A 135806-nucleotide genomic window follows, 5' to 3' on the forward strand; every position below is an offset into this window, starting at 1 on the left:
TTTATGAATTGACATAAAAATCTTAAAAGGAGACTTTAAAAGTATGATTATATTTGAAATCTGCATATTGATATAAACTCTTATATTGAGTAAAAATATAAAAGTTTTAAAACTTTTATGAAAATATTAAGATATCAGCTAATTATCTTTCATTAAGGGTGGATTTGGAAGCCTTCTACTTTAAAAAAAATCACTAAAGAGTGAAAAGATAAATGAAATGACAACTTGATTAAGTATATATAATATTTTGATAATTGAATTAGATATTTTTTAATAAATGAATGCATACTCGCACATGGTGGGGGTGATAAAAATCAAAAGTAATAAAAATTACAACCATAGTGTTAAAAGATTTTAGTATAATTTTATGAACAAATTATACAAGCTAATAAGTTTAAACACTTATTAAAGTAAAGCCATAAAAAGGTCCTTAAAAATCTTAAAAGGACTAAAATCGTTTGGTTTATTCATTGAGTTTATCCAATTGTACTAGAAGTATAATTGTATTAAAAATGTATAAAAGTATGGAAATATAATGATTGAAATTAATAAATAGAGAGTTATGGCTACAACCAAAACCAATTATTTCTTAAAATGATAAGAATGAGGCAACAATGTCTGGAACATATAAATGATATGCAAAATGAAAAGTTTGGACATATTAGTTTGAAGTGATTATATTAGAAATTCAATCTCAAGTGGGGGTAATTATCATAAAAAAATTAAATTCCAAAATATTTGGTTAGTAATACTACAAGTAGAATGGATTTAAACCCTTACTATTAAACACCGATAATGGGAACCCAACTTTGAACTAGTAACCTTTAATAACAAAGTTTAATGAGTAAAAACAAGTTGTTATTATGTGTTTGTTAAACATTAGTAAAATTCATTTAAATTTTTAAAACTAGTGTGATCCATTACATGGGAAGGATGAGTTTTTATACTCTTAATGGAGTTTCAAATGTCTAAAATAATGGGGATATAATGAAAACTCTACCTATATAAACATAGAAGTAGTGCTGCTTTAACAAGAAGAATTGGGATCTCTCTTGTAAATATTTATGAATAAGATAAGCACATAGCTATAACAATGCTAAAAGCAATTATAAACCTTTGACAAAAGAATAAATAAGTATTATTTGTGTTATATCTTCAATTTTAATAGTAAAAGTTAAGGTTTAATCTGTAGACACTATCAATTTCATTAGAATTCTAAGATATATATGCTAATTGAAGGTTTAAATCGAGAGATATTTTCTTGTATTCATAATATTTATTTATGTAAAAGGTAAAAATTAAGCACCAACATTCCAAACTAGTGAGAGATTATTGATAGTTTAGAATATAGTGTATCTCACATTAGATAGAAAGATTTAATTATTGATGAATAAAACTAATTTTTACATTTTATTCATAATTTAAATAATTATGTTTGAATATAAACAATCATCATATGACAAATGGTCATAATTATTTGAATATAAATAAATTATTAGTTATAAAGGTCATGATTATATAGAATGTCATAACTATTTGAATAGAAGTTTATGTCTGTTCATTCATTATAAATAAATTTTTCAGTATAATCATTTTCGCTACTTTTGACTGGATAGTTTAAGGCTTTATTGTATCCTAAAGGCATAATTACCTTTAAAAAGTGTTCTTCATACCTCAAAGCTAGAATTCTTTTATATTATTTATCTTCTCTTATTTATTTTTTCTACCATTAAATATTTTCTTACTTTTATTCATAATGTGTTGAATACCATGAATAAATCATATATATCATATATATCATATATTATATTAGAACATACATAGTTAACAAATATAATTTGTTAATGTGAACATTTACTCCGGATAATTTTTTTTTCACACAAAAAATTTCATAAAATAATTTCATATAATAACATATAAGATATTTACTAATTTTAAATTATTTATAAAAAAATATGTATTTCAAAAATGATTGAATTATCTAAAATTTTTAAAATTTAAATAAAAACCAATTAAAGAATATGAAAAGATAAATATTTTAAATTTAAAAAAAATAAAGAATCAAATTCAAGATCAAATCACGTAATAAAAATTTCAAACTTTAAAATCTCAAAAAAATATATTTTTATCTTAATAACTTTTTTTTTATAATCTTTATATTTTTAAAATTCTTTACAATTTGATATCGCAATATCATCTTTTTTTAATTAAAAATATATTTATCGATTTAAAAATTATTTATACACTTTAACTTAAAAATTATCCATTCATTCTAATTATCATTTAATAAGCCTACAAATATATTACATTACTTTATTTTTTTCAATCTGTAAGCCTATAAAATCATTCTTGTCTGTTGTCATCGTCAAGATTTTCTTCTTCTTATTCTTAATTTCACTCATACCAAATGCTGCAAAACAAAAACTGAATCACAAATTTTATGATCATTGACTGTTGAAATTGAATGTTTGAAGGTGCAAATATTTGACATTTGGGCTAGATTCAAGAGATTAGGGATGTTGATGAGTAAGGTATGAATAGGATAGAGTATTATCTATTTTCATCCTCAAATTTTTATATTATATCTATCTCAATTTTTATACCCAACGGATATTTTAAATTTATCTTTATTTTAGATATTTAATAGGTATGGATAATATCCATATCCGTAAATTTAAAAAAATAAAAATAAAAATTTATTTTTAAAAAAATTTATTTTTATTTTGTATATTTAGATAATTTTTATTAATATATATTTTTTCAATAAAAAATATTAATTTTAATTATTCTAAGATAATAATTTATATTATTTAATAAAAAACTTATTTACTAAATATATATAAGATATAAGTACGAGTATCATATTACTTATCTCCATCCTCGTTAAAAATTTAAAATCATTTCCATTATAATCTCATACTCACAATATAATATTTATCCACATTTTCATTTAAATAAAAAATTGGATTCCACGTTATTAAATATGAATAAGATTGATATTTTTACAAGTATAATACTATGGAAATAAAATTAGACCTGTTTTAAAAGGAAAAATAAAAAATAAAAAAGAAAGCAAAGAGAAAATCTAGGTCCCTATTGCCTAACCTAAGGTAGACCAGTGACATTTCTTACTGGCCTAGAATCCAGAGCTGATTACTAGGACCCAAGAAGCCAATTAATTAACGCAGCAATTATCAAATTTCTATCCTAAAATCTTTGTTACTAGCAACAAATTAATAATTATCTGATTATCTCATATGGTATTTCACTTTAACTTGTCCACTCTCAATATAAATACATGATAAGAAAAGAGAAGCTACACAAAAAAAATTAAAAATATTATCAATGGATCTAAACATTGCTATTTTTACTATCTTTGTTTCAGCTACATATCTAGTTGTGTTATCAGGCCATGTTTCTGCTAATGATAGTGAGAAAAAGGTGATGACTAAATCTTAATTTTATGTTTCTGTGTCTCCCATGAACTTTAATGTCTTACGTTTATGTCTGTAATTTTTTTCCTCTTTTTTAAAGCTTTTTTTGCTACTAACAGAGTTTGTTTTTCTTTATCTATTAACATCCCCAACAGGCTTACATTGTTTATATGGGAGATTCTCTGAAAATGAAAAGTAAATCTCTAGCTGTGGACCATCATCACCATAGCTTGCTTTCTGAAGTTACTGGAGAGTAAGTGATAACAATATTATACAAAAGAGAAAAGTTCAAAAGATGAGATGTTATAGTCATGATATTCTAATTTTCCGACTATTCAAAATAAATGCATTAAAAATTTTATGAATAGTCAAATCAGGTTCTGCACGATGAGTTTTGTCCAATTTTAAATTGAATTATTTTGTTTATTTGTTTTCTTACTGATTTCTTCTTCTATGGCTGTACTTTTTATATGTATGAAATTATTTGATTATAATGAAAACTTGTACTTGTAATGCTAATCGATCCAAAAAAGTAAATTTAATCTTGTTTAAAATTAGACTAAAATATATGGGCTTAATTTTCTATCTAAAATGTAGGTAGTAGTACCAATTAGTCAGTATATTTGCCACTTCAAAATTTTTAATTACTAATCACTTGATTGGTGTATTTTTATTAGTGAGGAAGCTGCTCGACGGTCCAAAATTTATAGTTATCGGAAAAGTTTCGATGCATTTGCCGCATATTTGTCCCCAGATGAAGCTGAAAGGCTACAAGGTTAATATATATTTATATATATGTAACAGTTTTGGATAACAGAAGTATATTATATATATAATAATATATGAGAGATCATTATTTGAGTTTTCCTTTTTATTGATTTCCTGGCTATATGATTAATTACATTGCTTTTCAGAGAATGAAAATGTGGTTTCTGTGTTCCCAAACAGTGTGAGACAGCTTCACACAACAAGATCATGGGATTTTCTCGGCATGCCTTTATCAGTTAAAAGAAATTCCCAAAAAGAGAATGATGTAATTGTTGGTGTGTTTGACACAGGTAGTTTAGAGATTTAAAGATGAAAAATATGCTTCAATCTTTCCTCGATCTCTTGTTATGAAGTAATATATAGTTGATGTCATTAATTAACAAATGTTTGTGGATTTTCCAGGAATTTATATGGGTGCTCCAAGTTTTGATGACAAAGGATTTGGTCCTCCTCCATCAAAATGGAAAGGCGTCTGTCAATTAGGAGCCAACTTTTCTGGCTGCAACAAGTACTAATCAAAAGGACTTTTTTTTTTATTGGTTACGTTATCAACTAATCACACTATTTATATTTTGTTCGCTCTTCTTTTCTTTCGCTACAGTTTTTGTTTTCGTTTTATTCTTCTTTTGGTTAAGTTTCTCTCACAAGATTCGATTATGAAAATCTCGAAATTTAACCATAATTTTCTTGCTGTCCCTGGGTCACAGCAAGGTGATAGGAGCAAGAGCATATTACCTGGACAGCCGTAGTGCAAAATTAAATTCAACACCGGCTGATGAAAACGGCCACGGCTCGCACACTGCATCAACAATAGCAGGCATTCCTGTCCAAGGAGCAAATCTCTATGGCCTAGCTGAAGGCACTGCTCGAGGAGGGGTTCCCTCAGCACGCATCGCTGTCTACAAGATTTGTATCTATGGCTGTACCGACATTAACGTACTTGCAGCATTCGATGATGCCATCGATGATGGGGTTGACTTATTGTCATTGTCCATTGGTGGGAACTCCAGGGATTACTTCCAAGACGCGATAGCAATCGGTGCATTTCATGCCATGAAGAAAGGTATCTTGACAAGCTGTTCCGCGGGAAATTCCGGGCCGGAATTCTATTCCATTCAAAATGGTGCTCCTTGGATTTTGACTGTTGGTGCTAGTTACGGACAGAAAGTTTCAGACTCCAGTTACAATTGGCAAGCACATGGAAACTTTGGTAACCATCTTTCTCATCACGACATTGCATCATAAGATTCACTTCAATTTCAATATACCATTATCCGGCCTGAAGTGTTATGTTCAACTGCAACATTATCATCCTGCATACATCTGTGATGATGGAACAAATGTGCAATTATGCCATATAAAGCTAAAGTGTTCGATAGTCTGATTATTCGCAAGAAATAAATGTCATAAAGTTTTCAATATATGTGACAAAATGTCATTACTCACGCTCTTATTATTACATTGATAGCGTATTGATCCTTGTCTCTGAACTTGCTGGTTCTTAATTTTTGCGTTAACAGGGGGTTTCTTTGAATACCTTCAACCTCAAAAGGAAAATGTACCCTCTCACCAGTGGAGCAAAAGCAAGTGCAAACGACTCTAAATCGTAAGAAAAAAACTCCCCCCCCCCCCCCCTTTTCTTTTGATATCAGGTACGGTTGGTAATGGTATTGTTACATAATTTGTTTCTACTTAAATGTGAAACTTTATTGTCAGGATATGTGAATCTTTAGATGAAGACAAGGTCAAGGGAAAAATAGTTTACTGCAATAGTGAATTATATGATTATATCATTCAGCAAATGGGAGGAATAGGTACAATCATGGCTTGCGAACCCATCTCTTTAGACACTCCGCGTACCTTTCAAATTTCTGCCGCATGTGTCAATACCAAAGTCGGAAAACGCATCCAAGAATATATTAACTCAACAAAGTAAGTTTTTTTTTTTTATTCTCAAGGTCATATTCTTCATTGTTATACTTTTAACAAGTAATGTTAGGGTGAGCAATGGTCCAAGGTAATTCGTGGATTACCCTGGGTCAAATCTGGATTGATTTTATTGTGGTTCATGCTCCAAATTTTTTAGGAAAGACACTATTAGAATGCTCAACAATCTTAAGTACTTATTTACCCATCTTGTAGGTTTATTTGGATCAATAGTAATTATTTAAATTTCTAAAAATATAAAAAAACATAAATCATTTGGATTATTAATCATTTCTGTTTTAATATATTTCTTTTTATTGTACTAATTTTTTTGTTAATTTATTTTGGTTTATCATAGGTCAATAGAAATGTGTATTACTCTTTGAATTTGTAGGCTTTTTCCTCATAAATTTGTCTTTGTTCTTTGTAATTTTTATTTTTAATTTTAATATTATAATAAATGATTAATCTGCAAAAAAAAAAAATTGCAGAGACCCTCAGGCTGTGATTCTCAAGTCAATAGCAACCAAAGTTTCTGCTCCTTTTGTGCCCCTCTTTTCATCAAGAGGGCCTAACCCTATTTCCCCCTCTATTTTAAAGGTACTCTCTGTGAATTAATCTGTCTTTTTCTTTTGTTTGTAATAATTAGCTCTCATGTATATATTTTTTTTCGTATTTTAATGTTGTTATAGCCGGATATTGTTGCACCTGGAGTTTCAATCATGGCAGCTAACACGAAACTTGTTTCTATAACGAAGTCTCCAAGTGACAATCGCTTCAGTTTGTTCAATATCCTATCTGGAACATCAATGGCTTGCCCTCATGCTACTGCGGCTGCTGCCTATGTCAAGTCATTCCATCCTGAATGGTCTCCTAGTGCAATCAAATCTGCTCTCATGACAACAAGTAACTCTCTTCAATGAACTAATTTTTGCAAAAAAATAAATCATAATTGATTGCCTAACTGTTCTTAAAATTCAGCATCTGAAATGAAAGTTGGCGATGAATTTGCTGAGTTGGCCTATGGAGCTGGTCAAATTGATCCAGTAAGAGCTGTTAAGCCTGGTTTAGTATATGAGATGTTCAAAATTGACTACATCAGATTCCTATGCAATGAAGGCTACAGGGGAACACGTCTACGGATGGTGATTGATGAACAAGCTGATTGCTCAAGCATCCAAAAGTTTGGAGGCCAAGATGATGTAAACTACCCATCCATGCTTTTGTTGCAGAAGGACATTAAGTCAAGAATTTCAGCTGTTTTCCATAGAACTGTTACAAATGTAGGAGATGGAAATTCTACGTACAAGGCAGTCGTGAAGGCACCAGAGTTCCTCAAGATCAAAGTTACTCCGGACACATTGGTTTTTAGTGAAGTGAATGAGAAGAAATCTTTTAAAGTCAAGGTGAAAGGGCCACCATTGCAGAGTAACTCTACTGTTTTATCAGCATCCTTAGAATGGACTGACTCAGTTCATAGGGTGAAGAGCCCCATCGTCATTCTTACTGGTTCTATAGCAAACTAAATCTCGTTTTTTTTTCTTCTCATTTTTGGTGATTAGATTGAAATTTTAGGCCACATGTATTTTTTTTCACCTGTAATTAACTAAATTCATAGTTATGTTTCAGTTTCTTTATGGACATGGACATATGTAGGCTTGCTCTGTTTTGTCCAATTCTTTTTTTAATCAAATTTATGATATTTAATTCTTTTAAGAAATAATACAACTATGATTTAGAATTTGAATTATTTAATTTTTTAATTCAATGTTACATTAAGAATGCATTGATTCAATTTAACATTTTTTTTTATCATCAAAATTTAATTCAGCTTAAATTTCAATTCAACAAATCATATAATTAACTAATAAGATAATATTATTTTATACAAGTTAAGGACGTGTCTTGTTGTGGAATCATTTTGTGATTTTATTTTTTTATTTATATAAAAAAGGTTAAAACGTATTTATTAATATATTTTATTTTCTAATTTTCTGTTTGACAGTTGGCATTTATAATGAAACTATTTTTCTATTAAAATTGTGGGTTACAATTTCAATTTCAATGGCTATAGCTTTTCTTTCTTTCATCTTGGGATTTCATTTTGTGTTGTCTAAATACTAAAGAATACATGCCACATATAATTGTTACATTTTCTTTCTTTTTTTCTTTTTTTGTAAAATAAAATAAAAGAAAGAAAGTAAAAAGAGCAGATGGTATTATGAAGATTGGTGGGTTCAAACATGCATACCTTAAATGTTAAAACGGACGAAGATTATATAATCCGGAGCCCTTTTGTCCATTAGCCAGTTTTGGCCGTTATAGTATGGTCTTTTTTCTTCCCAACTGCCAGTTTAAGTCACCAAATGAGAAAGTAAAAGAAATTTCCTTGCTTTTTATACAAACAAGATCTACCCATTTCATGCAAGAAACAGTTCTTAACATTATGGCAATGCCTCTGCTTCCTCGGTGTTCATTCAGTCCATGCATGATGCGGTAACATATTTTCTTTGCTTATACTTTTATAGCAGTTTTAATGCAATTTGGGTTTTGAATTTTTCATTGTTTAACTCTGTTGTTTGATATTCTTAATGGGTTTCTTGGAACTTAATGGCTATTCCTTTGTAATTTGTGAAATACTCAGAATGTTATTGGTTAGCTACTTGCTACTCTTTTTAGTTTGATCTTTTCCCAAATGTGACAGATAGATAGTGTTCAAAGTTCTTGATGAGTTAAATTACTCTTCTTTCAAAGAAAATGTTTACAGTTTAGTGATACAATTTAGTCTTTTAATAATTTCAGGGAAATCGTTATCTGTTGAAGAAAGAACAAGATGTTTCTTTTGTCCCTTCCAGGCGGTCGGAAAATAAAGAAATAGTTAATATATTCAAGATAATTACGTATTTACAAAATATATGGTTCCGAAGGATGAACTGGGCAGTTCTAATAAGATTTCATTCTTGAACAAAAATCCATTTTTTTGATTTATTTCATCTATTCCATGACCAGAACAGGGGGGGATACACGTTACACCACGATTTTGAATCAGAAGAGAGATTTCAAGAAATGGCAGATCTATTCACTCTATCAATAACCGAGCCGGATCTGGTGTATCAGACCCAATCAGGCCTATCTATATTGTTGGAGCAGCGGCATTAGTTTCAGGTTTGGAAAAAAGATTTTATGATAAATGCTTGCCAGGTTTCTTGATTGGAATTTTACTTCTTGTCTATTTTCATGTGAGTGATCGCCCTGATGACTTGTCTAGATGAATCTTGTTCCTTAAAGTTGCAAATTGTACAAAGTGCCATTAGGTTTAAACTCCTTTATCTAAAATTTTAAGTTCAGGACAATGAAGTGGGCAATGAATTCTGATGTTCTTGATCGGTAACAGTGTTTCTAAGTTGTAAAAGCTATTTGTTACGACTAAAATGTAAGGGGACATATCTTTTCAAAATTTTACCAAACTGAATTTGTCAATTAAGAACTCTTTGAGCTGGCATTGTTAGTCATTTCGAAAAAAAATCACTGAATTGATTATCCTAAATTCAGGGGTTTACTGCAACCAAATTAGTTGCTGCCTGGGTTTTATATTGTATTGAGAGGTTCATGATAAATCCATAGTAGGCACATTTGAGTAGGGCAGAGCTTTCTTTTGTTCTAGGGGGCTTTGTTTCTTTTCATCAGAAAGGAAGGAAAATGTAACAATTTGCTGCTACCGCCTAGTTTTGTGCATAACATTAACTGTTGTTAATTTCATACTAGTGGTCAAGCTTGCTGAGTGTTTCTGAAGTTGTGCAATATATTCCAAATATGATGTGTATAGCTGTTATGATCTCAAAGCTACTTTGCACGTGGATCAGCTGTGTTTCTGCTGCTGCATGTAAAGTCTGATTTTTCACTATTGAATCATTTCACTACTATTCCAAAAGCATTTAGCTTTCTAGCTTCAAAATATTTTTAAAAAATCGTTTTAGGTTTCCAAAGGAAACCATAACAATGAACATTAGAAACTTGAATTTGTAAATTTTACATGAAAATTTGAAATATCTTTAATACTAAAGTTATATGAAATGCAATAACTTAAAGCCTTAAATTACTAAATTAATGTCTCAGAGATAAGGGCATTAACATCTCTGTAAAGAAATTCAGATATAAAAAGAAAGTGAACATTAGCATCTCTATAGAAACTGGTGTCACCTTCACTATTTTTTGTGCATAAAATTTTAAAATGTACGAGATGTATGTCTACATCTTAAATTGAAAACACATGGATGCTTATACTTTGTATGTCTATTTAAGTTTTTGCAAGTTGCTAGTTCCTTGAAGCTAGTATAAAATTTCTTTGTGATTTTCTGCTGATGATGTATGGATCATTCTGGTAGATTCCAACCTCTGGGGCAGGTCTTAGGACTTATCAATGTTATCTGGGTTAGGCAGAGTATTTTGTTAGTCCCTTCATCAATCTTATTGAAACTCTAGCTGAGCTGAGATTAATTCTTCAATCCATTCAAGGAATTAACTAATTATATACAAGCTTAAGTTGTTTTATTAACCAAAATGAGCTTCCATTGGTTCAGTTAAGAGTGGTGGATAGGCTCCTGGGTGAAGTTAAACTACTTTTGGTCAATGAGATGTTTAAAATACAAATCTCTATGATACTAATTTGTCTAATACAGCTACAATAAATAAGACAACTGTGTATGGACTGTTATATTACAGATTAAAATAATGGGACCCAGTTGACAGTCTAAATATTTCTTCAATTTGAACATGTGGTATGGACCTGCCGTACCACCTTATGCGTCAATAAGTTGTAAAGTGGACCCCAATGCCTGTCATCATGCCAAGCAGGATTAGATTATGAGTGCTTTATAGGGTGAGAAATTTTGGAAGTCCCATTGGCAAAAAGTTTTACTGGTATATTTATTGTGGCTTCACAATTAGAACCATCATCATTTGGTTAATTTATTATATAGTGAGTTGCATATAATCAGTTATGAGTTAGAACTTAGAACATTCATATTTTTCTGGATGTGTTTGGAATTCTTGGTTTTCTTTTTTTAATGTGTTGTATGATCTCCGAAAAAGGCTTGGCTCTTGATTTACCAATTACTAAGTATCTCAAACTATCCCCATATTTAAATGTTACCAAAATACCTTTTGATTGACAGTTCAGGTGTTTTCTCACTAAACCAAACGAGATGTAGTTTAGTGGCAGAAACTCTTGTTGAAAGAGGACAAAGAGATTTTCTTGACATTTGTCATTAGATGTTGTAGGTGTTATCAGTGAAACACCGTGCTAAACTCATGTGTTCTGACACATCATTTTTGTTTGCAACACATTTTGCATTTTAAGTAGTCACTTGAAGGGGGTGCATCTTATGCAAAGTTCTTTTCTTCTCATCTTGGATAAAAGATTTCTTTCATTTCAATTGTGTTCATTTAATAGTATTCATTAGTATCAGAAATGGCTTTGTCTATTGTCAAAGGATTGCTGCAACAATATGTGCAGTCACCGTTCAATGAGGTGACAGATTATGAGCTCAATCTTGATTTCTCTTCGTCTTTTGTTTTTTCTTTCTGTTTTGTAATATCTTTGGTGCCATGGGTGTCCTTTGGTTTTAATTTGCTATCTGTGCCAGGGGCTTTTGGTTAAGTTGTCATTTGATCTTGAATCAGATTTCTAAACATGGATAGTTAAAATTGTATGCATTATATTAAAAATTTTCAATTGTTTCTTCTATATTGTTTCTTCTATATTCTTTTTATGCTGTGTGGATTATAGCTTCTATTAGACAGAGATGTAGTTATTCAAGTATATGTGGCATTTATGCATTAAATTAGTATTGCATCTGTGAAGGTTCTCATGTTGTTCTTTGCAGGGGATTATAAATGATCAGTTTTCTCATATTCAGCATTTGAAAATGGTTGGAAGAGCTGACCATTTTGTGCAGTTGATCAATATGTTCTGCCTCGAAGTGGAAAGCATATCTTATCACAACTTGCAAGCTACATGTATCTTTGTCCCTAAAATGTTTGAACTCAAGAAGCTAATTTTCTTTTATTTGGATTATTTTAATGGGGCTACATACTTGCAGTGATCTCCCTAATGTGGATTTTTCTAAGTTGGCTGTTCTGGCTGCAGAACTAGGGGAGAGAAGCTCATGGTAATGTTGACTTTAACTTTCATGAAGGAGTCCAATGGAACCCTGATTTAGTTCTTGTCTTATAGAATGTTTACTGGATGGAGAATTTTGATTGCAAATTTTGTCTGATGGTGCTTTTCTTTAAAAAAATCAAAGTGCTAAATGAATTCTTCATTGTATGATATGTAACAGTATTAAAATCAATGTTGGACTTTAAATAATGAGTTCTTTGAATAAGAAAAGAGTGCATGTATTTATAGGGCAAGGCATGTATGTTAGGTGTGCAGCCAAGGTGCCAGGTATGACAAGATGCGCAATTAACACAATGGTAGAATCACTCCCTACACCTACCATCTTTTTCTAAATCATTTCCTGAGTAGTGTAAAATGAACAAAAGATGCAGCATATCTCCGGTGAAATAGTATGTTGAATTAAATATAAGCATCCATATAAGCCAAAAGAAAATTCAAAAGGTGACAAATAAGTGCATATAGCTAGCGTGTGTTTCTCATGTAACAGGATACATCATTAGACTCCACAGTAGGAAGACCAGTTGACAGAGAGAGAAACAGGAAAATGATTAAGAGATTGATCATTTGTTCTTATAAGAATATTGTGATGCTTCATTTTATGCCGCTTTAGCTTTTTAAGAAAAATACTTATGTCCAAAATAGTATTTACTTTGTCTTCTTATGAAAAGTTATGGTAGTGATCTTTTTATGTGATTTAGTCTTAATTTATCCAACCATAATGCATCGATTACTGATTGGATAATCTCCCCTTCCCCACAAATAGTATTTAAACAGTATTGGTGCTGAGCACGTGAGACTCACATGCATGGATCTAATGCAGGCTTGTGATCAGATGCAGAAGCAAAAGTATGAAACTTTCTTGCATGCACTGCACTTTCTCATTGATTTTTTTTTTATCTACATATGCTGCCTGTGAGAAAATGTTGATATGCATTCATCAATCCTGGGCTGTAACCATGCTTTTACTTTTATGGCATAGCCAGTCTTATTAATTGAAGCAGACATTTGTCATGTCATATTTTATTTGTCCCACATCCATTGATCTGCCAAGATCATTCAGTCCTTACCCTGTATGATGTGCTTACGTTTTAAAGATTTTCTTTTATTCTCCTTTCTGCTATCTTCTTTTCTATTTAAACTTGTGTTGTGTGTTTCTATAAGATGCTTTTCCCCTTTTTGCATCAAAAACATCCTTGTTTCAGCTTCCTTCAGGCCTTGAGTTGGACAAATAATGAATTCACTCATACCCGTAACAAGTTGCAGGTACTTGTCCAGGTATAGACTCAATTTTAATTCATGCGACAGTTACATTACATGAATTGGTGTGGACATTATAATGAAAATAAACCGCACAGAAAGTTTTAAATTCAGAACCAACCTAGCTGGTTATTATTTTAGGCCTTGCGTTTATTTTGTGATCTCTTCTGTCATTTTGGTAATGCCTTTGTGGCTTTGTCTTGTAAACAGTCTGTTCTTGAGGCCCCTCTGTCTACAATGGGCACAGTCTTTGTAAATATGAACAAGGAAAAAAAATCATTTGGGTCCCTACCTTTCTTTATAAGCCTTATTAGTGAAAGAACATACTAAAGAAACCATGTAGAATCATTTTCCAAGGGTGCTAATCTCCTAGCAAATTATCTACCATAAGTAATGAAGCATACCTGTTTTTTCTTCCTACTATTTTGTCTTTATTGTTTGTCCATGTTTAATGACATTAAATTGGGCGAACCAAATTTACTGATGCTAACAAATTTCTTGGGACATAGGTTCCTGTATTTATTTATTCCTTCAAATACTTGATATCATTGAAGATTTTATTCTTAGAATAGTTGTTAAGTTTTGGACCTAGTCATCTGCAATGAGTAATGTTGACTAGTCAAATATTATACCTACTTAGAGATCAACTGTAAAATATTGACAATTAGAGGCGAACCTTAATTATCATGCTGAGTTTGCATTTCTGAAAATTTAAATTTACTGATGCTAACAAATTTCTTGGGACATAGGTTCCTGTATTTATTTATTCCTTCAAATACTTGATATCATTGAAGATTTTATTCTTAGAATAGTTGTTAAGTTTTGGACCTAGTCATCTGCAATGAGTAATGTTGACTAGTCAAATATTATACCTACTTAGAGATCAACTGTAAAATATTGACAATTAGAGGCGAACCTTAATTATCATGCTGAGTTTGCATTTCTGAAAATTTATTACTTAGCTTCTCAATATCTTACCGTCTTGAATTTGAACTTCATTCAGCATAATTACAAGGCTATTACATGATACATTTGCTTATGAGATTTATAACAGTAATAATAATTGTCTGGTACTGATTCATGACTGTAGCACCTTTTCTCATTTATGGTGGTTGTTAATTCTACTTGCCTGGGCTGCATTGAATGCAGATGGAGCGGAGGATTATCAGACTTGCAGCAAAACAACAAAACTAGGGATGCCGCATATCAAGTGTACTTTAGTGTGCCTGTAGAAATTTCCACCAAATCTTAGTCATTTCCTTGGGGAAGTGGAACCATTTAGAAAACTAGAATAAATAATCTACTAGTAATCTTTTATACTTCTCATGGAAAACAGTAAACAGTTTAAAATTCTGGCAGCTGCTTGTTCATGTATTTAGTCCTATGTTTATATAAACACTATATAAGGAGCAAATGCCTTATCAATGCTTGTCCTGAAAGATCAAATGTGAATGTTTTTCCGAAAATGGATATATTTTGCTATTGGCATTGTGACATAATTTTTGTCTGATTAACGTTCCTTTGGAATCTTTTTCATCAATAACTTCATCATATCCTGCCATTGCTGCCAAAAAAATACCAGTAAAACTTGTATCCTTAGATAATAAACTGATTTCTTTGATGCATGGTTTCATTTCTTTTTAATGGCCATGTCCTATGACCTCTGATGATGCATGCGGTGCCATTTCATCCGTAAATCTTTTTCTTTTCCTTTTTTTTTCCCCACCTTTTAGTTTTGCCGATGTTGCAGGCTATTTTAATTCACATTTATACTTTCAGAATGAAAAAAGTTCTGAAGATGTCTTGGGTTCTTGTTAGCATAAAACTTGAGGCAGGAGGATCCAAAGAGACATGATAGTTTCCACCATGGTCAAAGCAATGAGGAAGATGCCAGGTGAAAGTGATATGAATGACCATGGACTGCTAAAGTTTGCGTCATAGTTGCCCAGTTGCTGCTTTAGTAAGCTTCTACTTCTCTGATCTGCTTGAAGAAATAATAGTGCCTAATATTGAGACGATTTTTCTCCCAAGGTTGTTGAAGAAATCATATGTCATCTTAGGAAATTCTTGTGATAATTCCATCAGACAGAGAAATGCAACATCTATAGGTTGTTAGACGAGGCAATTCATGAAAGACACATAATCTGTTATGTATTTGGTGCTATTTTCTAGGCATTGTTCCAGGGCAACACAGTTGATAAGGGCAGTGCTGGTGAAGTCGTTGATAGCAATGGATGGGATAAGTTGAAATCAATTACCAGGAAGCTATAAGATTTTTCGGCTTGAAGTATATTCCTGATAGCCTAAGTTGAGTAACACACTGTATAGACCGATGTGATTGACGATATTCTTGTTGCATCCAATAACTAGCAACAGGTCTTGGTGGCAGGAGACTCAAGTGGAACAGATCAATAAAATGCTTGGCTTTCAAGTAGTCCCCATGTTAAGCCATTCGAAATGATTAATTTGGAAAAAAACAAAATTGAAAACTTTTAAGGCAATTGTAGGTAGAGGATCTATCATTGGTAGTTCATGACCTTGGGACCATGTAAACAATGAATCAAGAACAAAGAAAGGAAGTGGGTTCTCTAGTTTAAGGAGGTCCCTAATGAGAACAGGGACCAGCCATGGCCTTGAGAACATGGGGTAAGACTTCAGCTAGAAAGCGAATAGCATCATTTCCACGAAGTCATGCATTGACATGAGACTACTTCTGAGTGACATTCTCTTCCAGTGCCCTTAAAACTTCAAGATAGTCCCTTAATTCCATTCCAGAACCCCTGGTTATAGAGAGATATTACTCCAGAAAGGACCATTAATTTATGCTCTTCCAACTCCAGTAAAATGTTCATTTCTCCGGTGGTAAGGACCCGTTGACACAAACAAAGGCTGTTGCGCATTGTCATAGACTCCCACAAGTTTATGGGGAATTTTGATGATTGAACAAGATAAATTCCTGCTTTTCCCTTTGTCTAGCTACTCCATGCCTTTATGAAAGACTGCGCAAACAATAAGAAGCAGTGAAGTTTCAGATGTATTATGAGTTTCATCTAGCTCAGAATCCTCTTCCCAGTAACTTTTACTTGCTTGGGAGGTTTGATGCTTTTGCTAATGTAGCCTTAGCGTTGTCACACTTGCTTTCCTTCTAGACTAGTTGGTCAGAACTTGCCTCGTTTTGTAAAATCGTCCTTGGCTGAGAGTTGTTGGCTTCTTTTTTCGTTTTCAGCAGTTTCAATGGCTTGGTGCCTTGTATCCCTGTTCCATTGCAGGTCAGGTGCAGGTGAATGAGAGAAACTGGAGGCTTGATGCGAGGGAAGGAAATCGGGTAAATCCTTCCTTTGGGAAATTTCTGCACTTGTTAATAGTTTTCTGAGGTCATTGGAAAGGCAAGGCTAATACGGGTAAAGTATCAGTATTTTCTCCCTCATCACATTGGTGGCCACTGATCTGAAACAATATATAATATTTTCATGGTCTTGTGAAGATGGTCAACAATATTTCCATTGCATCCAAGAATGATGCTGCAAGACCATGGAGAAGCATCATTTCAAGAAAATCATGACATAAAATGAAGACATCATTTAGGTAAAAGAATATATATTTTTTCCTACCTTGTAATATAATATTGATATTACATTCGCGTTTAATATATATATATATATAATAATTATGTATTAAATATATTATTACAATTTTTTCTATTTTAAAGTAATATCTATATTAAAAATAAAGTTGCATATTATACAAATTATTGAAAGGCCAAGTCAAACAGTTTGATAGGGAAAAAAAAGTCCCTGGGACTCACTTTTCTCGACTCCAAACCCATTTGGCGTCTCTCTCAAGCAAGCTGCTTTTCTGTGGAAATCTAAAAATCCCATTGATCTCTACTATTTCATTTCTCCAAACCATTCTTCTGGGTATATTTTTTCTTCAGATTTTTTATAAAATGTCGCATCCAAAGCTGTCTTTTCTTCTATCTGGCACTACGCTTTGTTGTTTCAAATCTTTGAAAAATTAATTCTTAGAAACTCTGTTGATTATCTTCCCATCTTTTTATTTCACAGGTTTTTACCGATTCTGGACAATAGTTGAGTGCTAAGTTTCTTTTTGCTGGGTGAAAAGCAACCATGGATGGTATGTGAAGGCTTTGCTATCTTAGTATAGATGTTTGTTATTGCATTGAAGCAGTTGAAAATGTACCTATAATTGGTAATTATTTAACATAAACATTGCATTCATGTCTATGCGAAGATGTAGGAATTTTACTTACCGAAAATACGTGTTATCCTTTGAAATTATGAATGACTAACACTCATGATTTCTTGTTGCCTGATGTGGGGTTTCAGTTGATTCACAACCAACTGTGGAGGAAACTATATTGGTTGGCGATGATCTAATGATGGGGCCACCATCTACTGTCACACCACAAGAAATTGCATCTCATGTGCTTGAAGGTGTTGATTTGTGTGATGTGATCCTACGGAATTTATTTTTGTGTAAGTCCGTTGTTTTTTTACTTGACAATCTTATGCAAAAGGTGAAATATATATGGTATTGATTGGCTGATATTATATGTGGATTCTTTTTGGTGGCACGATTGATTATTTTCTTAATTGTGCCAAATGATAGACCAAATTCTTCCTCGTGTATTTTGTGGATAGCCATACATTAGTTTATTGTTGGTGTATGCTGTAGGTCTGCAGATTAATGTTATTGAGCCGTTCTGTCAAGATGAGCTTGCATTATATTGGCAGTGTGCTGAAAAGAGGGTAAGTTTTCTAATGGTTATTTTGGATGCATGACTTAGCAATTCAAATTAGCTTTCTCAAATTTGTTTGCAAATCTGGGTTTCAGGACAAGGAACTAAGGCAACGGCTTCAGGATAGTGAGAGAAAACTGGGGTTGTCAATGCCTTTAGGTCAGGCAAAAGAAAGAGCCGGTCAGCTTGAATCAGAAGTCACATCATTGGAGAGGTAATTGGTCAGAAGTGATGGATCTTTCTTTGGGTAATGAAGATTGACGAAGGTAATTCTAATGACTTGAAATTTGTTGTAGTTATACTGTGCCTGTGGTCATAAAATTATATAAATGCAAGTGATGTTCTGTAGAAGCTGTTCTATGTTTTTGTTTTCCCCTTGACATCTACCAAGTACGTAGATGTAATAAGGGGCATCTTTCAGTCACAAAGGCCTTGATATTATGATGTCTTTTGCAGAACTCCTGTATCTTTATTGTCCTGAATATTGTCCTTTATGCACTTCTTACTGGGTTGTATCTAGTCATCATTTTTAAGCACTAAAATGCGAAGCTAAATTGCTTTTACAAAATTGATAAAACTTTTGCTTGGAAGTTGGAGCCGTCAGCCTTTCTGATGTATTGATACCAGCTCTGTGGATATAAAAGATCCAAATTATAACTCTTTTAAAGTACCTCACCAATGTTTTGTTTCGTGATTGCTGTTGTGCAATTGCAGCATCTTGTATGTAAATAAAACCAAAATTGGCATATCTCTCAGCAGCTTATAACAAGAAGATACACCAAACGTAGCACGAATGGGTATGTAAATAAAACTATGAGATGCAATGTACTGAGAGAGACGTAAGTGTTGTTAATTGAGGTTACTTTGAGCCTTATGATATATGCATAATACATTTCATATATATACACCTTTAATAAACAGATGTAATAATCCAATACATATACATTTGCTAGTTGACTTCCAAGATCCATGAGGTACACTCCTGGAGGAGTGGAAACTTTTTACGAATGGCTATGTTCAAGAATATCTGCATTTTGCTGCGAAACTCAGAGACATCTTCTTTACATTTATATGAGCCAGCACAGGCACATTGTTCTGCTAAATGTGCAGCTTTCACCTGTCTGCACCTACAACACAACAGATCCTGCAGATGGTAGAGACGTTCTCTTTGACGTACAATTTGGAGAAGAGCATTCTCCATCACCTCACGATTATAAGGCTGCCCGCATTGGGGCACAGCACAGCGCCATTCGTCAGCCAGTAAAGCCGTGTCACGGCATAAATCCAGGTCTCTGCAATCGTTGCAGTAGCTGTCAAAAGATAATGGAAATCAGCAACAAGATTTTGAGTTTCAGATTCACTAAACCTGATTCCAATGGTAGACTTCAAATTTTCACAATGAATGAAGGAAATTATAAAGAAAAAAGTATCGCTCTGAGATTAATGATAAGTGAGGCACGTAAGAACATTCAGTCAAAGATCAGTAACAGGTATATATATAGAGCTCATCTAAATAATACAAAGTAGACACCATAAGCTTCTCAAGCATGATTGATGCGTTGTTTTAACAAAATTTCATGGTAACACCAGTGCAGATCATCCTTTCATGGTAAAGACTAAAGACACTGCAGATCCTCATTAATAAGACAAGAGGAACGTTCTATCTGAGAAACTACAGAATCAACACCATTCCATCCAAAACCTCATACTCAAGAAACTTACTATTACTATTAATAATTAAAGCAATTAATTAGTCTTATTAAAGTGTAGTGAGCACAATCATCCAGATAACTGCAGTCAAATGTATAGATATATTTTGTCAATCTATACCTGCAAATCACATTCGGTAAGATGAAAGAAGGACATGGATCATGAAACTCAGCTTCTGGAGCAAACTCCCTAACACGTGCATATTTCAGCAGATTCTTTCTTAATACCTGTATAATAAGGGTACATGAATGAAACTATTACTTATTGTATGACAGTATTAATGGAGTTACTTCACGTCTGAAGATTGTAGAAGCATGCTAACTAGCAAGAAGTGTAATGATGCGGGGTGTTAAGCTACTACCAGAACATCATGCTGAACATCATGGTCAAGGGCCAGAACAGCACAGACATGCTTAATAAACTCCAGTGCAACATCTCCTTTGTTGAGATTACTAGCTAGCTGAGGAACCCTATGTGCATTCTGTTGATCATTTTTTTCAGATCCACTCAACCATTTCATATGAAGAATAATATCACGAACAATTCCTAGAAGTTTTTCTGTGAAGTAGGAGCTAATCTGTAGAGTGTGCAAACAAGTAAATTAATCTGATTGAGAACCTACAGGCAACAAGATGTCAAGGCATTAAACACTTTGACCACTATATTCCCAATTCATACCTGCTCTTTGAGATATTTCACAATAAGTGCTTCAAAACTCTCAGCAGCTGTGATAGTGATTGATGGAGTGCATAAGCTGCCATCCAGCAAGGATGTTCTATTTGCAGCTTGGTCTTGTGCATATTTCCAGGGGGTATGCAAAAACTCAGAGACAATTAAAACAAAATGATCCTGCCAACAGCCCAGAAGACAATCAAGTGAAGTACAATATGCAACAGAAGTTTGTATGATATTGTTGACACTGAGAGAATGAAACTCAATAGTCTTATAATAATGATAGTCCTACACTGAACCTATCTAAGATGGAGGGGAAGGGTACAGAAGCCAGCATACCTGAATTTTCTCAGGTAAATACTGGGCAATATTCCAGCTTGAAACAATATCCATTTCTGACTTATCTTGTGAATTTTCATCAGATCCCGCCAGGATTCCCCCATAGTTATACTATCAAAGGTAAAGCAGCATTATCATAAATTGACATGAACAAGTAGACAAAAAAACATAAAATTATCTTGACTATCTATGCAATATGATTCAAAATTGAAAGCATTTTTTATTGGACAGATTTCTATTGCAGAACTTGGCATCAAATTTGAAAAGTAGAGCGATACATCCGAATGCATCATAAATACAATGGTAATGAGCAATGCAAGTTATAGGATACCCATGCTATGCTAGATAGCTCCATCACTCAATCCCCTATCACTTTGGGATCAGACAATATGTAAAAAATTCTGGTACGAAAACTAAAATCTAGTGGAGAATTCACACAAATGATTTTGAGACTAGAAGACGTTGAAATTTCACTAGGGCTATATTCTCAAGATATAATGCATGAAGTCTAGCTCTATATATTATTATAGAATACACCAATCCTGTGTGCTATAATGAAATTACTAAACCATATGAAGAAACCATACCTGATCCATAAAAAGCAAGGAATGCCAGAAGTGAATTGGCTCAAGCTCAATCCATTCAAATAACTCTCTACCAATCCACATAGAAATTTAAAATATATAAATATATGTACCAAAAACATTAAAAGGAAAAAAAAAAAAAAAACAAAATGAAAGGTCTACTCAGAAGTTTCTTGGCAAACACCAACCTATTCTGCAGAGCTTTCAGCAAGCTATCACAATAAGCTTTAGCTGCTGAGATATCGCATTTTCCAGTGTCAATGATAACCTTAGAGAAGTCTGCAAATATAATTGTTGCACCCAATTTGCGGAATTCAGCCAACAGCAAAGCAAACACTTTTTGCATGACCTGCATATGTTAGAAAAATTAAAAGCAGACATTTATGAAAAACCAAATCACAAACGAGAAGAATTACCACATTTTCCAAGTATTACAACTATGACAAAGCAGTTTTGAATACATGATAAATAAGAAAGCAGCTTTTATATTGTAACAAGCTCCCTGCAACTCATCTTACAGCCCTAACTCAAATAAGTAAAAGAAAAACAGGGAACTTATTCATCACAAAAATTGCCTCAAGCTATATTGCTTTTGGAAGGAAATTACCAAGCACTTGATCAAGCACACAGAAAACAAAATTATCAGACCAGAGTTACATTTTTGTCAAATTTTCCCACCAGTAAATATTCTACTGATGAACAAGATTCTTAATTATCCAAATGATACATACCTTGTGTAGTATGCGGTGAAGAGCTGGATCATGAAGCTTTGACTGAGGACTGTCATATGGAATGAAGGACAATATAAGTATCTCAAACAATGGCAAAACGAAGATGAAAGAAGGTAAGAAACTACCTGCAAAGCCACCTATATAGATGCTGCAGTATTGCATCAGCAAACACATTTCCTGAGGAAACTGCATCAGCAAGGCACCTCTGTATCAGTTGTTTCATGACTCGAAATGCAGTTGCAGATGCAGTAGCTTCATCAAAACCACACTGTTCATTTCCAGAATGCATATCTTGGTGAAATCCCAATAAAGCTCCTCCTTCCATTTCATTGACTTGGTTGCTTTTTAGAAGAGCATCCACAGCCAGGTTATGAATCTGAAAACAGACAAGACACTTGCTTATCTACAATCAACTTGATTAACAACCAGACTAAACACCCTACTAATATAGATAAAAACATACGCTGCAACATATGTGAAAAAGAAAAGTAGAAGGAAGCAAACAATAGATGTTCTGAACCTTTAGCTCCGCAGAAACTTTTCTATATGCTCCAGGGTATGTAATAACAGGTTGACAGACCTATTTGAAAGTAACCAACAAGTAAGTTCACAGAGTGAAATTGGCATTCCAACCTCAAAAAAAATCACAACTGAGTATTTAAATGTATTAATATTACATTACAGACAAATTTCAAATAATAGCGAAAGAGAAGCCACTGTCTGGTTACAAGAGGAACTAAATCTATTCCCAGAGATTGACAAAATAAATTACCATAAATTCTTTACTGCACCCTAAAGGCAAAGGTTATGATCCTGCTATGTCTAAACATTAGTGGAACTAACCTCATCAGCAAAACATGTATCTTCTTCTCCAAAGCCTCCTAGGTCAGGAACACCATCGTCAGATATCCAAAGTACCTAAGAAATCAATATTTGGTAAGTTGCAATGAAGAAACTGCTATGAAACATCCAAATTCGAAAAAGACATGCAACTAAGAAATGGAAAAGGCTTTGTCTAAGACATCAACCAGTTGCCTTATCTATAGTATTAATATCACCCAACCCAAAAAGAAAAGTTCAATAGGAACAAAATTCCGAGAATCTTAAACATTTAAACTATCAAGAGCACTCAATAGAAAAACCTGCTGCTGATCACGCAAAGCTCTAGAAAAGAAGACATCTGCAGTAAATAATAGCCAATCAGGTTCAAAATTGCCCAAGGGTACCTGTCCCAGCAAATTTGAAATGTAAACATCCATATTAACAAGCAAGAATATTTAATAATAGTTACAGTTGATGAGGAGGTAAAAGTATTACATGTGCGTATCTAGAGAGAGTGACCCGCTCACTCAACCACTGAGATGATGCAGCACACCGCTGCATTCCCATTTTTGCAGCTGTTTGTTGCCATACAAGTAGCTGTATCAATCATGAAAATTAAGCAACAATATGAGTTTAAACATAGACAATGTCACTAAGTAACTGCAAAGCAACATATGCACATCAAGTAGCTATTGAACCAGAGCTCCACTACCTGATAATCGTTATCACGAGCATTGGAAGGTATGCTCACACAAGGTAAATCTTCTAGAGCTCGTATACCTGACTTCATTGTTTGAGTGTTTGGGCATTCAATGACAGCAACACTAGGTCCTTGATGTTCATGTCTGTCATGCAACGTAGTAGTAAAAACAAAATTCATTCAGGCATGAGTAAACAAAGGAAATGAAGTAAAAACGGAGAACGATTGTACACAAGCTGATAACCTCTTAGCAAAACAAGAGGTTAGACACGGAAAAGGCTCAAATTACTTAAATCACAGTGTTTTTTTTCTTTTCTTAACAAATGGCCTAAAAGCTCAGCAGTTAAAAAGTGTATTGAAGACTTATAGGATCATAGAAAATGAGTTAGCTTGGTTGTTGCACCTTCTAACTTGCAGTTTTGTGTCTTGAACATAAGTAGGAGATTCTGGATTTCCTAATTAACTAGTAAAATCTCAATTCCAAGAGATTTTGCAATAAATGCTCAACATTCTAAAATATCATCCAATAACTTGATGTAACAAAAGAACGCAAAAGTTTATATCAGGACACCAAATTCTCAGATATCCCCAGCGATATTTCATCTGTACCTATTACCATAAAGACTTTTTTTTTTTTTGACAGGGAAATCAGAACTGGTCTCTTAGAAAAAAATAAATATAAAAAGTGTAATGATTGCTACAAAAATCATGGGTAAAACATAGTTAATACGAAGTAAAACCTGTGTTCACTTATAGTTCTTTGTAAAATGTTTTCAGCATCCTTGACATATTCAACATAGTTCACCTGAGATAAGTAAATACAGGGATAAAATAAAGATAAGAGACAAAATAGCTGGGAGAAAAATCAGAAAAGCTACACTCAGAAACTATAATCTTACCTTGAAAGAAATCCTATTACGAGCTGGCAGTTCAGTAGACAATGCCTGGCAAGCTTCATGAAAATATTTCTCGAGGATATAAGGGGAAATACTTTCATTTTCATGGTGAGGATTAACTACCACTAGATATACTGCTCGTGATGAAGAAAAATAGGTAGCATATATGGCACGGCCTTCACAAATACTAAAGTAAGAAGCAAAACCAAAATCAACAATGTAAGGCTAGCCATTCTTCATTTTCATGAAAAGACAACATGCAAAATGAAAACGAAGCTAGAGACCATTTGATTTTGGACTTTTCCTAATTAAAAGGTTCAACTATTGACTGCCCTAAATTATAGAATAAAAGAAGTTTAAAATTAAAAAGTTAGTTGAGTTGGCCAAATATCTTTAAGAGATAATTGCTTGTAAAAGTCTGCATATCCACCACATAAATGCAGACATAGGTACAAGTACATTCATGTGCATAAAGAAACAAACGGTTTTAATGCCACTTTGAGAGCTTCACTACTCCAAGATTTGTCTGCTTTAAAAGTAATCCAACAGGTAGCTTTAATACAAGCAAGAAATATGTTCCACAGAAAGCAATAATAAGGGAAATATGTGATCTGAAAAAGAATTGTTTGAAATCAAGATTTATGACATAATGTCTATGATCTTGTAAAATTTTACATCCTTTGCGCATGCATTAATATTTTGACACCAGGTGGCAGAACATCTAAAACAATTTAAATTTAAAAAAATAAAATAGTGAATTTTATGCTTTCAGAAAAGTTTAAGAAAAATTAACAAGGCATGTCATGGTCAAAGTCAAAGTACTAAACGATTAGTATAAGTTACTAGATCAACATTTAGGCTGCTTATAACAAAGCCTCATTCTTAGAAACACAGTACCGTAATTACCTATGATACAAGTAAAAGAAAGAGATTGCCTGCTCCAGATAAGCACATTCTGTTGTAGTCTTCATGTGCAATTCACTCAAACTCCAACCATCCTGGGCATTTCGTTTCTTAGCTGTCTTATCTACTTTACAAACACAACCAAGTTGGAGAATAGCATTAAACTCCAGTGGCAGCTTCCTTTGATAAATCCCCTGATCAAAGAGTTGCATTCTTATCAACTAGAGATTAAGATAACTAAACCATTTAGCTAGGCATCCAACAAAAATACCTGAGATTATAAGAGTAAAAATAACAATTGTTTTTACCACAACCAAAGAACTAAAGTTCAATGTTTTAATCTCCACCAAAAACTTTACAAATCTTTTGCTTTTTATTTTTCCGTAAAGCAATTTTCTGAATACCTTGCAAAACATGCCCAGAACATTTTAATAAAATTCAAGCAACAATGGACAAGGGACAGCTAACTCATTGTTGGTTCAGCTATATGACATAATGATAACAGGTTTCAAGGTCACAAGTGCACAAACACAACATGCGAACGTTTTATGATTTACTTTTCAATCTTCTTCCAGATGAAGTTCCAAAGTAGAAAGCTTCCTGTAAATGTTATTTACTGGTTCCATGCAACTCAAACAATTGATAAACCAAGTCATAACCTACACCACTTTTTTATCAAGACTTTGAAGTTAATTGATAAACAACTTTGCTCTTTTTGTATCACAAAAGAAAAGGAGAACTATCAAAACTGTTTTAATAAATCTCTTTTGCCTAACAAAAAGTTTCCTTTATAATTTTTTGTTAATATGGAAAATCTCTGACATACCTTAAGGGCCTCCTTACAGAATCACGGTGCCAGACCCTAGCAAGTAAAATTCTATAATATAATGTATTGCAATCCATTGCTAACTAGACTCTCAATAGTAACATACACTCTGATGCTCTCAGTCAAATTACCCTTCAATTTTACCAGCACATATAGGGTATGATAACCAACAAGTTATTGGCATGCTCAAGAGCAGGAGCAATATTATCCAAGGAACATTGTTATAACCTATAAAAGAAGCAAATACATTACAAGCCTTGGGCCTATGGAAGAAAATAGATTTTACACTTATTGATAGAAAACCTTTTTGATTTGGCCAATTTTTTCAGGTGTTTGTTAATTCTTGTCCATTTTCTTGGAAGGTGGAGCAAGAATAGTGATGCTTAACAAAGAAAACAGACACCTTAAACTACCTTTGATAAGCAAGAACATGAAACTATATTAGATACAAAAGATGATAAACCTTTTAAACAGTCATTGATTTGTTAAAGAAAAAAAAATTAAGATAGCATAAAATGAAAAACGGACCATCAACCATGAAATGAAAAGTTCAAGTACAGTACAAAGTTGAAGTTTGCTAACAAAATGAATGCTACCAACATAATAAGCTCATCGAAGATACAAAAAAAAATTCCAAACTATGCTCACCTCAATTTCTGGATCAGCAAGAAGAGCAGAGAGTTTCTTGCTCTCCCTCCTAAATTGATCTTCATCAATTATAACCTATTAAAATCCAAACAAATGACCACTAAAAATAAATCTCAAAAACCTTTTAAATGTAAAATAAATAAAGGGAGGGAAGATATAACTTTAAAGAAGGAAACAACAATATACTTACCTCAAATAGGTTATAGCTCTGCCTTCCACGAGGAAGAGTCTTGTTTACCCGTCTTCCAGGAAAATTTTCAGATATACTTGCTTTAGAGTTCAAATAAAACACTCTTGGAACAGTTATAGGGACCTTAAGCATAATTCCTTCAACAACAACCCAAGCAAAAAATTGGCCATTCTGTGAACCTGGAACTACCTGTATTATCTGAAACATAAAAGAAGATATAGTGATCAAGTGCATTCCAGTCACATTTTCCCCATGAAAGAAAACTAAACTACCTGCCAATGGGAATTTGTTAGAGATACTTCATGTCTCCTAAAATATGAACCAACACCAGTTCTTCCAGGGGCATCTTTATGGTTTTCCATGGCACCCAGAATCTCAGAAGTACAACTGGCATGAGGAAAAGATCGTAGATTACCCAACCTGCCAAAGAAAATGACCTTTTACAAAATATATTATATCATTAAAAATTTTATAATAGTTACACTAGAATCCCCATGATCCTAGACAAAGACAACTAAAAATAGGATGCATACTTGAAAATTATTCAACAAGATTGCATTTCCTTCAATGCATACCAATTTGCACTCAGTCTTTATAAGATTTTGATATGTAACATCCAACCAACGACTAGATTTATGATTTTGCTTAAATAAAGACATAAAAAAACAATAATACACCTCTCAATATACATACAATCAGAGGAAAATGGTTACTAAATGAAAGTTTTGGTTAAACCATAGACTCAGTCCTTATAGATAGAAGCAACAATGCCTGCTTCCCTATTGCACCAACTTTGCAGTAGCCAAGTTTTAGTATCTTAGGTCTCTTTTAATTGAAGCACAGTGTGAGAAAAGATGTATGAAGTAACCATTGTATCTACGAACTATTTCCTCCAATGCATATCAATTTGCACTCGGGAGCTCTATGGAATTAAAATAGCCTATATCCATAAGCAAAAACAAAAGTACCTTTGCCTCTTCCTCCTTTCCAGATTATCCTTCCATTTTCTCTTCTTCAGTTCAAGCCACCCTTGATAGTCAACATTTCTGTCAATGTTTTCAGTGGATAGTACATTTGGAAGCAATGCCGATGGCAACTGTTGTGCATTTCCTCCATGATCAGTTTGATGTTGCACGGTATTGGTTTGGACAGCTGCCTTGACCCGACCTTGATCATTATTGACTTCATAACAACGAACAATTGGTATAGGTCCTTTCTCAGAATTTCCCCTTTTGTTTTGGAAGTCTTCTAGATCTCCAACCACATCAGTGGTGATAACAGCATCACTTTTCTTTTTCACTATATCATCTCTGACTGATAAGCTAAAGATATCAACTAACTTTCTTTGACGAAATTTATCCTCCTTCTCCCGAACCTTTTTATGCAGCCAATCAGGATGAGCTACCCTAGGGACAGGATTTGTAACCTAAAAAAATTCCAGCTCATTTTTAGCAGGCTATAAAAGGAGAGATTATTTTAGAAAGTGACACCAAACAAACAATGTAACCTTTTGCATCGCTGCAGGTATAGTGATAATTTTCTGAATTGCTGAACTAAGCCGTTGCTTGTAATACGACCAGTCAACAATAGAGCGTATGCCAACATCTGAAGAAGTTTTGCACCATTTGCGTAGATAGAACTTCATTATTTCTGTAAACTAGAAGCAGTTAGTTATAACATAGTATACTAAAAAAAGAAAAACAATTGAAGCTTAAAATAACATAACTAACCGGTATCAGTTTCAAATATTGCAACAGGAATAGCACGTTCACTAACAGGTGTACCCTGCTCACATTACAATTAAGAAATCTTCAGAACAGAACATTCAAGGGAAAAGAAGTTTTAAATGCCAAGTGCAAGGTGTTGACTATATACAAGATAGTTTAAGACCTAAAAGTAACAAGGTGTTGACTATATACAAGATAGTTTAAGACCTAAAAGTAACATCAGAAGAAAAAGCTATACCTACTACATCATAAGAAACTAGTTGTGCATGTACACAAATTCTTTTATGAAAGTCAACTGAATAAGTTGAGCATTTGGGTTAATATGGCTTCTGAAATGAATTGCAGCAATCTTTCTAGAATAGAAGATAATGGTGAGTATTTTAACAATTATGCAGTATAGGTAAGCGTAGAAACTGCAATTAATATTGGTTTATGGTTGGTTTCTCATTGTAAAGCAGCTAGTGATAATTTCAAATACAAGGTTCTTGGCTGCTTAGTTAGCATGAGGCAGTTTGAAACTTTTGGATGGCATGCAACAGAGCTCTCATGCTAGGGCAGCATCAAGAAATAAAAAGGTATCTCAGTAATGACTCTTCTACGAGTTCACAATCAAATGTGGTTGTTAACTATATTCCTTTGTTTCTTTCAACACTGTAAACTAACTCTGATTGTTTCTCCACTTCCACATTCACCATGATCTTATGCTTGAACTTTCGACATTGGTAATTTTACAAAATTATCTGAGATTAAATACACAAATGAAAATATTCATCATTTACTAAATAATAGAACTTACTCTTGGTTCACATGCCACTATATACTGGCAACGCAGTCCTTTATCTTTAACCATGGTATCACCGAGAAAATCAGCAAGACGCCTTGCTGTGGTCACTGCACATGACTTCTGTTCACCATAATCTGCTAAAGACTTGCTCATTGTGCTAGATTCCGATATGTAATCCAATAACTCACTATCCGCAATATCCTTTCCTTTATTCTGGGACAAAATGGAAAGAAAAGAATATTTTAACTAAAACACTTTGTTTGACCCATATTTAATTAAAAAAACTTTACTTGATTAATTGGGTACAAAAATGGTGAGAGAACAAAATTTTGGGGTTTAAAAAATTCACCCAATAAAATTTTATTCATACATCAAGAAGATCAAGCCAGCAATTTGCAACAGCAGCAACAGCTGAGTAACATTCCTCTAAGGTGGACCCATTAAGGAACTTATCAAAAATCTCAGCCTGCAAAAGAGGGTATTTCATGTATAGCAAATGTCAATTTGGAAGACAGGAATGTACAGAAGCTAAAAAAGCCAATGGAAAACAGCTTTTATTGGGTTTTCTAATACCTAAAACATTCAAATACAAAGAACTGAAAGTTTTCTTTTATCTTAAGTTTATTACTGAAATTACATAGAATTGTCTTTGACAATATGCACAAACACATATGCCATGCACTGCACTAGTAAATAATTATAACATGATGAAATGCAAGAACTAAATTTCTGAAAATAATAATCCCAATAGTTGAAGCAATAGCTTTTATGATATTGGCAAAAACCATCTCAAAGATACATATTGTAACAGGGTATATTGAAGAGAGTGGGTACCTGGAAAACTTTTATAAGTTTCAGCTCACCTCTACGCTTTATCTCAAAACCTTTAAGTTCCGCAAGTGTTCCATCATCATTAAAAACAGCATATCTTTTCTTAATTAAAATTCCTTCTTCCTTAGAAGCAGGTAGAATCATCGCCTACATCAAATAACCAATATGAGCACTCAGAAAAAGAATGCAATATTTAACATTCAATGAAAGCTTAGTTTTCAGTATTACCTTGTATGGACCATCCACTTCAAATTCAATTGAGCACTCACTATGAGCTGCATATGTTTTATTGACAGGATCTACAAGTGTCTGTCAAAAAATATTACTTAGGAAGTTTAACAGAAAAATAACACTCTTTCAAAACACCAAAACTGCCATAAGAAAATGAACCAAATGCATTTGGAAGAAAATATTTTGAAAATAGATATAGAACAAAGTTCATTGCAAACCTGGTATTGATCATTTGTGTTATTTCTTGCCACATCAACATTAAGCATAACACATGGATAAGAGATTGTCAGCTTCTTCTTCGAGTCTCTGACAAACATATTATGCAGATGATGACCAACATCTTTAATTGTGAAAAAGAAGCACATATTCTCTCCAAATATAAATCTAGAATCATATTTCATTGTCATCTTTAAATACAATGAAAAAAAAATTCAGAATTCAGTCACAAGTCTTAACTTCAGTGCACATAAGCAAATGGATCATGAATAAAGCTTACTTAGTTTTAAAAGTAAAGTTCTCTGGAAAAGACCCAGGAAGCGCACACCAGATACCATCTGTGTCTAATTCAAGTGGTTTCCCAATTTTTTCAACAAGCAAGCGAGCATTCTGAATGATTTTAGCACCAGTATATGTAACCACACCAGCCATTTCCATTGAGTACCATCTTGCACCTCTGCAGCAGACACATTTAGAACATTATTCTAAGCATAAATTAAAAACAAGTAGACCACCAAGTCCGAATAGTGGGAATTCATAACTAAATGGAAGTTTTGAAGCCTCCTCCCACTGCACCCAAAAGAAAAAAGAAAGAAAAGTCACAACTTACTTGCGCATGACATATCCATAGAACGAGTTCAGAATACACTTATGGGCAAGTTGTAAGGAATCATAAAGCACTACCATGTCCTGAAAATATTGAGAAGGAAAAATCATAAGAAATTAATTCAATTATTACAAATTGAAGAACATTTAGCATACTTGTGCTTCTTGGATCTTCATAGGATTTCCACCAGCCTTGGCTTCAGACAGCTTCCCCTTCCAAACTTTATTAAGTCCTTTGTATTCATACCTTCTATCTCGAAAGCTTAAATGAGATTAAAAGAAAATAGGATTAGCAAGAAATCAATTTATTTAAGGTCGCTTTAATAACTCAACTTCATGCAATTCAAAGAAAATCTGAATAATAATTACAGATGCTCTTTTAAGTAATTATCATCTATCCATGACAAGAAACGATAGAAATCTGTCACCAGGAAAAAAAAAGCACTAAATATCAACATAGATTATACTACTAACGAAACAGAAATAATTATCTAGTGGTAAAATTTGGCACATCAAATGTATGATAGGAAAATATAAATCGCTTACCTGCGAACTGTGTCAACATAAAAAGGGTTTTCACGCATGCAGATCCCTGCTTCTCGAAGTTCAGTGACTGGCTTGTCCAATACCCGTTTATATACCTATAGAAGACACCAAAGCCCATTACGTGAATTGTTACTCAGGCAAACAAGTTTATTAAAAACAACACTTACCTTACCTTCTGACAATATTTCTTCAAACGGTCTTTCAGCCTGGATTGTTGCTCCAGTTTAGGCAGGTCAAGAAAAGATTTTGACAACTGACTATCAGTACCATCAAAAAATTCAGACTCAATTTGCTTCTTCAAGTGGTAATAATCACTGAAACCATTGGGCATTATGTCCATGTACAGATGTCAGTTAGATTTTGCTAATTCTATAAAGAGAAAGCCACCAAGTGAGAAGCAAACCTTTTCTTCGCCATGAATATCTCCCCACGCCAAACCCATTCAAGTTTCCGGAGGCAACTCTTATCTGGACGATTGAAATCACATGCAGTACAGACCTCATCTGTAACTATTGATGGTGGCTGTAATTCAACAAGAAAACCCCCATTGCATGTTAATTACCAAGAAATTTCTAAAGGAGAAAGATCTTTTCTAGAAGAAATGAGAACAAAATCTAAGATCTGAAGCACCTAGTATTAAAAAAGGAACTTTATTAGGCACTCAGAGTTTAGTGCAAACATTTAAGACTGTAGATCAGCATGTCTATGCTGTCTAGATTCTAATGCCATAGCCAAATAGCTCATACTTATGCACTACTACCCAATTCCTTCCATGCTACCTAAATTGAAAGTAGAAAGTAACCACTAAAATTAATGAAAATTTTGACATGGTCATCACAATGCACCAAAAGCAGTTTGCCGCTAACAAACCTGAAGCCTATTTGTCAAAATAATATTTGGGTACATTGCAGCAACATCTAAATGATAAATGAGAGGGCATTCTTCACGGAGAGGTTTGTCTCGTAAATTCACAAGCTGCATAGAAAGAAATAATTGATAAATAAAATCATCTTACTCAAATGATACCCACTTTGTTCACTAATTTATATTATTCATAATAAATATAAACTGCAAGCCTTTAGAATCTTCAGAAAGATTTAAAAAAGAAAAAGCTAAGATGTCTACAATAAGAATAGTGAATTCTTGGATATAATACAATATAAATTAATCATTTTACCAAATTAAACTGTATACAGGATCATAAATGAAAATATATATATATATATACACAATTTTGAAAATACTAACATGTAAAAGTTAACTCCAAAGAAACTGTAGGGAACAATAATTTTAAGACAAATATAAGTTGGAAGTTGCAACATAAGTATCAAGGCATCAATCAGAAAGCATGGACCTCAGGCTCAACCAACAAAATATCTTTACCTTTTCTATTATTTCATTCTTTACTTCATCATAATTTGAGACTGATTCCAAGTCCATCTTCCCCTCAACTCTAATAGCATATTGTAAATCTCGATCAAGATTACTGATAAGTTGCTGGATTCAAAGTACACCAATGTTAGTATTACATTCATAAAGTTTATATCTCAGGTACTAGGAATCCATATACTTGTGGATATAACAATTAAAAATTTGTAAGAATGGTGCAGATTATGTTAACACATTCACACTAAGATTTTGTCAAAAGATAACATAATGTATTCACCAACTTTAGCATGTGGCATCAAAGATAGAAAAAAGCACTTCTTCCAAACAGAAGATAAGAGTACTATGTTTCTACCTATATGACATATATCTTACCCATTTGGAGTTTCAAAATAAATTCATTTCTTCAAAACTCCTGTCAAACACAAATGTGAACATCAAGGAAAACAAGTAGATTTTGATGTCTTCTCTTTTTTATTTTGGTTAGAGGCTGGGGAATAGTATGAAAAAAATCCATGATATATCAACATGATTTTCTTTTCTACAAGCTTTTATGACATTATGTATTAACCACCACATGACAAATTGGTTAACAACATTACAGGAAATGCATTTCTCAGTGTTCTTATAACTTAAACTGTTGAAATTACTAATATTTCAAAATCCCAACCAATTTCTTGTCATAGAAGACAATTCCAAATCTTAGGAACTATGTAAAACATAATTGCATAACCTTAATCTAAATAGACTTAAATAGTAAAAGTTCAATATATATAGTACCTTCAGCCAGGAAAAAAAAAAACCTTTTGTAGCCACTTGATAGTTTGGAAGAATACTCCGTTGAATAAATCAAAATGCAACAACCATTAAATTAAACAAAGTGATACAATCTGCCAACACCTAAGGTGGTATATGAATGTTAAAGTTGGCAAAAAGAACACAACAAATAAGATACCATAAAGGCTTAATGCCTAGATGAACAAAGATGACTTCAGCCAAGCCATGTTACCAGAGAATCAGAAAAATCATTGCATAAACCCATCAAACCTGGTCCTACCCATATACAACTAATTCAAAGGTACTATGGTCAACAACAGCAGAATACAATACCCGTGAAAAATAAATAAATAAACTTACCTCACAGGCAGATGGGTCAAGCTTAAAACTTGTTGGAAGATCAGATCTGAAAACACCACTTTCAAGGCATTCCACATGGCCACCTATATAGGTCTCACTCTCAAGAAGATGATTCTTATAGAACTTCTCAGGGTCTGATTGGTGTTTGTTAGGGCAGATAACATTTGCCTTATAAGCCTGTGAAAATGCAATACTATATTAAAAAATGAAAAAAGAAAAACACCTTTGCTCAATGAAAAAGCGACACAAATGTTCGCTAAAACTACCTGAACCATCAGAAGCATTTCACAAAGTGTTCCACTTCCTTTGCGCAAAACCTCATCAGGTGACATGGGAATAATAGTCGCCAGAGAGAAAATAAAGGGATGAACATAGGTCATATACAAGTAATAAGTTGCAACAGCATCAGAAACAGAATAGGAAGCCATCATCTGTCATAATATTGTCAGCAATCCAAACCGAAAATGGAATGAGAAAAACACTAGAAAGGACATGCAGTGTAGGCAAATTTCTGTGTCTTAAAGATGATTACCAAAAACTTAATGAATGACAGGATATATCATACAATATGATTACAATACCCTATAGTATTACAACCACTTCAAGCAGATTGACAAGAACAAATCATCCATACAGTCACTCTTGTACTAAAGTAGCAAGCAAAAAAAGTCATTTTTGTAAAGTTCTACTCACATGGTAATCAAGTTATCACAACAACTTATCTACTCTTTAACATTTCCCAATCACTTCTAAACCACCTTCAATTCTACAAACCAAAACAAGAAAGAAAACTGCAGATGCATTTTTTAGCCACTTATACCTGGGGCTTTTCCTTGGCAAATCGAACCATATCCTCTGGATTCACCTCCAGTGGATCATAACCCAGCTTTGCCTTTGTAACAGCCTAACATATGATCACAAGAAAGGTAACCGTCTCAAGTGCCATGAAACATAAAAGAACAAGTTTAATTGCAAACCTAAAATCATTCTACCTATATTAAACTTTCTAATGACTAATAAATATACATTTCATTGTTCAAAGAACAAAAGATCCTAGCAGTTGATTTTCTTCGGTGATACTCTAGAACATGAATTTTTATTTCCATGACTTTTACCCAACAAGACTAAACAATGATACCTTTTTCTTTCAGAAAATCATTATGTTTCTTCACATGACTAAGAAGTATTAATTTTGTGAGCCACAAATTAATTATCCAACTGCCTTAATTATGAAACATAACTTTACTTTATGTACGGAATGTATCATGTGAAAGTTTAAGCACTAAAAATTATACAAACATTAAATTCATTGTATTTAGAAAATAATGCAGCCAATAACCTAAACCAAGATATGCTGCACATAACATCATAGCATTGCCCTTGTGATCTCACTATGGCATGGACATTAAGAACCATGAGTTAAAGAGATTATACTTATTGGTTGAATAAATAATGTATGTATTACCTGCCAATAACAATACCAGTATGAGGCTGCAGGTATTACAAGTACCCTTTCATTTTTATACATTAGCCATTTTATTCCTTGAAAAAATTTATGAAGATATTTTCATTAACTAAGAAACATATAGATAAGTACCTTCAATTCAACAAAAAGAATTACCAATATATACAGACTGAATATAACAAATAAACTCAATTTACATGTCTGCACCTTGAGGCCATGGCTCCCCTGAGGAAGATAACTATCACGTTTGACCCAAGCAAAACAATCCAAATGACAAGCAAATTTGGCTCGACATTCCCCCTGATTCTTGTCACATTGAAACCCTACCTCCTACAAGAATCACCAAAAAGGAAAAAAAAAAGTAACAAATAGAGGGAAATTTATTTTCTTTAAAAATGAGTAAATGAACTGCTGAAAAGAGTATACATACATCACTCATTTTAAATCCATGATAAGCAGCTCTTCTTTCTATGAATGGCCAGTCAAAATAATCACCATTATATGTAACAAAAATACCAGGCTTGACCTCTTGCATGTGGGTAAACCACTGCCGAAGAAGTTCTACCTGCAAGAAACATCAAAATAAAGTCGAGGAAAATGAGCAGCAGCATCATAAAACCCCCATCAGAAGAATGTATGAAACTTCTGCTACCTCATTTTTCACATTTGTGACTTCGAAAAGCCCTTGAAATTCTAGCTTAGGAGTGTACTCCAAGTCCTCTATGTCTTGACCTACACACTGAGGACAAGTGAAAAATCAGGTCCTTGGTTGAAAAGAAAAGCTTGGTGAAAATACTATTTCTAGAAACACATTCAATAAGGTTACAACTAGAGGAAAAATAGATAACAAACTGGAAAGTGTAAGATGGTGCTAGGATAAATGGAAAGCAATGGATAACTAACAGAAACTACAACAATGGAATTTAAATCTATTCAACACATACAATTAACTATAGCTCGTCAATGAATACAAACAACTAAGCATAACATATAACAAACATGACTTGAGAATCCTTTGGAGCCAAATATTGACCTCCAAAGAACAAACAAGTCATACAAATGACAGACAAGAAGAATCATGAACCATGAGCTTTGAACAAATGAATAAAGTAAAAAAATGTGTCATATATACCTCTTTGTTAATAATCAGGTATCCTTGTCCATCAACCATGTATGATATCATCATTATTAAATCATACTCGGCATCTGGAAATTTCAAAGGAAGCTTTGTCGTCTCAATATCAAATGCACAGACACGTACTTCAGCACGTTGCAGAAGATCAGTCCTCTCCTCTAGCATGACTCCAGTACTAGATACACTGACATCATACCACTGCCCACATCTGACATCTGAGTTCCATGAAATCCTCAGAGTAAGAAAGGGCATAAAGACAATTCTAACTATGGAAAATAATTTATTACTAACAAGAACATGTTCCAAGATCCGAAGAATAAAGAAAGAAATTACCATTGTCAATGGCAAAGCGAACATGGTAGGGAACATCATATTCACGGAGATCAACTAGATAATCTAAAAGATCTAGTGGTCTTTGTTCTCTGCAAGGCAAGCACCATTATGCTATCAAAACATGCATGGAATTACCATTCTAATAAATACTTGGTGAATGGAATGCAAAAAATACGAGCTGTTGAAAGAGAAATAGGTATTGTTCCATTAATGAATAGACCTACACAAAAAGTCAAGCTCAACTTTGCCAGTGGACAATAGTACCTTACCTTTTCCCCATTAATATTGACTCATATGCTTCAGCAGCATCAGATTTTGTCTGGTTTCTTTCAACAACATGCACTAGATCTTTCTTCACATCCATCAATTGTTGAACAGTATCAAAAGATATTTTTAAATAACGTTTGTGTAGACCAGACAAATGGTTTTTCTGTCCATAAGCATATGAAGCAATCAGAACTCATTTGTTTGGAGAAATACAAGTAATGAAAGCTATCCAAGTCAGGCATGAAAAAACATATTGATTCGCAAAATATTTGGTAATTCAAATAACTAGGATAAGATACCATAAAATAAACCATTGGTAAAAGCATATTGAGGTATTAATATGTCAATTATATAAATAAAAATTTGAATTATGGTAAAGAATTAAACAATATATTAGCAATCTGCTTACACCAAATAAAAACAACAATTACAACATTAACTCAACAAGAGGAAACTTTGAGCAGAGTAATCAAAAAGGCCAGGGCATCCGATGCTTCCTTCATTAAACTCTAACCACAACTAGACCAAAAAATGAGATAATCTATTAAGATTAACCAACTACAAATCAAAACACCACAGAACCAAATGCCCCTTTGTCAAATATATTGCTCAGACATTATTAAAACTATGATTTCAACATTAAGGACTAGTTTTATTTATGAAGTTAATTTCAAAGTTATGGATGATAGAATAACTCACAAGATCAAGATCTTCCTTCTCCACGATTTCAATCTCTGCAATTTGACTTTCATATCGTCGTCTCAAATAGGCTTCGACATCCATTTCCGTTTTGCCCTGTTGAACACAATCACTCATCATTATCATCACAGAATTAGCATCTACTTAATAGTTAATATAAAAACAACAGTACAAAAGAGAAAAAATATATATAGAAAATGCACCTTCGCAGCCGCGTAAAAGTAAGGACGAAATTTGAACTTTGACTTAAAACAAGAACCATCCTACATTCAATTTAAAATTTAAAAAAATGAATAATTTCTCAACAAAAAAGAAACAAATTTCAAAATGAATTTAATCAACAAACCAGAAGTTTCATTTTCACCTGAGAAACAAAATAAAGATCTATGCAGCTATATACTTTTCCTGTATCCTCATCCTCCAAAGATGACTGCAGATTTAAAATTATGAGATCTTTTCTTATAAGCAAGATCTATAAAGTGTTTGTATCTATTTATTTAACTGTTGGATATGATGAAGAGATTGTCTTACCGAAGCGAAAGTAAGTAACCATCCGAGACGTTTTTCGCCTTCGGTAAAGAGATCAAAGCCGAGCTTTGACTCAAGCTCCTCTTCCGCGCTGCGGATCAGCTTCTTCTGCTTCTTCGAGCTCCGAAGGTCTCGGTGATCTCGCCGTCGGTTATCTCCTCCATTCATTTTGTACGGTGGAGTTATAGAATTCGCGAGTAACCGATTCCAAGCTAGATACCAGAAAGAGGATTTTTTTTTTTTTTTTAATTTTCCCTCTCTTCCCTTTTCTTATTTCAAGACAGATACAGAGAGGGTTTTGTAACGCCAACAAAGAAGGCGGAAGGATAAAGCATTTTCCCGCGCTTTTGGTGAGAAACTAAATGACCTAAATGCCTAAGACCCATGGGCTTCGCATTAATACTTTGGGCTTTCTTATTTAAAATGAACGGCCACGATTGAAAGTAGAAGGCCTCCAACCAAAAACAATAACCCTAGCTGCAACATTAACCCTTATCAGTTATCATCCTCTGCGGCAGCTGCTTTCCTTCTCGCTCTCTAATATTTCTTGATCGAGTAAAAATGAAGGTGATCGCCGCCTACTTACTGGCTGTATTGGGAGGGAACCCTAGCCCTTCCGCCAATAATTTGAAGGATATTCTCGGATCAGGTAAATTTTCTCTCTTATTTCATCAAATATCTGCCATGGTGATTTAAGAATTTACTAAATATGGGAAATTATTTGGTTTTCCCGATGTGGGATTGACGTTTTAATATACTACAGTTGGAGCTGAGGCCGATGATGACAGGATAGAGTTGCTTTTGTCCGAAGTCAAGGGCAAAGACATCACCGAGCTAATTGCATCTGGAAGGGAAAAGTTGGCTTCAGTTCCTTCTGGTGGTGGTGCTGTTGCCGTTTCTGCTCCTGCAGCTGGTGGAGGTGGCGCTGGTGCTGCACCTGCTGCTGAGATCAAGAAAGAGGAGAAGGTCGAGGAGAAGGAAGAGTCCGATGATGTAATCATTTTTACACCGAAGTTGACTTGTACTGATTTCTTTATTGGTGTGTTCTTCACTAACATAATTTCCTTTTGATGCAGGATATGGGTTTCAGCCTCTTCGACTAAGCGAGTAGTGCAAATATCAAAGATTCTTACATGCAGTTGGTGCTTTTCTTTGAGTGTTATAAGGTTTTATATGTTCTTTACTCTGTAGTTGAACATGGTTTCTACTTCTTCTTGAAACTTTAAGTTCTGTTTGGAAAATGTAGTTAAAAATATTAACAATTTGAGTTATAATTGTGAATTTTTGGTTTGAGTTTGCTGAATACTTAATATTTCCGGCCATACACTTCGGTGACTGAATCTGAATGAATCTATGGTATTTTATCAGGCTTAACTCCCAAACGAATTCTAGGCTTGAGAGATTTCATGCCAGGATTAACTGTGAAATTCTGTTCTCTTCTCTATGGATACCTGGGAATTGCTGAGATATGTGTATGATTGCATGGTGTCATTAAGCCTATGATTTTGAGGATTCTTTCTGCTGCTTTTCTTCACTTTTATTCTGTGGTTACGGCTTAAGCAAAGCTGCTCTTTCAAGCATCAAGTTACACAATCTTAATCAGTTGCATGGAGCTGGTTTGGTTCCTCTATAGATTGTACTTTCATTTTATTCTTGCAAAAAGTTTCGGGGTTTATGAATCACCAGAAATAATATCAAACTGCAGAAAAGTGGCTGCTAGTTTTGTGGATCCATATTTATCGGTCTAAAATCAGTTGTGCATGCTATATTGTCATGTTTTAGTCAGTTTTGCAGAACCATGTTAGATTCTGACCGCATTTGGTCATGAGACAGCAAACCCACTGTCTAGTTGTTACGCATGCCGGGTTGAAGTAATTCTTCTTTCACAGAGCACAAAATTTTTGTTGCTAGGTCCAAAATTCAAAGTCAACAAGTATTGCTCGGTGTTAGATTTGTTTCCGTTGCATCCAAATGATATCTAACCGCTCTTGGAACATAATTCTGTAAACGGCAGCACACGCTCAAGCATTAGATAATGCATGATTTGATGGCATTGGGAAGTTTGCCGCTTCCTGTAGGTGTCTTCACTCCTTCGCCTGTATCTTTCTTCACTGGTATCAGATAATCAACGTCGGCAAACCTAAGATTGTAGAGTGAGGCGCCGACTTGGGGATTTGGACAAATAGCAATTTTCGATATCTATATATTCAACAAAATGTTGGATTTGACCTTTATCACTCATCACTAATCGCCTTTAAGACTATAACCAATGCTTTGACTATAGGTCATCCGGATGAAAAGGAGACATAGAAAGTCACTTCTAATCGCGATAGAGGTGGATTGGGTATCACAAGCTAATTTTATGGTTTAGACACGACAAAAAGGACATCTAATTTATTATTGGGTACCACAGAGCACACAAAAGCGACCCGCAAAGAGCAAACACATTACCAGATATTGTTAACACAAAGCAGAGGACAAAGTCATCAAAGCAGTCTTAAACAGACACCATTTCCGACTTTTAGAGGAACCTGAAGGCTAAAGCTGCAACCACAAAGCAGGCTTGCTATGGTTGGCGGCGTCTAGTCTCATTGGCGATGATGGTTCTCTCCATCTGTGAAAAAGGAAAAAAAAATCACACCATTGTTAGGACGAGGATACATATTCTCTTACTTGGCAACTAAGCAACTAATTCACATATTCCCTCGGATGATTTTTTTTTTTTTTATTATTTGTATGTTCGTTGACAGATGCTTTTTAACCCTAATCCAAAAGCTCACCACCTAATTAAACCAACAAACTTAAATCCTCATTATCTCATATAGTTTCTAAGCCAAATACCATAATTTGGTCAAAAGTATTATTGTTAAAAGAATAAAAATAAAAAAAGAAGAAATCAAGGTTTAACCTAGTTAATTCATACAGTTACTTTTAATATTTGATATTTAACAAATTTAAAATTCAAATCCTAACATTTACAATCTTTTTTTTATCTTAAGTTATGGCATTTTTTTTCCAAAAGAAAAAAGTAAGAATGAAAAAGATCGGTCCCCTTGGTGATAAAAAAGTAGTAGTAATTAATTACCAAATTCAACATCATAATTAGGCATAACCTGGGATCGTTTCCCTTCGTAGGTAGTCAACGTTATTATAAAGTTTTATTAATTACCAAATTCAACATCACAATTAGGCATTACCTGGGATATGGTGTTGAGGCATTCATGCAAAGTATTGTACTCCTGTTTCAACCTCCCAAAGATTTCAAGGCACCTAAAACACATAGCGCAAATATTAATTTAAGAAACGTTGACCGGGAAGGAAAAAAAAAAAGATTATTGGTAATTCCTACCTCTCCTTGCTCCTGATATCACAGGCATGTCGCAGCTCGCGACAAGCCATGGCCATCCTCTGACCACCAATGCTGAGATATTTGTAAACGTAACATGTATATTATATGCATTTATAAGATAGAAATGGAAATGAATTTTTTTTTATCTAGGCAGAAAAAAATGAAGAAATGGAAAATATAAGTTGCTTTTTTTATTTTGTTTATATTAGACATGATGAAATTTTAAGTGTTCATATGGAAAAGTGTAGATCATGACCATTATTAACCTTAATTTGTTATTATGAGTAATCAACAAATATTGAAGCTATTGACCCCGTAAGGCAATTGCGTTGATAGATTGATAGTAACGAAGTTCAAAGTTTAATTATATATATATATATATATATATATATAAAAGAAGAGACAAAAAGTATAAAAACAAACAAATTTTAAATGATACGTATAATCACGTGTTTATAGCGCGTGTTTAAAGTTTTTAAATAAAATTTTATTTCCAAATGTTTTTTATTTGAATAACTTGCCGTGTATTCTATCTGATCAATTCTGTTTGGATATTCTAAACGTATAATTAAATTTTTCATGCACAAACACGACCAAATTGGAATATATATGTATAATAGTTATAGTGATTGCATTTGAAAATTTACTACATCTGGCGTTCATACGTCAATATAAAGATCGAGGTATGTTTGATTATGAATAATATCATTGTTATTTATACCTCATATAATATATATATATATATATATCAATCATGAACTATAGACACATGTAAAATGTTTATTCCTTTAGGATGCAGTTAAGCCTGTTAATGCCATGATAATATATAATAATATATAGTAACTAAAATAATATAGATATATCTACCTTGAGCTACTGCCTTTGAGCTGGTGAACAAAGCATATAACCTTGGCAAAGTCGACAACACAGTTCCTGCAGTTCATTGTTATATATTGATCAAATACGTGTGTGTGTGTGTGTGTATATATATATATATAGATATAAAAATCAATTGTAAAAAAAAAAAAAACAAACATACAGAAATTCAGTGGCTTGAGAAATGCCAATTTCAGCATCGTGGGAGAACATTGAGATCACTTCCATAACAAACTGAGGATTTTCTTCATTTTGTAACGATTTCACATGATCGAAGTGATGGTCAAGTATGCCCTAGAAGGAACCATTACACCAAAAAAAAATCAAACAAAAAAAGTGAAGATTTTTCGAATAAGTTAATCATTAGCAGCAAAAACGGAAAAAAAAAAAAGGAAAACCTGATCATGCATGGTCTGAATGTAATTCCTGAGCTGTTGGGAAAGAGTAGTCCCCACCATTTCTTCTTCTTCTTCTTCCTTTTCCTATTTTGCAGAGAGATTAAGAGAATGGTAAACGTTTCTTTCTGAAAAGATTAATGTGATAGTCTCAATCTCTCTCAAGCTTTTTCACCATTTGTCAGAGAGTTGTGGAACAAAACAGAGAATCCTACATATATAAATGTAATAATGTATGATACTAATGAAATCTAAACTGGCAGTGTCTCCTGGTTTGGCAGTGAGAGCTACTCACAACAGTTACAAATAAAAAATGACAGATAAGACGTGAGAAACAAAAACCACATGCCTCTCTCTATGTATGATACCACGCGCCTTAAATCTTTCCTTGTAGAACAAGCTAGGGCTAGAAATAGAAACCCATATATATATATATATTTGTTTTATAGGCTATGGAAAATGAAAAACTTAAGTTCAGAAAGGAATTGAGGCAAGATAATCCCATTGTTTTCTTAGAATAAAAGAGAAAAAAAAATTTATGTAGTTAAATCACCGTCTTTTTTTAAAGATAATACTAAAGAATTAACCATTTAAGGTACATAATTGTAGACTAAAAAACTAAAATATAGGGTGGCATGTTTTTTTTTGTTATCTTTTAAGATCAAGGACATAACAAAAGAATTGTGGAACAAAAAATCATAGAATCTTCTATATAATTTTGTTCTATATTTTACAGTACATTTGTTGATACCAATTTACTCGATTAGGTGAAACAAAAACAAAAAAAAAGTGCGGCGAACAAAATAAAGAAAGAGAGCTTGAAACAAATGAAAAAAGGTTATTATTTTGGAGGGTTTTACATTTGCACAAAAAGGTAAGAAGGAACAATTTTGAACAAAGAGAAATACTACCCATTTTTTTTAATTTGAATATATATGGTCAAAGAGAATAGCTATATAGAAAAATTTTAAGGTATGTAAAAGCAAAAGATGATGATAGGAACGAATGTGTAAGGTGGTAAGCCATTTTTTTTTCCAATTATATATATGGTGAAAATGAAGCTGGTTGGATAAGTCAAGTTGAAAATGGGTGTTTCGATCTCTTTACATTTTTTTGCCATTCAAAGCTTGACTTCTAAGGATGAGAACTTGGACCTCACCTAAAAGGAGAAAGGATTTTCTTTACGTTTGAAAATGTCCATTAGAAATCAAAGTGTGGTAAGCCAAAGTTGTCCATTGTTAGTGAGATTAGGACGAACCCTCTTTCTACTCTTCTCTTATGTAACTCCATGTCTCAGGTTTGAATTAATCGTTAAAGCATCTTCATTCATACTCTATTTTATGTATGTCTCTTCAACTTAGCTTTAACCCTAAAAGTGGAGTGATGTGCCAAGAAGACATGTATCTTGGGTAAACTCTTCAAGGTTATAGATTCATAAAATCTTAGAAATTAAAAAACATAAAAAAAAAAAAAGAAATGAGATTAAAGTAAAAATCTTAAGTTCCGACCCTAATGTTCCCTCTTGTAAAAAAAAATGTTATACCTTATGCTTATATTAAAAAGAAAATTCTATTCAGTATTTTCAAATTTCAACAATAATTGAGATTTTTAATGGATTTTTGTCATTTGCATGTTGAAAAAGCAATCATCTTGCAGTTATCCCTATTATTTGTGCCATGAAAGATAGAATTTATTAAAGTTGTGATTCCTACGAATTGTTGAAGGTTGAATGTTGAGAGACGCAAAAAGTTCCTGCATCACACGCATTAATAAAAGCATTCATTGAATTTTCCAACATAAAATATGAAGGCAGAATGCAAATTTACTAGTCAGATTGAAAACCACAATTATTCTTCTGCAACCTGCACACTGTCAGATGGTTAGTGACAACAACCTCAAAATTCAGAGAACTATTTTCAAACCTTAAAAGTATTTTTGACATTATTTGAATAAAGATTTAATTTATAGTAATTAACATGCTGATTATAATCTTTTTAACTTGTAGGAGGACATGAATTAATTGGTTATAAAGGAGTTCCCTTGGTCCCCTGTCCTAATAGATGTTCCAAACTAAATCATCATTGGATAAACTTTAAAAATGTTTTTGATGTGTCGTCTCTCAAATATTAGAACATAGCTCTCCTCATTTTTATGCGCTTTTTTTTATTATTATACTTTCTTATGGTTATTATTGTGAATGGAACCAAAGGATATTTTGTTTGTTAAGCTTTCCTCACTTTCCAGTAGAAAAAGAGGTGAAAACGAATAAGAAGAAAGATATGGGCCGCTATGCCAAAATCTTAGCCCAACGAATTCAGTACTAAGCCCATATTTAGAAGTGATTGGACCCATATGGTTTTGACATGCTACGTGCACTTTTATTTTAACAAATGTGTAGTTTTTAGACTCTAGAGATCCAAGAAAGAGAGTGTAGTTAAATTTTGATGGCATCATAATGGAAGTACACAGGAATAATGTGAGCCCATCTAATTTTCTCCTTTCAGGAAAAGGGTAAAGTCGTGGCAAAGCCCCACATTTTCCCTAAAGGAGTGAATAAATCGCATGGGGGCATGATCTTTCACAACCAAAACACACACAAACAAACAAAAGCAGTAATTTCCTTCCCTTATGGTTATGCCCATTCTCCGGCTACTCCGTGATCGGCGGACAACCTATCACGTGGCGCCACCGGCTTTCCCGTCCCCAAGTCAATATTGATCATTGTTTACATATGAATTGTCGGGATCCAATGCTACGGTATTGACCTCTACTTAGATAACCTCAAATTAGGTTTATATTAATAGATACTATATCTGCATGCATACAATCTATGTGCTGCCTGCCATGAAATATGTAAATATATGTAACAGACTAAAAGATGGCCATGGCCCCAGATGGCGGCGTCAGCAGTTGGGAACGTGATTGCCAAGAGGATGGTTTTAAACGCCATTTATATACATGAATGCTCTAGCGATTCTTCAAATTTTCTTATTTACTGATCATTCCTTAACTTCACCTAATTAATAATAGTCCACTAGGGTCTCTGGACAGCTTTCATCTGATACGAATTCTTTACTAATAAATGGGGGAGGTACATATGGTGGGGATGTACATCTTAGCAATGCCCAGTTGACCCCTTGGAAGAATGGATGGTGCTTGATGGCTGATGCACCCATTGTGGACCCTAACCGCCTTCCAGGATCCTTGACCAATAGCTGGGAAATAAGATCCTTAGCCGCTGCGGGAACGGCGGGTTCTTTGGGGAATTCAAGGGCTCGAGCCACAATGTTAGCTAAGGTTAGCTCATGGTCCACGCCCTTAAATGGTGTTACCCCATAAAAAAGTTCATACATAAAGATCCCCAGTGTCCACCAATCCACAGGACTACCATGGCCGTCACCGGACACAATTTCCGATGCCAAATACTCATGGGTACCAACAAAAGACATGGACCGAACATCAATGGGCTCGGCCACAAACTCAGGTCCACTGCGGTGGCCAGTCTTCTTTTTGCGTTTGCGTTTTGGGTGGAAACATGACACAGCAGGTACGATACAACTTGGAATAATGCATGAAGAGGATGTGAAAGGAGGAGGATCAATAGGATAGTCGCTTTGTGGAGCTGGAACAGGTGGTTTTTTATCAGAAATAATCTGGGGTGTTGATGTAGAATCATCGCATTTTAACGAGAGGTCAAAATCCGTGAGCATTATGTGACCATCTGATCGAACAAGCACATTTTCAGGCTTCAGATCACGATAAACAATCCCCAACATATGAAGGTACTCTAGAGCTACCACCACCTCCGATGCATAGAACCTGCAGAAACCAATAATAAGAACTTGTATTACAAATTGCAACCAACCAACAAAGCAATCAACTACCTTACCTATAATTTTAATCAGTTTCATTATTATCTTACTAGGTTAATTAAGACCAACAACTTCACAATAATACAATCTCCAGCCAGGTTCCACGGGTACTTGGAGATAAAAGAGATATAACCTTTTCTTTTCCTTTATCGATAACAAATTGTATAGACAAGAAAATAATTGAGATACTCAGAGTGTCATGTACTTTTTGATCAGATTAGCCAAGGGACACAAGGACCTACTACCATTATCATTAATCCACTGCAGATTTAAAATTGATTTACACGCTAAACCAAGACAAGAAATTATCTTGCTTCTACCTCTACTACATTATGCATACTTTAAGGGACCTACTTGACCCTTTTTCTAGCTGCCCTCAGAATCTTTTCATGCACCAGATAAATGTAACGAGGAAAAATCTTCAAATGACAAGTGGGAGAAGTAAAGCAATCAAAAGTTTCCATAACTTGTGTCCTTATAATGCAGCACATTCCCATTGTTCTCTTCCTACATGTTCCCTGGTATTTTGTGTGTCTTAGAATGATATAATGTTCAAAGAGTATAAAACATGTCCGAATCTGATTGATTTACAGTGGAATACTGATAAAAATATAGCAAGCGTGAAAAATCAAATAATAATTTTCAATGCATCTACTAGAGAAAAAAAGAAAGTAATAGGACATGGATGGAAAATATGATTAAAGTACAAATATAAAAATTATTCATTATCAAATCATGTAATATTGTATAATGCATGATGAAATATTTGCTAACAACTCATTATCAACGCAGAAAGATTTGTTGTCTTCTCTTTAACCTCATTTGCTGAAATACAAAATCCTTTGCAGGTTGAGTTAAAAAGATAGCGGTTGTATAAACATCTCTTATCATCATCGTAAATTCATTACTAGTATTGAACGGCTAGGTGAGACAGACATGAGACTAACGAGGGGAGGGCCAGAGAGCAATATAAAAAGAAAAAAGAAGAAACAGGGTCTACCGTATCAAAGCTTAAACTTACATAACAAATCCCAGAAAACCAGCAAAGAAAAGGAAATTCACATTACTTGATCCAGATTTCCTGGGTCAAAAAAAAAAAATCCTGTTGATCACAACTAAAAGACATGCATGTATGGCCTCACTACTCACTATCACTGCCAGTACCACAAACACAGGTGCCGAAAGAGAATCTGCTTAGTACAAAATTGATCATGAAGCACGTATTAATGATATATAATAATTCTATAAGATCCACAAGTTGCGCTAGTGCTAATCCTATTCTCATTAATTTCTCATATTAATCCTTTAACATAACTACCAGGGATATAACTTCTTTTTTCTTTTATTTTTCAAAATTTTTAAATTTTTATAAACGAAATTAGTAATTTCATAATAATATATTACACATGCGAATCAAGGTAACAGTTATTAATAATCTTAAAGATATGTACCTAAGTTAAGCCCCAAATAAATAATCATAGTAGTACTTAGTACAAGATTTAATGATTAATTAATGTAACAAAATAGTAAATGATGGGATCATATCATATGACTCTGCCGTGTGATTAAGCTGGCTTTCTCAACTACTTCTAAAATTTCACCGTTTGGATAATTGGCCCTTTGTACCCAAAAATGAAAACGGTGTGGCATTGATGCGATGGAAGAGTCCATAACTGTTCGGTCTATAAAAGTCAAACCTCTAACACGTTTTGACCCTAATAGCCTACCCAACCCAACCCGGATCTGCCGTCAATCATAACCAAAATAACGAAATGAATCTGATCCGATTTACAGCGAGAAACTATCAACTGGGCACCACTCTTTCCTCCTGACTCACCAATTCTTCTCCCGATCCATTACTCTCAAATATCCAAAAAGAAAAACGAAAATAAAAAAGACGTTAAGGAATCACGGAGAAGATGTACCTTACGGCGGATTCGGGGAAACGTTTGAGAGGCTGACGTTGACGAAGGACGTGAAGATCGCCACCCGGACAAAACTCCGTTAATAAACAGAGCCATTTAGGGGAATCGATAGCGGCGTAAAGCGAGGGCAGAAAAGGATGGTCCAACAATTCGAGTATTTCCAACTCAGTCCTCGCTCTCCCTTCTTTACTCCTCGACGCTAGCTCTTTCTTGTCCATCACTTTCGCTGCAAAAACGGCTTCACTTTTGTTGTTGTTTTTGTTTGCGGTGGCGGCATTGGTGTCGGGACGTGAGGGTTGAGACTTTAGTTCGGCTAAGTAGACGGAGCCTATGTCGCCGGAGCCGAGGCGGAGGGAGAAATAGATGTCGGCGAGGGAGAGAGAGCAGGAACGGAGGGGATTTGAAGAGAAGGAGCCGTGAGCGGAAGGAGCGAGAGAGGAAGAGCCAGAGTTGGAGGCGGAGCCTGAGCTGGTGCTGCGGTTTATAGTGGCGGTGGAAGTGGAGGTGAAGCTTAGGCTTTGGAGATCGTCGGCCAAGTCGTCAAGCCACGGCTCCATTGTTGACAGCGAGAGAGAAAAGAAGGGAGAGGGGGAGAGAAATGGGGCGAGTGAGGGAGAGAGTGAACTGTACTTGATATTTGAAGGGCTGATGGGTCGGGTTTGGGCTTGGGTTAATAAAAGGCCCAGATGATGGTGGGATGTTGATTCTTTGCCTGCTATGGAAATGGGGGCCCTCTTTAAAGGACCGTTTGCAGATCAAATAAATAAATAGGTTATTGTCAATTCTAGGATTTAATAACTAAAATAAATTGTATATTAGATTTTTTTTTATTTTTGAGAGTTATAAACTTTTTTTTTTTTTGGTTTGATCCCCGAAAATAAGGAATAAAGGACGAAAGAAAGAAAATCAAGAAGGGATGAAATTAATGCTCGATTTATGTTCCGAATTCTCGTGATTGGGTGCATCCGTGAAGCTTAATTGAATAGGTATCCCTATTTTTAGGGTTTTTTTTTTTTTTTTTGGGGGGGGGGGGGGGGTGGTTGTGGGATATCCAAACCAAAATAGGATTTGACCTTTATTTTATTGGGAATTAAGCAACAGGCAACAGATACACCTGATTCACACCACCAACAACCCAACCAACCTTGATTATATATGGTTCAGATCAAAAGCGATGTATACAAATATACCAGGACGAAAAGCTCAGTTGTGGATTGAAAAGCTTCAATAGTCAATGTCTAATTTAATTAGTGCAATTTGATTTCATCTGCTCGGCTTATCTTATCCACTGGAATATTTTTCCTGCATTTATAATAGACGTTTTTCCTGTTATTTTCATTCATGTTTGTAAATGAAAATGACACATGATAAGTAAAATTGGATTTAATGAATGGATCGTTACTAGTAATAAACCAATAATAAGGAAAAAAATCATGTATATATATAAACCCGAAAGGATCCTTCCATCTTATGTACTGTCATGGCACGTAAAATTTAAATAAATTATGCTTTCATTGAATTCCATTAAAATGAAAGCAATTCCATGAAGAAGGAACGTTCAAGTTCAACATGCATGTGATTGGTACCACTAGTATTTTTACTGCTAATTAATATGTTGTTGGTAAACGTTTGAACTTATGATCTTCATCGTTTAAAAGCATGATCGATCCAAAGTGTTTTCTTTCCAAACATATGCGTCAATTCAGTCTCCCTATCTATAAGAATTAATTCAACTTTTTTCAATAGATTTTCGGATGCGTCTATCAAACTTCTTTACCTTGGAAGTAATCATCACGCGATGTTAGAATATAGGACGTAAATTAGATGACAAAAACGAAAAATTTGAACCACTCTTTAAATAAATTGCCGCCCATCAACAAAAATCTTTTGTTTGCTTCATCCGTCAAAGTTCAATAATGATGGTTAAAACAACATGACTTTAACAAGTAAAAGCAATTATATTATATTATATTACATATATATATATATATATCTAAAGCAATATTTCCTTCAATTTTTTTTTTCAAATATGAACACATATTAGGAATTAAAAAAAAATAGTTACAAATGTTTGAATTTTAACATAAAACTTATTAGCTATCACTTTTTAAAAGTGATATAAATAAATTAACTGAACTAAATTAAAAAGATCATAATTGAATCATTTTCATTGTAAAGTGTATTGTCCTTCAACTTTTAGTTTATAAATATAATATAAGACTTTGAAAAGTGGTGGGGAAAGGAGAACTTAACTGTGAAATGTTAAAATAGTTGATTTTGAAGTCGAGGCACTAAAAAGAATCTAAATCTAATGACAAATGAGGAGGGTATCTAAGGTTACTGGCTAATTTCGTATATAAAAAAAAAATCAACAGATAATCTTCGTATCGTAGAATCATATGCTTATTCTTAACCAACTGATAACTAATAGTTATCATATCCCCCTCATTTCTTGATTTTAATTATGAGTATCAACATGCTGCCTTTGTATATATATGTAAAAACCCAAGCCTTTATGGGCCCTTCAGGGTTCATCGAATGGATCAAGGACCACGCGGGAAGGGCCTTGTTTTGGGTGCCTCTCTCGTATCCAAAACCCAAGGGCCAAGTCGCAATTCAAGTTATCCCTTAAGCAGGGTCTTAAAAACTTTCAAAATTTGCCCCATACACAGTTTTCAAGTTTATTGATTCGCATGAATTTTTGTTACATATTATTCCGATCAATTTTATACAAGGAAAGATTCTTTCAAAATGAATCCAACACATGACATTTTGCTGTTGAGGGACACTTAACAAAAACTTCATCCTCTTTTGAATGAAAATTTTAATTTGTCAACCATTCACCTAAATGGTCAGGGCAGTAGTTACCCTTGTTAGATGGGAAATGACCCACAGCTCTAGGATAGGAATGGCAACCAAACATCTTCTCCAATAAAATTATCTATCTGTTTCATCAAAATGATGACAAGTTGATTCAATTTGTAAGGATATAATTAAATATTTCATCTATTTCGTTATTAGTAATTTTCAATACCTAAACTATTCAGAAAGTTAAAACAACTTATCACTTCGAGTTTTTGTTCAAAAAAATAAAATGAACAAAATAAGGAAGCTTGGGGCAAATAGTACTAACTTGATAGCATATGAATTTCCAATGAATGATTACTTTGAAGAAGTTTTGACTATCCATTGTTCAAAGGACGATGAGAGCGTGTTTGATTGATTTTTCATTTTTTTTGACGTTCTTGTCTCTTAGCCCTTAGGAGACAATCATGCTTCTTCTGCATCAAAGAGACAGCGCCAAACAAAACCCATTTGTATCTTCAATATGAGCTTGTACATTTCAGATTTCATGCACAATGTTTTTTCGTATTATTGATTTGATGTTTGGCTTGCAATGGGAATTCATTATCACTGTTTTTTTCCTTTTTTTTTTTTTTTCTCAATATTCAGCATTTGGATTGTTCCTATCACACTTTTTTTTCCAAGTAGAGACTTTGTTTAACGTATAATACCCTTTCCTTTTATAACAGTAATATAATAAATAAAATCGAAGAGTTTTTTCCGCCATTACAGAGAAAAAGAAACAGTAGAGAAGCAGCGCTAGTTGTTAGAACAAGGTGAAAGTTCTCGTGATTTGCATATCTAACTTTTCCTTTCTTTTTCCCTCTCTCTTCATTCACTCAATTCACAATTCTCTCTTCTTTCCTCTCTTTTTCCCTCCTCTTTCCCAACCCTAATTATACCCTTTTATCTTCTTGACCTGCCCAAATTTTCTTCCTTTTCTCCTTTTCTCCTTTTCTTTTTGGTCGGTATCTTCAAAGCTAACCCTTTCTTGGGTTCTACGTATTTCCTAGGTTCAGAGGTACCCTTTTGATCATTCTATGTTTTAATTTTTAATCTTTTGAACTGTTCCTTTTTTTTTTTTTTGAGTTTTAACTGTTACTGTGCTTTACTTTTTGATTCAAATTCTTCTGCTATGAAAAAAAAAAAAAAATCTTTGTACTTTTAGAGTTTTGCATCTTGGTTTTTATTGCTCTTGCTGGTCTGTTTGTTTTTGAGAGGAGGTAAAGTTGCATGATTCGGTAAAGTTTTGCACGTGGTGGTTGGTTGCGTTCATTAATCAAAAGCCTTGATGTGGCCATGAGATTTCAGTTGAAACTCAAAGTTAAGAGTTTGTTATGGATAAGCTTTCAATGAAATTCAATTCTTGATATAAAGGCAGTTGTTGTGTGGCTTTAATGTATTCTACAGTTTCGGTAGTGTTACGCTTCTTTAATTTTGAAAAAAATAAAGAACTTTGATAGTACTTATGGCATAATTTGTTTGATGAAGTGTAGTCGTTTCGTTAGTTGTTTTTGGTTGCAGAAGGGAATGACTGTTGGATTATTCACGTCCCTTCATGGAATTGTGCAGGATCGTGCTACATCGGTGATTGTTTTTTTTTTCGTGGCTTCTATTTCTATGGAACTTTGTGATTGTTGTAGAATTTGAACTGTGTTTTGAAATTAAAAAAGCGTTGTTTGACTGGCCATTCAAATCTGAGAACCATTATGATCCTAGGTAATCTTGAGGTATACGTGAGGTTGTCTTGTTGCTCAGTTCTAATCTATCTTCGAAATACATATTCAGAAATGGGTTATAGAGCAAGTTTGCATAAGGCGTAGTTCTCTCGTGTAGTCTTTGAGTTGAATCGCAGAAAAGATGGATTCTGTACCTAGTACTTCTGAAATTGTTGAATGTACTGATGAATTAGATGCTGAATTGAAAATGGCAGAGTATGCTAAGAATCACCAATATATGCCAAAATCAGGAAATAAGTATTCCATAGAGGATGATATTAATCGTCTATTTGAAGCAATCGACATTAGGACATCTTCAAGGGTTTCTGGTTTCTCAAGTGAAATTGGTAGAGATGCCTTGCGAAAGAGTGCAATGAAAAGACCAGTTAGAGTTGGTTCTTCTCAAGCTTCAGGGATTGGAATTTCTGAACCTGTGAGTTTGAAGCAGGCACTTAGAGGGTTGTGCATCTCTCAGGCATCAGAGATGGCTGCTATGAAGAAAAGATTATCAAAGCCAGCAGGTTCTTCAGGGGTCTCAGAAGCAGGAACCATTAAAAAGTTGTACAGGGCAGTAGTGGTTGAAGCAAATGGATCTGGTATTCCCCTAAATAAAGGTAAAGGGAATTTAGTGGAAATCTCCCTTGTTCCTGAAAAAATTATGTCCAATTCTTCTGACAAGATGACTGAATCTTTGCAAGTGCCAAACAATGAGGTTCTCAACCAAAATTCCCGTCCTTTAGATAATGCAACAACAGAAAAGGCAATGATCACCAGATTATCATCCCCAGATCAGATTGTTCCTTTGGTCTTGGAGTCTGAAAGTGAAGTATCAAAAGCAGAACTTAAAAAACTAAATTCTATAGATTCTTCCTCTATTAATCATGCTGCTGAGGAAGCCCTGGAGATTGGTTGTTCCTCAATCCAGGTTTATGTTGAAAATCCTGTGCCTCATATGGAGCCAAAGGGCAAGTTGCATGCTGAATCTTCTCTTTCTGTTTCTGGTGCTGCTGGTAAGGTGAAATCTGTTTGTGAAACTCCACGTCTGATCAAGCCAGTCTTTAGGAACAAGAGCTTTATAAGGAAGAAAGCAAAGCACGAATCAACTTCTGCTGTAAGCAGTTCCAATTCCTGTAATGGTTGTCTCAGCAATGATCTTGGTCCTAGTACTAGTTATTCAGATAGCCAAACACAGAAGCATGCTTCAGGCAATGGAAGAAAGGAAAATATGAAAGTTTCTTCAGTTTCCAGCAGTACAAATCACAGCATTGAAGTTAACTCAACCATGGAGGGTTCAAGTTTCAAATCAACTTTGAGTTCAAACTGTAATAACAAATCCAAGGCCCTGTTGACCAAAGCTGATGACAGATCAAGATCAAGGGAAAAGGGAGAGTTTTCCCAGAGCTCGAAAAGTAGCATTGGGGAGTACAGTTGTAGCACAACTACTAGTGACGAAAGCAATATCAGTGGGTCTAGTCGAAGTGGTAGCAGACCTCACATGTCAAAAGATTTGAGGTGGGAAGCTATTCGCTCTATTCAGAAGCAGCATGGAAACTTGAGTTTGAGGCACTTCAAGCTCCTCAAGAAGCTTGGTTGTGGGGACATTGGGACTGTTTATCTTGCTGAGCTAACTGGTACACACTGCTTATTTGCTTTGAAAGTGATGGACAATGATTTTTTGTTGAGCCGCAAGAAGATGCCTAGGGCACAAACAGAAAAGGAGATAATGCAAATGCTGGATCATCCTTTTCTTCCCACGCTATATGCCTATTTTGCAACAGAAAAACTTTCTTGTTTGCTTATGGAGTATTGTCCAGGTGGAGATTTGCATGTGCTACGACAGAAGCAATCTGGCAGGAGTTTCTCTGAACAAGCCGCAAGGTAGCATCTTTCTCTTAATGATGTTAAGAAATGCTCCAAGTTTGGGTGAACTGGAATTTTTATCGTTCAATTTACCTTGTTCTTAATTTTATCTATTTCTGATTCTGCACAACTAGTAGGACATAGAGGAAAATAGCTAAGAGCAAACACTGTTCTTATTTTGTCTGAAATAGATCTATTTATCTTGGTACTCATTCTTCTTGTCATTTAGTTTTTTGTAATTTCAGCTTAAACCTACCTTTTTAAGCCTTGGAGTAACCAAAAATAGGTGCTCCTAGGATGTGGAGAAAGATATGATATACTTGAATATTTTTTATGCTGTGATCTGCATTGAGTTCAATAGGATTGCATGCTTCGAGCAGGCTTTGAATTCCAGATTGTTCACTGCTTGCATGTTTAAGTGTGTCGGTTCCCATGCCTTTGCTTTATTTCTTTCTATTTGGACCTGATGCACAACTTCATCTCGAAGAGAGGACTATTTGTCTATGTTTAGTAGTATAAAATTGAAGAATTTCTGGATGCTTTATTCATCCACAGTTTCTTATCGCTCTGGTTTTCTTGATGTTTTTGTTCCAATTTCTGATTTTCTTTTGTACAGGTTTTATGTTGCTGAAGTCCTCCTTGCATTGGAGTACCTACACATGCTTGGTGTTGTATATCGAGATCTAAAACCAGAAAATATCCTGGTCAGAGAAGACGGTCACATCATGCTCACAGATTTTGACTTGTCACTCAGATGCGCTGTTAATCCAGTGCTGCTTAAATCCGCTTCACCTGTTGCTGAGCCTGCAGAGAAGATGTCAAGTCCATGCTCTGAATCCAGCTGTATTGAGCCTCTCTGCCTCAATCCATCCTTTCAAGTCCCATGCTTCACTCCTAGGCTTCTATCTCTTGCTTCCAAATCAAGGAGGATAAAGTCTGAACTAGCTACTCAGATTAGCCCCATGCCACAGGTTGTAGTGGAGCCAACCAGTGCGCGGTCAAACTCGTTTGTTGGAACGCATGAATACCTTGCTCCAGAAATCATCAAGGGTGAGGGTCATGGGAATGCTGTTGATTGGTGGACGTTTGGAATCTTTCTGTTTGAGCTTTTGTATGGTAGAACGCCATTCAAGGGTTCAGGAAATGATGAAACGCTATCCAATGTGGTGTCACATAGCCTTAGGTTTCCTACTAGCCCTATAGTTAGTTTTCATGCGAGAGATTTGATAAGAGGGCTTTTAGTAAAGGAACCTGAGAATCGGTTAGGATCAGTGAAAGGAGCTGCGGAGATCAAACAGCATCCGTTCTTTGAAGGCCTAAATTGGGCTCTGATACGATGTGCAATACCACCTGAGATGCCAAGGTTCTGTGACACTGGTATCTGTGTGCCAACAGCAGCTTTGCAGAAAAAGGACAGCTCCAAAGGCGAGGAATTGCAGTGCACAGAAGACCATATGGAGTTTGATATGTTCTAGCTGCATCTTATCTGATGTGGAAAGGAAAGACATTTTAGTTTTCTTTTTACCGGTGAGGCTTCTGATCCTGTTGTAACTGATATATATTTATATAAAGCATATAGTGTAAATGTAATTCAGAAAATGGGCGGTAAGTAAGTTATTACTTTGATATAAATATACGGTAGAGCCAGTTGAGTCTTCAAAAAGTGCTGTACAGCAGCGTCTTGATTATCATAGCATTCATTCGATCTTTATCGGCCGCACCACTATCATAACCTGACAAGGCTGTGTAGAAGAATATCAGTGTATACAAACAGGTATTGTTCGTTTTGATTTTTTTGAATTTATAATTTTATCTCATAAAAAATATTTCATAAAAAGAGAAATATGTGAATTTTTATATCTTAAGATCAATTATAATATATAATTAATATGAGATTCATGATTTTTATATATAGAATTGTGATATTATGTCAATGATTTATTTTCATCCGAGGTATCAAAAGTAATTTCTGTTCAATCACACCAAATTTTATATTTTTATTTTTTCACCCTTTGTACAAGAATAGTAGTAATTACATTTTGCTAATGATATATATTAAATAGTAATACCATTAAATCAAACTTCATAAAAAGACCAAATCTTTCAACATTTACCTTTGGACCCACATGTCTTGCAATTATTAGGTTCTGTAGTTTTAGTAAGGCACTTAACCCTGATTTTTCTAGCTTCTGTAGTTTGATTGATTCTCTCTCAAAAATTAAAAGCAAGCAAGCAAGCAAGCTGCTACATATGCAGCCAACCAAGCTTTTAGAAAGTGTTTTAACGGTGTAAAACGAAGATTTTCAACCCGAATGTCCGATAGAAAAAAAAAATGCAAATTCCTTGTGTTTGAGAAGGCAATGAACCCAACCCGTTGACGAAAGTTCAAGTCCATAATCACCCCCATATTTCTTTTTGTTTTTATCTATCTTAATTTACTTGTAACATTGACTGCCCTCTGCCCCCTGCCCCTACTGTTTTTTCAAACCCAATCCAGTTCCCACCACGAAAACACCTCCGCACTTGCAGGAGTTAATGAGTCCATCTCTGAACGGTACCAGCAACTCCTTAATATTTACAATTTTGCCACCACTCCCGCTTCCTTTCCCCCAATTCCTCATTTTTTATTCCTCTCCTTCCATCAAGCAAATACCCATCTTTCCAAAGCCCGAAATCACCTCCATATCCCCACCAAAGCCCTGCCAATTCTCCTTTTGTGTCGATGGTAAAAGCATCAATGGCCTCTTCAGCATCATCCACAGGGGTTGCCACAGAGACGAAAACTTTCTCTGTTCTGTTTGTTTGCTTAGGCAATATCTGCAGGAGTCCAGCTGCTGAAGGCGTCTTTAGAGATATTGTGAAAAAGAAAGGCCTTGACTCCAAGTTTAACATTGACGCTGCTGGCACCATGGATTACCATGAGGCATATAAACTTCAAATGTGATAAAATTGGTATTTTTGGACTGAATTTTTATTTATATGTATCACCAACCATCTGCCTGTTTTGGTTTATGATTTTGGTAATAGGATCAGAATGAGTTTAGATTGAAGCTTTCTGGGATAGCAAGGAATTTAAATGATAAATATTGATGTTTTCTAGGATCCCCAAGCAATGTGACTGTTAGGATTATAGAACCTTTTTTTCTGACCTTTTAATCTTTTGATTGTCAGCGACCAATGGGTTATAGTGAAAGGAAAATGGGATTTTAAAAAAAAAGTTAATTAATGTTTTTGTTGTTTGTGAAGGGAAATTTGGCAGACCCAAGAATGAGGGCAGCCTCAAAAAGGAGTGGGATTGAGATAACATCTATTTCAAGGCCAATCCGGCCATCCGACTTTAGAGATTTTGATCTTATTCTTGTAATGGATAAGCAAAATGGAGGTAGTATTCATGGGTTGCTCGTTTAATTTAGCTCTGTGGAAGTCTTGTTATTTGGATTTAAATTGAATTCTTCGGTGCTTTGTCCAGCTCAACTCATTTTAACTTTCCCTTGTTTTGGTGCATTCATCATTTTATTACAACCACTTGCCTTTATTTGAAAAAAAAGGAAGATAATTTCCCCTTCTTTCCTATAATGCTTGATTACCAGGTACAATGGGATATTGGTCTAGCCGTCTATGTACTCTAAAGTTCTTGAGTAGCTAAAACAAAATTGGTTAGTTTCATCATTTAGTTATAGCACTGAGCCTCCCATGTTTTGATTTCATTCAGAAAGTTAATGGTATTATATGCTGCATACAAGTTAGCAAAGCTTACGAGTTGTGTTGCCATAGCAGGTATTAGACTTACTTGAAGATGCGTGTGAATCATTTACTGGAGAACAACTTGGCAGAAAACAGCATCGTCATTCATTCGTAGTTCCTAATTATTTGCACTCGAAAGCTCTGGTTGATCCAGTCTGGGCCTTGATATTGGCCGGGAAAATGTCAATATAAATATGCCCACAGTTTTTAATTATCATATACGTGGTATGGAAGGGGACTGGTTTGTTTGACCTGCCAAATTGTATGAATGAAAAGTAACAGTGTTCTGTTGGCAGATTTCTAAGCAGTGGATACTCCTCTTCTTCCCTTAACCTTGATTGCTTTTACAAATTTTATCTCACTTATAATTTGAAGACATGGATTGAAGATTTCAATCACAGAAATCCACATGCAGATACGTGATTCCTGAGCAGATGGCCTCAAATACAAAAGGCAACATGCTTTTATTACATCCACAAATATTCAATCAAAGGAAGTGATCCCATGCATATGTTGTGACAGGACTAGCTTTACAGCAATTGTAAAATTACACAACTTAGGTAGCTCGGAAGGGACTACTCTCAGCATGCCCCTAGTCGTAGAGAGCTGAATTAATTCTTCATAGGGAACCTTTATATATAGTATCATTAACGTAAGCTCATATTAAATCCTTTGAAGTAAATTCTTTCTAGTCAGACATCGTCTGAGAACATCAAACTTTGAAGTTGATTCCAAAGATAAACAATAATGATTAAAAAAAAAAAAAGAGCAGCTCATCTCAGATTCTCAAACTAATTCGTACTGAATCTGTCATTTTCCCAAAGAGTAGTTGAAAACAAAAAAAACCCTCTACCAACTAACGTTTCCTCAAACAGACCCTAACCTCTTATTGGTGAAGAAAAGAGGGATATTCAAACTGGAGTTAGTTGAGCTGGATATGTACTCTTTCCCTTTGCAAAAATCCAAAAAGAAAAAAGGTGCACCTATGAATTTACTTGTACCTCTCTTCAATAAGATCCAAGTTTCTCATTCACTGTAAAGAAGGGCATCAGCAATGGCATAGATTTCCTTCTTGCTTTTAACCACAGAACGACTCTTTGTCTCAAAATCAAGTTTATCCAAGTCAACTGCAATTCCCAAGTAGCCATATAGTACATCTTTGAACTTGTCTAAAGACACTTTCTGCGTTTCTCCACTACTACATTTCATTCGCCGAAACTCAGCCCTCCCATGTTTGTTCTCAGCATAAAGATTGTGAAGTCTCTCCGCTTCTTGTAGCCCTGAAAAGGTTCCATGGAAAATCACTGTCATGATACTCTGATTTGCAGGTTTCCCACGGCACACCTTGGATATCCCCCGGCCAAATCCCATGTCTGCAATTAAACAGAGTCAGGAAACAAAGTGGAACAAACCAGCATATCACATAAAAATGAATCGACTCTTGCAAAAGTTACCCCAAAACTTTGGGGTAATCCTGAAAGGAGGATTTAGTGTTGAGGGGAGAACAGAGAAGTAAATCAAGTGAGTTTTGAAGAAACAGATCCATATAAACTGCCAAATGTAAGTACATGGCTCTGCATAAAGACCTAGATTACATGTCCTTCAAATTCTAGATCAGAAATCTCAAGATAAAATCACAGTGATAAAGTTGAAAAATCCAAATATTTGGTTTCTAAAATGATTCACGTACAAGGAAAATGATGAAAGTGTTGCAAGACTAAGGGTAGTACAAAATCCAAACAAAATCTCATGAATAATTTGTAAAGAAATAGTTCAATAAGAGCTATCATGCAAACAGATAGTTTTTGTCAAATGAAGACTGAGAGTTGAAACCATGCAGCATCCAATACCAAAAAGAGTATTTTAAAAATCAGTAAAACTAGGTGATACTGGTAGCCACCATCATCGTAAAGGTTAACTTACCTCTGAGAAATGCCTCAAGCTCTTCAATACTTACTATAATCTGATCATCTAAATTGGTAGCTGCTATAGAACTGTTGTGCAAGATAACAACTGGAGGCCACACTACAAGATCCTCCGTCATAGCCAAGGCTTCAGCATCAGGCAATGTCTTTTGGACCCATAGACTATTAGAAGCTGCCATTGAGCTCCATCCCATCAACAAACAAAGTGCTTTGTGCAAACCCAAGTGGTCTACTCTACGCCCAACCATTCTAGATGTGAAGGCATGCATTAGCAAGCTTGGTGTATTGACAAAGTCTTTGGAATTGCTGATAAAACAAGAAAGTCAAGGACTCATTAAAGGAGAATGTTGAAACCAAAATCAGACGACAAAGAGCAAATTGTAGAAGCATATCAGTTCAACCAAAGTTCGGTGGGAATTAGAGGACAAGAGTGTCAATAACTTGTGTCAAAACAAGTAAAAGGTTAGTTACAAATCAGAAGCACAGATCAAATAAAAGATTATTCACAAATCAGAAGCATATTTATAATACGATAAGCATTTTAAGTACTGTATTACTGGACCTATTTCCCTATATCCGTAATATTTCCATGAAAAGAAATTCCTTCTAATCGTACATTTAACTAGATCATAAAAAACTTATGGTAATCGTAAAGATGAAGGAAGCACTATCCTAAGTCCAAAGAGACGTATAGAGTAAAACACATAGCTCAAAACAAAACCATGTGACCAAGAAAAATGGTCAAGAAAGCTTCTAAGGAAAATGTGCTAGAAAGTCAGATGATAAACTTGGTTCTAAGAGTGACAGAGACACGTGGAGTTTAGACAGCTAATTAACCATTTAGCCCATATATTTTATTGGTCATGGAATAAAAGGTAAATTAAATTCAATGAGGATCTTTTCTAAACAAATACCAAGGGTGTAGATGACAGACCTGCCACATACACAGCACTTTAAGGTCTCAGCTGCTCCTTTCTCTGTGTATTTCCTTCGTTGAGCTGGGTTCTCATTCAAAACTTTGACAAATTTAACAAAAGCAGCATCTATTAGCTGCTTGAACTCCTCAGTGTCCTCAGGTGGCTCAGTCCTTCCACGTTTCACAACTGGCAAATCAACATCTCGTGCTTGAACCCCTTTGTGAACATCATTAACATTTTTCATCAGGAGTTTCCTCGTTTTATGTCTTTCAATCGGAGGCATAACATTTGGATTATAAACTTGACAAGGCCGCCCCAAACGCTGCTTTATACTTTTCCTATTAGAATGAACTTGACAAGGAGGCCCCAATCGCTGCTTTATGCTTTTTCTACTGGAACCCAAACGCTGCTTTATATTTTTCCTATTAGAAGGTTGTGAGAATTCTCGCATATGACGAGTGGAGAATTGATAGTCACAGTCAATAATGTTCCTTTGATCTGGCAACTCATCAAACAAAACAGCCCCCTCATCTTGGGAGGGCTCAGATCCTGAATTTCTTAGCAATAATAATTGCTGGAAATCGTCATCACTCGATTGTTCACCTCTGTATCCGGCGTCGAGAATCTCATCATTTGAGGCATCCAAAGTTCGGGTTAATGTACTTATTTGACTCTCTCTAATCTTTCTCAGATCAATAATACGTTTCCTTGGACGTGCCTTGGAAAATTGGCCATTGATGCCTAGCTCCTCTGTTGCTGAAATCTGCTGAGTGCTACCCTCAGCGGTGCGCACATCATCATCCTGCTTTGACAAGGGATAGCTTTCCAAGGCACAATCTTGTTGCAAAGGCAGGGTTTCACCATGAAAAAAAGCTACCTTCTGGTCCTGAAGATGATTCATCCTTGAAGCCAGAGCTTCAATTTCTTGCTCCATCACATGTGATTCTTCTTTTAAACCAAGATGATATTGAAATAAAGAATGACTGCAATCTTGTTGCATTTGCTGCTCTTCACCATGCAAAAGTGCTCCTCTTCGTTTATGAGGACCGTTCATCATAGAATCCAGAAGCACATTTTCTTGCTGCGTCTCATGTGATTCAACACAAAAATCAAGATCAAGTTGTGGTAAAGAATGACTATAATCTTCAGATAAATCCTGCCTCTCATCATTCAAAACAGCCCCCTTTTCGGCTTGCGCATCATTGATCAAAGAACTGGAAACATCATCTGTTTGCTCCTTTACATGTGGTTCTCTGCTAATATCAAGATAATTTGAAGGTAAATAATGGCCATAATCTTGTGGCAACTCCTGCATTTCACCACGCACAGGAGCTCTCTTTGGGCTGTGACGACAATTAATCCTAGAGCTGAAACCCACATTTTGTTGCTCAACCTCATGTGATCGCCCACTTAAATTAACATAATGTTGAAACTGCTGGCTTTCACCAAGAAAAACTGCTTCATTTTGGCTCTGGTCATGATTCATCCAACAACCCAGAACCTCACGTCCTTTAAACCTACGTGACTTTTCTTCTAAATCAGGATAAAGTTGAGGACAAACATGACCACTACCCAATTCACCACGGAAAGGACCTCCCTTTGGGGTCTGAGGACGATTCATCGTAAAACCCACAACTTCGTTTCCTTGTCCACTAAAACCCATATAACGTTGAGTCAAAGCATAATGGCTACAATCTTCTCTTTGCTGGTGCCTTTCTCCATGCAAAAGTTCTATATTTTGTTCAGCCATATACTGTTCCAATGCCCAGCTTTCCACAGCACCATCAATTTTGTCTATGATAGAACAAATAGCACTGGCTCTAGCTCTTGTACTTTCCATCTTCCGGTAAGCTAACTCAGTAGCTTGTTCGGTTCTCATAATCCGATTCCTAGCCATTTCAGATATCATGCAAGAAGATTCAAAACCCAAAATTTCCCCACGCCCAACAAAATCTACTGCCTCAGCAATCGTTCCCCTGTTTCTGACATCTGGGTATCGGAAACCTTCGCCATTGTTGTCAAAACCCAACTTTATTTCCTTCAACTGTGGTTCCCTTGAATCAATAAACCGGTTTTCTTTTGTTATACAAATCCCCATTGGGCTGATTGAATAAGTTGCCGCAGTTCTCACATTCTGCATTGCTAACTCCGGCTTAGTAGCCTCCGCCGATGCCTCCCCGGAATTATCGAGTAAAAGATGGCTCCATTGGAACTTGGTAGACGTCGACTGTCCTTGGCGCAACAATGATTCGTTAAACTCCGAAAGTTTTTTCATGCAGAGTTCTCTGTCATCATCTTCATGGTTACTCTTGTTGCACTGTTGTCGTTTCTCCAGTATAGGTAACCGCTCCGGTTCGGCCCGTTTCGAACATGGTAAGGGGTCCCGAGGTCGTGAACGAGGCGGCGGAGACCGGGCTCTGGGGTTTGGGTTTCTGCATCTCGACGACATAACTAGAAAGAGAAAACGATGATCAAACGGGGCGTAAAAAACCTAGGAGACAACGTAAGAAACCCCAACGTTTATGCGGAAAGTCGTATATTTCCAAAAGGATTTTTTTTAATGAAAAAAAAAAGAAAAAGAAAAAATTGGCGGCCTTCCGTGGGGGAAGTTGCAGTTTTAAAGTGGAAACAGAGGAAGGGGAGGAGAAAATCGTAAATTTATGGAGAGGCTTGCGGACCACGCTTCGGGTGTGACCGGAGGTAGCATTTGACACGTGGAAAACTTACCATTATTTTATTCATTATCTTAATTTTGGAGATAAATAAAAAAATTTTAGACAATTTGATAATTTGAATGTAAGCTTGCATTGGAAAAAAAAAAGTAATAACGTAAGATTTTAATTTAATCTTGAAACCATGAAGAAAAGTTTTTAAAATATAATATTTTAGCCTTTTACAGGTTTATTATTTGAGTAAAATTTATAAAATATTAATTATTTAATTAAATATTTAAAATAAAAATTTATAATTATCTATAAAAAAAATACTAAATCAACGTAAGATAATAATTTCATATTGATCCGAACTAATACATATACTCACATTTTAATAAAATTTCAATGCATATAAATATTGTAATTGAGTTTTTTCGTGAGTTTTTTATAATCATGTATATAAGAGTATAATTTATAATTTTATAATGAAAATAATAAAAAATATAATATAGAATATTATTTTACTGTAACAAAATACGATAGATTAATTATTATTTTAAAATTTAATATTAATTTTAAAAAATAAAATAACTTTTAAAATATATTAAAAATAAAAAGTGAATTTTAAATTTTGGATTCTCGACATTCAAGAGAAATAAAATTATTTTTTTGTCAATTCTCAAATTGAATTGGTATTTTCAAGAAACCAATTTATTAAAGAATTTGAATATTATTAAAAAAATTTAAATACAAAAAAATAATGATTCTTAAAATTGTTTATTTATGAAAAGAAATAAATATGAACCTGGGAGCTAATTGTGAAAGGCAAGTTCTCAAATCCTTTGGTTTCGCTCTGTCTCTCTCTAACACCTCAAGAAATCCCTTTTATTGAAATCATTTCCCCCTGGGCCCTGGGACCCGATTAAGACAATAAAAAGGCCCGTCAGCCGTAACTCTGACCAGGTCCAACCCAAGCATTCCTAATCTATTTCGACTTCAACAAACAACAAGCCCTTGCAATAGTTTACAGATACCCCAGAAGCTGAGGTAGTAGAGGCCCAAAGGGCTTAAACTTAAGTAAATTCGTTGTCCTTGCTGGCCTGTCTTTGCCCAACCGAAACCCACTCATTCTCTTCTAATAACACAAAAAGAATAAATAAAACCAAAATTCAAGGCCGTGCTAAAGAGATATGATAACCCAAAAACCAAAAATTAAAGCACAAAACGAAGCATATGTTTCTGCCACACCCCCAAACTTAATCCATTTTTTTTTTTTTTGACATTTGCAGAAATTTAGTGAATGGATTTTAAATTTCGAATTCATACTACAAAAATCCATGTGGGGACTATCGGCATATTGGTTTTCTGTAGCATGAAGAAAAGAATCCATCTTTTTTATTTATGCATGATGCAGCAGCATATTAAGTTATCAACTGTTTAAAACAACTGTAGATAATCAGCAATTAGGCAAATATAGCAAAAAAAAAAAAATACCCTTGTTAGACACATAATCATTCAGCCCTCAAACACCGAGTTGGAGCAACATATATGTTAATGTACTTCCTTTACGTCTCCAAAATTAGCCTTTCAACCACTTGCCTTGTCATCCTAAAGTGAACTAAGAAAGGAAAAACCTGAAGATTAAAAATGAAGATTCTTTTTTAGAAGTAGAAGCTGGAAGGGTAATGATATATATTGTGTAATAAGGAGCAGATAGCTACGCTGCTGCCACCCAATCTCTCCTACTCTGTCTTTTCTCTTAAGGCTTTCCCTAGGTGACCACTTGTTGTCCACTCCACAAAGAAAGGCTTCTGCTCCAAGCATTCCTCTTCAAGGAATAAGAAGATTTACCAATACACTTTAGGACCCTTCAACCAATATGTATCAGTTTAACTGACAGCAACATTATTATTATTATTATTATTATAAATAATTTACATTTTGGAATTGAGAAAAATGATCTGTTCACCAATAATCATATGTTTCTTCATAAATACACTAGGAGGTGGTAAGTTGTATAAAATTTTTATATACTTGTATGTATTTTTAATTCAAAAATGTGAAAATTTGATACACAAGTGAGAAGAACAGCAGTAGTTAACTGAACTTGTTAATAGACCAACACAAGCAAATAGCTAGCTTACCAAAAGAGTCCCATCTAGATCCTCCTCCAATCTGAGCTTAAAAAAAAATTACAATTGGAAAGGTGTACAAGAAAGAATTGTACGTGGAATTACTGATAACATACTTCTAAGCTAAAATTTGAATACAAAATTGTGCTGATCTTTATTACGAGGGTGTTAAAATAAAGAGTGGAAAGAACATTTGATTTAAGTTTTCGTTAAAGAAAGATAAAAATCCTCTCTAACTTCATCATTACAAAGTAAGCAGACAATTTTTCACCAAAAAAAAAAAAGTAAATAGACAATTTGGTCATTTCGTATCTTTTATTAATGCTACTATTTGTTTTTTGTTAAAGTAAGCTAGTTGGTTTCAATTACATAGCTTTAAAGCCAGCCTTGCATATAACGAGCTATAGCAGGGGGAAAGAGAGCCATCATTCTAAAGAAAAGAGCCAAAGAAAATAGAGGGGGGTAAAAGAGAATTGTAAGAAGAAAAGAAATAGGGGGGGTATAAGATGGCATCAATGGCAACACAAAAGCAGATATGGGAGCAACAACAATCACAGATGCAGCGAGTAAAGAACTCCGGAATTATCAGTAGCAATGGGAGTCCAATAAAAGATGATAAGGAAGAGGAAATGGAAAAATCTGCATTGGCGTTGTTTCGAGCAAAGGAAGAAGAGATTGAGAGAAAGAAGATGGAGGTGAGGGACAAGGTTCAGGCTTATATGGGACGCGTGGAAGAAGCAACTAGGCGCTTGGCTGACATTCGAGAAGTAAGTTTGGGAAAAAAAAATATGTATCGGATCATAGTTTAGAAACTAGAATGAGACTTCATATGTAGCTTCATGCTTGTTATATATATTAACTCTGGCCTGAAAGAAAAACATGAATCTATATGATACTATTGCAGCATGAATTTTGTTTTAGACCATGAAGAAATCTGACAGGAACCAACATTTTTATTCAGCCAAAAAATAATCAATAAAAAATATTCTGCTACTTTGTTTAATTTGCGAAAAAGAGTGCAGCAGTGTTAGTGCATCTAAGTTGGGAATTTAATTAGAATTATAATATCTATAAACCAGATTCTTCATTTTAAAGGGTACTTCAAATTGAAAATGGAAATGATTTTTAAGTTTTAACTGTAATGATATAACTGTCTGCTTCTATTGGATTATAATGTGACATATTGTGGATTCTGGGAATTAATAAAATCCAGGAGCTTGATGCCCTCATAGATCCAATGAGGAAGGAAATTGCAATTCAGCGGAAGAAGATAGACACGGTTAACCGGGAGCTGAAACCACTGGGACAGAGCTGCCAGAAGAAGGTGCAAACATTATTCTCATTAGTAATTATTACAATGATTATCTAGTTGCAATAGAGGGTATAGTCAGTAATATTTTTGATGATTATGGTAACCTCTCATCATTTGATGCAACCAAATGGGACATATAAATGGTTCCTAGCTGAAAATTCACTTTTTCGAGTAAAATTTTTTCTTGTCATTATCATAGCAGCACTAAAGTTCAACAGTTTTGATAATCACAGGAAAGAGAATACAAAGAAGCCCTTGAAGCCTTCAATGATAAGAACAAGGAGAAAGCACAACTAGTTAGCAAACTAATGGAGGTGAATATTTGTTCTTGTTACTGGTTCAATAAATAGGAGCATTTATTTATTTACTTTGATCAAACCTTGTTATGACAATTTCTAAGTGACATATTGCTCGTCATTTTCCTTTCTGTCAAATGCTGGTTAGCTGGTGAGTGAAAGTGAGAGATTGAGGATGACGAAGCTGGAGGAGCTGAGCAAAAATATCGAAACCCTTCGCTGAATTGTGCTTTACTACAACAACATGATTGTGCTTAATTTGTGTGCTGTAATTAGACCCAGTTTTATGATGTTTGGTACATTTATTTGTTTCTATACATGTTTTTCACTGCTTCAGATTTAGGAAGGTAGTCACTGAGCAGGTTTGTCATCAAACATGTCAACTTAATGTCTTATACCAAACGTATGGATATGCTTTCTCAGCCATCATTGCATAGTGAATTGCTCCTTGCGTTTGTCAGTAAGCCACCTATATCTAATTCAAAAAAATAAATAAATAAAAATTTGGTCAATAATTTGAAATTTTCAGTTCCAACTAAGAACGGGCAACTAAATTCCTAATAAATGTCTGGCTTGTTTTGCTGTTCAATTTGTTTATGAACAGTAAATATCTGTTTTCTGTTGTGTAAAGATAGTGTAAATAGTAACTGGGGAAAATAAATAAATCAAAGGGTGGGTTAAAATGGAAGTAAACCTCCTCATACAATACCTGCCCTGAGATGGCAAGGTCATCAAACGGCCAAGACAGAAAATGAAGTTTTGGCTATTTGCTTAAAAACGACTTCCAAGCATCCCCTACACTTTATATATATATTTGGTAAGGCACATTTCAAAGGCTTGTTTTTCCACTTCTGAGAAAAAAATTTTTTTTTTTATGGCAGGGACAACCAAGCATACTTATGTAATGCCATTACATGGGTTGCATTAAAACTCCAATAATAATATGCAACAAGTTGGTTTAGGTAATGAGTCATGTAACACCATTGTTCTGGTGATTATGTTTCTTGTTAGGTCAGCTAAGTTAACTTGATTATTAATTTATCAATCTCCGCGTCTCCTGTTCGCTACCAGTCCTCTTCACTCTATATTTACAGACTTATTTGATTAGGAAATGATGTGGAAGTCACTTCCTAATGCGCTGGGTGCCGTCTTAACCCTGGTATCTGGATTCATATGACACTTGACCTATACGGACTTTATTATCTCAAAGTTAATTAAAATGCAGGGAATATATAATATTATATTATATGCATGCCCACTCTATATAAAGCCGCTTTATGCCAAATTATATATGGTTGACTTAAAACACAAGTCCTTTCTCTTTTGTATTCGTAGTGTCTTCAAATTTTAAATCCACGTTCGGTTTCATGGTTATGAAATCTCAGCCAGAATGAATTCCACTTTGGCTTCACACCCGGTTGATTCTTCCATCGCTATAAGGGTGAAAATCTTACATTACTTGGGTTAAATTAAGGATATACGTTCATTTGAATTTTATTTAGATTAGTATTATATTTTCACAACTCCTAAAATTTAAATCCCAATAGAAAAAAGTGAATGGCCTGAGCCTCCGAAACCTTATTTTTACGCCTATCTTATATATAAAATCCTACATATTTTAGTTTATGTGAAAATTCATAGTTTTTTTTTTATTTAACTTTTTTATTTTTTTATATTTAATATAATTTTAAAAATATATTTTTTTGTGTGAACTGCTTTGAAGTATTAAATGCCAATTTTTTATTATTTTTCTATTTTTTTTAACTTTTTTATATTTAAATTTTTTATTTTTTAAGTTTGTTTCTTTTGTAGAATTCATTTGATATTATCCATCAAACCCTTTTTTTTTTTTCGTAATTTTCTTATTTACTTTTTTTTTATTTTTTTATTTATTAAATATTTAAAATTTTAAATCAATAATAATATTCAATTATTATTAATTAATTATATTATAATAATTATAAATGATATATTCTTATTCAAATATACATATATATAATAAGGCTATTAATAATTTAATATACATATACTCTGTGTTTCACATATTAAGAAAATCAAATAAATGGTCAATGGAACACCGTCTGCAAAATATATAAGAAACAGCATTTGGCAGTAGACGAGTGTCCACTGCCCCAACCGCAAATTACATCTCTAAAAATCTTATTTTAAGAGAAGAAGCATAATTTTTAGCTTGCTTTGAAGCAAAGACAGCTTAAGGGCTATTTTTTGTTTTTACCTCAAACCTTTTCCGTCTTTTTAAAATGCACCGATTGCTCAATGTTCATCATCCAATCTACTGTCTCTTCCCTTTTCGCTTTCTTCAATTATTTTCTTCGCCCAATCAAATGCTTGTTTGACGTCATTACATGGTGGCGCACTCGTCTTAGACTTTTGCACCCAATTTGTGCGTCTCTTCTATCCTCTCTCGACCCCATTTTTTCCGCTTTACATATATTGCCCTCTATGCCTAACTCGTCCACCCAAACCAAGGTAGCAAGGTTGGCATTGGCTTTTCTCTCTTTTTTTTTTTTCATCTCTCACTTTGATCACAATAGTGAGTTGAGTTGAGTTGAGTTAAGCGTTGGTTGACTTGCAATTTTCTTTCCAAATTAGAGCTAAAAAAGGGCTGGAATCTTTTACGCGAATGACAAAGGTCTATCCCAACGCTAGTTTCATCGGCAGCAATGCCATCTCCGAGAGGCCGCCTAAGCTGTTAGTAGAAGCTGAAACTAGGGAGGAGGCAATTCTAACGGTCTGGAGAAAATCTTTGCTGTTCAACTGTAACGGCTTCACTGTGTTTGATGGTAAAGGTAATTTGGTATTCAGGGTAGATAATTACATGGAAGGCAACAAGGGTGAGATCCTTCTCATGGATGCGACTGGCAACCCTCTCCTCACCATCCGCCGCAAGGTGCCTTTTCTAACTTTGCACATAAGTTTTGCTTTATTTAAATCTAAGTCAATTAGGCATAGTTTGAGATAGGGATTAAATATATGTTTATATTGTCAGAAAATGAGCCTCGGAGATAGCTGGCTGGTTTACGAGGGAGAAACATTAGTGAATCCCCGACTTTCTGTCCGGAAATCAGTCAAAATCCTAAACAACAAGTGCTTGGCTTACGTTATCCCTGGGAACACTAACAATCGAAATAAAAACATCATGTACGAGATTGAAGGGTCATATTCCCAACGATGTTGTGCTGTGTACGATGACAAGAGGAGGTTAGTGGCAGAGATCAGGAGGAAAGAGGCTGTTGGAGGGGTTGCCTTTGGAACCGACATCTTCCGTCTTGTTGTTCAGCCTGATAATATCAGGACAGACTTTGCCATGGCTCTAGTCATCCTTCTTGATCAAATGTTCGGATCTTCAAGTCGCTGACTATAATTTTCTTTACCAAAATACTATATATATAAAAACATAGCAACAATTTCCAAATTGCATCATCAGCATATTCCCCACCAAATCGCTTACTTTTGTAAAAAAAGAAAAAGAAAAAGAAAAAAAAGAACTGAAGCTGGTTTCTTTGGTCTTAGGGCTTGCTTTTTTCGTTTTAGATAAAAAACCAAGCTCCCAGTGGGAATGTATACTCATTCAATAGAAGAATAATTTTTCTGTTTTTCTCTCTTTCCTTATATTTGGATGGTTGTTTATGATCTGGGTTTTTCTTTGTCGACTAACATTAAAAAATGATGACAAAAAATTCCTATAATAATAGTGAGGACTGCAACTTTAGTTACAATCAAGATGGAATCTATTCCATAAAAAAACACGGTAGGACCACCACACTCCAATTTACATCTGTACAAACTTATTGTCACACGTCAAAAGATCTACCATAAGGAATCCAAAGCGAAATTGGCAACGGATCCAAATTGAAAGCGAAAATTCTAGAGAAATAAAAAAATTTGAACATGTACGTATGCAATTGTGTATGATCCATCCTTTTGAGTTGTTACGACTCTGTTCTTATATATATGGTATGGGGTGAAGTTGACCTGAGATGTACTCATCAGATGACTCCTTTTTTGGTGCTTTGATTGCAGTAAATTTGCTTAAATTTCTACTACATATAGCATCCATAGATTCTTCTCCTATTCGCATCACTTTATATCTTTTTATTTTTTTTTTGTGATTTCCTATCAAATATAATCCACCGGCCTTGCGTGGATTGCCGCTTTACTTGGGCTAACACAATACTAATTCAAAATAAAATCTCCGATGTGTATTAATTGCTTGATAAATTGAAGAGAATATAATATATTGTTTGACTAATCAGAAAGAAGAGGATAAAGTCCAAAGGGACTTGTGGACTCAATACACATTTAAGGTCAGCTATGGCTGAAAAGAAATCAGTCTGTAAAATTTTCATTTACCATTGTGTGTTAACATGAAGGTTTTGGTTTTTAAATGTTACAGGCCTGCGGTAATAGGGTACTTAGAGGTGCACACGATTGGGAACAAATAAACAGGTCCTGGGGCATCGAAAACGAGTATCTTGGCTCCGGAAGTCTCAAAGCAGCTAGGCAAAACATCGTGGGCTTTAACATTTACTCTTTGGAATAGGATAACGGTATTGATTACCTGCATTAACTTAGTGAAATTGAAGATAGCTCGACTGGGAGGATACCATAAACCATTATAGTCTAAGAAAGGTCATATTGTGCTTTCAGTCCCTGTACTTGATCAAAATTTAAAATTTTAATTCATGTAGTATAATTCTTATAAATGTAATATTAATATTAATTGAATTTAATAATTTTAGTTCAATTATTAGTTCTTTCAAACTTCATTACAAATTTTGATATAATTGTTGGTTTATTGATGTAATCGCTAACTTTTGTTAATGTGGTATTTTGATAATCGACATTGACATGAATTAATGAACTTGTCACATGGTTAATTTCACTTAATCCATGCAAGCATTTTAAAAGTTTGATTGTTCTTTCAATAAATTTCATTTATTTTTATTTTGATTTATATTTATCTAAACTTAGTTATCAAAACATATAAAAGTTGTTAAAATAAAAATTATATAAAAAAATTATTAAAAATATATCTAAAATTATCAAAATTATTTTAATGATTATCAAAATTATATCATAAGTTATCAAAATCATATTTAAAATAACTAAAATTAAAATTTTATTAATGATTATTAAAATTATATCAATGATTAGTTAAATTATATCATAAAATTTCAAAATAATATAAAAAGTTATCAAAGTTATATTAAAAATTATCAAAATTTTATTAAAATGCTATCAAATTTCTAACAAAAATTACTGCAATACAAAAAAATTTATCAACATCAAATTAAACTACATAAAAAAGGATAATTTTTTTGTTATTTCGAATATAAATATTAAAATTAATAATATATTCTGTCTGTTGTAGTACAAATTATATTTTAACATTTATTTATATGAAAATTTAATATGGACACCGTCCCTTATCTTATTTGTCGATATTTGATTTCATATTCAAAGGTTCAAGTCTTGTCGGTAGGCGCCTCCAATCTTCGTCACTATTCCTCAACATTATTGTTATTCCTATTACAGAATAAGAAGACCCTCGTTTTTTATTAATGCCGGTGATTGCTTACCTTCGCAGCATGAACAATGTTTTCTACGCATTTAGTTAATTTATCCTTCATACACTTAGAAAGTCTTAGTCATTTCATCTTGGACCTTAGGACAGCATCACATTTTTGTTGACTTTGCTTCACTTTTCAATAATCAAATTTTCTTTTTCTCTTTAGAGATGAAAAAGTAAAAAAGAGATTAATTAAAACAAAAGCTTATGTTTGAATTAATTTGGAATTTATTGATACAATATTAAATTTTTTGAATTAAAATTAAAATTTAATCATTTCTAAACGTTATATTTAATAATTTTAAATTTTAAATTTTTTTTAATTTTCGAATTACAGTTTTTTACCAAAAATATGAAATTCTGAATTTTAATAATTAAGATTTAATTGCTGATAATTTTAAATAAAAATTTCTTGTTTATGCTAAAACAATAATTAAAAAGAACATCAACTTATTAAAATAAATTATTTATTAACGACCCCCAAACCAATCTGCCTCGGAACTTTTCAGTTTTTTTTTTTTTTTTTTTTTTTCACACTATAAAAAGAAAATAGAAATGGAGTTTGATAGAGATTGAGCCAACAGTTTCAACGAGACAGTACAACTAATGAATTTGGTCCATTAAATGAATTTCCACCACACAAATCAAAATCAAGTTGACCAATGAACTCTACGATGTGGAACAATGGACTCCACTCATTTAAATTTTTTTGTACTATTGTTACCTTGCATAGCACGAGAGAAACTGGGCTTCAGATTTATTAGAGTGTATACTTTTTTTTAAAAAAATAACATATCATTTATAATAATTATAATATAATTAATAAATTTTTATTTGAAGAGATTTATGAGATGTTTGATTCGTAAAATTTTTTATTTAAAAAAATATAATTTTTGAAAAGGTATGATATCCATGATTTTTTTTTATTTTAAAGATATTTTATATTTAAATTTACTCATTTGATTAGAAAAAATACATATATATTAATTCTTAAATAGTTATCATAATCTTTTTAACATATATGATATTAATTTTTTATTAACTTTTATTAATAATAAATATGACAAATGATACCTTTAACAATAAAAAAAAGATAAATATTTTATTTGATTATTATATTATATATAAAATATCATTAATAAAAAAATATTAATGAAGAAAATTCATATATATTAATTATTGAATAATTATCATAATCTCCTTGACATATATGATGATAATTTTTTATTAATTTTTATTAATAATAAATACCAACAAATGATGCATTTAACAACAAAAGAAGATAAATATTTTATTTGATTGTTGTTTTTATTTATAAAATATCATTAATAAAAAAATATTGAGGATTATTGAAAGCATTTATGGTTAAAAACGCTCTAAATAATAGCTTTTATTTTTTAAAAAAGATTATTTAAAATTTTTTTATCCAAAAGTATCTTAAATAAATGTAATTTAAAAAAAATATGAGGGTATTATTTAATGTGTTTTTATCCAAAAATACTTTAAATAATTTTTTAAAAAAAATTATTTAAGGTATTTTTATCCATAAATACCTTAAATAATACCCTTTAATTTTTTAGACCGTATTATTGAAGACATTTTGTACTAAAAATATTTTAAATAATCTCTTTCATTATTTATAAGATTTAAGAGATAAATATAAAAAAAAAATAGAGTAACTTAGTTAGTTAGAGCATATAGCTATTAATCATAAAGTCATAGATTCAACATTTCCCTTTAGTGTTTATTTTTGGGAATTACTTATAAGATTTTTTTTTGAATTTTTTAAGACGTTTTTGGGTAGAAAATGTTTTAAATAATACTGATCAATTTTTTTATAGGATTATTTAAATAATTTTTGGTTAAAAATATCTTAAATAATTTTATTTAATTTTTTATAGAGGATTATTTAAAGCTTTGTTTGGCCAAAAATATTTTAAATAATATAAAAAAATTGAACAAAATTATTTAAGGTATTTTCTATCATAAAACACCTTAAATAATCATAAAAAATTGAATACTATTATTTAAGGTATTTTTCATATTAAATGTAATTAATTGCAATATAAAAAAAAAATTTTAGCAGAGAAATCTACAATTGACTTTAATCATTTTCAGACATATTTTTTAAAATAATAACAACTATTTTATAATTGTTTATTCAAATTAAATTTAAAAATAACGTAATTTTCTCTTTAAAAATCTTAAAACACTATAAAAAAAGATAAATTTTTTATTTTAAAATTTTAAGTACTATTAAAAATCTATAATTTTTTTTTGAAATTGAATTACCTTTAGTTAAATGCTAAAATCAAATACTCAATAATAAAATTTTTTAAAAAATACATATATTTTTTCAAACCAAACATCTCTTGTTGTTTCATTTAAAAAAAGAAATCTAATGTTCTGTACGATAATCATATATGATATTATTTTATTCGAGAATCTTTGGCACTCTTTTGAGTGCAACTTAGTAGAATATACATTTAAGCCAAGAAGTATTAAAAACGTCAGAGATACGTAGGACCGACTTCTTGTTAAATTAGATTAGCAAGTGATTTTTTTTTTTCCAATAGATTAGCAAGTGATTTGTCAACCATTAATTTTGTTTACACTTCTATCACTGATAAAGTATAGAAAAATTATTTTACATAATTTTACTAGTGTTTTTTAATTTCATAAGTAGATTTAACATGTTGATACATGTTCACTTTACAAGTAATAGTATCTTAATTCAAAATTTAATTTAATTAATTTAAATAATTATTTTTAAAAGATAATATCTAACAAGTTTGAAAGAGATTCAAATATCAAGATTTATAAATTTTTTTATTTTCATGTTAGGAAAACTTTTTTATAAAAAAAAAGTAATACCAAAATTAAGGTCAATTGGATATATTTCTACATAAGAAACAAACGAAGAAGAAGAGGAGATATATGCAATTTGAATATTAAGAGAAATTTTCAAGAAAAGTGAAAAACAAATGTGAAATATGTACCTTAACCACAAAAAAAAAACAAGAAAAAACTCTCATTATGCATAATTTAATTTATATATATATATTTCATTTTTAAAAAATCACCTCAAATAATTATGCCTAAAAAACAATAGACACGTGGATGATATAATTATTATAAGCATGAAAAAAGACCCAACTTTTCGTCAATAATAATTTTGAGTGGAAGGATAGGGATCATGCAGGCACCCAAACATGGTATCATTGTTTGTCCAGAGAATAGTAGTAAAAGGAAAAAGGAAGCTTAGCCCTCTTTCACTCATCATCTATACTTGGACCCATTCAAAATATTCCAATTATAGAAAACAATCGCATTTCACATTTCCTCATGAATTTCATTGAATTTGAATCCCTGTTTTTTTTCTTTTTCACGCGTCCGAGAAAAAAGCCATGCCGCCCCGTGTCTGTCTCCATGTCCAATTCGCGGCTTTGATTTTCTTTCAACTTCCCCACCCTTTTACTTTTCCCCCATTTCCAGTACCTGTATTTATATGCTACTTTTTCTAAATTTCCTGTCATCACTCTCTTCACTTCACTGCTATAATCTTTGCATTTTTTCTGGTCATAGAATTCAAGTTACTTGAAAGAATCATTTTGGCTAATTGGATCATTATTAATACCCTTTTTGTCAAAGCTAAAATGGACCACTTGGAGCTTGATTCTTCTTCATGCAAGCCATGCAGCCCTGACTCAGAACCCGATCATGAGGCACTGCCTGCTGCTGTTTCCCATAAGCGAAAAGCTGGTAGGAAGAAGTTTAAGGAGACGCGTCATCCGGTGTTTAGAGGTGTAAGGCAGAGGAAAGGGAATAAATGGGTGTGTGAAGTGCGTGAACCTTACAAGAAATCAAGGATTTGGTTGGGGACTTACCCTAGTCCTGAAATGGCAGCTAGGGCTTATGATGTTGCTGCCTTAGCGCTTAGGGGCAAGTCTGCTACTCTTAATTTTCCTGACTCTTCTTCCATTCTTCCTCGGGCTAAGTCTTCCTCAGCTAGGGATATACAAACGGCTGCTCTTGCAGCTGCTGAGGCCTTTAGGACAACAACAACAGCTTGTTGTTCTCTATCATCTTTGGCACTTGACAATATGATCTCTTCACATTCAACAAGCTCAACAAATATTATTGATCAACCAGGATGCTCATCAAGCCCAATTCCCAATGAGAAGAAACTTTGTTTGGTGGAAATACAACCCGATGAGAATGATCATTGTTCAATATTGGGTCATAGTGAGAGGTTGGAAACCAAGGCTAATGAGTCTAATGATCCATTGTTCATCGATGAGGAGGCATCGTTTAACATGCCAGGGTTACTCCATAGCATGGCAGAGGGTATGCTCCTCAGTCCACCAGCATTGCAAGGAGAAGTTGATTGGGATGATGATACAACTTCTAACATTAATATTGATTTATGGGGAGCTCACTAACTGATCATACAGTGTTAGTATTGATAATTTGACAGGAATATTCCTAGCCAGTATCAATTTTTTTTAGTTGGGTTATCAAGAATTTAACTTTTTGATAATTGAAACTAACAGATTAACACTTTATCAACAATCACTCTTATATATTAACAAAAATTAAGAGAGTATCTGTTGCATTTTTTGCTTTTTTCTTCAATAAGTTATTGGTAGGAATAAAGGGTGTTAGTGCACATTATGATACCATAACATCTGTAAACCAATGACCAATTAATGTATATTTCTTTCGGCCTGCCAGTTTCATTTTCTAATCCAACATATAGGTGAGGATAAGTTCTCATACTCTACATATTCCCACAGATTTGATGGTTGCACTACATACAATTGTAAATCCTAAACCATACTTGAATAAGGTTAATTACAGCTATAATTTGATATATATATATATATATATGTATGGCATATACCTAAACATTCTTAAAAATTCAATTCGAGAGAACATGAAACATTTTGTCATTCCAGCTAATAGTTTAAAGTGAAGCAACAACTATAAAAAGGCATATCCTAAAATTAGGAGTTGTTGAGTACATTTTTCCGTTTTTGATTAGACATGATGTGCTTGTGTCACGGGTCGAGACTTAAGCTCCGAATCCGTGCGGTTCCGAGACCCAGGCATAGGTCCGTGACATTCTCCCGCATCCAACTTCGTGATGCCCTCGTCACGGAGGCTGGCCACCCTGTCTACCTCCCTCGAGACGCTCGGTGTGGATCGAACGGTATAGGGTTGGTTCTGATACAACTTGCCACGGTTCATACCTTTGTGAGGTATTGTCCGCTCTGGTCCCCTGACTTCACGGTTTTGTTTTACAAAAAGCGACTCACAAGGCGAAGATGGTGTAAACCCTTTTATACCCTAGTGACCTTCCAATTATGTTCGATGTGGGATTCAAGACTCCCCTTAAGTCCGTGACACTTGGATTTACCTATGACTTCTTCAATCATATCAAGGACGATCTAACGATTCAAAATTAAGGATTTGATAATGCAATAATCAATTAAGTCAAAATGCTCTAGCACATCAAGTTTGGATCTTAGAATATAGAAATAAGATTTTATGAATGAAAAAAACAATTGTGTATGAATGCTTTTAATTCATTTTAAGTTAATTAATATTCTATTTATAATAACATTTTTTTATTAAATGTAATAGTTGATAATTAATATATTAATTCACAATACATTAAACGAGTTTTTTTAATATAATAATTTTAAAGTGCACATGCGAGCAATTAAAACTAAAAAAAAAACCCTCTTATGCAATAGCTGCCAAGCCACTAAAATCATTTATTACGCAAATGCTAGAAAACATGATATTTATGCGTTAAATTTTGACTTAGATTTTTATTATTTTTTTATATTTGAGATTATCGTATATTAAATATGATTATTTAAATTAAATATCTAATACTTTATTGATAGACTATATTATTATTTACAGACTTAATTCTTGTCTTGTTTTTTTCAATGTGGTCGAATTTGTTTTCTCTTTATCACTTTGTACTATATATTTTTCGTTTCTTTTGAATGGTAGAAATTAAAATTTCCATCTATATATATGAACTCTAACATAGCACTTATCCGTGAGACAAAACATATAATTGGAATTGGAATGGGGGTGAAGCAACTTGACTGTCATTACTTTGCCTATCAGTAGTTTTAGTTGTGTTTTGCTATGGGTGCGACAACAGGTGCAACTCGGACAATTCAACATTTTCTTGATAGTTTCCCACAGTTCATATATTAGACTACTTAAGCAAATGACAACTTTTCTTTTCGGAATCCTCAATGAGAATATTTGGCACCATGTAACAATGAGTCACCAAATGTCTTTAGCTTAATGACACGAGATAAAAATTAAAAAAAAGAAAGGGGGAAAATGTCAAGTAGTTCCTGCGAAAGATCTCCTTTCTTAATTATTTCATCTATCAAAGAGCTTGCTTTCTAATGATTTAATGTGAATAAGAGCAACTTTTAAAATGCAGCATCTCCTTCCAAGTTTCAGTTCCATTTAGTTCTTCCCTGTAACTGATCCCTGCAGGCCAATTGTCCTTATTATTAGACTGCAGCTTTGGCCTAAGTTATAACCTGCCCGGTTCACCACACACACACAAAAAAATAGAAAAAAAAATCTTATTGGCGTAGAAATGGTTGGCCCCAGCCATAGAAATCAAAGAAATGGAGAAAATTCTCATCAACTTATCAGGGTCATGGAGTCTGCAGACATGGATGAAACCTCTCATCAAGTTATCAGAATCATGGAAGCAAAAATCAAGCAACCGCCTAAATTGTTGAATAAATATGCAGGTAACGAGTCTTGCTGCATCTTTAGAGTCCCTGAAAGCCTTGTTCGATATCCTTTCGATTGGGCCATACCACCATGGAAAAGACCATCTCCGGATAATGCAAGAGCACAAATGGAGATTTCTTGGTTCCCTCCTTCATCGAACACGGGGACACAACATTGGTCTCATTAACCTCTTCCGAACCATAGAAGAAATGGAGGAGAGAATAAGGGGGTGCTACTCAGAGACTGTTGGAATTGACAGCCATGGTCTCATTGAGATGATGGTACTTGATGGATGTTTCATTATCAAGATCCTTTGCATTGTTAGCAGGTTAGCAGCTACTAATCTTGATGACCTCATCTTCAATATACAATGGATTTTGACGTTTCTTATGCGCGATCTTCTTAGGCTAGAAAACCAAATCCCATTCTTTGTACTTCAAACTTTGTTTGAACTATCAATATTGGGTTCAGGCCAGGAAAACATTCCCTCCTTAGCTCGCCTTAGCCTAAAATTTTTCAATTACATGGTACAAAGGCCTGTTGAAGTCCTAGAGAAGCATAACAATCTTACTGGAAGACATTTACTTGATCTGTTTCGTATGAGTTTTCTCCCACCTACCTCTGAAGAAACATCATCAGATAGTAGTTCCTTTGAAGCAACATTGAGAAAGAGTAGTTCGGCCCATGAAACATCAAGAAACAGTACTAGTCCCACTGAAGAAACATCAAGAAAGAGCAGTTCGCCTGAAGAAACATCAACATTCCTTCAATTGATCCCATCTGCCAAAAAGCTTCATCTAGCAGGAATTCAATTCAAGCCAAGGAAGAGTGACAGCTTCCTAGACGTTAAATTTAGCAATGGGGTGCTTCAAATTCCACTTTTGGCAGTAGACGATTTTACAACATCGGTCTTCCTCAATTGTGTTGCTTTTGAGCAATATTACAGCCACTGCTCAGACCACATAAATGTTGGGAATATTGACTCAAATCTCATAAGAGATTTGTTTGAGATTTGTTAGAGATTTGTCAGATATTGCTTGATAGACAAGAAGACTTGCAAAAGAAGAATTTCAAGAAAAAGAGGATTCTTAATAGGTAAATTTCACTTGCAAGAGAAGAATTCTAAAAGGAAAGGGATTCTTAATAGGCATGTTTGACTTACAGGAGAAGAATTATAAGAGGAGAGGATTCTTAATGGGCAAGTTTGTATGGTTATAAATAGGTGAAGTCTCTACAGGGTTAGGTATGAGAAAAAAAGATGTAAGAGAGTTGTAGGATTTTATGGGATAGACACCTTATAGGAGTATTGGGACTCTACGTCTTATGGGTGTGTATGTTTGTTTGTGAGTGGACTAGAGGAGATTGAGAGGGTCCACATAGGTATGATGTATGGGAGCATATGGGTATGTGTTTGGTTATGTTGAAAGAGTGCACAAGGGTTTGGGTTTGTGTTTGTTTGGGTTGAGAATACTCTATAGGACTAGAGGAGATTGAGAGTGTCTTATGAGTATTGATTGTTGAGTGAAGTTGATGATTTGATGTAAGTTTGTAATTCTCTACAACTAGTGGATCTTGTTTCTCATCTGTGGATGTAGGTCAGTTGGACCGAACCACGTTAAATTATTGTCTCTTATGTGTTTGATTTATTATTTGATTTTGCTTCCGTTGGTGTGATTGGATTGAAGGTTTTTAGCCCAACAAATGGTATCAGAGCTGTGGTGTTCCCCAACAAGTGGTATCAAAGCTGAAAGTTCAAGATGTGAAAGAGATGTGAAAGAGCTGAAAGTTCGAGATGTGGGAAAAGCTAAAGGTTTCAGATGTGAGAAGTGCATGGTTTGAGACATGAGAAGAAGCAAATCCAGAGGAGCTCGATTTAAGAGAAGAGTTCGAGTTTAAGATTGATGATTGGTTTGTATGAAACGTGAAGACACAAGAGAAGATGATTGTGAGACTTTCATTGCAGGTGAAGTCAAGCATGTCTAGCATGAAGATAGATGATTAATGGAATTTGAGTCAAGGTGGAGATTGTTAGGAATATTGACTCAAATCCCATAAGAGATTTGTTTGAGATTTGTCAGATATTGCTTGATGGACAAGAAGACTTGCAAAAGAAGAATTTCAAGAGAAAGAGGATTCTTAATAGGTAAGTTTGACTTACAAGAGAAGAATTCTAAAAGGAGAGGATTCTTAATGGGCAAGTTTGTATGGTTATAAATAGGTGAAGTCTCTACAGGGTTAGGTATGAGAAAAAAAGATGTAAGAGAGTTGTAGGATTTTGTGGGATAGACACCCTATAGGAGTATTGAGACTCTACGTCTTATAGGTGTGTATGTTTGTTTATGAGTGGACTAGAGAAGACTGAGAGGGTCCACATAAGTATGATGTATGGGAGCATATGGGTATGTGTTTGGTTATGTTGAAAGAGTGCACAAGGGTTTGGGTTTGTGTTTGTTTGGGTTGAGAATACTCTATAGGACTAGATGAGATTGAGAGTGTCTTATGAGTATTGATTGCTACGTCTTATAGGTGTGTATGTTTGTTTATGAGTGGACTAGAGGAGATTGAGAGAGTCCACATAGGTATAATGTATGAGAGCATATGGGTATGTGTTTGGTTATGTTGAAAGAGTGCACAAGGGTTTGGGTTTGTGTTTGTTTGGGTTGAGAATACTCTATAGGACTAGATGAGATTGAGAGTGTCTTATGAGTATTGATTATTGAGTGAGGTTGATGATTTGATGTATGTTTGTAATTCTCTACAACTAGTGGATTTTTTTCTCATCCGTGGATGTAGGTCAGTTGGACCGAATCACGTTAAATTGTTGTCTCCGATGTGTTTGATTTATTGTTTGATTTCGCTTCCGCTGGTGTGATTGGATTGGAGGTTTTTAGCCCAATAAATGGTATAAGAGCTGTGGTGTTCCCCAACAATAACAACATATGCAACCTTCATGGGATGTTTAATCAATACACCTAGTGATGCCGGATTTCTCTGTGATCACAAAATAATTGAAAACTAATTCGGAACAGACGAGGAAATTGCTTGCTTCTTTAACAATGTACCCAAAGATGTTGCATTTGATATAGAGAAGAGCCATCTATCAAAGCTTTTAGAGGATGTGAATGAGTATTACAGGAACGATTCGCATGCTCGATGGGCAGGATTCAAGCACAGTTACTTTGACACCCCATGGTCATTCATGTCAGCCTTAGCTGCCCTCGTACTCCTAATATTCAGCATGATTCAGGCCTTCTTTGCTATCTATGCATTTGTTCTTCCTCCAAACAATCCTAAATAAATAAGTAAATTTATGCATCACTTGTTTGATTGCAAATTGTAAATTTCATAATCAAAGTTTTTAAATATAATAAAATGCTATTGAATTTTAGCCTAGTGATTAAGAGATCGGTTGAAAGTTATATAGGCGTAAGTTTGATCCTGGCATCCCCCCTCCCCCCTTGTAAGGGCATTAGCCCTCCTTTGCAACAAAAAAAAAATGCTATTGAATTAACATTAATAGAATATCCATATATTCTTATTAGTACTAGTCACTACTCACCACTATATGTTGCCCTGATACTTCCTCCGTTTCGACCTTCGGTATTCTTTTCATGCCTCCAACCATGGTCCAAAGATATACTCCTCGGAATAAGGCAAAATCCATTAATAATTAGACAAATTCCTAAAAAATAAAATTAATAATCAAGTATATCTTTCACTAACTTTATTGAGAACCCTGAGCAGGTTCTTTGATCTTTGAAATCCCAGCACTGAAAATCCTCCACATGGTGAAACCATAAAATGGGGTTTTCTGCTTCTGTGGTGGATTTTGGTTTCCACGAAGATTTATCAGACTTGTATTTCATAAGAATCAATTGGTTCATTTGCAAAAGTCAAATTCTGAAATCAATATTCAAAAAGATTAGAAAGTTGTTGCTTTTATGCTAAAACATTGGCTTGCTTCTACCATGGTTTACGGGGGAATTTTCAATAAACCACATTTTTACTGACCTTGAGATTGATGATTAATGGATATCTGTCAAACTCTATATTGATTTATGAGCTCTCTGAATTTCCTAGAAATTTCTGAGGATAAATATATATATTTTTTGGCCAGAAGGATAAATATTAAATCCAAATGTCATATGAGGAAAACCATGTAAAAAAAAGAAAAAGAGCCTTAAAAGAACTTCAAGTTGTGCTGGATTTAAGAATGTTGACCTGGTTACCTTGATTTTTTTTTTTATGTTAGCAATATAGCAGCAGGCAGTACTTCAACTCTTCAAGTCATGCCTGCGGCAGAAAATTTTTGAATTTACAGCTGATGAAAAAAAAGTTTCTACATAATCTCAAGTCCTTGGTGTAATGATGGGAAATCTTATCCAAATCCATGCAGTCCTGTGTTTGAAAACAAGCAGGACCCCCTTCTGGGGTGGTTCAAGAAACTCAACGCTGATGACATGGAAGAGCTTATCAGAGAATCGTCCACCAAAGAGCAATGCATTTCAATCGAGAAACTCCCAAGTGAAAGGGAAGAAGATTTCAAATCAAGGCATTTCCTAGAACTCTTACAGAAACTGTCTTCCGATTCCAAGAGAAATGTTGGCTCCAAATTTCTCAAGGCATACCTCACAGTCTATCGTCCTTCTCCTAATTTGTACAAGAAGAACCAGCTCCACTCATTGGATATTGAACATGAAGAGCAACATTTCTTCAAACATGAGCAGCTCATCAAATTGAAATCAATAGATTCAACAAGACAAAGATTGCCTGTTCTGCAGAAGCAAGCTACCATATCAGAGGAGGGGTGTTCACTCAATCCTGAGCTCTTCAAGATAAAAACATTTTTCACATAAGAAGACCACAAGGTGGACAAGGTTCTAGTAATCAACAACAGTGATCATAACCAATTAATAAAGGTTAATGCATGGTAAAAACAAGAAAATTAACATCCATGGAATTTAATGTTATTACCACTTTTTTTCTTGTTTATAAATGTTGAATAACCTATTGCTAGTGTTTTTTATCTTCTCAACAACTTTATGGTGCTAGAAATTAATATTTTGAGGTGTAGTATTAGAAATGTTCATTATGAAATAAATTTTTATGCAGATTGAATGATTATTACTCATGATCACTTTATGTTCTAATTGTGTACAATTTCCAAGTATGATATTAGAAAATTCTTCTAAATGATACTATATATTGATAGTTTGTTTAACTCTTTTGAACCAAAACCAGCATTATGGTATTAGATATAAGATAATTTAGGAACAAGTAATTCGGGGAAGCCCTAAACCACCTACTGGACCACTGGATTCAGTGCTTCTGTTAAATCACAGGAGGTAGTAATTGTTTCTGAAAGTTGAAGAAAGATAATACACGGAAAAACGTAGGCATATGTAGGTTACAGGGACTGTCCTTGTGGTGCACCCATTGTCTTGACCCTTTGTCGCAAATTAACCCACTATCCCTTTCAATTATGATGCAGCAAAAAGTACTGATCATAGGGGGGTGATGGAGGAGCCCTTTGAATTGAATTTGACTGTACCTGGCTTTTTGTAATAATAATAATGGGTTTTTAGGGCCACACCACTGCTAGATAAGACGTGCACTCAAATATTTATTCCTTGCACGAGGTGAGGATGCCCTTTTATGTCGGTGAGTTAAGGCATGGGATTAGGGGAAATTTGGGTAAAATACAAAGGGACAATAAGAATGTAGAACCAACACCAAAGGTGAAGTAAAATACTTTTGATAGTTCTACAAGAATGACACTACTTACAGGATTGCATATTTGCTTCATAAGATTTGAGTAGTTAAATAGAAAGGAGAGATCAGTTTCTCTCCTATTATTAGACTTTAAAAAAGAAAAAATCATCCAAGTTTATCATAGATGCAAATTTTAAGCTTCTTCATGATTCAATGTCTAAGGTTGATCATGGGATTTTGACTTGGTCTATATTCAGGTATCAGTACTTCCCCTTGTTTTTTTCTTTGAAAAAGAAAAATCAGCTTACATCCTCTAGTTTTCCACAACATGAGAGCTGCAAATTTATCAGTGTTCCTTTTTAATTACCATTGGTTCTAAGTTCCAACTTTGGTAATATATCAGTGCTGAAATCACTTGGAAATGTATTTATCAAGTATATTCCATATAAGGCTGACCCACATTTTTCTAACAAAGCACAGTGGATTGTAGAATACAATAATGCATGAAGACAATATCAAGCAAGCAAACAGAAGAATATCATCACCAATCAGTGTTTAAATTATAAAGCTTTGACAATCTTTGCAGAAAATTTTCATTTAATTTCTTGTATTTGCTTTGATGAAATCTAAAACAAATCTTTTGGAATTGACTAATCAAATATTTGCGAAATGCTAATTGACAAAATCTAAATGTAACCCTGTGCAAGTAATTGGCCAAATGATAAGCATGCATCTGATCAATGCGGAGGAAAGGGTATCCCTAATCATAAATTTTGATCGCAGATATGACCCAAATTTTCTTTTGTGGTGCAGTTCATACTCTCAGAAAAAATCTCATACTAAAGATTCCTTAAAGATAAGTATGGTGAAATGTCATCCACGAAGTAAAGTCTGAATAATTTGAACTTTGGAAGCACATGGGAAGGAAATGGAGAAAAGTCCAGCAATAAAATTGTGTTCTAGAATTCAGAGAGAAAAAGGAAAGAAAAAGAGTTCTGTTACAGGAAAAAAAGTTCCATCAATTTCACTCCCCAAGTCCCCATATTGAAAAAGAAGGGTTATTGAAAAGACACTAATTAGACAATATATTTAAATTAGATGCATGATATAATTTAAGAATGTGTTTGTGCACTTATAAGAAGGTGTATATCAATAATTTAAACTCGATTGTAAAGCTTAAAAATTTCACCGACATGATCTCCCAAGTATGAAATAAGCTAGAAGCACATCCGCTTGTATTGATATCATAAAGAACTAGTCGACCTAAAACTTTAGAGAAATTAAGTAATAATTATTGGTAGCGAAAGGAAAAATAAAAAGAGTGTCGTAACGGTTTTGTGTCCATCCGACGAATTTGAAAATGAAATAAAAAATAACGGAGTCGCTACCAATCTTTTTTGGTTACGTGCGATTGGTCACCTACTAAAACATATCATTTTAATGAAGTTTTAAAATTGATTAAAACTTATTAAAAAGATAATTTACGATCTGCGAAACAATCTGGGTTCGGGAGTCGGTTACGCGTGGGGAAGAATTAGCACCCCCATAACACCCGTTAAAAACGGTACTAATTAATAACGTGTTATCTTTTGATTTTGACAAAAATAGTCTATTTTTCGGTGTTCGAAAAATAATTTCCTTGATTTTTTATTTATTAGAAAAAAAAATTTATTCTCGATAAAAATAAATTAAAACTTTTTTATTGAAATAATTTTTAAAATGTTCCAGTACATTGGTAACATTAGAAGAACTTTTTCGTACCTAGAGATTTCTTAGGTATCGTTTTTTGAAATATCTTAAAATCTCATCCTCGGAGGCTCAAATTTATTTTTCGTAAAAATGTCATGCATGCAATGCAAAATGTTACTATATTGGTGCACATATTTTATTCTCCTTTGTTAGAAATTTTATTAATTATTTATTAATATTTATTTTTAATTGAAATTTTGAAGAAAAAAGAATTTAATTATATTGAAGATTTTTTATAAATATTTTAATACATTGGTAATATTTTACAAAAAATCTTTTCACCTAGGGATTTCTTAAAGTATCTTTACTCGAAATACTTTTAGAATCCAATCATTGGATAAAATTTCTTTTCTTCTCATTTTTATTACTTATTTAATTTATTAATCAATTTTTATTTATTACTATTTTATAAAAAAAAAAGAAAATTATTATTGTATTGAAAATTTTTTATAAATACTTGAATACACTGGTAGTATTTTAAAAATAATCTTCTCACCTAGAGATTTCGTAGGTATTATTACTCGAAATATCTTTGAATCTCATTGTCGGATAAAATTTCTTTTCTTCTCCTACATTTTTTATTAGTTTAGTATTATTATTAAATTTATTTTTATATTATTTTATGTTTTAAGTTTATTTTAAAAATTAACAAAATTATAAAAAAAATTTAATCACATATATCATCATTTAATCTAACAAATATAAATATTTTAATATGTATAAATATTAATAAAATAATATATAAAAAAAATAAAATTCAAAAAAAATTTTTTTTTACCTGAATCGGACCGGTCAATGGTTCGGTCAACGAGCAGTTCGATCCGACGGTTTGGTCTGGCGTCAACGGTTCAATCACGTTCAGCGGTTCAGTTTCGGTTTGAGTCGGGTTCAGCGGTTCAGTTTTAGTTTAGTCAGACCGGTCAGAGGCTGATGAAGAAAGCTGGTCGCGGGTTGACGTGCGGATCCTAGGTGCTTAAAACGACGTTGTTTTGGGCGTTTATTGAAATGATGTTGTTTTAGTTATTGACAGCTTATATAAAAGCCCAAATTTGTTTTTCAGTCATTTCTTCCCTCTCCAAAAAAAAAAAAACCTTTCTTTTTTTTTCTTCAGCCAAACACAGGTGTCGGCCGATCTCCGTCACCGCTGCCGTTGCCTGTGACCGAAAAAAACCAAAATCACCTAAAATATTCTATTCAACACCCTAATCACAGATCCAGCTTTTTTTTCGCCAAAAAAAATCTCCACTTCCCCAGATCTGCTTTCAAAGTTTCGATAAAATTATTTTTTTTTGTATTCTGACTTTTTTTTTTAAACTAACTTTTTTTTTCTTCTTTGTGCAAGGGCTCTCGAGGCTGGGTTTCTCTATACGGGGAGGACTGTTGATTTTTTTTGGTAGAATCTCTTTTATTTTTTTTTACAATTTTTCTTCTCCTTATTTTTTGATTGGCCAGGAGCTCTATTTATAGAGCTCGGCATGGGGTGCAAGCACGAGCCCCATGCTATCTTTATTTATTTCTATCTTATTTGACAGTGAGGGTAATTGCTGTTAGCAAGATGTGTGATCAGATGGGTAAAGGGTAGGGTATGGTGATCAGAGGGGTGGGGGGTAGAGCATGGTGGCAGTGGTGCCAGGGAAGGCACCACTGCCATCCTCGATTTTTTTTTTCTATTCTATTTTGTTATTTTTTTAAAATTTATTTTTTTTGATATTTTGAATAATTTTAGTGTTTTTTTGTATTCTGTATTTTTATTTAATTTTTATTATTGTATTTAATAATTTTTTATTATCTTATTTATTTAATAAAAAATAAAAAAGCTATCAATGACAAATTTAATGTCTATAGTTGCCCCTCTTTGCACATTGCTGAGAATCAAAAATAGGGCAAAGACAAAGACAATAATTTTATCCAGAATCGAAAGAGTTTTTGTTTGTTTTTTTTTTTTACTTAAACTAATCAGAACGCTTCTTTAATCAAATCGTAATGCTCTTCTTCCTCGAGGGTTTACAACTTTTGAGAATTTAAAATCTAAAAAAGGTTCCTCTCAGCAGAGGTTAACAACTTTAAAAAATCTCATCTTGAAAAAGCTCATCTCAGCAGAGACTTCACAACTTTAAAAGTTTATCTTGAAAAAGGCTCATCTCAACAGAGGCTTAACAACTTTAAAAATCTCATCTTGAAAAAGGCTCCTCTCAACAGAGGCTCAACAACTTTAAAATCTCATTTGAAAAAACTCATCTCAACAACGTTAAAAATCTCACTTGAAAAAGTTCTTCTCAGTAGAGGCTCAACAACTTTAAAATCTCATCTTAGAAAAGCTCTTCTTAGCAGAGGGTCAACAACTTTAAAAATTTTCTTAAAATGCTCCTCTCAACAGAGGCTCAACAATTTTAAAATCTCTTGAAAAAATTCCTCTCAACAGAGGTTCAACAACTTTAAAATCTTATCTTGAAAAAGCTCCTCTCAACAGAGGCTCGACGATTTTAAAATCTCATTTGGAAAAGCTCTTCTTAGTAGAGGCTCAACAACTTTAAAAATTTCATCTTGAAAATGCTCCTCTCAGCAGAGGCTCAACAACTTTAAAATTTTTAAAAAAAAAACTCTTCTCAACAGAGGCTCAACAACTTTAAAATCTCATCTTGAAAAAGCTCATCTCAGCAGAGGCTCAATAACTTTAAAATCTCATCTTGAAAAAGCTTCTCTCAGCAGAGGCTCAACAATTTTAAAAAATCATCTATTCTTCAAATCGAGTTCTCATCTTTGAACAAGTAAATTTTTCTCTTTTGAATTCTTTTGTTTGATCTTATTTTTCATTAGGAAATAGAAAGTCTCTGTCCTTATTAAAACTACTCATGGATGCATGTACTGAGTGCTTTAAATGCAATGCATGTAATGTAATTAAAATTATTCATTATAGTAAAAAGGTTCTCGAAATCTCTCACTTTTTGGCTTCTTTTATCAGAATTCTTATATGACTAATCTGTTCTTAAAATCTGACCACAATATTTTTCTTCTTCAAAAGTCTGCAACATCAATGTCTTGTCATGTTTTTCTCATCTTTTTCATTTGTCTTTGTCAACTTTTAAAAAGTAATGCTAAGATTTTTCATGTTTGTTTTTCTTTTCATTATTTTAAGTTCAAGACCAATAAAATGCAATCACATATTTCTTATATTCGTATGACGGATAAAAAATGAGAATAAAAGAATGGATAGGTGTTATTTCTAAAGAAAAGATAACATATTTTATTAGACTAGTAACAAGTGCATGGCAAAGTATTTGAGTTGAAACAAATGTGCCCAAATAATGATCATAAGATAATCATGAACAAAATATTTTCAGATTCTTTTTTTAAAACTAAATTAGATGACTTCTTTGATCCTTCAGAGTTCATCAAACTAACTTGCCCCTGTATTATGGAATGATGCTTTTTTTTCGCATTCAAGCCACCTTTTTTAGGTTTTCAGCTTAGATGAGTCATTATTTTTTATTTTTTACTTTTTTTCTTTTTTTTTCAAGTAAAATATTTTTTCACAGCATCTGAGTTTATCGGAGTAAGTAAATCACTTTCGTTCATCTCTGCCAAAATCAATGCCCCACTAGAAAATACTTTTTTCACCATATACGAGTCTTCTCAATTTGGTGTCCATTTTCTTTGATTATCATGTTGATTTGGAAGGATCTTTTTCAATACTAAATCCCCTTCCCTAAAGCAACAGGGATGGATTTTCTTGTCATGTGCTCTCATCATCTTTTTTTTATATAATTGACCATGACAAAGTACTGTAAGTCTTTTCTCTTTAATGAGGTTCAACTACTCGTAACGATTTTGAACCCATTCTGCTTCCTCTAATTCTACCTCCATCAAGACTCTCAGTGAGGGAATCTCCACTTCGATCGGTAGCACAGCTTCCATTCCATATACCAAAGAGAACGGAATGGCCCTAGTAGATGTTCGGACTGATATTCTATAAGTATACAAAGCAAAAGATAACTTCTCATACCAATCTTTATAAGTATCAGTCATTTTCTCCATGATTCTTTTGATATTCTTGTTTGCAGTCTCTATTGTCCCATTCATCTTTGGACGATATGGTGCCAAATTACAGTGACGAATCTTGAACTAAGTGTAAACTTCATTCATCATTTTGCTATTCAAATTTTTGGCATTATAAAAAATAATTATCTTTGAAAACCCATATTTGTATATTATCTCTTTTTTTATGAATTGCATACCACAGATCGGGTCACGCTAGCATATGATGCTGCTTCTACCTATTTGGTGAAATAATCAATCATCACAAAAATAAATCTATCCATTTGAAGCTTTTAGAGTGATGAGACCGATGACATTTATCCTTTACATAGAGAATGGTCATGGAGGAGCCAAAACATGCAATGCTGTTGGAGGAGTATGGATCTTGTCGACATAGATCCGACACTTATGGTATTTTTTGACATAACCAATACAGTCACTCTCTATTATCAATCAATAGTATCTAGCCCTCACAATTTATCTAGCCATCATATGACCATTTACATGTGCCCCACAAACTCCATTATACATTTCTTCAATAATCCTCTTTGCTTCAGCTACATTCACACACTTTAAGAGTACTTGATCTTGACCCCTTTTATAAAGAACATTTCCATCAAGAAAAAAAACTCATAGCCAACCTTCTAATAGTTCTCTTCTCGTTTTCTGTTACATATTTTGGGTATTGATGACTTTTAATGTATTGCATGATGTCATGATACCATGGCTTCCCATCAGCTTCTTTTTCAACACTTGAATAATGTGCTGGTTCATCATTCACATCCAGCTTGATGGGTTAGATTTTATTATTTGCATCTACTTTAATCATTGCAGCTAGAGTAGTCAGTGCATCAATAATTTGATTTTCTTCTCTAGGCAAATACTCAAATTGAACTTCTTCGAATTATTTGACCAACTGAGAGATGTACTTATGGTATCGTATCAACTTGAAATCTCTGGTTTCCTATTCTTCTCGTAATTGATAGATGACTAGAGCTGAATCTTCAAACACATCTAATACTTTGATTTTCTTTTCAATTGCTACTTGCAGACCCATAACATAGGCCTTATACTCAGCCACATTATTTGTACAATTAAAATTTAACCTGGTTGTAATGGGATAATAGTGCCCATAAGGAGATATTAAAATTATCCTAATACCATGACCTAAAGCATTAGTAGCTCCATCAAAATACATTCTTCAAGACTCTTCAATAAGTTCATTTTTTTCAATGGCCATCACATCTTCATCAGGGAACTTCAAGTTCATTGGTTCATAATTTTCAGCAGCACGATCAGCAAAGAACTCGGCTACGACACTTCTTTTTATAGCTTTTTGAGTCACATAAATGATATTATATTCTGAAAGCATAACTTGCCACCCTGCTATTCTTCTTGTCAATGAAGGCTTTTCAAAGATATATTTAATAGGATCCAGCTTTGTTATGAGTCAAGTAGTATGATAAAACATGTATTGTTTAAGCCTTCGAGTTGTCCAGGCTAATGCACAACATATCTTCTCTAATGGTGAATACTTGGACTCATAATCAGTGAATTTTTTGCTCAAGTAGTATATTGCTCATTTTTTTCTGTCAATTTCATCTCTTTGCCCCAACACACATCCCATAGAATTTTCATGTATTAGTAAGTATAAGATCAAAGGTTTTCTTGGAATAGGTGGTACCAATATGGGTGAATTTGATAAGTATTCTTTGATTTTATCAAAAGCATTTTGGCATTCATCATTCCATTCTCCTGTATCATATTTTCTAAGAAGCTTAAAAATAGGATCGCACTTATAGGTGAGTTGAGAGATGAAACGAGCAATATAGTTCAGTCTCCCTAGGAAACTTCGTATTTCTTTTAAAGCACGAGGAAGAGATAAGTTTTGGATGGCTTGTACCTTATCTGGGTCCACTTCGATTCCTCTTTCACTGACCATAAAGCCCAATAGTTTTCCTGTTTTGGCACTAAATATACATTTAGCAGGATTCAACTTTAGTTGAAATCTTTTCAACCTGTCAAATAACTTTTTAAGATTGACTACATGATCTTCTCCTTCACGAGATTTCATAATCATATCATCCACATATACCTTTATTTTTTTATGCATCATGTCATGAAAGAGAGTCACCATTACTCTTTGATAAGTGGCATCAGCATTTTTTAACCCAAAAGGTATGACTTTGTAACAGAATGTCCCTCATATGGTCACAAATATAGTTTTCTCCATATCATCTTGAGCTATCTTGATTTGATTATAGCCTGAGAAGCTATCCATAAAGAAAAATGTAAAATACCTAGCAGTATTTAGAGTATCGATGTGAGATAGAGAAAAGTTATCCTTAGGGCTTGCCCTATTCAAATCTCGATAATCGACACACATTCTCATTTTTTCATTTTTTTTAAGAATTGATACTATGTTGGCTATCCATTGAGGATATTTTGTCACCACTAAAAATTCAACATCAAATTATTTTTTCACTTTCTTTTTAATTTTTAGCAGTATCTCTGGTTTCATGTGTCTTAACTTTTGCTACATCGACTTACATCTTGATTTTAAAGGTAACTTGTGCTCTACAATATCAGTGCTAAGTGCTGGTATATCCTGTTAAGTCCACGTGAACACATCTACATATTTTCGGAGTAGCTCTTCTAGCTTCTGTCTTTCAGCTGGTAAAAGAGATATATCAACTTCAACCTCTTTTCTGTTTTCACCATATCTTAAATTCACTAATTCAATAATTTTTTGGTGAGGTTCAATTGGCTTATCTTCATATTCTATTAATTTTAACAAATCGAGAGGCAATGTGTAGTTATCTGAATTTTTTTCATTATCAAGTTCATCAACATGAATTAAGTTTTTAAAATCAAATATGAGATTATTGCCACGATTATCTTCGTGTTCATTGTTTGGGACCCTGTAAATGGTAAGATGAAGAGAATATTGACACACAAAAATGAAATGACAAAAAAATGATGGAAAGAGAAGAATGAAAAGCAAAATGAAGATAAAAATAATAAACAAATTTCGGATGCATCTTCTAAGTTTTTTATTAAAACGACAAACATAAACACACCACAAAAGACCTCATAATACTCGTAGAAAGCAATTAAGGATTTAAAGTTTCACAGTACATTACTTTTCAAAGTTTTAAAGACAATAGACAGCTCTATAACTTTTCAATTATTCAGCTCAAAATTTGAAGGATAAGGGTACACGAATAGCTCTTCACTTTGACTCTTTTTTCTCTATCATCCATCATTTGAATGGTCAACTCTAAAAATTCTTCCACGAATCCTGCACTTAGGGCTCCTGGTAAATCTGGATAAATATATCTTTTCGAGTGAAAAGAATCATAGAGGTATGGAATGACCATAGGCTTTAACTCTGGCTCATATCCCTTAAGATTAGCTATTCTCTTATCTCTTTTTTCATTCACTATTCTTATTCTGTACCCTTTTGTTGGCTTATATCCCAAGCCAAATATGTTTTTCTTTTCATATATGATCAATGGCTTCGTGATTTCTTACAGGTTCTTCTCAAGTCTGGTTTTAGGTCGTCATCCCATCTTGGTAAGCTGCTTGACTACCATTTTAGTTATCGTAAATAAGTGTGACGAATACAATTTAGATCTTTCAGCTATATATGTTGCATTGGCAATCTCGAAAGATTTATAAGAGCATTTCAGAGCTTCATCTGTTGATTCCACATAAAGAGTATTTATCGGTTAGGTTACTAATAAATCTTCTTCTTCTGTCACACATGTTAGCTTCTTTCAACAATAAATTTGACTTTCTAATATAATGAGGATGAAACAGCACCTGTAATATTGATCCACGGCCTACCCAATAAACAACTGTATGAATAAGAGATATTCATAACTTAGAATTTTACGTTAAAAGTGCACGGGCCAATCTATAGTAGCACTTCTATATCTCCTAGCACCTCTCTTTTAGTTTCATTAAATGCTCATACTATTATATAACTAGGTTTCATATAAGATCCATCAACAGGAAGTTTTACCAGAGTAGTCACAGGCATAGCATTGATAGATGAGTCATTATCAATCAAAATCTTAGTCATTATATAACCTTTACATTTCACAGTAATGTGAAAAGCTTTGGTACTTTCTCGACTTTTAGGAGGAATCTCTTCATCACTAAAAGAGATATAATTTAAAATTACCAGATTGTTAACAAGCTGTTTCACATATTCAACAGAAGCATTGTGAGACACATATACTTGATTTAACATCTTCAGCAAAGCATTACAGTATGACTCTGAGCTGAGCAATAATGATAATAACGAAATTCTGGCTGGCATCTTATTAAGCTGTTCTACTACACTATACTTGTTGTATTTTATTAACTTTAAAAATTCATATGTTTCACTCTCAGAAATTGGCTTCTGACATTTTTTTTCTAGGGTTACGTCAAGACCACTATAACTTTTTTTTTCTTCTCCTACCTTAGCTTTCTCTTTTTTAACTTTTTCTAAAGCCTTTAGGGTATAACACCTCTCACTTCGAGTCATGCCTCATACACCTGTTATGTTGACAGTATTTGGGTTGGCTACGACATCATAATCATATTTCTAAAGTACTATTTTATCAATTTGATATGAAAAATGGCCAAAAACTTTAATTGTCACCACTGATCGTGAGACAAGCTTTTCTAGCTTCGATGTTGGCTTCTCATCATAATAGATAGTGATCGATCTACGTACAAACTTATTCTTTGAATCAATAGTAGACACTTCAGCTTTCACCAACTCTTTTTTCTCTTGGTAAAACTCTATTCATCCTATATCCATAAACTTTTGGACCTCTTAACGGAATTGGTGATAATTTTCAATAGAATGCCCTAGAATACCTCTGTGATAATTACAACTTTCAGTTGAGTTAATCACTTCAGAGTAATTTTGAGGTTCTATTGGCTTTAACATGTCAGCTTTGACCAAGACTTTGAACACTTTAGCCATCAGAGTCTTAACTTTATTTATTTTTTTCTTCACGTGGCTTTTTTACCCATCAATTAAGGTATTTATTGATGGTCTGATATTATTTGGTAGAGGGTTCCCATTAACATTTGGAGTCTCTTGTTGGTTGGTATCAAAGTTTAATATTCCTTCATTGATTAACCCTTGCACTTTAAGTTTTAAAGCAGTACAATTCTCAGTGGAATGACCTGGATTCTCATAGTGATAATCACAATATGCATTGAGGTCATACCATTTAGGAAACGGAGGTTTTAAGGGTTCAACGATAATAGGAGCAAACAAATATTTCTCAACAAGTCGAGGATACAAATCTATGTATGTCATGGGAATAAGATCGAAAGTGATTTTTTTTAGGTATTTCTCAGGGCTCTCAAACCACTATTAAGACTAGGTCTCCATTCTGGTCTAGTGGATGCAGCAAGATGGTTGTAGGTGGGTGTCCAAAAGGTTGGCTGAAAATGGGGTGGATAAGCTAGTTATGGTAATGACTGGTATGGTTGATATAGATGAGGGATGGATGTAACATGGTTTACGGAAGGGTAATGGGTCTGGTAGATTGGTATAAGATAAGGTGTGAAACCTTTGAATTGTTGCCCTATATAATTCATTGCTTGAGCTTCATTCTCTTTCTTTTTAGGAGCTTCACCTTTTCTTGCTCCACTTATCTCTCTTACATCGAGCTTACCATTATTTATGACATTTTCAATGATCTCACATGATATCACCATATCTGTAAAGTTTTTGGTTGCATTGCTTATCAATCTCTCATAGTATGGTACTTTCAGGGTGTTCATAAATAAAATAATTATTTTTTTCTCAGTAAGAGGAGGTTGAACTTGTACAGCCATGTCTCTTCATCTTTGTGCATATTCTTTGAAGCTTTCAGTTATTTTTTTTCCATACCTTGTAAAGATAGACGATTTGGAGCTAAATCCCTAACATGTTGATATTATGTAAGAAATGCCTTTGTGAGCTCTTGTCAGGAATAAATATGAGTTCTATCTAGTTGGACATACCATCTAGCTGCAGATCTTATAAAGTTATCTTGAAATATGTGCATCAATAACTTATCGTCATGAGTATGTGCTGTCATCTTACGATAATACATGGTGATATAAGTCATTGGATATTTCGTGCCATCGTATTTTTTAAATTCAGGGACCTTAAATTTTGGTGGAATGACCACATCTGAAACTAAATAAAGGTCAATCACATTTATAAAGCAATAAAAATTCATCCCCTCTACAGTCCTAAGCCTTTCTTTCAATAACTTTATCTTCTCCTGGGCACTGGTATCTTTTACTTTCTCAAGTGTCTGTATCCCTAGCTTTTCTCTCTCTTTGGGACCATCTAAATCAAAAACTAAGATCGACTTAGGTGATTTTTCCATCATGATAAGATTAACAAAATATTAAAATTATCTTGAAACAGGTGTGGATGTCATTCCTGGATATGGATTAGGATATCCGTCGAGAGTAAGAATTAGCACTCTAGTTCCTTGAGAAGGTTGGGTCGATCGTGACTCAAACCCTGAAGGGTAAACAAGATCTACGATATCTGGCGATTGCTCTTGAAAGCTAAGATTTTCTTCCACTGCTTTTCTCCTATCAAGTTTCTTGAGTATATCCATTATTGTACTGAGATCCCCTCTTAGTTCTTCTTGAGCTTTCTCAATTCTCTTAAATCAACTGACCTATTTTTACTCAATGATTCTTGTCTGAGTCCTGGTATTTTATGAATGACGAGTAGGTTGGGTCAAAATTTTTGATGGGCGAGCTATTCTTGAACTTTTATTACTATAAAGTTTTTTTGGTTTTAAACAAGAAAAAAGAAAAAAAATTAGAATGCTATATGTTAAAAATTTTATTTTTCAATGATGTACATGATGCATGAATGTAAGTGGGAGATATTTTCTCTTGGATGAATTTCAACATTAGAAATTTTTATTGATTCCATACAACTTTTATTACATGAGATTTATCATCATAGAGTTATATCCATAGAAGCGTTTGACTTGTCATAATGGTCCTCTGTCTCGTCTAAAAAGTTCACTAGGTGTTGTCCACATTCTCCTATAAGATTGACTTCTCTTTTTAATGTTTCTACCTTTTCAACCATCTCATATGCTTTCTTCACTGCTTTGCAAACTTGATTAGTCAAGTGCTCTATGTACCGTTGCCTCCCTAAGCTTTTTGCCTTCCATCTCATGTGAGCATCCCTTTCTAAATCACATGTGAATATCTATTTTTTTTTTATGCCACTCATCTATTATTGCTGAAATATGGTTCTTGTGGTCTTATAGTTGTATCTCTAACCCTTAGATCACCTAGTGAAGTGATTCTTTTTCATTCAGTACTTCGAAGTGCTTTTTTCTCTCTTTTGCGAGCATGACTTTCATTATTTCCTTTTCGTTTTAACATTCCACTAATCCTGCTGAGGCTATAAAGTATAATCCCTTTCAATTCTGACATTCTTGAAAAATTTTGGTGGTCTCTTCTTGCTTTTTTTAAACTTTGCCCTTTCATTGGTTCATTTTCTCTCAAAGCTCATCCATTTCGCGTTGTCGACTAAGGTAAGACTTGGTGACTTTTTTTATTTTGAATTGGACTCGTAACCTCTCATTTTTCTAGTATAGATCTTTCAAATCACTATTAGCCACATCCTGTTCTTTTATGATTTTAGTCAATCTACTCTTTTGTATTTTTGCTTCATATTTCAATTACCCTACTTTTTCACGAAGTCTCAAATTTTTTCTTCTTATTTCTTCTTTTTCAACTTCTAATTCTTTCTTGACAAGCTCGACTTGTAATAATTGCACCTCTTCTGAAAGATTAATCAATTGATATGAGCTGTTATCAAGAAGGAGTACTATGTCTTTAGGCCATCTTGCTTTCCAAATCTGATAATCAGAAGTGACTTTATCGATGAGAGGCCCCAATCTCATTCTTCATGTTCTCTTTCATGCTTGGATCAGCTGTTCTGAGGTTCTTGATGGATTCGATTCCCCATAAATGAATTCTATTTAGGCCAAACCATGAATGGTAGGAACAAACTACTTTGCACCAAATTGCCTAAGCACCATTAATGGAGCGTAACTTACAATACCCTATAATCCTAACAATGGTATCTATGGCTCATTTTCTCCATAATACAACAAAGGCACTCGAGGCATCTAAGGCGCCATCCATTCAATTTTATCCCCGGTAAACCTTCGCTAGAAAAAGACCCACTCTTTATTAGTCTTCAACGTCGACCATTGACTTTTGCAAAACTCTTCAATTGGTACCTTATTTTGAAGATACGATTTTGAGAATGCACTTTTCCTACACTTGAAATGACTTCTGACCCATACATAAAATAGTGGTGCACATCTTATGAACTATCTTTTTCTATTTCGTCGACAGAAATTTAATGACCAGATGGTTTCAGTTAGGACTGTTGGAGTGAAATTAATTGCTTGGGTTTCAATTTGCTCAAAAAAATCTACTACAGTTATCTAAATGTAACCTAAAATTTTTGAAAAGATTACCATGCTATACAATGCTAGAGCAAACACAGCTATACCTTGATCATCATTTAAATGCTCCTAAATGAAGTTTCAGAGAAAATCCCAACGGACGTCGAGACGTTCACCTTTAAGCTTCACAAAGGAATCAATGGTTTCTGCTTTAACCTTCATAAGCCTGACTAACTTTTTACGATAACCTGATTTTGGCTTTCGGGTAAATATTTTATCTGAACATTATAGTTCTATCCTGAGCAAAATCGAATACTCCTCGATAGTTGACACCAAATCTTTCTGATTAAAAGTGAAGCATCTATAAGATGAATCTCAAAACTGTATAGCTGTCTTGACCAACTATTCATCGATCACTACTAGAATGAGAGATGCAATCTGCCTATACTTTTTAAAAAAACTTTCTTTTCTTTTTTCACTTAACTGACCCTAAACAGCAGCTAACTCTTTTAAATCATTCTGTGTGAGATCTAAATGCACTTTCTCGGGTAATTCAGATACATAATCGATTGGCAAACAATCTTCATTTTTTTGTTGAGCTTTTTTCAACCAAACATGTACTTCATTATATGGCTCACATAGCACACTGACTGAGAATGAGTAAATTTGTAGTTCTATGAGATCCATGAAAACTTCTTGAAAAAAATATGTCATAGAGCAAATATCTTGATGCAGAACTGTATGATATGATTAATGCAAAAAAGAAAAAAAATGAAACAAAATTGAGTTGGTGTGAGGATGTGGTTTAAGAAAAAAATATTTTTTGTTTTTTAGTGTTTTTTTTTTGTGTTTTGAGATTTTTTGTTTTGTTTTGTTTTGTATTACGCATAACTTTTATTCTTAGGTATTTCTTACAAAAAGGTGGACAAGGCTCTACATAAGGCTGATTTCCTGAGCTTATTATATGTTGGATTTAGATTGACAGTGTCTAAAAATTTTCAAAATGTTCCTCACTGTCGTCCATGTTAGACTAGTAAGACACCTCGATCTCACCCATTACAGGCTATGAAGGGAAATGGTTCAATTTGAGTGAAAGTATTTCGCTTACCATTACGAAGGTTATCAACTCACGAAAGCATAGGTACTCTACTTCTTTTTATAAAGGACAGAGCCCGTGTATAGAGCTCATGCATGAGATACATCATGCCATTGTGTGCAAATATATCATAATTTATTGAGAGTAATATATACAGAAAAATAAAACATAAAAAGCATAGTAAAAGAAATGTGTGTGAATTTTTTTGCTTTTTATTTTTTATTTTTTCTTTACCTTTTATTGAAAATGAAAAATAAAAATCTAAGAAATTGATTAAGACTGTTTAAATAAAAATTTGAGGATAACAAGTAGTTAATTTTGGTCTGACTCTCGAAAATAAAAGGCACTCCCCAGCGGAGTCGCCAAGCTGTCGTAACGATTTTTTGTCCGCTCGACGAATTTGAAAACGAAATAAAAAATAACGGAGTAGTCACAAATCTTTTTTGGCTAGGTGCGATTAGCCACATACTAAAACATATCATTTTAATAAAGTTTTAAAATTGATTAAAACTTATTAAAAATATAATTCTACGATCTGCAAAACAGTCTGGGTTCGGGAGTTGATTATGCGTGGGGAATGATTAGCACCCCCACAGCGCCTGTTAAAAACGGTACCAATTAACAACGTGTTATCCTTTGATTTTGACAAACATAGTCTATTTTTTGGTGTTCGAAAAATAATTTCCTTGATTTTTTATTTATTAGAAAAAAAATTTTATTCTCGAGAAAAATAAATTAAAACCTTTTTATTGAAATAATTCTTAAAATATTTCAGTACGTTGGTAACATTAGAATAACTTTTTTTCACCTAGAGATTTCTTAGACATCGCTTCTTGGAATACCTTAGAATCTCATCCTCGGAGGCTTAAATTTACTTTTCGTAAAAATGTCATTCATGCAATGCAAAATGTTATCATGTTGGTGCACACATTTTATTCTCCTTTGTTAGAAATTTTATTATTTTATTAATATTTATTTTTAATTGAAATTTTGAAGAAAAAAGAATTTAATTATATTGAAGATTTTTTATAAATATTCCAATACACTAGTAATATTTTATAAAAAATCTTCTCACCTAGGGATTTCTTAAAGCATCTTTACTCGAAATACTTTTAGAATCTCATCATTGGATAAAATTTCTTTTCTTCTCATTTTTATTACTTATTTAATTTATTAATCAATTTTTATTTATTACTATTTTATAAAAAAAAAAATTTTCTTGTATTGAAAATTTTTTTATAAATACTCAAATACACTAGTAGTATTTAAAAAAAATCTTCTCACCTAGAGATTTCATAGGCATCACTACTCGAAATATCTTTGAATCTCATCGTCGGATAAAATTTCTTTTCTTCTCCTATATTTTTTATTAGTTTAGTATTATTATTAAATTTATTTTTATATTATTTTTTAAAAAATTTATTTTAAATATTAACAAAATTATAAAAAAAATTTAACCATATATTTCATCATTTAATCTAACAAATATAAATATTTTAATATACATAAATATTAATAAAATAATATATTAAAAATAAAAAAAATTCAAAAAAAATTTTTTTTTACTTGAACCGGATCGGTCGACGAGCGGTTCAGTCCGACTGTTCGGTCTAGCGTCAGCGGTTCAGTCACGTTCAATGGTTCAGTTTCGGTCCGGGTCGAGTTCAGCGGTTCGATTTCAGTTCAGTCGGACCGATCATATGCTGATATAGGAAGCGGGTCGCGGGTCGGGTGCACGGACCCCGGATCGGGTCGCGGGTTAACGCGCGAATCCTGAGTACTTAAAATGATATCGTTTTGGGCGTTTATTGAAACGATGTCGTTTTGGCTATTGACAGCTTATATAAAAGCCCAAAATTTTTTTCGATTATTTCATTTCCTCTCCAGAAAAAAAACCCTTTCTTTTTTTTTTCTTCAGCCAAACGCAGGTGCCGACCGGTCACTATCACCGTTGCCGTCGCCGATGACCGAAAAATCAAAATCACCTAAAATGTTTTATTCAACACCCTAATCATAGATCCAACTTTTTTTTCGCCAAAAAGAATCCTCACTTCCCTAGATCTGCTTTCACAATTTCGGTGAAATTTTTTTTTTGTATTATGACTCTTTTTTTTTTTAAACTGACTTTTTTTTTCTTCTTTGTACAAGGGCTCTCGGCGTTGGGTTACTCCCTATGGGGAGGACTGTTGATTTTTTTTTTTGGGTTTTTTTTGCAGAATCTCTTCCTTTTTTTTTTGTAGATTTTTTTCCCTCTATTTTTTGATCGATCAGGAGCTCTATTTATAGAGCTCCGGTAGTGAATGGCATAAGGCTCGGTATGGGGTGCAAGCACGAGACTCATGCTGCATTTATTTGTTTTTGTCTTATTTGACAGTGAAAGTAGTGACTGTTAACAGGATGAGTGATAAGAAGGATGTAAGATAGGGTATGATGATCAGAAAGATGTGGAGTAGAGTATGATGATCAGAAGGATGTGGGCTAAGGCATGACGACAGTGGTGTCGAGAAAATCAGTTAGCATAAGATCTCAAATTTCAAGAAAAATGGAACTACATGACCCCATTTCATGTGCAAAAGCAAAAGGTATACGACAATGGCTGAGGACAATTTTACTGTGCTGGAGAGCAAAGAAATAGCTGACTGGTGGGTCTCACCCCCATGCAAGTCTGTACCTTTCCATATATTGAGGTGCAGATCCTGTCCAACAAAGGGGAGACTAAAGACTGCTCCTTTGGTCATGGTTGGTAATACAAACGGTGAAATTGGGTCGTGGTGTTTGTCACAGTGGACAGATGGGACTGTGGAAGTTGACACGCAAATAATTTGGGTGCGTGTATAAATTTGTGTGGTTTTTGGAGTGAGGTTCAAAGTTGAAACCTCAAATTTCAAAAAAGGGGTAGTGTTTGCAGAGGGGAGAAAAATAATGGCAGGGTTCAAGCATCTTGTTATTGTTAAGTTTAAGGAAGATGTGGTGGTGGAAGAGATCTTGAAAGGAATGGAAAAGTTGGTTTCTGAGGTTGATGCTGTTAAGTCCTTTGAATGGTGAGCTTTTTATCTTCGTTAATTTTGCTTATGATCGTCAAGTAATTTATATGATCAGCTGCATGCATCATTTAAAACTTAAAAATTGAAGAAACAATGTTCAAGGACAGTCATAGAATAGACATCTTTTTTTGAAAAATTTGCACGTCTTATGAACAAAAAGCAAGAGGCTAAAGGAAGTGGGCAACAGCTAAAAAAACTTGGATTTTATGCCTCTTAAACCAAATCTTATGAACTCTTCGTCTTAGGTTTGACAAAAGGTTAGCCTGCAAAGTTCACAGTGTCATAGGTGTCACACCATACAAGAAGAGCTTACATACTTTAATCTTTTTAAAGTATTTTTCTCCTTTAAAATTTGGTTAGGATGTTTATAGCATTTACTTAGCCAGAACTGAATCATTCTCTTTAGCACCATCAATATACATCATCCATAGGAACATTTATTTTCATGAACTGAATTTGTTCTAGCAGGGGTCAAGACATAGAAGGTCAAGAGATGCTTAGACAAGGATTCACCCATGCCTTCCTGATGACATTCGACAACAAAGAAGACTACACTGCGTTTGTCAGCCATCCCAGTCACATTGAATTCTCTGCTACCTTTTCTACAGCCATTGAGAAGATTGTGCTGCTTGATTTTCCATCTGTTCTTGCAAAGGCTCCGGCATGATCCTTAAAATTTTTCAACAACAACAACAACAATAATAATAATAAAGCTACCAGAAAATTAGTATTTGACTATTTGTTATGCCTATCTCTCTTGTATGTATGTATCTGCATGTGTCTCCCTATGTGTTATGGCTTGTGATTGCTGTCAATTTTCAAACATCTCAATTTGTATTATTGATATGCGTCACAGACATTTAGCTTGCTGGTGAATGGACAGGTAGCTGATTGCTGAACTCAGGAACCATTAAATCCTTTTCACTGCACTCTTTTTTGAGCCTTACTGCTACTCTATATGCACCAGAAAATCCTGAAAGAGGATAAAAACTACTTTTTTGACTTTGTTGTTTCTCCTAATCTAATGTAATCGCTAGGTTAATTAGCCTCAATCATGCTGGTCCCATCTTAACAATTCTGTCTGCCATAATAAATCCACAATGGCACCAAGAATTTCAAAAATATCTTGACAATTTTCATCAATTATGAAAAAAAAAATACATGAACTTAGCACTAAAGGGCCATGAACATGATAGTCTGTAAACATACATGAAGAAAGTGACTAAGCAATAAGCATGTAGGGCAAATACCCATCAGCGTGATATCAGAATTATGAGTATTAATGAAGTGGAGAAACAAGCAGAATAATGGAAAGCAATATTCCACGGGAAAAATAGTAGTCCATGTGGGCTTGCTAAATTTCAGAAGTAAATAAAAATACCAGATGAAAGATAAGAACATTTCTTCCAATATGATTTCAAAGATGCCTCCAACAATAAAAAAGGCAGGGGAAAAAGTAACATACCCTTAACAGATTTAAAGCAGATTCTTTGTTTTATACCTTGTTATCTCCTCTGATCATCAACGCACCATCCCAGCAATTTTGTTCATATCATCTGAATTTTGAAGGGCCAAACAAGCAAAAGGAAAACAAAGGGAAGAGAATGCAAACATTCAAGAAACTCAACTTTCTACATTTTCTCCTGTCCCTTATGCAATTCTTTACCACCTCCATAGCCCAACACACTCCCAAAAATCGATGTGGTAATATTCAGCTTCAAACACCTTTCCTGAGTCAAAATTCCACCAACCCCTTCCCATTAAACCGCATGATTAAATGCAAATCTCAGAAGATATATTTTAGAACCTCTCTTGGTCTTTTTCCCATCTCTTCTATTGATTATACAAGTAAAACACTAACAATCTCTCACACTTCTTGTTCTGCTTCAGATCAGTATGTATCCCCTGCACTCCTCTCTGCTGGTTTCCCATCTCCTCCTCAGCCCAACTTACTTCTTCTCTTCAACTGCTCACACAAAAGGCAACCCACATCATCATTGATCCGTAACTGCACTCGCTTACACACGTGTGGAGCTGCTTCTGAAGTTCAGGAACAGGAAATTAAAGTGCCCTATTCATGTCTGCTTGTTCATGATATTGAAAAGCTTCGCACTGATTTTCATCCAAAAGATTTGAGTTGTTCAGATTACAGGAGGGTATATAGAAGATCTTTAAATAAGGAAGACTATGAAGGAGTTGAGCTGGGAACAAGGATTTCTTTCGACATTCCAGACCACGTACCAGATATCTGTAATGAATGTAAAAAGCCTAACGGAAATTGTGGTGTTGGGTTGAAGTGCATTTGCCATGCAAAAGAGTGCAGTAAGTACCCCTATGGCCTGATCTTTTCAAGTTTGCATTTGGTCTATGTTCTTATTGCAATCTTATGATGATTGATTATTTTAATGATGTTTTTGCAGAAGATAAGGTCGTTTCAGCAGGCAGATCACTGAGCACCGGTATTAGTTTCCTATTTCCCTTCTTTTCTATCATTGTTCTGATGAATTTCTTGATGACATGACCAGTTTCGAAACGTTAAATACAGAGAACAAACACTTATTTTTTGGCTCTCCTTCCTCATGGATGTTAAATTTATATCTCTACTTATTTTTCAACTGGATTGCTCTTTCTGTTCTATCTACACAAACACAAGAAAATGCACCTAGTTTGAGCCTTCTATCTATGAAAGCATCCATTATCAAATGGTGCCTGACGAAAGCAAGCCTTATCTCTTCATAATTACATGCTACGAGTTTGCCAAAATCAATAAAACATTTGATCTATAGTTAGTAATTAAAAAAAAAAAGTAGTTTATATAGCCGAAAAATGCAGGACAAGGTTTGGCATTCATTTTTTACACCTCTATATCCAAAAAAATGTAAAATGATGAGAAGATGATGTCAATCATGCAGAAACGATCCATTATTGATTTACTTGGTTGACTTGAATAGCTTTCATACAATGTTAACAGAATATATATTATTCTCTATGGATATGATTATCAACTAAATTTAAAATGAACACTTTACAGAGACAACAAAATGCTGGATATCAGCAGCGAAGTAAATGTCCTGCATCTACTTCAAGCCAAGGTCACCCTGTAATGTTATGGTTTAAGTTGATTGAAGCAATTAAGATGCTTGCTTATGCAAATATATATAGATATCGTTTCTACATGATATTTATTAACAGATTCAGAGCTTCTTGGCAATCAATTATAGCTAAGACCAGAAAATTACCTTCTGACTAGTCAATTTGCATTTGACATCTAGACGCAGAAGAATAATCTGCCAATAGCTTACCTAAATAACAAAGCTCTGATCAGCATACATTGCAAGAGAAAAGACAAAAACTGAAAAAAAAACAAAAAAAACAAAAAAGGCCATTTTATGCTAAGCATGTAACTTTTTGCGGCCATGGTGGCCATTTTGTGGGTGTGCAGTGAAAATGTGGCGGCCTAACGGCAACTTTGAATGCAAACCTTGACTTGCAAAATGGGGCCATAAGGGGGAAGGGGATATGCATCCATTTCCTTTTACATAATGCTTCAATTCTGAATGATGAAAAAGGAAGAGTGTACAATATAAAGTTCACTTTCATGCCACAGCCCTCAGGTGATAACTGAACATTCAACATTCAACATCAAACAGATCATAACCATCTTGAAATGAGAATGATATATTAATTATAGCAATATATAGATAGTTAGAAAACCGAGATGTTATCTGATGAAGTACATCGTAAAATTCATATTTAGAGGCTATGCAAAGAAACCATAAAAACTATTTCCACACCATGGGTCACACGATCCACTCATGAAGCAATATCCTTAACCTGTAAAACTCACGTGAAAAAGCTGACAAGTATCAAAGTTTTGTTCACTACTAAAAAATGTTGAATCAAGAAATTGGAATACTAACTTGGCTACATACCTGAAGGCGGAAACAGGAATTATTACTACAAATTTAAAGAACATTGTGCCAAATAACACCAACAAAAGAAAATGATTTCATGAACCGTGTAAGAGATGATGAGAGACACCATTCAAACAAGAACCACGCCACCAATGTTTATCCCATGCCTATTCTAAAATGATAAAAATAAATAAATAAATAAACTAATTACAAAAAGGAAAAAAATATATGTACTAAAAATAAGATCATATAGTAGTAGTAGTAAGTAGTAACTAAAATACTTTCAGATGATGACTCAGCAATCTGATTAAGCTATTGAATTTGTTTTGATATGTAAGGCAGCCCTTGCTCTCTCTAAAGTCTAAACCCTCCTCCTTTCAATCCCATGCCCTGAGTGGTCTGATCACTGATGAAAAGCCCAGCCAAACAAGAACTTCTGCAACTCAGAAATTCTTTGCAAATTGAAGCTGTAAAAGTGTATACTCAGCCACTACGTACTTTGGATGAAATGCTTTCCGGTGTATTATCTAAACCCTATTGTTTAAGTTCCATAATTCTGATAAAATTTATTCATTTTGTTTTTTTCCTACTAAAGGGAGTCCATTTAAGTGTGATTTATAACTTAAAAACCTGCAGGCAGACCTGCACCAGCTAAGTTAATCTTTTGATACATCAGGACAAGAAGTACAACTTCAAGGAAAGAAACCATAGACAGACAAACTAAGAGAAAAACATTGTAATGTCAAAATCTTACATTGATACTACTTTTTCAGTTAAAGCAATTTAAAAAAAGACACAAAGAAAAGGACATGGGCAGATAGATTTGAAGGTTTTTAAGGCAAAGTGCACGAGAATGACGTGAACGACTGATAGTGCTGTTGGGGACTTGGAGTTTGAGTTGCTACTATAAATTGCAATGCTTTGGGGCTTGGGCAGTCTTTTATTACCGACTTCTTCGTCTTGGGCCTATGTACGGTTTTGGGCAACGTGCTTCCAGCCCTGTTTGGCTGCCCCGATAACGGTCAAGGAAATGGATGCATACAGCAAATATAGAATTAGGCACACCCACTGCGGGTTAAAAAAATAGAAGTTGTATTTTCAAAAGATTTACTTACCTGCAACCCTAAAAGTTCATTCGATTTTTTTATTATTATTATTTTAAAATGCTATATAAAAGTTCTGATTGAATAGGTGTCGGGTTAGTAAAAGTAATTAAAAAAAAGAAACTATTATAAAAATGTATAAAAAATAAGGATAAATATATCTTTTTAATTTAAAGAATAACTACCCAATTAAAATTTAATTTAAAAAATAACCACCCGCTTAAAGAAATTATCTCTCATTTTTTTACAAAAATAGTAGTTTCTGCTAAGCAATGAACCTAACTTGTAATAATTAGCTCCATTAACCATTATTAGGGAAAGAAAATTTTCCATGGCAATCAATTAAGCAGGTCAAGATTAGCGTCTCTTAAGTCACGAATTTTAACAGCTGGCTAATGCTCAACTCTTCAATTTACATCAATTATTATGCCAAATTGCGGAACACTGGGCTTTTGAAAGCTGAAGATTTTCCTCCCTTATTTGTGAGATAATAATTTTAGTACATTAGATGAGCGAGCGTGTACAACCTTTTTCTTTCTTATATGAATTTAATATTGAATTATATATATATATTTGTATTTGTAACTTCAAAAAAAAAATAAATAAATTGATATATCATATATCAATTCGAGAATTATTTCATGAAAATTCTATATATCTTTTTTTCATAAAATTATATGGTGATCAAATTATTAAATAGAAGAGTCATATTCATCATTTGTGCCAATTTTTTTTAATAAGCATATAAGTACATAGAGATTAAAAAAGCAATTGACAAACAAAAATAGCCTAAAGCTATTTTCATCTTGCTTATTGTCAAACTAGAGACTAATTCTTTATTATTATTATTATTATTATTTGTCTTTTTGTTGCCAATTTGAAGGAGTTGGTGAACTCCCACTACTAAGAATGGACTTGATGGGCCATGTGTTGGAGATGTAACAAACCGATGTGAATGCAGTCGAAGAATTAAAACATTTTGGTTGGTAAATATGATTGGCAAAGCGAAATAAATTGAGGCACAAATGAAGAAGATGAAAAGATTGACCTAAAGGCCGGACCAATTTTTTTAAAAAAATTTTAAATTACAAGACCACTTTCAAAACGTATGCCAAGTGAGTCCAAATTTCATATTCTTTTTTATGGAGGAAAAAAAAATTACTTTACTACAAAGACCAACGACGATGTTGATGGTGATTTTATTATTCACCAAATTAGATGGTTATTGATTAGGCAAAGGGGCTGTGTCCAAAGTGGTGTTACTGTTTGATGAAGATAGATTTATTTTTTAATATTTGATATGGTATAAATAATTTCATCCGAAGATTTGATCTGATGATAGATGCTTTTATCCTTATTTAAGAGTATAAAATTGAAAGTTCACATAAAATATGGTATAATATGTTCTTATACAATGTTAATTTTAAAGCCCAAAAATAGGTAAAAATGAAATAATGGCAGCTAAAGTAAAAGTAATTAACTTGGAGAGGTAAGTTAGTTTCAGACAAAAATGGGAAATAATTCAAAGTACAAAAACCAATCATGATAACCAAACACGTTACCTTGTTCAGAAAGCAAAAGTGTCTTTTTCGTGTGGTTTTTATCTATTTGAGAGTGTCCAAAAGAAATGAAAGTCACAAGGAAAATGCAACAGGAATTATGAGCCGTGGTCCTGGAACAGAAATTTTGCAAAACTGGTGAAGGATAGGTGGAATAATCTGTCAACACATTGGAGCCAAGAATTTGTGGTGGAAGAGCAAAGCTTTTTTTTTTTTCTTTTTTCTTTTTTTCTCTAAATTCTAACCAAAGTGCATGCCAAGATGATCAAAATCCAAGCCCAGCCATCATCATCTCCAATACACCAAGTCTACTCCATGGAATTAATGGGGCAGAAGTTCAAGTTCCACCATGATTACATAGGAATTTCAGATGTCAAAAGATGGTATAATATTGAGAGAAAAACTTGGTCATCCCATTTGGTTTACATATTTATTTCATTGACTTACATCTAATCATTTATTCTCAACAACTACAACAATAAGATTGATATAAAAGATTCCTAACTAAGGCATCAGTTTGAGTAAAACTTCAAAGTTCCTCCAATTAAAAGGAATACTAGTAGTAATAATCACCATTCATATTTTCATAACAATGACAAAAGAATGTGAGCCTCGAGGAATAAGCACAACCCCAATAATCGACCTATCTTTTCACCCTCTGCAGTTTTATGGTTGGCTGTTTAAAAACTCCCCCCACCCCCCAAAATTCTCTTTTTTGTAACATAAAGCAAGTTTATCTTTATATTGGAACATTGATCATGGTGCAGGCCACAGCAATTTAAGTTTGCCTGCTTTTGAAAGAACTTGTCTTTTGAGAGTTAACGATTATAACGAATGTCCATACAACAGATTAAGTTACCAAGTTTTGCTTTATCTTTCTAATTCCGAGTTAATACAGAACATTAATGTTAGTACTAGAGTAGAGATATATCCATGATACCAGAATTATGAACTGTCTTAAATTCAAAATCTATGTATGAGATGGTCCACTAACAGATCTGTCCTGTTAGTAAAGGACACGGTTTTTCTCAAGCTAAGATTCAATGATATTTGTAAATGATGAAAAAGTAAAACTAGAAAAAGAAATTAAATGGAAACAACAGAAGGCTGGTGAACTTACACCAAATCACCTACTATTTTTACCGTCACACATTCTGCAAGATCATTCAAACTTTTGCTGCTGTCTTAAATAATGCCAAAGGATATATGAGCATTTCTTAGTTGTATTCATTTAAGTTTCACGGGGAAGGGGTGGAGCCAAAGGATACCATTTACTTCCTTAGCTTCTGATGGTCCAGTGAAGAGCCTGACTAGCAGCACTCGATGCCAAAAATTTTAGTGCCATTTCTAGTTAAACTGAACCCAAGGTCCTTCGGAAACATTTGCTTCTTGCTTATGGACCAAATATTAATTCCAAATGACCAAAGGGACCATGGTTATTGCTAAAAAGAGGCTAAGGGGGTCCTAGGACGTAATGGACTACTATCCTTTGATGATAGAAGGTATCCAACATGCCAAGTTCAAACTTGACTTAATGCTTGATGGAGCAAAGCATGCGCATGATCACAGTTGTTTTCATAACCATCCACAATTGGGTTATAAAACAATTTTACAGTGAAAAGAAAGTAACATGGAAGGAAAGAAAACAGAATGTGGTTAATTAATTGCTGTGCAAGAAGATGAAGAGACTTTGTTAATTTTTGGCCTTGGAAAACAACCAAAGAAAGCAGAAATGATACATCATCTTGAGAATAAAGGTAATAGAGCTTACTATATGCCTAACAAACCAGAAAATTATACAATTACATTATGTAAATGGAAATACTCTATATGGTCAAATTGTTACTGATCATTATCAGGAGATTCCCAACTTTATTTTGTCCTTTTAAGGCCAAAAGCAATCTTCCTTGATACCTTTCAATGTATCCAAATGCTCTTCAGCAAATCTTCATTGATACCCTTGTTTGGGCTGTCCTTTCATTTACTACCTTTTCAATTATTTGAGCCTCACAACAATGTCCTAAATTCACATTTTAACAGAAATTATTAAGATTACATGTCCTATAATTGATTTGGAAATTTTTTATTACCATTCCGAGTCTAGAGGAAGCAGATAAGAATACAGACAAAATTTGGACACCAACTTTTAATAACATCTACAACTCTCAGTTCCGTAACTCAGTAACTCAAAAGACTAAAAATTTTGCAACCCATTTTATTTTCTTTTCTCATATGATCAAAAAATTAAGTATGAAAAAAAGAAAATTGGAAAAAAAATTGAAAAATTAAAACAAATAAACAAACATGAACAAAGTCAGTTTCTTTATGTGCTCTTACAGGCATAAATCAACAACGAGAATTCAACTCTGTCTTGATCTTTCTGCACCAACTTCTCCTCCAACCAAAGCCGGCTATCCAAACCACTTCTTGTCTTGAACATGAACACAGCAGAACCACTGGCAGGATTGAAGAACCAGTCATGCACATCCCACATCAGATCAACTAGCAATCCATCAACAAATATTGTCTGGTTTCCTCTAAAATTCCACTGCAGCCTCTTTACCCGAATCACTGTCTTCTTATCAATACAAACTGATAAAACCGGATGCTTTAGGTCATCATGTTCTCCACTACATCTGATCAAAATATCATGTACAATGCCTGTATCACAGAATTGAACTTTGGTGGAATAAAGTGTATTGCCTGAACAATGTTCTTGCCTAGAAATGAGAGAGACTTTAGCAGCTGGGGTGGTAGTCTTGAGCTTCTTGGTGACAGTTTCTTCAGCCATATCACCTAGAATAAGGCCTATCTCTGAATCAACCATAACCAGGATATAGAATCCGTCAACCGGTTCAGGTCCTGCATCATACTTGGCAGTAGAAAGATCCCAAAATACTTCGATCTTGGAATGACCAGATTCAATCACTTTGCTGCCTTTCTTCTTCCTGAAAAACCTCAAATTCGTGTTGACCTTGAAACATGTTGAAGGGTCATCACCAAAGTTTATGCTTAGGCCTTGACCAGTTTGATTCTTGCACCAAGTGACTCTGATCAAGAACTGCTTCTCGTTGGAAAGAATAACTTTGTAAATACCTGTGACTGCATTCTGGACTGAAGGCTCTAGGCTTGGAGAGATACAAACATTGCTTGAATAGCTAGAACATGAAGAATGAGAAACATTTACTGCGTTTTCACTAAAACAAGAAACAATGTCTCTCATTGTGGCTAAACAACAATATTAAAGATTGGTATATTGAAATCAGCGAACTGGTTTCTCCTTAGGAGTTCAAGAGAGAGAGAGAGAGAGATCTAAAGGTATGGAGAGATGGGTCTTTCTCTTTGGTTTGTCTAAGTAAAAAAAAATATGAATATGTTAGGAAACTGGACAAGGTTGGTGCTTCTGAACTGTCTCTCCCCGAATTCAATTTTTCGAAAGAAATTTACGTTATGGAAATAACAGGAAGACAGGCAGCAGCAAAGAAATTCAGGTTATCTGACATGTCCATAAGTGTATTAAATATGAATCTCTCTATCTCTCACCTTATATAATCTGCAATAAGAAAGGAAACGAAACAGAAGAGAGATGCAGGGAAAAACTTACAAGCTTTGTTTTCTTTCTCTCTTTTGCCAGTTCACAAGAAATATTAAAAATTCAAAAAATAAGTTAGAAAAATAAGTTGGAGTATCGGACCTGGTCTGAATACCAGCACTTGTTGTGACATGATCATGGATGCTTTTAATTCGCTTTTGTGATTATGAATATTAATTTAATATATTATAATAAGGTTTAATTAAAAGTGAAAAAAAGAACTAATGGAAATAACTTTTTAATGGACAACTGCTTGTTTATTCATCACTCTTTTGAAGTGTAGAAAGTTAGTTAAAAATGGCCCTTGGTAAGATTTTAGAAAAGGCTTGGGGACAGTGAAAACAAAGGATCTGGAAAGATATGATGTTGGTAACATGGGTAGGGATGAAATTTGACGGCAGATTTTTTTTCTTTTTTACTAAAGTAAATAATAGTGGGCAGTGGGATGATTATAATGGTGAATTTTGACCCCACAAAATAAATTTAGCCTATAGACCCACCAGCTGCTGCTGCTTCCAACACCCCTATGATTAAAAGCAAGGCACATGTGAAGAAGAAAAACTTTACCTTTAAAAAAAAAAAAATTACCCCATTATTATTGAATATATTGACCATATGGAGATATTAAAATTAAAATAATTAACTAAACAATAAAGTAGTGTGACTATTTTAATTAGAGCTGGAGCGGGTCTACTTGTTACATCCTCTAATACAAAAAAAAAAAAAAAAAAAAGCCATGTGGTTGTAGTTAAGAAGCAACATTGAAATTAATACCCAAGCCCCATGAATTTTTTTTAATGGTTTTGGTTCAAGATTCAAGAGTCCCTCTCCCATCTTCCTCCCCTAGTTCCCCACGCAGAAAAACAAAATGCCCTTAGAAATTGATTAATTGTTTGATTTATTCCTCCAAAAGATGAATAAGAGTAAAGTTGAAGCCTTGTTGATATGGATTAAAGTGGTTTGAAGACATATAGATATATATAACTAAAGAAAAGAACCCATGATTTGAGTGCTTTAAAAAATATAAAGGAAAGAATGAAAAAGAAAGGGGGGGGAGAGACATTAGAACATGCATGTGGGTTTTATGTTATCATTAGGTTTTTAATCCAACATATTTGCTTTGATTTAATGAGAGAAAAAATTATGAGAAGTTTCGAAAGAGAATGGGTAGGGGCATTTGGCATGGAAGAATCCGTCATGAAAATATAAAACAATTCAAACAAGAGTACTGTCATTATTGCTTCTGATTTTTATTTAGTTACAAATTAAGTTTGAGAACGGCATACTTGCACCCGAAGAAAGGACTGGCCCTAGGGCTAGGGCATGTCCCTCCATTTGGCCAAGTAAGTGAGAACTGTATTTGTTCATAATTAATTATCTGCTGAGTTTTTTTTTTTTAATTTAATTCAATCTTTTCAGTTTTGACAGATACAGTGCAAGGCATAACTTTATTCTTCGTTTGGTTTCTAAGAAGAATACAGATACCAAGCTTTTTCTTTTTTTTTCTTTGTTTTTTCCTCCATGAACGTATATAGCAATTGTTAAGCTAAAGCTGTATTTTCACATAAAAGGCAACCGTTAAGCGCCTAATTCACAAAGCAAACAACGTGAGACCAACAAAGCAAAAAGGGGAAAATGGAATCCTTCTTTTTCTTTTGGCATTATATCAAACCAACAATTTCTTACCAAACCTAAAACACCAGTATGCTTCTTTAATTTATTGATTTGGCAAATAACTTAAGGTTGACAAATTTTGATTTATGAGCTTAATAATAAAAAAAATGCATGAGCTGTTAGTTTGGTAATACTAGAGCAACACTTACGAGTTTCAAATTCGGACTCTAATCATAACAAAAAAAAATGTATACACATTTTCACAAAGAAAACAAATGAATGAGTGAAGATGTCACAAATAATCATACTAATTAGTGTTAATTTTTAACAAGCATTAACATTTTCAGTTTATTGAAATTACAGCTTACAGCTTTGAGTATAAAAAATATAGTTACTATGCATATTTTTCCCTTCTTTTCATTATGAATTTTTGCATATAATCTCTTGTTTCGACATACATAAATCGAAAAATGGACCTATTAAATCTTAAATATGTAATAGCTGGGTCACTTAACTTAAAATGAACCATTTAAAATCTTTTATAACAGTCTGTTAGTTGTTTGTTGTTGTTTTGTTTATTGAAATTTTATTGCCAAGCCATGTTTATTCAATCAATATTGTCCTAGTTTCGAATGTGTATGGTTGCCTGTTGTCAAGGTTAGAAACAGCTCAAGCACATTATGCATGCCTATTGGAGCTAGCTAGCTTCTAAATGTTTCTAATTGACTTTGTTGCATGCATGGTTTGTTACTTCTTGGAAAGCCAGAGAGAAGGAAAACTTGGAAGAAATTACAAGCAATAAAGAAGGAAAGCCAGCTCTTGGATTAATATATATATATATATATATGTACAAAATCTTTCGAGAGAATGGATCTATACATAATTTATGAAACGGTCTTGTGTCAGCTAGGCATGTTGCAACTTGCAGTCAAGGATAATATTGAAGACCCAACCCAGCCAGCAGATCTTCTTCTAAAACAAATGGAAATTAACTGCAAACATATATAAAAATTGAAGAGAAACTAAATAAAAGAGAGAGACAGAGACAGAGAATGAAAGTGATCCATTTTTATAGTTTTTCCATGTCAAATTCCTGGTGATATCATTGGATGTCGTCAGTTTGAATACTTGCATATATAAAATTAAATAGATTTGGCAACTTCCCATTTCTCTAGCACGAGAAAGAGGTCATCTTCACTCATAAAATAGGCTTGGAATTAACCGTTAAACTAATGAGTTACAATTCATGTTGTCATAACGTCTAGATCTAGGGATTTATCGTTAGACATTAGCTTTAAGAGTTGTCATCAATTTTTTTTGTTTAAGTGCGATTGGTCACTTAGAGAATCTATCATTTCAAGAAACATCTAAGCTTGACTAAGGGTCTCTAAAAGAATAGGTTCAGGTCAATTAATCAGAACAAAGTTCGAGAGTACAATTACGTGTGAGAAAGATTATAACACCCTCACAACGTCCATCGAAAGATGGTACCAGCTTAATTTTGTGTTATCCAATAAGCCTTAAAATTTTTATCAAATAATTAATTATTGAAAATTATTCTTAAATAACTCCAATACTTTGGTAGAAAACTAAGAAAATCTCATCATCTTAAGAGTATACAAAAAAATTACTGTTTTACTTATAAAAACTCCGTCGTCGGATTATTTAATATTAAAAATTTTTCAAGAAAGAAAAGGAAAAGAAATAAAAATTCAACTTTAGATATAAATCCTTTTCTTTTCATCTTTAAAAAAACTCATTGCTTTTGCATAAGAAAAATTGATACTTTCAACTTTTTTTTAAAGCATTTGAAAGTTTTTATTTTAAGTAAAATTGATACTTTCAACTTTTCCTTAAAATATTTTTTTTATTATTTTTAAAGAAAATTGATACTTTCAACTTTTTCTCAAAATGTTTTTTTTTTAATTTAATTTTAAGGAAAAATTGATACTTTCAACTTTTCCTAAAAATATATTTTTTAAATCTTTTTATCTTTAAGAAAAATTAATACTTTCAACTTTTTTCTAAATGCTTTTGAAAATTTTTATTTTAGAAATTTTTTTTTTTAAGGAAAATTGATACTTTCAACTTTTCCTTCAAAATTTTTTTTATTTTATTTTAGAAAAAATCATTAAACAATAAGAAATAAAAAATAAAATAAAATAATAAGGAATACCAAATAATTCTAAATAATAATAATAATTATTATAATAATAATTAATTAATTAATTAATTAAAAAAAATCTTGGTACGTCTCGGTTCGGCTTGAGAGACAGAATTGGCTCAAATGTGTGGCTCAGCAGGAAACGGCTCGGCTCAACTCGATTAGAACCTAGGCGGAGAAATAGGTCGCTAGTTCGGATGCGTTACGGGTCAGGTCGAATCTTGACAAAACATGTAAATCCTTTGGGTTTACTAACTTAAAAACGACGTCGTGTTGGAGATGGTATATAAGGCTGAAACTCGATCTTTCTTCAGATTTTCCCTTTTTTCTCTCTCTTCCCTTCTTTTCTCCTACTTCTCTCTAAACAATTCTAGATTTTCAATTGAATGTTCTACTAGATTCTGGAAAAACACGTCGAAAACTTCAAAGTTGGCCGAAAACTTCGTCAAAAAATTCAAGTTTAGCCAAAAAATTCACTGTAATCTGGAAAATTTTTAAAAATTTTACAAAAAAAAATGCAAAAATCTCCAAAAAATTTTTTAAAAATTTTAGAGCCGCCTTCGAATTTTTTTTGCTTCTGTTTTCTTTCTATTCTCTTCTCTATATTTTTAGTGTGATTTATGGATCTATTTATAGGAATTGATTAGAAGAATTTTTGATCCATCCTAATTTCATCTTGGATTGGGATTCAATCTTTGAATCCAATCCAGACTCTGATTGAATTCCAAATTCACAGCAAAATTTTAATTTTTTTATCCTAATCTCAGTCGAAAATCAATCAAGAAAAAGATAAAGTCAAAATAATAATAATAATAGTAATAATAATAGATAAAAATATATATATTAATAGCTAAATAAAAAATATTAATAGAAAAATAAAAAAATTAATAGATAAATAATAAAATATATGTATTAATAAATAAATAAATAAAAATAAAAATAAAACTGCAAATGGGCTTATCCATTTGGATCATGCCCAATTAATCCGGGCCTGGATCAAATTTGATGTCTACAGCTACCCCTCTCTGCACATTTTCTGTGAAACAAGAATTACGCAAAGACGTAGACACCCATTCAAGACTCTACTTGACCCTTTTTTCGTTTTTATTTTTTTTTACTTTTTTTGTTGTCTTTTTTTTTTTGGTTAAAATTTTGATTAAAGCTCCTCTAAGCAGAGGCTTAACGACTTTTGAAAAATAAAAAAAGCTCCTTTAATCAGAGGCTTAACGACTTTGAAAAAGTAAATTGCTCCTCTAAATAGAGGCTCACTGACTTTTGGAAAGTAATTTTCTCCTCTAAACAAAGGCACTGTAACTTTTGAAAAGTAAATTGCTCCTCTAAATAGAGGCAACCACAACTTTGAAAAATAAAATGCTCCTCTAAACAGAGGCAACTACGACTTTGGGAAATAAATTGCTCCTCTAAACAGAGGCTCAATAACTTTGAAAAATAAATAGCTCATCGACAATCACATCCAGAGGAGTCAAAAATCATGTTTAAAGGAACTTTAAGAGATTATGCCAAAGGATTTTACAAATCGTTTTTGATACCAAGAGATACCTTTTTTCAAGGATTAGAAACTTACCTCACAAGCTTTTTCTCAAATGAGAATTTTAAAAAAATCTTCACATCTATCTTCGCCATGTGGGATCCTAGAATACCTTTGCTTCTTGAATTTATGCACTATACTTTCTTGAATGGAGTATATGCTATGAAATACGTGTGAAATTCAATATATGCTATGTAAATGTTGGCTAATTAATTCCTATTCAATTGTGGTGCTCAAGTCTCTCAAGCTCTTTTCTTGAGCCTCGAACCTTTTGTTCTTCAAAGATCAAGTCAGCATAACTCTTAATCATTTCTTTCATTTAATTCTCATATCCTTTCTGCAAGTAATTTTTTTTCAAATTCAATGTCTTTATTAGGAACTGAACATCTCAAATTTACCTTTATCACTCTTGACCTTTCCAATGTAATGTAAAAATCTTTCATATTATTATTTATTTATCAATCATTATTTCAATATAAAAAAGTAAGAATGTATTCACACATTTCTTCCATTACAAGGTATTAATGAGAAAAGAATAAGAATGGTTAGAAAATAATCAACAGAAGAGGCACACAAAAAATGAAGAAGAATATCTTTTATTAGCAAAAGTGTTGGCAAACTTTGGTCAAGAAGGAATTACAAAGATAGGTATTGGGAAATAACGCCCAAAAATGAACAATCGGATAATCATGATAACACATCTTAAGGTTCTTTTGAAAATTCAACCATCTGCTGCACTTAACAATTTAGAGCTCCTTTGAATTTGTTAGCCTTCATGCCAATGAATTTTCAGATTTGATGTTGTATTCTCCTTATCTAAGCTGTCTTTTCAAGTTTTCAACTTAGATAAATTCCCTATAACTCAAACCGCCCTTTTAGGATTTTCGCTTGAGTCTTTCTTTTTTATTTTCATTTTTTATTTTTTTCTTTTTTTTTCAAGCATAATACTTATTCACAGTATCAAAATTTATAGGATGGGATAAATCATTTTCATCCATCTCAGCCAGTATCAATGCTCCACCCGAGAAAGCCCATTTCACCATATATTGCCATTCCAATTCGGAGTCTATTTTCCTCTATTATTGTGCTGATTTGAGAGAATTCGTTTCAAGACTAACTCTCCCTCTCAAAAATAATGAGGTTAAAATTTTTTGTTATGAGCCCTCATCATTCTCTTTAATATAGTTGACCATGGCACAGCACTGTCAATCTCTTTTTTCTATGAAATTTAACTGTTCATAGCATTCTCAAATCCATTTAGTTTCTTCCAATTCAACTTCTTTTAGAACCCTCAAGGATAGGATCTTCACTTTCACTGGTAGTACAGCTTTCATCTTATAAACAAAAAAAAATAAGGTTGCCCCAGTAGAGGTGCGTATTGACATTCGATATGCATACAATGCAAATGATAACTTTTCATGCCAATCTTTATAAGTCTCGATCATCTTCTCAAGAATTTTTTTTATATTCTTATTAGCTACCTCAACTGTCCCATTCATTTTCGGATGGTATGGTGTCTAGATATGATGCTTGATCTTGTATTGAGTATATATTTTTTACATCATCTTACTGTTCAGATTCTTAGCATTGTCTGAAATGATTTTTTCTGAAAGTTCATATCTGCAGATGATCTTTTTTTTATGAATTTACAAACTACAGATCGTGTTATATTTGCATATGATGCTGCCTCTACCTATTTCGTGAAGTAATCTATCATCACGAAAATAAATTTATGCCTATTAAAAGCCTTTGGGATAATAGGACCAATGACATCCATGCCCCATGTCGAGAATGGCCAAGGTGGTGCCAAAATATGTAAAACAGATGGCAGAGCATGGATCTTGTCAGCATAGATCTAGCACTTATGACATTTACGAGCATAGTCAATGCAATCACTTTTAATTATCAACCAATAGTATATTGCTCTCATGATCTGTCTTATCATCATGTGTCCATTGACATGCACCCCACATATTTCATCATGCGCCTCTTCAATAAATTTTTTTGCCTCAGCTTTAGTTACGCATCTCAGCAATACCTGATCGTGGCTTTTTTTGTACAAAACATCTTCATCCAAGAAAAAGCTCATAACTAATCTTTGGATGACCCTTTTATCCTTTTTCATTACTTGGACTGAGTATTATTGATTCTTAATGTATTGCAAGATACCATAATACCAAGGCTTCCCATCTTCTTTCTCTTTTACATTAGAGTAGTGAGCTGACATATCTTTGACATCTAACTTGATAGGTTGAATATCAGTATTATTACTAATTTGGATCATTACAGTCCGAGTAGCCAAGGCATTAGCTATCAAATTCTCTTCTTGAGGTAAATGATCAAACTTGACATCTTCAAACTATTTTATCAACTCTAAAATATAGTTGTGATATGAAACAAGTTTTGAATCTCTCGTCTTCCATTCTTCTTTCAATTGATATATAACTAGAGCCGAATCCCTAAACACTTTTAATGCTTTAACTTTTTATCTATAGCAACTTGTAAACCCATGACACATGCCTCATATTCAACAATGTTATTTGTATAATTAAAATTTAATCTCGCTGTTATAGGATAGTATTGTTCTTCTGAAAAAATCAAAATTACCCTAATTTTATGTCTCAAGGTATTAGTAGCTCTATCAAAATACCTCTTTTAATATTTTTCTTCATGTTTCTTTTTTTCTAACTGGGAAACAGTCATCAAGTCTTCATCGAGAAACTCCAATCTCATTAGTTCATATTCTTCAATAGCACGATCTATAAGAAACTTAGCTATTGTACTCTCTTTTATTGCCTTTTAGCTTACATATATGATATCATATTTCGAGAGTATTACTTGCCATTTAATAATTCTTTTAGACAAAGAAAGCTTCTCGAAGATGTATTTAATTGGATCCAATTTTACTATGAGCCAAGTGGTGTGATAGAGCATGTATTATCTGAGTCTTTTGGTAGTCCAAGCTAATACACAACATATTTTCTTCAATGAAAAATACTTGGATTCATATTCTGTGAATTTTTTACTCAAATAGTAAATAACTCTCTCTTTTCAGCCATATTCATCTTGTTGTCTCAACACACATCCTCTTGAATTCTTACACACTATCAGATATAAAATTAAAAGTTTTCTTGAAACAAGTGGCACCAACACTGGAGAATTTGATAAGTATTGCTTAATTTTATCAAAAGTGACTTGGCATTTCTCATTCCATTCTCCAGGATTGTTTCTGCGGATATGCTTAAAAATGAGATTACATTTATAGGTAAACTAAGATATGATCACAAGATGTAGTTCAATCTTTCTAAGAAACCTCGAACTTCTTTTGGTGTATTGAAAGGTGACAAATTTTGAATATCTCGTATTTTATCTAGATTGATCTCAATCCCTCTTTCATTGACCACAAATCCTAGCAACTTCCTTAACTTTACCCCTAAAGTACACTTACAAGGGTTTAACTTGAGTTAAAATTTTTTTAACCTCTCGAATAGCTTTTTGAGATTGGTGACATGATCTTCATTTTCATGAGATTTTATAATCATATCATCCACATACACCTTAATCTTCTTGTGCATCATATCATGAAAAAATGTCATCATAGCTCTTTGGTATGTTACCCTAGCATTCTTTAACCCAAAAGGTATGACCTTATAGCAAAACGTCTCCTACATGATCATGAAAGTGGTCTTTTTCATATAATCTACAGCTATTTTTATCTAATAATACTTTGAGAATCCATCCATGAAGGAAAACATTGAATGATTAGCTGTGTTATCTACCAGTGTGTCAATATGAGGCAAAAAAAGTTATCTTTTGGGCTAGCCTTATTCAAATCACGATAGTCTACACATATCTGTACCTTTCTATTTTTTTTAAAAACTGGTACTATATTGGCCACCCACTCTGGATACTTAGCTACTTGTAAAAAACCTGCATCAAACTGCTTCTTCACCTCTTCTTTGATTTTTAGCAACATTTTAGGCTTCATTCACCTCAATTTTTGCTAAACTGACTTACATTCTAGCTTCAGGGGTAGTTTGTGCTTTACTATCCTCGTATTTAGCCTTGGCATATCTTGGTAAGACCAAGCAAACACATTTATGAATTCTTGAAGTGACCTTCTAAACGTTGGCTATCTCTTAATGAAAGTAAAGTGCTAATTTTGATCTCTTTCTTATTCTTCTTATCTTTTAAATTCATTAAGTCAGTTATCTCCTGATGAGGCTTAATTGACTTATTTTCTTATTCAATTAATCTCATTAGGTCTTGAGGTATAACATACTCTTCAGAATCATCTTCATTATCAAGTTCATCAGTGTTAATTGAATTATCAAAATTAACCCCTTTATCATTATCATAATTATTTTTTTGTTTATTTAAAGACCTGAAATTGAATGAAATGGGATATATTGGCAAGATGTGTTTGAAAAAAATGAAAAAATGGCAAAAATGAAAGCATAAGAAAAAAATGAATGAAAATACATCCTTCTTAATTTTTATTAAAATAATAAAAGATAAAATGGCCCAAATAAGAAAGATCACCCTAATGCCTTGGGTAATAGTTATCGGAATGTACAATTATATTGGATTAGTCTCAAGATTAAAAGGTATTTTAATGATACTCCAATTATTCAGCTCATAATCTGGTGGACAAAGGCAGACCCACCCTTCTTATTCAAGCCCCGTTTCATCTTCAATAGTATAGATGGTCAACTGAATGAATACCTCTTTCACGCTTTATTCACAATCTTCTTCTTTATTTGGGTACATGAATCCTCCAAGCTTGAAAATCTCGTATAAGTGTGAGATTATCATTAATTTTATTGTTTTACTTGTTGGTCTTCTCTTGATCTTCCATTCTACTGCTTCATAGCTTAGGCCTAGCCTTTCACTGTTGTTCACCACCGTTGAGGGCTCTCTTATTCCCTGTAAGTTCTTATCCAGCCCTACTCCTGGATACCAACCTTTATTGATGACTTGGCTCATCATTATCTTTGAAAATGGTTGATTTTTAAATCCTTGACCTACAGAATTGACTAACTCGAAAGATCGATAAAAGCATTCAATTACTTCCTTAGCAGCTTCCACATATGAAACATTTAATGGTTGAGTTACCAATATGTCTTCATCTTCAAATACTACCACTAACTGGCCTTTCATATTAAACTTGATCTTTTGGTAAAGGGTAAAAGACACAACACCTGCCATATAAATCCATAGCATTTCTAACAAACAGCTGTAAGATGAAGAGATATCCATACTTGAAACTTCACATTAAAAATGCATGGTTAATTTGTAAAAGCATCTTGATATCTCTCAAGACTTTTTGTCTAGTTTCGTCAAAAGCTCGCACAACCATTTGACTATCTTTCATATGATAGTAGTCTATAGGTAACCTTACCAAAGTTGAAATAGGCATGACATTGATAACAGAGCCATTATCAATAAGGATCTTGGCTATGATATGGCTCTTATACTTGACAGTGATATGCAAAGCCTTGACACTTTCTCTTCTTTCTGAGAGAATCTCATCATCACTAAATGAAATGTAATTCGACATAACCAACTTTTCAGCTAAATAGTTCACATACTCAACAAACACATTATGTGCCACATACGCCTAGTTTAACACTTTCAACAGAGATTTTGGTATGGTTATGATTTTAACAGCAATGATAATAATGAGATTCGTGCCAACATTTTATTCAATTGTTCAACAACTGAATATTCACTGTGCTTTATCAATTTTAGAAATTCACAAACTTTTTTTTTGGCATTGGCTTTGGACGATCCTCTTAAGGTTTCACTTCGGGGTTATTTCACTCTTCACCTATCTTGGCTTTTTCTTTTCTAGCCCTCTCTAGCATCTCTGGAGTGTAGCATCTTTTACTTTGGGTGATAACCCTTACATCAGTTATGTTGGAGGCATCAGTCTTAGAGGCTTTCTCCTCTTACCCCTGAACTACTGTATTATAACCATGTTTTCAAGGTACAACTTTGTCATCCTTATACGAGAATAAAGTCGAATCTTTAAAAGTTACTAGCTTAGGAATGAGTTTGTCTATGACTGACTTTGGCTTGTTCCCATAGTGGATTGTTCTTGGCTTTGAAAATAATTTTACAGGTTTGTCAGTCATGGATACTTCAACACTCTTTAAAACTTTTCTCTCTTCATAGACTTTCAGCTTATGTGAATCTAAGAGCTTTTGTATCTCTTGGTGAAACTGCTTATAAGTTTCAATAGGGTGACCAATTGCCCCATTATGATATTTACAACTAGTGCCTGTTACGTATGCTCCATGATAGTTGCACGGACTCACTGATTGTATCATGTTAGCTTTCCATAAAACATCAAATAGCTGACTGAGATGAGTCTTAATATCTGTAACTTTTCTCTTCAGATGACACTTTTGTTCGTAATTCAGGGCATTTACATTATGATTAGGTAAAAGATTGTCACTAACGTTGAGTGCAATTACCCCTCTTGTATCAAAGCTAATCATTCCATTATTGATTAGCTATTGCACTTTATGTTGCAAGGTAGTGCAACTTTCAGTGGAATGACCAGCAATCCTGTAATGATAGTCACAATGAGCTGTGAGATCATACCACTTAGGGTAAAGTAGCTTGAGTGGCTCTAATTTGCTATAAGCAATTAGATGATTGTTATAAAGCTCACGATATAATTCTGTATAAGTCATGAAAATTAGGTTAAATACAAGTTTTTCGTAAGTAGTTCGTTGCTCTCATGAACCACCCATTGGGCTAGCTGGATGGGTTTGAGGTCTTGAGGTAGGTTGAGTGTTAAGACTGTATATGGTGTTTTGATGCCTAAAAAAGTTATGTTTGGGGATAAGAGGATTGTAGGATTGGTTGGTATGGGTAAGGGGAAGTGTTATTCACAGAAGGATAATATATAGGGTATCCTTGTAGTGGGTAGGGTTGATAACCCCTGAATTATTGTCTATTAAAGCTCATAGCTTGAGCTTCAGTCTCTTTCTTTTTTGGGACTCTTTTTGTTTGATGCTTCACCTCTTTCCAACTTGCCATTCTTGATGGTACTCTTAATAATTTATCCTGAAATCATCATGTCAGTAAAATTTTTTATTACATTCCCTATCATCTTTTCATAATAGAGAGATTTTAAAGTGCTATCAAATAACATTGTAGTCTCTTTTTCAGTTAAAGGAGGTTGCACCTGAGAAGCTATATCCCTCCATCTGTGGGCGTATTCCTTAAATGACTCATTTACCTTTTTCTTCAGTTTTGTAAAGACAAACGATCATGAGCTAAGTCCATGATATATCGATATTGACTGATGAAATCATGAGCCATATCGTTCCAATAATGGATACAGGTTCTATCTAACTGGATATACCACCTAGCAACAGAGCCAATAAGGTTATCTTAGAAGACATGCATTAATAGTTTTTCATTATGGGCATAGGCTGCCATCTTCCGACAGTACATGGTGATATGAGTTTTTGGGCACTTTGTACCATCATATTTCTCAAATTTTGATACTTTAAACTTTGGTGGAATGATCACATTCGGGACTAAACAAAGCCCAGCAGCGTCGATAAAACCATAAAATCTAATTTTTTCTACAACCCGTAACCTTTGTTCAAGCATACTAATCTTCAAATTTTCTTGAGATTTTGCCACCTTTACCTTTTCTTTCTCCTTCTCTTTCAAGTCATCTAGATCATAAACTTAGATCGATTCTACTACCTTTTCAGTAAAGATAAAATTTATGTAGCTATGGTAATGCCCTGGGTTTGAAACTGATGACATTTCAGGGTATACAGGATATGTGAACTGTTATGGTGGCATATATTGTATGGACTGAGCTTGTTGTGGATCAAAACTTGAAGGATATAGAGGGTTAGCCACTTCTTGTGATGGTGGACCCTATTGGCTTGTATTTTTTTCAATTTTTTTTTCTTATTTAACTTGTTAAGAGCATTTAGAATCTTACTCAACTCAGTCTCAAGCTTTTCTTGGGCTTTTTCTATCTTTTCAAGTTGATGAGAGTTTTCTTGCTCCATTTGTCTAGTTTTAGCTCTTGTGTTGTATCGATAAGTGAGGTTTCTGCTGGGTAGAGCTATCATTGAACCTCAAATATCATATCTTAGAATTAACAAATTTATATGACTATCTCATGGTTACTTTGTTAAATGTAATGAATGAGGATGTAATAAATGAAAATGCATGTATGCAAAGAACATTTGCCTTAAGACAGTGCTCAACCAAAAGATTTCATTTATTCTAAAGAACTTTCGTTTACATAGAGTTTATCATCCTAGAGTTATAACTATAAAATCATTTGATCTGTTCATACTAGACTCTAGCTTTCTTGATGAAGTTTAAGAGACGCTGCCCATGTTTTTCTACTGAGGCCACCACTTGTTTCAATGCATTTACCCCTTCCACCATCTTTCTTGCCTTACATAACTCTTTGTAAATTTAGGTCGTTAAGTGCTCAATGTACTTTTATCTTCCTAAGTTCTCTCTTTTACCACACCAAACTTGATATGTAACTCTCTATGCTCTCTAATCAATGCAACAATGTGGTCTTCTTGTTCATTCAACTTCTGTCTTAACCTGTTTAAGTAGATGTTCAACATGTTATTCTTTGTCTATACTTGAGTACTTTCTTCTTCCAATTCAGCATATTCTTGTTTCAATCATGTATTTTTTTCAGTTAACTCAATAATTGTTATCTTTTTAGCTTGTACCTTCACACACAATCTCTTATATTCATAGTGTAACTTTGATAAGTCTTTGATAATTGTGTCACGTTCCCTAACAATCTTGCAAACTTTAACTTCATACTTTTTAGCTCATCTTTCCATTGATCATTCTCCTCTCGAAGCTTTTGGATTTTTTGCTTTAACTTATCTTTTTCAAACTCAAATTCTTTTGTCGCAAGCTTTAATTCTAATGGTGTCTCTTCAAATTTTTCTCTTATTGGTGATTGAAAGCTTTCATAAGCGAATACCATTTTCCGTCTTTATCTTGCTCTCCAAACTAAGTACCCCTGAGTGATCTTATCAATGAATGGTCTAAGATTCACTTTACGAGGATTTTTCCATGCTTTAATCATTGCATTCATCCTCTAAAATGTTTTTAGCTCATTGTAAAAAAAATCTGATTGATGAAGCTTATGCGTCATAGGAATGAATTGTTTTACCCTAAACTGTCTTATTATTATAAGTGGCGCATAACTTGTTGCTCTCCACAAACCCAAAAGTGGAACCACAGTGTTATCTCCTCACTGATATAGCATAGGTTTACGATTCATCCACGGGACCAACCATCTTACTTCAGCACTTGTCAATTTTTGTAGGAAAGCTATCCACTCCTTTTTAGACTTTTGTTCTGACCACCCACTTTTACAGAATTTCTTAATCGAGGCTCGATTACGAACATAAAGCTTTGAGCAAGCACTTTTTCTCCATTCAAAATGGCTTTTCATCCATAAGAACAATAACTGTATACAGCCTATAAAATGCCCTTCATTTTGACGATAGTAACTCAAAGATCTGACAGTCTCTGCTAATATTATCATTGAAGGGTTACAACCATTAATCACACTTTCAAAGAAGTCAATCACTGCTATTTCAACAAAACCTAAAACTTTTGAAAACATCACCATTTCGTATATGGCTAGGGCAAATACATCTAACCCCCGTTCTTCGTCGGCATATTGTACTAGAAAATCATGAAAGAACTTTCAGGGTAAGCAAACCTGTTCTTATTTTTTCTTTGTATGAGAATCCACAATCTCTTTGTCTATCCCCATAAGACGGGCTAAATCTTTACGAAATCCTGACTTATGTTTTTTGACATATATCTTGTCAAGGCCCTTGAGGTGCAAACCCAACAAAGTTGAATATTCTTCGATGGTTGGTGTCATATCAACTTCATTGAAGATGAAACACTTGCATACAGGATCCCAGAATTACACTACAGCTCTAATTAGTTTATTGTTGACACTTATTGCTAGAAGGTGTGCTATATGCCCATGTTTTTGGCAAAACTGGTCTTATCTTGACGGATTCATCTTTTTCTATATGTCAATCAAATCCTCTAGATTATTTTGTTTAAGAAGGATAGATATTTCTTAAGACAAGGTAGAATCAGAGTCGATTGGTAAACAATCCCTCATATTTAGTTAAATCTTTTCTGAATGGACCTTTACTTCATTGAGTGACTCATAAAAAGCTAATACAAATGAAGAGCAAACTAATCATTCTGTGGAATCCATGAAAAACTCATTGTTGAATATTGTCTTTCAGGCAAATGTCCTTTATGCAACTTTATGATATGAGTATGGATCATACAAACATGAAAAAAAAAAGATTAGTGTACCAAATAAAGAGAAATAAATAACTAAGTAAATTAAAACATCACACAAAATAAGAGAAATGAACCCTATACTTTTAGTCAATTCTAAAGGGAGGGAGATGGCTCTATCTGTAGGTTAGGCATTCTTAAAGTTCACTATATGTGGTTCAAAGTTAAAAGTTTAAAGGTTCCCAAATTGTTCCTTACATTATTGTCCATTACAGACTAGTCATCCATTACAGGTTACAAGCGAAAAAGGTTTAATTTTAGTGGGAGTATTTCGCTAGCCACTGCGGAGGCATTAAACCTCACAAAAGTAATAGGTACTTTATTTTCTCCTAGAAGGACGGAGCTCTGGTATAGAGCTCATATTATGCTCATGCATATGAATGACATAATTAACAAAGTAAATAAATATTCATGGATAAAAACAAATCTATACAAAGGGTTAGATTTTATTAAGTTTTTGGATAACATAAATTTATTTACTGGCCTGACTCTCGGCTTGTCTCCAGTGGAGTCGTCAAACTGTCATAACGTCTAGATCTGAGGATCTATCGCTAGACATTGACTTTAAGAGTCACCATCAATCTTTTTTGTTTAAGTGCGATTGGTCACCTAGGAAATCTATCATTTTAAGGAACACCTAAGCTTGACTAAGGGTCTCTAAAAGAATAGGTTTAGGTCCATTAACCAGAATAGGATTCGGGAGTACAGTTACGTGTGAGGAAGGTTATAGCACTCTCACAACGCCCATCGAAAGATGGTACCAGCTTAATTTTGTGTTATCCAATAAGCTTTAAAAAATTTATCAAATAATTAATTATTAAAAATTATTCTTAATTAACTCCAATACTTTTGGTAGAAAATTAAGAAAATTCCCTCACCTCAAGAATATGCAAAAAAACTACTGTTTCATTTGCAAAAATTCCGTCGTCCGATTATTTTACATTAAAAATTTTTCAAGAAAGAAAAGGAAAAGAAATAAAAATTCAACTTTAGATATAAATCATTTTCTTTTCATCTTTAAAAAAACTCATTGCTTTTGCATAAAGAAAATTGATACTTTTAACTTTTCTTTAAAGCATTTGGGAGTTTTTATTTTAAGAAAAATTGATACTTTCAACTTTTTCTTAAAATATTTTTTTTTAATTTTTAAAGAAAATTGGTACTTTCAACTTTTTCTTAAAATGTTTTTTTTTTTATTTAATTTCAAGGAAAAATTGATACTTTCAACTTTTTTCTAAAAATATTTTTTTAAAATCTTTTTATCTTTAAAAAAAATTAATACTTTCAACTTTTCCCTAAATGCTTTTGAAAATTTTTATTTTAGAAATTTTATTTTATTATTTTTTTAAGGAAAATTGATACTTTCAACTTTTTCTTCAAAAAATTTTTTATTTTATTTTAGAAAAAATATTGAAAAATAAGAAATAAAAAATAAAATAAAATAATAAGAAATACCAAATAATTTTAAATAATAATAATAATAAAATAAATAAATAATTTAAAAAAACCTTGGAACGACTCAACTCGGCTTGGATTCAGCTCAGCTTGAGAGACAGAACCGGCTCAAATGTGCAGCTCAACAGGAAACGACTTGGCTGGAGCCTAGCCGGAGAAGCGGGTCGCTGGTTCAGGTGCGCTACGGATCGGGTCGTATCTTGGCAAAATGCGCTGATCCTCTGGGTTTACTAACGCAAAAACGACCTCGTGTTAGAAAAGGTATATAACGCTGAAACTCGATCTTTCTTCAGATTTTCCCTATCTTTTTCTCTCTTTTCCCTTCTTTTCTCCTCTTCTCTCTAAATAATTTCAGATTCCGATTGAATGTTCTACTGGATTTTGAAAAAACACGTCGAAAACTTTAAAGTTGGTCGAAAACTTCATTGAAAAATTCAAGTTTCACAGGAAAATTTATCGGAATCTGGAAAATTTTCAAAAATTTTTCAGAAAAAAAATGCTAAAATCTCCAAAAATTTACCTAAAAATTCTAAAGCCGCCTTCAAAATTTTTTTTTTTCTGTTTTCTTTCTGTTCTCTTCTCTGTCTTTTCGGTGTGATTTATGGACTTATTTATAGAGATTGATCAGAAGAGTTTCGGATTAATAATAATTTCATCTTGGATTGGGATTCAATCTTTGAATCTAATTCAGACTCTGATTAAATCCCAAATTCACAACAAAATTTTAATTTTTTCTGATCCTAATCCCAACTGAAAATCAATAAAAAAAAAGATAAAGTCAAAAAATAATAATAATAGTAATAATAATAAATATATATTAATAAATAAATAAATAAATAATAAATAAAAATAAAACTACAAATGAACTTATCATTTGGATCAGGTCCAATTAATTCGACCTGAATCAAATTGGATACCTACACTTGCATAAAACCCTTTTTTTTTTTTTTTTTTTTTGAGATCCCCAAACTAAATGGCACATAATTTATGGCAATAATTAGAGAGTTAGGACTTCTAGACATGTTTCTAAGATCTAGGGCAAGAGAATATAGATTGAAAATGAAGTCAGAACTGAACGAACGTGAGCAATAACAGCAAGCTAATGATTAATAATTTCATGTGTGTTAGGAAGTAGTGCTGTCGATTCCAGACAATTCCCTGAATCAAAGGGGTCATTTGCTGCACTACGAGACAAGGTTTGATCTTACTTGTACTTCATCAATTCCTTGAATGATCATGAGAAGAAACCACCATCACATATTAAAAATTCTGGCCAGCCACTGAAAAGTCCCCTCCCCCCAAGCTCACCCCAACAAGCCAAGCCAACACTTAAGAATCAAATGCCTCAGCAAATTCCATATCCTTCATTGACAAGAAAAGAATTATATAAAAAAGCTTTCATAATTCTCTCCGACATGACCCATTGATATATAGCAAATAATTTTTTTTTCTTTGGTAAAACTATTAATCAAACGTAAAATGACATTAAGGAGTAGTATTAACAGGCATGTGCAACTTTCAGTTTTCCAAGCCAGTCTCAATTTAAAATGGTTATTATAATAGTGCAGTATATATCGACCCTAAAAGGCATTAACAAATCAAGCAAGTCAAAGATATTATATATAGAACAGTACTGCCACTGATGATGAATATGATATATACTTTGATAGCTTCTTGAAAATTGTTAACAGTTCATTTTAAGCCCACAAAAATGTTATAATAGGTTTCAATATAAACATTGCATAAGTTATTATTATTATTACTTGCTTGTATTGTAGCCAAATTCTGACCAAACTCAAACTTGTCCAACTCTACTTGCTGTCATATTCATGGAAATCGTTCAAATCTCCCCACCATATCTCAATATGGTTGTCTTTCTTTACAATTATTTACAAATTCATACTTGCTTTATTTCTACTTTTCATTAGGTAATCATCATCAGACAATCACGACTCAATTAAGATTTACATAAACTTTAAATTAATATCATGCATATTATGTCCATGTTTCAACATCATTGAAAATTTACAGTACTCAATGGTATAGACAATTAGACATGAACTTTGCAAATGATGAAATTCTTCAGTATCAAATCCTCATTCCAAAGAATGTATTTCGAGCGAGGGTGCAAAACGGAGTGAGATTACAACAAATAAGACAATTTACATTGAAAGATCCAATAACATAATCCCTTTTCAGTTACTTTCAATCATCAATATCAATCATAAAGAGGCGCTGGATGGTACTCGAGTCTGAAAATGAAAATGCAGGTGCATGGCTTTGCAAAGCAAGTTCAAGGGATGAACAGACCTTCAATTCTGATCGCATAAAAAAAAAAAAAAAACTGTTTTATTATTTAGGTGAATTAAAATGGGAGGTGATTCATCATCCACCAAACTGCAAGGAAATTTTCTTTTGCAATTGTTTTTCTTTTTTTCCCTTATCGAGTTCTTGTCGCAATATCTATGACCTTTTGCAAAGAGGGCATTGATGCTGTTAGGTAGGATAAGTCTAATTCAATATTGCCATGGGTTTGAAGTCCTCACATTTGCAACTACCTCTATTGTGGCTAGCCTTTTACTCTCCTTCCTGGATCCCGAAAGCTGTACCAGGTAAGTCGCTGCTGTTGGAAGCCTGTCAAGCACTTGAAGTGAACCAGCAAGAAAGATAATATCAACCGCCTTCCTTTCTTTGGATCCTATTCATTTTTTATTTGTACATCTACGGTCATGTATATTTCCCTAAACACTACCTTACAAGACCATTACAAGACCAGCCTCGTAACCCTTGAAGGTTGTGAAACATTAAAAGGTTATCGCTCACTCTCAAAAAACACCCTAATTAAGGCTCCTTTTTGTCTCAATTCTATCACAATTTCCCTGGATTCTCAAGTTGAAACCACCTTGATCAACATAAAATGACCTGAGTACAGCCATACCAAGTAAATGCATACAGTTCTCCTAGCAGGCA

At 33.5% G+C, this 135806-nt stretch overlaps 14 protein-coding genes and 4 pseudogenes across 24 annotated transcripts; 13 read left to right on the top strand and 5 right to left on the bottom strand.

Annotated features, from left to right (window-relative positions):
• Positions 1–3345: 3345 nt before the first annotated feature.
• On the top strand, positions 3346–4509 carry LOC149518310 (subtilisin-like protease SBT4.14). The gene is made up of 4 exons (XM_089763278.1): positions 3346–3441; positions 3590–3687; positions 4112–4209; positions 4349–4509. Exons 1-4 carry the CDS (start codon positions 3346–3348, stop codon positions 4507–4509), a joined length of 453 nt encoding a protein of 150 aa, XP_089619404.1.
• LOC111285804 (subtilisin-like protease SBT4.15) lies at positions 4124–7779 on the top strand (annotated as a pseudogene). The gene is made up of 8 exons (XR_016343299.1): positions 4124–4209; positions 4349–4710; positions 4910–5412; positions 5723–5808; positions 5919–6134; positions 6620–6728; positions 6821–7034; positions 7110–7779. The product of XR_016343299.1 is annotated as a subtilisin-like protease SBT4.15 (transcript).
• A 2587-nt stretch (positions 7780–10366) lies between these two features.
• LOC111285554 (histidine-containing phosphotransfer protein 2-like) lies at positions 10367–14987 on the top strand (annotated as a pseudogene). The gene is made up of 6 exons (XR_016342614.1): positions 10367–11658; positions 12014–12146; positions 12230–12298; positions 13084–13155; positions 13512–13584; positions 14716–14987. The product of XR_016342614.1 is annotated as a histidine-containing phosphotransfer protein 2-like (transcript).
• A 2345-nt stretch (positions 14988–17332) lies between these two features.
• On the top strand, positions 17333–18867 carry LOC111285081 (uncharacterized). The gene is made up of 5 exons (XM_022874323.2): positions 17333–17483; positions 17631–17700; positions 17913–18062; positions 18262–18335; positions 18421–18867. The coding sequence occupies exons 2-5, from the start codon at positions 17694–17696 to the stop codon at positions 18541–18543; spliced, it is 354 nt and encodes a 117-aa protein (XP_022730058.1). The 5' UTR covers positions 17333–17483; positions 17631–17693; the 3' UTR covers positions 18544–18867.
• A 302-nt stretch (positions 18868–19169) lies between these two features.
• LOC111285079 (DNA polymerase epsilon catalytic subunit A-like) lies at positions 19170–39578 on the bottom strand. Of its 5 annotated transcripts, none has more exons than XM_022874318.2 (49): positions 39241–39578; positions 39074–39139; positions 38913–38972; positions 38710–38805; positions 38013–38173; positions 37744–37832; positions 37408–37625; positions 36928–37014; positions 36706–36840; positions 36483–36605; positions 35631–35714; positions 35077–35241; positions 34811–34987; positions 33671–33784; positions 33158–33262; positions 32691–32809; positions 32460–32601; positions 32288–32382; positions 31898–32003; positions 31746–31825; positions 31416–31592; positions 31138–31225; positions 30917–30997; positions 30692–30835; positions 30228–30323; positions 29870–30070; positions 29077–29131; positions 28854–28996; positions 28315–28772; positions 27619–27766; positions 27347–27544; positions 27157–27231; positions 25686–25876; positions 24783–24966; positions 24624–24688; positions 23896–24028; positions 23679–23780; positions 23504–23587; positions 23205–23279; positions 22882–22941; positions 22487–22737; positions 22362–22410; positions 21819–21979; positions 21634–21700; positions 21047–21157; positions 20714–20884; positions 20397–20612; positions 20156–20262; positions 19170–19635 (listed from the first exon to the last, which is right to left on the bottom strand). In XM_022874318.2, the coding sequence occupies exons 1-49, from the start codon at positions 39403–39405 to the stop codon at positions 19275–19277; spliced, it is 6639 nt and encodes a 2212-aa protein (XP_022730053.1). In that variant the 5' UTR covers positions 39406–39578; the 3' UTR covers positions 19170–19274. The 5 variants fall into 5 exon arrangements, with proteins under 5 accessions (XP_022730053.1, XP_089617750.1, XP_089617752.1 ...); XM_089761624.1 differs by having other exon boundaries at positions 27347–27535; positions 39241–39557; XM_089761626.1 differs by lacking the exon at positions 35077–35241 and having other exon boundaries at positions 39241–39538.
• Positions 39579–39699: 121 nt separating this feature from the next.
• Positions 39700–40540, top strand: LOC111285082 (large ribosomal subunit protein P2w-like). The gene is made up of 3 exons (XM_022874325.2): positions 39700–39886; positions 40001–40230; positions 40314–40540. Exons 1-3 carry the CDS (start codon positions 39799–39801, stop codon positions 40338–40340), a joined length of 345 nt encoding a protein of 114 aa, XP_022730060.1. The 5' UTR covers positions 39700–39798; the 3' UTR covers positions 40341–40540.
• A 1114-nt stretch (positions 40541–41654) lies between these two features.
• LOC111285080 (histidine-containing phosphotransfer protein 1-like) lies at positions 41655–44031 on the bottom strand. Its single transcript, XM_022874322.2, has 6 exons — positions 43861–44031; positions 43626–43756; positions 43454–43519; positions 42587–42658; positions 42435–42507; positions 41655–41851 (listed from the first exon to the last, which is right to left on the bottom strand). The coding sequence occupies exons 1-6, from the start codon at positions 43918–43920 to the stop codon at positions 41804–41806; spliced, it is 450 nt and encodes a 149-aa protein (XP_022730057.2). The 5' UTR covers positions 43921–44031; the 3' UTR covers positions 41655–41803.
• Positions 44032–46791: 2760 nt separating this feature from the next.
• LOC111285166 (protein kinase G11A-like) lies at positions 46792–50295 on the bottom strand. The gene is made up of 2 exons (XM_022874459.2): positions 49655–50295; positions 46792–47676 (listed from the first exon to the last, which is right to left on the bottom strand). Exons 1-2 carry the CDS (start codon positions 50209–50211, stop codon positions 46878–46880), a joined length of 1356 nt encoding a protein of 451 aa, XP_022730194.2. The 5' UTR covers positions 50212–50295; the 3' UTR covers positions 46792–46877.
• Positions 50296–52743: 2448 nt separating this feature from the next.
• LOC111285165 (serine/threonine-protein kinase D6PK-like) lies at positions 52744–57787 on the top strand. Of its 2 annotated transcripts, none has more exons than XM_022874455.2 (3): positions 52744–53519; positions 54007–56094; positions 56693–57787. In XM_022874455.2, the coding sequence occupies exons 2-3, from the start codon at positions 54359–54361 to the stop codon at positions 57549–57551; spliced, it is 2595 nt and encodes an 864-aa protein (XP_022730190.1). In that variant the 5' UTR covers positions 52744–53519; positions 54007–54358; the 3' UTR covers positions 57552–57787. The 2 variants fall into 2 exon arrangements, with proteins under 2 accessions (XP_022730190.1, XP_022730191.1); XM_022874456.2 differs by having other exon boundaries at positions 54071–56094.
• A 125-nt stretch (positions 57788–57912) lies between these two features.
• On the top strand, positions 57913–60115 carry LOC111286171 (low molecular weight phosphotyrosine protein phosphatase-like; annotated as a pseudogene). Its single transcript, XR_016343297.1, has 5 exons — positions 57913–58999; positions 59323–59458; positions 59667–59717; positions 59764–59798; positions 59854–60115. The product of XR_016343297.1 is annotated as a low molecular weight phosphotyrosine protein phosphatase-like (transcript).
• Positions 60116–60255: 140 nt separating this feature from the next.
• Positions 60256–65235, bottom strand: LOC111286169 (uncharacterized). Its single transcript, XM_022875997.2, has 3 exons — positions 62680–65235; positions 61744–62051; positions 60256–61193 (listed from the first exon to the last, which is right to left on the bottom strand). Exons 1-3 carry the CDS (start codon positions 65109–65111, stop codon positions 60847–60849), a joined length of 3087 nt encoding a protein of 1028 aa, XP_022731732.1. The 5' UTR covers positions 65112–65235; the 3' UTR covers positions 60256–60846.
• Positions 65236–67853: 2618 nt separating this feature from the next.
• On the top strand, positions 67854–69565 carry LOC111286170 (uncharacterized). Its single transcript, XM_022875998.2, has 4 exons — positions 67854–68215; positions 68662–68772; positions 68994–69074; positions 69205–69565. The coding sequence occupies exons 1-4, from the start codon at positions 67955–67957 to the stop codon at positions 69277–69279; spliced, it is 528 nt and encodes a 175-aa protein (XP_022731733.1). The 5' UTR covers positions 67854–67954; the 3' UTR covers positions 69280–69565.
• Positions 69566–71174: 1609 nt separating this feature from the next.
• Positions 71175–72675, top strand: LOC111285251 (protein LURP-one-related 8-like). Its single transcript, XM_022874593.2, has 2 exons — positions 71175–71967; positions 72067–72675. Exons 1-2 carry the CDS (start codon positions 71701–71703, stop codon positions 72433–72435), a joined length of 636 nt encoding a protein of 211 aa, XP_022730328.1. The 5' UTR covers positions 71175–71700; the 3' UTR covers positions 72436–72675.
• A 5514-nt stretch (positions 72676–78189) lies between these two features.
• On the top strand, positions 78190–79835 carry LOC111285224 (dehydration-responsive element-binding protein 1F-like). The gene has a single exon (XM_022874548.2). It carries the CDS (start codon positions 78306–78308, stop codon positions 79089–79091), a length of 786 nt encoding a protein of 261 aa, XP_022730283.2. The 5' UTR covers positions 78190–78305; the 3' UTR covers positions 79092–79835.
• A 1405-nt stretch (positions 79836–81240) lies between these two features.
• Positions 81241–84909, top strand: LOC111285855 (UPF0481 protein At3g47200-like; annotated as a pseudogene).
• A 20439-nt stretch (positions 84910–105348) lies between these two features.
• Positions 105349–106426, top strand: LOC111285519 (stress-response A/B barrel domain-containing protein At5g22580-like). Its single transcript, XM_022875000.2, has 2 exons — positions 105349–105524; positions 105996–106426. Exons 1-2 carry the CDS (start codon positions 105406–105408, stop codon positions 106192–106194), a joined length of 318 nt encoding a protein of 105 aa, XP_022730735.2. The 5' UTR covers positions 105349–105405; the 3' UTR covers positions 106195–106426.
• Positions 106427–106577: 151 nt separating this feature from the next.
• Positions 106578–109155, top strand: LOC111285518 (uncharacterized). Of its 3 annotated transcripts, none has more exons than XM_089761628.1 (3): positions 106578–107849; positions 107948–107986; positions 108559–109155. In XM_089761628.1, the coding sequence occupies exons 1-3, from the start codon at positions 107132–107134 to the stop codon at positions 108591–108593; spliced, it is 792 nt and encodes a 263-aa protein (XP_089617754.1). In that variant the 5' UTR covers positions 106578–107131; the 3' UTR covers positions 108594–109155. The 3 variants fall into 3 exon arrangements, with proteins under 3 accessions (XP_089617754.1, XP_089617755.1, XP_022730734.2); XM_089761629.1 differs by lacking the exon at positions 108559–109155 and having other exon boundaries at positions 106578–107231; positions 107418–107849; positions 107948–108240; XM_022874999.2 differs by lacking the exon at positions 108559–109155 and having other exon boundaries at positions 107948–108241.
• Positions 109156–113731: 4576 nt separating this feature from the next.
• On the bottom strand, positions 113732–115791 carry LOC111285948 (uncharacterized). Its single transcript, XM_022875668.2, has one exon. The coding sequence runs from the start codon at positions 115324–115326 to the stop codon at positions 114427–114429; it is 900 nt and encodes a 299-aa protein (XP_022731403.2). The 5' UTR covers positions 115327–115791; the 3' UTR covers positions 113732–114426.
• Positions 115792–135806: the final 20015 nt, after the last annotated feature.

The sequence above is a fragment of the Durio zibethinus genome, chromosome 6 (assembly GCF_047325235.1).
Source record: "Durio zibethinus cultivar Kanyao isolate XHJ-2024 chromosome 6, ASM4732523v1, whole genome shotgun sequence".
Taxonomy (NCBI): Eukaryota; Viridiplantae; Streptophyta; class Magnoliopsida; order Malvales; family Malvaceae; genus Durio; species Durio zibethinus.

Excerpts from the sequence above, each read along its gene's own strand:
- LOC111286169 (XM_022875997.2), bottom strand. The coding sequence starts at position 65,111 with ATGTCGTCGAGATGCAGAAACCCAAACCCCAGAGCCCGGTCTCCGCCG. Across the intron at positions 62,052-62,679 it reads AAGTGCTGTGTATGTGGCAG|CAATTCCAAAGACTTTGTCA; the intron begins GTCTGTCATCTA and ends TTGTTTTATCAG. Across the intron at positions 61,194-61,743 it reads GCTTGAGGCATTTCTCAGAG|ACATGGGATTTGGCCGGGGG; the intron begins GTAAGTTAACCT and ends GTTTAATTGCAG.
- LOC111285224 (XM_022874548.2), top strand. The coding sequence starts at position 78,306 with ATGGACCACTTGGAGCTTGATTCTTCTTCATGCAAGCCATGCAGCCCT.
- LOC111285081 (XM_022874323.2), top strand. Across the intron at positions 18,063-18,261 it reads CCTACGGAATTTATTTTTGT|GTCTGCAGATTAATGTTATT; the intron begins GTAAGTCCGTTG and ends TGTATGCTGTAG. Across the intron at positions 18,336-18,420 it reads GGCAGTGTGCTGAAAAGAGG|GACAAGGAACTAAGGCAACG; the intron begins GTAAGTTTTCTA and ends TCTGGGTTTCAG.
- LOC111285948 (XM_022875668.2), bottom strand. The coding sequence starts at position 115,326 with ATGAGAGACATTGTTTCTTGTTTTAGTGAAAACGCAGTAAATGTTTCT.
- LOC111285165 (XM_022874455.2), top strand. The coding sequence starts at position 54,359 with ATGGATTCTGTACCTAGTACTTCTGAAATTGTTGAATGTACTGATGAA. Across the intron at positions 56,095-56,692 it reads TTCTCTGAACAAGCCGCAAG|GTTTTATGTTGCTGAAGTCC; the intron begins GTAGCATCTTTC and ends TCTTTTGTACAG.
- LOC111285519 (XM_022875000.2), top strand. The coding sequence starts at position 105,406 with ATGGCAGGGTTCAAGCATCTTGTTATTGTTAAGTTTAAGGAAGATGTG. Across the intron at positions 105,525-105,995 it reads GCTGTTAAGTCCTTTGAATG|GGGTCAAGACATAGAAGGTC; the intron begins GTGAGCTTTTTA and ends TTGTTCTAGCAG.
- LOC149518310 (XM_089763278.1), top strand. The coding sequence starts at position 3,346 with ATGGATCTAAACATTGCTATTTTTACTATCTTTGTTTCAGCTACATAT. Across the intron at positions 3,688-4,111 it reads CTTTCTGAAGTTACTGGAGA|TGAGGAAGCTGCTCGACGGT; the intron begins GTAAGTGATAAC and ends TATTTTTATTAG. Across the intron at positions 4,210-4,348 it reads TGAAGCTGAAAGGCTACAAG|AGAATGAAAATGTGGTTTCT; the intron begins GTTAATATATAT and ends ATTGCTTTTCAG.
- LOC111285082 (XM_022874325.2), top strand. The coding sequence starts at position 39,799 with ATGAAGGTGATCGCCGCCTACTTACTGGCTGTATTGGGAGGGAACCCT. Across the intron at positions 39,887-40,000 it reads GAAGGATATTCTCGGATCAG|TTGGAGCTGAGGCCGATGAT; the intron begins GTAAATTTTCTC and ends AATATACTACAG. Across the intron at positions 40,231-40,313 it reads AGAAGGAAGAGTCCGATGAT|GATATGGGTTTCAGCCTCTT; the intron begins GTAATCATTTTT and ends CTTTTGATGCAG.
- LOC111285518 (XM_022874999.2), top strand. The coding sequence starts at position 107,132 with ATGCAAACATTCAAGAAACTCAACTTTCTACATTTTCTCCTGTCCCTT. Across the intron at positions 107,850-107,947 it reads TTGCCATGCAAAAGAGTGCA|AAGATAAGGTCGTTTCAGCA; the intron begins GTAAGTACCCCT and ends ATGTTTTTGCAG.
- LOC111285251 (XM_022874593.2), top strand. The coding sequence starts at position 71,701 with ATGACAAAGGTCTATCCCAACGCTAGTTTCATCGGCAGCAATGCCATC. Across the intron at positions 71,968-72,066 it reads TCCTCACCATCCGCCGCAAG|AAAATGAGCCTCGGAGATAG; the intron begins GTGCCTTTTCTA and ends TTATATTGTCAG.
- LOC111285166 (XM_022874459.2), bottom strand. The coding sequence starts at position 50,211 with ATGGAGCCGTGGCTTGACGACTTGGCCGACGATCTCCAAAGCCTAAGC. Across the intron at positions 47,677-49,654 it reads TTCCCCGAATCCGCCGTAAG|GTTCTATGCATCGGAGGTGG; the intron begins GTACATCTTCTC and ends TGGTTTCTGCAG.
- LOC111286170 (XM_022875998.2), top strand. The coding sequence starts at position 67,955 with ATGGCATCAATGGCAACACAAAAGCAGATATGGGAGCAACAACAATCA. Across the intron at positions 68,216-68,661 it reads GCTTGGCTGACATTCGAGAA|GAGCTTGATGCCCTCATAGA; the intron begins GTAAGTTTGGGA and ends AATAAAATCCAG. Across the intron at positions 68,773-68,993 it reads GACAGAGCTGCCAGAAGAAG|GAAAGAGAATACAAAGAAGC; the intron begins GTGCAAACATTA and ends TGATAATCACAG.
- LOC111285079 (XM_022874318.2), bottom strand. The coding sequence starts at position 39,405 with ATGAATGGAGGAGATAACCGACGGCGAGATCACCGAGACCTTCGGAGC. Across the intron at positions 38,973-39,073 it reads ATCTTTATTTTGTTTCTCAG|GATGGTTCTTGTTTTAAGTC; the intron begins GTGAAAATGAAA and ends AATTGAATGTAG. Across the intron at positions 22,411-22,486 it reads CTATATAGGTGGCTTTGCAG|TCCTCAGTCAAAGCTTCATG; the intron begins GTAGTTTCTTAC and ends TCCATATGACAG.
- LOC111285080 (XM_022874322.2), bottom strand. The coding sequence starts at position 43,920 with ATGGTGGGGACTACTCTTTCCCAACAGCTCAGGAATTACATTCAGACC. Across the intron at positions 42,659-43,453 it reads CTCAAAGGCAGTAGCTCAAG|CATTGGTGGTCAGAGGATGG; the intron begins GTAGATATATCT and ends CAAATATCTCAG. Across the intron at positions 42,508-42,586 it reads GATATCAGGAGCAAGGAGAG|GTGCCTTGAAATCTTTGGGA; the intron begins GTAGGAATTACC and ends TATGTGTTTTAG.